The sequence below is a fragment of the Bufo gargarizans genome, chromosome 5, assembly GCF_014858855.1.
Source record: "Bufo gargarizans isolate SCDJY-AF-19 chromosome 5, ASM1485885v1, whole genome shotgun sequence".
In the NCBI taxonomy this organism is placed as follows: domain Eukaryota; kingdom Metazoa; phylum Chordata; class Amphibia; order Anura; family Bufonidae; genus Bufo; species Bufo gargarizans.
This window is the reverse complement of record NC_058084.1, coordinates 79,655,249-79,799,427: the sequence shown is the minus strand read 5'-3', so window position 1 is coordinate 79,799,427 and position 144,179 is coordinate 79,655,249. Positions and strand designations below refer to the sequence as shown.

Genomic DNA, 144,179 nt, shown 5'->3' with positions numbered 1-144,179 from the left:
GTAGTTATTATTCTTTTCACCTGTGCCTCCCCATAACATACAGTGTGGTATGATCTATGACCTACCTCTGTGATATTTATTATTTATTTACATATTTATTTATTACTTACTTATACGTCAATTTATGATAATGTTGCCTGTAGCCTGTGTCCCTTCAGGATGGTGTTTTTTCTGCCCACTTGGCTTTTAATGATTATGTCCGTGATATATATCATGTTTTGTAATTAATAAAGTATTTATGATATTTGATAATAGTACGTAGTCAGCTTTGTTTCTTTTATAGGTTTTGCTTACCCCTTACTATATAAGAACCTCCCCAGCAGCTATTTTCTAAAGTTTATTGCAGTTATGAAAGAGACAGCAGTGTCATTGCTGTGCTCTGTGCTTTGTTGTATTACATTAGACATGACAAGGGTATTGGTTATCCCTGTTCGTCCCCTGTATACTTCTTTTCCCCTTATTAACTGCTTACCCCCCAATAAATTTCCAACCTGGCGTTCTACCCCCCATCTATCCGTTAATAAAACTCGGACACCAAGCTGGAATAAATTGGCCACAGCAGCCATTTATTAGCATAAATGATATAAATAACCATAAATAACCATAACCACTTAGTTATCAAACATAAACATAACCATTACTTCCGGGGGAGGTCCTTGAAGACCCAAAACTGAGTTGCCCCACTGGGGTGAGCAATCTTGCCTCCAGCCATTGCCCACCAGCTCGGGAGCACCACTGAATGGCCCCCTTTTCTTCCGCCACAACTGCTCGCCCACCATGGGAGTCCAGCCCCAACTGTGGAGCCCTCCCAATATCCTCACCTGTGAACATTACAACTTTAAGGACCCCCCACCGCCATAGCCGCCGTGACAAACTCCCCTCCCCCTTGCACCCTGTCTCCACCAACCCCTGATACCAACCCCCAGTACGAAATATACTGGGACTTTCCGATAACTCGAATATTTCCAATCTTAGGGCAGGTGGGTGAAAGCTATCTAACCTCTCCTAAAATGGCTACCTTCTTCCCCACTTTCCCCCTTTTTACCCCTAAATCTCCACCCCTACACTCAAACTGGCCAATTCTACCCCCCCATGAATTACCTAGCCCATTCCATCCAACCCCCCTGACCTATCCCTATTCCAAGGACCCCCACCGCCACTAACGCACAGATTTGACCCCTTAATTCTGTGTGTCCCTCCATATTTTCAAGGCAGTCTCGATTCCCTCCTGAAACGACAAACTCCTTATATCCAGGCTGACTGCATTGAGATGCACTCCGTCGGACCGCCAAATAACCCCAACGCCCTTCTCCAGCTCCACAAGTCTAACCACCGCCCCATTCCTGGCCATAAAACAACCCATCTCCCTATTAACTTTAACTCTAGCCCTATTGACAGCATCCACCGACCTAGCCCCCCTAGGGACTAGGTCGGTGTCCGACCAGACCGTCACTAACTTGGGGAACAACGCCCACAACCTCAACATGTCGAATTTTATGTCCCCCACCTGCTCTCGAAATGGCCGCGCTGCCAAATCATTCCCACCCGCGTGCACCACTAACACATCCGGTGCTCTATCCTGCTTAACAAAACGGTGCACCTCTGGTAGCACCCCACACCACACCCCTACGACCCAACCGCCGACTGATCGAAACCCAGCTTCTGACCATCCGGCCGAACCGCTGCCTGGACGGCCCCCCAAAAGATGTAAGAATAAGTCCTAATATGTACACCAGAGTAGGTAATGCGCCTGTAACGAGAAATTGACGCAAAGAACAATACTGCTAACAACATCGGCAAGAAAAACCCTCATATTCCCCCATCTTCCCTAACTAAAAAATGATTCAACTGAATATAGGACTTAAAACGAGCCGATTCCCAACGCCCAATGCGCTTTATGACCTCCTCACCCAACCCCCACTTAGCCGCCTCTGTCGCTGCGCCGATCCTGAATGAATGGCTCGAATACCCTGTCTGACCCAACCCCAGCCTATCTAAACACCGTGCAAAATCTGCTGAAAACTGGATAAAAAGGATCCATCGGCGTGCACTAACAAAGGCCACACTCCAACTTTCAATTCCGCCCCATACTCCCGCATACAAAACCACCCTCCGTTCCTTCCCCTCCACATCCGTCTTTAAACGGCGTATAACTAATTCTACCCTATCATGGAATAAATCCATGTCATCCCTCAACAACCCTCCCTGCCGTCTCACTGTCGGACAAACCAGCTCCTCTAAGGAAAAAGCTAATCTAAAGAGTCGCACCTCCCACACTAAACTGCATACACCCTTTAACTGCTCCACTAACTCTAACAGTAATGCAAAAGACACCGGTCTCCTAATGTCCTCCCCCACCCTTAGCCTACGCCAATCCTTCAACGCCCGAATGACCAGAAACGACTTATTAAAGTCCGTCATTTTCCTCAACTTAAACCCAAACGACAGCCCCACTATATATCTATTTATTTTTCTTATCGACCAGCCCTCATCCCTACAATGACCTATAAACATTAACAAAGAAAAGTCTAAATCCTCATTCCCCTCCTCCAGCCTACTACATAAATCCTCCCAACACTGCCAAGCTGTCAAATAAGTAGCCCACGAACTGGGTGCCAATTAAGCCTGAATAAGCCCCCGCTGAGGTCCCTCCAGGAGATCCCACAGACAAGTCTGGCAAGGCAGCACGAATTCCTCCGGGGCCAGCTGCCGAAATTGCTCCCACTGTGAACGACAGAGAGCTTCAGCAACACAATTATCGACCCCCGGCACATGCACCGCCACCACCCAGGTATTGAGCAATAAGCACTCCGCTGTAGCAGCCGTACCACTAATGGCGACGAGGCCGACAATACGTTTATTGCCTGAACCACCCCCAAATTATCACAGTGAAAGCGAACCTTCCTATCCCGAAAAACGTCCCCCATAACATAACCGCCACTACTATAGGAAAGAGTTCCAGCAATGCCAAATTCTTCACCCAGCCCCTTTCAACCCAACTAACTGGCCAACTGCCAGCACACCATTGGCCCCAGCAAAAAAAAAAAAACACAACTCCCCGCCGCGTCAGTAAACAGCTTGAAATCTAATGAGTCCACCACCTCCCCCATGAATAACCAGCAAAATGGAGCTCCAAACTTGTAGGTCCGCTCGCAGTTCTTTACCCAAACGAATGTAGTGGTGTGCTGCAACTATGCCCACGGTCACTCCTGCCAATATCCTGCTAAAAACCCTCCCCATGGGCATAATCCGGCATGCAAAATTAAGTTTTCCTAACAGTGATTGAAGTTCACGCAATTGTATATTCTTTAACCGCTGTGCCCTTGTTACTTCCCTCTTCAATCCTCCAACTTGTCGCTAGGCAATCTACATCCTGATCGTATCAATCACTATCCCCAAGAAACTCAATTCCGTGGCCGACCCTATCGTCTTCTCCATTGCCAAGGGAACCCCAAAAGCCTCAAACAATGTACCCAGGGTATGCAACAGCAATGCGCAAACCCGAGGGCCAATACACAGAAAATAGTCCAAGTAGTGAATAATAGATTCACAACCTGACACGTCCACCACTGCCCATTCCAAAAACGAGCTAAACATCTCGAAATATGCACACATAACAATATAGTGAGGCGCCAGTTGCACGTAACCAGTACTGAAGAAAGTAGATATATAAATATAGAAAAAGAATAAAACAGCTCAAATTGCAGATCTACCAATATTTCAATATGGAAGCTGTATTAAGGCTGTATTAAAACATGCCATAACCACCATTAAAAATCAAGTTAAGTCAAGGGACTTACTTCACCGGGAAGGAGGATGAACAGGATAAGCTCAAGACACCTGTCCTCCTTACCTCCCCCGCCGAGGTCACCTGTAAGATGGATACACACCCCGTCCTCGCGATGAAAGTAAACTTGAGGACTTCAAACCAAGGATGCTTGTTTTATTCTTATTAAAAAGCTCAACGCGTTTTGGGGATTACAGCTAGGTCCCCTTTATCAAGAGGATAAGCATAACATAATACAGGAAAAACTCACGATTATATATCATTCGTTTGGTGGATTCCATGTGGCATTTTGTTGTAGACAGTAACTTCCTGGTCACATGACCTCCAGGGTCGGAACAGGAAGTGTGTTCGTGGATGACTTGAATTAAATATTCAATGAATATACTCTTTATCAACAAGGGATTTAGCTATAGGAATGGTCTAACCCGAGGTCTACATCCTCTTGCTGCATCTGTGTGGACTGAAGTTCGCGGTGCGTTCCACTCTGGAACGCACCGGCGCCACGCTACTTGGGTAATTCACTGTTTCTTGGTGCGTTCCAGCTTGGAGCGCACCGCAGTGAACAAACTTCCTGGGTAGTTCACTGCTCCTTGATGCGCTCCAGCCTGGAGAACACCGCAGTGATTTCCTGTAAGGGGAGTGGCTAAGGCGCTTCAGATTTATAATGCGCTCCACCCTGGAGCGCATCTCAACATGCAGCGGAATGGTTCTGTCTTTAGAATGGGAAGCATTATCTAATGGGCTTAAGCTATGCGTTCTACATTGGAACGCTTCCAAAAGCAGGTGGGCAGATTAATAAAGTAAAATTATATTACAAAATTAAACAATGGAGGGGCCTATAATGATATACACCATCCTATGTGAAACATTGAATATAACAACATCGAGTATATAAACTATAATAAACTAGCTAACAATTTATGAGATTGATTTAGTATTCATAAAATATTACCCTGGAGCATATTAATGACATACCCCAAGCATCTGCACTAGACACTGGATTTAGATAAAAAATTATACTTCCATCAATACGTGATGATTAAAAAAAAACATAATTAATTAGTTAATAAATTATAATAATAACGAGAAAAAGTTTTTTTCTTTTTATATATATAAAAAAAAAATAAAGAGTATAATAAAAATAATAAATATATATGAATATATAAATATATGAATATATAAATATATAAAAACATAAATATATAAATATATAATAAATCTACTAATAAGGATGTTACAGTATATTTACAACAAAATCAATACATATAAAATAGGTGTACCTATGTCATACCACCTCATAGCCCTAATTTCACTGAAATATCATACACAACAAAAAGAGTGTATACTTTTAGAAAAATGCATCAGTATATTAATTAAAAGTATCCTAAGTTCTTTAATCGGATTAGTACAAAGAGTAATTGTTGACTTGTCGTTAATTGATTACGTTTCCAATTCTAATGTGGGATTAGTTATTTAATCAATTAATTTGTTGCATACTCCTCTATATCTAAGTACTGGGGAAATAAGGAATTTAATAATTATAATTCTGATATATAGACAAACTTGCTTATACAGATTCTTCATTAATGCCAACTTTGAGCTATCACCCCCCTCACTGCGTTTGGGGCAGTAAGTATGTGGTGAATTCAATAATTACAGTACTCAAGGGACTCATTAAGTCCAAAAGCAGCTACAGTATTGAAACAAAAGATCCAAAACATTTCTTTCTTGCATAATTGGGCATATGAGTAGGGAATCCAATCTATTGGAGCCAGTAGCAACTTACTTGGGTCATTGTTATGTTTGATGGAAAAATGTTTAGATACACTGTGTTTTAAGTAACCTCGGTTAATATTCGAACGGTGCTGGTTAATCTCTCTCTAAGGGTTTGTGTGGTGTGGCCAATATATTGGAGGCCACAGGGGCACTCCAACATATATATCACATACCTTGAGCCACAATTTATTGAATGTTTAAGTTTGACTATTTCACCACTACTATTAATCTTTGTTTTACCTACACCGTCTTGAATCGTGTCACAACACTTACAGTGGGATGCGAAAGTTTGGGCAACCTTGTTAATCGTCATGATTTTCCTGTATAAATCATTGGTTGTTACGATAAAAAATGTCAGTTAAATATATCATATAGGAGACACACACAGTGATATTTGAGAAGTGAAATTAAGTTTATTCGATTTACAGAAAGTGTGCTATAATTGTTTAAACAAAATTAGGCAGGTGCATAAATTTGGGCACCACAAAAAAGAAATGAAATCAATATTTAGTAGATCCTCCTTTTGCAGAAATTACAGCCTCTAAACGCTTCCTGTAGGTTCCAATGAGAGTCTGGATTCGGGTTGAAGGTATTTTGGAACATTCCTCTTTACAAAACATCTTTAGTTCATTCAGGTTTGATGGCTTCTGAGCATGGACAGCTCTCTTTAAGTCACACCACAGATTTTCAATTATATTCAGGTCTGGGGACTGAGATGCCCATTCCAGAACGTTGTACTTTTTCTACTGCATAAATGCCTTAGTGGATTTTGAGCAGTGTTTAGCGTCATTATCTTGTTGAAAGAGCCAGCCCCGGTGCAGCTTCAGCTTTGTCACTGATTCCTGGACATTGGTCTCCACAATCTACTGATACTGAGTGGAATCCATGCGTCCCTCAACTTTGACAAGATTCCCAGTCCCTGCACTGGCCACACAGCCCCACAGCATGATGGAACCACCACCATATTTTACTGTAGGTAGCAGGTGTTTTTCTTGGAATGCTATGTTCTTTTTCCTCCATGCATAACGCCCCTTGTTATGGCCAAATAACTCAATTTTAGTTTCATAAGTCCACAGCACCTTATTCCAAAATGAAGCTGGCTTGTCCAAATGTGCTTTAGCCCACCTCAAGCGGCACTTTTTGTGCTGTGGGCGGAGAAAAGGCTTCCATTGCATCACTCTCGCATACAGCATCTCCTTGTGTAAAGTGTGCCAAATGGTTGAATGATGCACAGTGACTCCATCTGCAGCAAGATGATGTTGTAGGTCTTTGGTGCTGGTCTGTGGGTTGACTCTGACTGTTCTCGGATAGACAGAAGCGACGAATGGTGAGATTTTTCTTGGTCTGCCACTTCGAGCCTTAACTTGAACTGAGCCTGTGGTCTTCCATTTCCTCAATATGTTCCTAACTGTGGAAACAGACAGCTGAAATCTCTGAGACAGCTTTCTGTATCCTTCCCCTAAACCATGATGGTGAACAATCATTGTCTTCAGGTCATTTAAGAGTTGTTTTGAGACCCCTATGTTTCTACTCTTCAGAGAAAATGAAAAGGAGGGAAACTTACAATTGACCCCCTTAAATGCTCTTTCTCATAATTGGATTCATCTGTGTATGTAGGTCAGGGGTCACTGAGCTTACCAAGCCAATTTGAGTTCCAATAATTAGTTCTAAAGGTTTTGGAATCAATAAAATGACAACAGTGCCCAAATGATTTATACAGGAAAATCATGACAATTAACAAGGTTGCCCAAACTTTCGCATCCCACTGTACACCGCTTTGAGCCACACTTGTGTGATCCAATTTTGTCCTGACTTTCAAATGTATCAATGTTGGTTGTGTAGACTCTAGGGTTAGAATTAGAAATTTTTGGGCAGGATGGTGCCAAGAGGCTCTTCAAAGTGCGTGCTCGGCGGTATGTGATGGTTGGATGGCTGGGTAGATCTTTGCCTATGATAGGATCTTTGCATATAATTGGCCAGTGCTGCTTCAAAATTGTTTTATTACTATTAAAGCCCGAATTATATCTCATGATGAAATTGGGTTCTGATGGTCTCGAGCTCTCCCTATTCCTTTTGGGTTGTAAACACTCCTTCTGATTTTCCTTCAGGACTTTATTCAAAGAGTCCTGAATGAGGCCAGATGGGTATCCTTTCTCTTGAAATCTGTTCTGTAGGACCAGAACCTGCTCTTTGAGGGGTGATTCGTCCGAGCAGTTTCTTCTAACCCTTTTCATCTGGCCGTAAGGCATATTCCTTTTTCATTGCTTATAGTGACTACTCTTAAAATCTAGAAAACTATTAGAATCTACACTTTTAAAGTGTGTTTTCATCATTATGTGATTAGCTCTACTATATATTTCTAAATCCAGGAAGATGGCCGATTCTTTATTTATATGGGCTGTAAATGTAAGGTTCCACTTGTTAGAGTTTAGTCCTGAGATATAGGTTTCTAGAGATTCGCGATCACCTTGCCATATAAAGATAATGTCATCTACGAAGCATCTGTAAAATATGATATTCCTGGTGTCAAGTAGGCCTATGCTTTTCTCGAATGCCCCCATAAATAGATTTGCATATGCAGGGGCGAATTTTGTCCCCATCGCTGTACCACATTTCTAAAGAAAAAATTGATCTCTATATTAAAAATAATTATGGTTTAATATAAAATCTATTGAGTCAAGAATAAAAGTTCTCAGGGTGGATGGAAGGAAAAAATCTTCTAAAAGGAAAGTCTCCACCGCTTGGATACCTAATGTGTGGATAATATTACTATATAAAGCTGTAATGTCCATGGTTACCCAAAGCATATCTGGTCTCCAAGTAACTTCATGTAGGAGGGTAATTAAATGACTAGAATCCCTAAGGTGAGATGGAAGGTGAACAACGTATTTTTGTAAAATGGTATCGATATAGGTGGATAAATTGGCGGTAAGCGAGTCAATCCCCGATATAATGGGACGACCCGGGGAATTAATCAATGTTTTGTGGATCTTCGGAGGATAATAGAAGTAAGGTATTGACAGATGTGGTGTTTGGAAAAATCTGGCTTCGTTTTTGCTAAGAATTTTTTCTTTAAGACCTCTATTTATAAGGGCCGATAATGCCTTTTTTTATTCTTCTCTGTGGGGTCTGCTTCTAGTTGGCTATAATACTTTTCATCTGAGAGGATCCTCATTGCCTCTTGGTTATATGCTTCTGTATTGAGTATAACAACCCCCCCCCTCCTTTATCAACATTTTTGATAATGATTTCTCTATTTACACTAAGGGATTTTATGGCTTTTTGTTGTGATGAACTTAAGTTCTGTGATCTATATCGGGATGTTGGCTTGATTTTAGCTTCCATCAATTCTCCTGGATCTGTCATTACCATATTATAAAAGGCTTCAGTGTGCGGGCCTCTATTCTCCAGTGGATAAAACGTGGATTTAGGGCGAAAATTGGAAGGAATAGGGGCATGTTCCAATTCATTGATCGGTTCTTCAATATCATCTAATTCATTATCAATAGGGGGTTGGCTACTACTAACCTGCAGACTTGGATGCTCTAATTTTTTTAAAGTGAAATGTCGTTGCAAAGTGAGTTTCCTTTATATACTGATTTAAATCCACAAAGAGTTCAAATAAATCTGGCTCATTTGATGGACAAAAGGAGAGTCCTTTGGACAGGACCTCAATGTCATATTGTGTCAATGTATAATCGGATAAGTTGAAGATGCCCTTACTTCTTAGATCTATTGCAGACGTTTTTATTGTGTTTGAATTATGTCCGGTTTTAGTTTCTTCATATTGTTTGGTCTTTCTCTGTCCACTTCCTCTACACCCTCTTCGTCTGATTTGTTTGTTTTTCCTGGATGGGATGGGACTGTAAAAATTTGTGATTTTTAATGTTCGTTGTGAATTTGGATTTTTGGGTAACCGATTGAACTCAGATGATTGTGGTGACAGGCAGATCGATTGCAATGGTTGCTGTATTAGGAATGGCGAAAGTAGTTGTATGCTGGATATGACTGTTCTTGGAGGGGTTGGTCCAGAGAACGGAGAGAGAAGACTCGACGGGGGATTGTCCGTCAAGTTGGGAGGGTAACGCTAGAAAATGATCTGGACTGGATGAATTAGTATTATAAACAGAGATATTGGAAATAGACTGAGTGGGAGATGTGCTAAGTGTCTGGTTACCAGATGGTGGTGAAGCACCCATCAGAACTGAAGCAGTTTTTTTGGATACAGCGTGAGGTGGTGATGTTGCTGAAAAGCATATTGTGGTAAAAGGAATTTTAACTGGAGTAGCCTGATGGTCAGAACCAACATAGATGATAGACTGAGTGGGAGATATGCTGTGTGTCTGATCACCAGATGGTGGTGAGGCACTCATCATACCTGGAGCTGTTATTATGGGTACAGCCTGAAGTGAAGATGTTACCGAACGCTTGATAAGGCGGAAGGAATTTTAGCAGAAGTAGCTCGATGGTCGGAACAGACATAGGTGGATTGGGTGGTGGGTAGCACATGACCCCTGACGGTCACTGAACTGCACTCCCCTCTGCTTCGTGGACTTCTAATCTCAGAAATATGCACACGACAGGTAACAACCCATCGGCAGGCAACGATCCACTAAAAAAAAAACATCCCAAAAACACCCCAACAAGTGCAGACAACCCGGGTGCACTGGCAATAACCGAAACGGCACCTCAATATCTGTCTTTGCTAGTAACGCTCCACTTTTTAACCCACGTCACTGCCGCTTCAAATGAGGTATAGACCACCGAACACAAGGCAGGGTCAATACCGTCATTGACCGACGATCCTTTTTGGAAAAGACAGGTGATGAATAAGTCAAAACTTATTCACCTCCTTCTTTGGGACTACCCCCAGCGGCGACACCCACAAATTATTGAATGGTGGTTCCTGCGAACGGGCCATTCATCCGCCCCAGCATGACCTCTTTGTAAAGTTTTTCCGCTACCACCTCCGGATGCTCCCTAGCTGATAGCAAGTTTCATTTGAACAACACCCCATCCATTGGAACGAACAGAATTTTGAAACTCCACAAAAAACCCTCCCTAATCCCTTTATCTGGATATCTACCGAGGTATGGCTCCATCTTTTCCAGACGTACGGGCATCTGCCCCTTTGCTATTGATATCCCCGCCCCCCCCCCTCTGTCTACCGTCCTTAAAGCATTGTGACGCTCCATGTAATCCCCCACATACTGAGCACTCATGCTTGAACTTACATTTTGCGCCGAATTTACAGCCACCCTCAATAAAGTAGAAACACAGTCCCTTCGCGGACGCAGTTGCGAGATGAGATGAACTCCCACCCCCAGACTCCCCTCGAAAGGACTGACCCAATCTAGCCGGCGCTGTCTCCTTTAACCACAACGCTATATCCTTGTGGTCCCATCTCATCTCCGGGCGAACCGCCTTGCACTGCCGGAACTATTCGTCATAGCGCAGCCAAGCTATCCTCCATACACCCGATACGCCTCGCAAATCTTATCCAAATAGCAAAACAGCGCTGAACAACAATCGGGGGCCTTCTCCCCTATCACACTGGACAATGTGGAAAATGCCTGCAACCAATTAGCAAACGTTTGCAGTATTAACCAAAATCTTTGCTTTTCTTCCTCCTCTTTTTTGCCGTCTTCCCTCCGTGCCTTATCAAAGTTAAATCTCTCCAGCAGAAGCAGCGAAAACATCTCCACATACTCCCCTTTCCATATTCGCTCCTTTACCTCTTGCTTCAAATGAGCCCCCAATGGACCCTCAAAACATACATATACCTCACCCTTAGCCTTATCATCCCACCTCACTGTTTCTTCCTCTGCCTCACTGCCCGCCTGCGTTTGTACTGACGCCACGTTACTGGTCACCCACAGTCCCATATCCTCACAGAACCCCCGCCATACCCCACGCCGGCATTGGGGATACCCCACCCATACCCTATCCTGCTAATAGGCCCGCCAGTCCCCCCAGAAGCTGACCCAAACACCTACCTAAATCTATATGGGGCCCCCCACCCCCGTCATTAACCATCCCCATCCCCAAAGGTCCCAGCCCAATCTCACCTGGCTGTGTCCCCCTCAGCAGCAAATCCTGACTCCAGATGACTGTTCCTCAGCGACGACCCTCGGTATCCTGATACAGGTGCGTCTTCACACTGTCCCCTGGCAGTGCCCAGGCCAGAGACGATGGAACTGGTTTCTACCATGGTTTGCCATGGAGCTTCTTCCTTGCTGCTGCCTCAGTGAAGGGGGCCTGCTGAACTCTGCCTCCGGACTTGCAGCAGCCCCGTGCCTCAGGATATCTAGCTCATGCTGAGGGGCACCTTCTTCATCTGGGTTTGTGGAGGTGCCCACCGTGACTGGTCTGGAACCCACGCAGCTTCTGCCTGTAGCACGAGGTGACCGAGCCCGGCCACCTTGGGGGATCCGCCTACACAGTGGACCCCTTCCACCTCGGGGCATGCGGGAGGAAACTTTCGCTGCACCTCGACGTGAAGGGTCCTGAGAAGGGCTCCGAATCTGGTGCTGAGCTCGGGGGGGGGGGGGGGAATGAAGGTGGCGTAAAGCACCCCAGAAGCCTTGCCCGCCGCGGCCGGGTTACTGATGGCTGGGGCGGGACAGGAGCCCCCTCAACAGCAGCTGCACCTGGTCCTGGACCCAGTCAGTGCCTGTGGATCTCTGCTGCCGCCCTCAATTCCCTAATGGCCACTTCTAGCTGATCCATGATAAAGGTAAGCAGTACATATCACAGCTATCTAACCTCTACTAAAATGGCTACCTTCTTCCCCACTTTCCCCCTTTTTACCCCTAAATCTCCACTCTTACACAAACCCTCAAACTGGCCAATCCTACTCCTCATGAATTACCTAGCCCATCCCATCCAACCCTCCTGACCTATCCCTATCCCCCGGGGTCTCACTAACCAAAACCCCTGTCATGGGGCCTCCCCTAAGGGCTCTGCCTCCCCAGTCCGGCCATTGCTTTTATATATATATATATATATATATATATAAATATATATAATATATAATTCAGATAGTTAGGGGCAGATAGTCAGTGTAGGTCAGATTGATCTATAGTGTAGCTGATAGGTTCTGCTGTCCATACATACATGCTACAGACATAATGCTGTAATGTCACAAGTTGCACGTATTGCGAAAAAATATGCGCATCATTAATTGCCAAAAATTCTCAAGCGCAAATATATCGGAGCACTTTATCTGCATATAAAGCTATTCTAATGTTCTGCCGTGCCGACCATTTTCTCCAGTCTCAATTATACCAGCTTGAAAAATGTAGCATATGTGACCCACACCTGTAATTCTCACGCATTACGCAAATATTACATTGCTGATTTTTACAATCAAGAATATAATCTCAAATTTGTGAATATATGACGAATAGTCTACAAAATATAAATATATCAGGGGTCAGTACAGAGATCTCTCCCATCATCTATTTATCCCCAGGACTGTGACTGTGACGAGGGGACATCCTCTGCATCTAGAGGAAAGAAGGTTTGTACACAAACATAGAAGAGGATTCTTTACGGTAAAAGCAGTGAGACTATGGAACTCTCTGCCTGAGGAGGTGGTGATGGTGAGTACAATAAAGGAATTCAAGAGGGGCCTGGATGTATTTATGGAGCGTAATAATATTACAGGCTATAGCTACTAGAGAGGGGTCGTTGCTCCAGGGAGTAATTCTGATTGTCTGATTAGAGTCGGGAAGGAATTTTTTTCCCCTTAAAGGGGTTGTCCGGGTTCAGAGCTGAACCCGGACATACCGTTATTTTCACCCCGGCAGCCCCCCTGAGCCTAGCATCGGAGCATCTCATGTTCCGATGCGCTCCAGTGCCCTGCGCTAGATCGCGCAGGGCACAGGCTCTTTTGTTTTTAATAACACACTGCCGGGTGGTAACTTTCGCCCAGCAGTGTGTTCGGTGACGTCACCGGCTCTGAGGGGCGGGCTTTAGCTCTGCCCTAGCCGTTTTACTGGCTAGGGCAGCGCTAAATCCCGCCCATCAGTGCCGGTGACGTCACCGGGGTTCCTGTCAGCCCCATGGAGAGCCCGGTATGTCACCGGAACTCTGAAAAATGCCTTTGCCCTGCGCGATTTAGCGCAGGGCAAAGGAGAGCATTGGAGCATGAATTGCTCCGATGCTCAAGTCAGGGGGGCTGCCTGGGTGAAAATAGATGGCTGTCCAGGTTCAGCTCTGAACCTGGACAACCCCTTTAACCACTTCAGCCCCGCTAGCTGAAACCCCCTTCATGACCAGAGCACTTTTTACACTTCTGCACTACACTCCTTTCACCGTTTATCGCTCGGTCATGCAACTTACCACCCAAATGAATTTTACCTCCTTTTCTTCTCACTAATAGAGCTTTCATTTGGTGGTATTTTATTGCTGCTGACATTTTTACTTTTTTTGTTATTAATCAAAATGTAACGATTTTTTTGCCAAAAAATGACATTTTTCACTTTCAGCTGTAAAATTTTGCCAAAAAAACGACATCCATATATAAATTTTTCACCAAATTTATTGTTCTACATGTCTTTGATAATAAAAAAAATGTTTGGGCAAAAAATAAATGGTTTGGGTAAAAGTTATAGCGTTTACACACTATGGTACAAAAATGTGAATTTCCGCTTTTTGAAACAGCTCTGATTTTCTGAGCACCTGTCATGATTCCTGAGGTTCTACAATGCCCAAACAGTAGAAAACCCGCACAAATGACCCCATTTCGGAAAGTAGACACCCTAAGGTATTCGCTGATGGGCATAGTGAGTTCATAGAACTTTTTACTTTTTGTCACAAGTTAGCGGAAAATGATGATGATTTTTATATATTTTTTTTCTTACAAAGTCTCATATTCCACTAACTTGCGACAAAAAATAAAAAATTCTAGGAACTCACCATGCCCCTCACAGACTACCTTGGGGTGTCTTCTTTCCAAAATGGGGTCACTTGTGGGGTATTTATACTGCCCTGGCAATTTAGGGGCCCAAATGTGTGAGAAGTACTTTGCAATCAATATGTGTAAAAAATTGCCTGTGAAATCCGAAAGGTGCACTTTGGAATATGTGCCCCTTTGCCCACCTTGGCAGCAAAAAAGTGTCACACATCTGGTATCGCCGTACTCAGGAGAAGTTGGGGAATGTGTTTTGGGGTGTCATTTTACATATACCCATGCTGGGTGAGAGAAATATCCTGGCAAAAGACACCTTTTCCAATTTTTTTTATACAAAGTTGGCATTTGATCAAGATGTTTATCTCACCCAGCATGGGTATATGTAAAATGACACCCCAAAACACATTCCCCAACTTCTCCTGAGTACGGCGATACCAGATGTGTGACACTTTTTTGCAGCCTAGATGCGCAAAGGTGCCCAAATTCCTTTTAGGAGGGCATTTTTAGACATTTGGATCCCAGACTTCTTCTCACGCTTTAGGGCCCCTAAAAAGCCAGGGCAGTATAAATACCCCACATGTGACCCCACTTTGGAAAGAAGACACCCCAAGGTATCCAATGAGGGGCCTGGCAAGTTCATAGAATATTTTTTTTTTTTCGCATAAGTTAGCGGAAATTGTTTTTTTTTTTTTTTTTTCTCACAAAGTCTCCCTTTCCGCTAACTTAGGACAAAAATTTAAATCTTTCATGGACTCAATATGCCCCTCAGCAAATACCTTGGGGTGTCTTCTTTCCAAAATGGGGTCAGTTGTGGGGTGTTTGTACTGCCCTGGCATTTGAGGGTCTCCGCAATCATTACATGTATGGCCAGCATTAGGACTTTCTGCTATTCTCCTTATATTGAGCATACAGGTAATGAGATTTTTTTTTTCCATTCAGCCTCTGGGCTGAAAGAAAAAAATGAACGGCACAGATTTCTTCATTCGCATCGATCAATGTGGATGAAAAAATCTCTGCCCAAAAAAAAGAAATGGAGGGGAAAGGCGTCTGCCAGGACATAGGAGCTCCGCCCTACATCCATACCCACTTAGCTCGTATGCCCTGGCAAACCAGATTTCTCCATTCACATCAATCGATGTGGATGAATAAATCATTGCCGGGATTTTTTTTTTAATATATATATATATATATATATACAAAGTGTTTGCCAAAGCATAGGAACGCCGCCTCCTCCTCAGCTCGTATGCCTCGGCAAATGTATCTGTTACTGCAGAGGAGAAAATCTCGTCTTGCAGCGCCGCATACACCGACTTGCGTGTAATCTGACAGCAGCGCAATGCTTCTGTCAGAATGCACATCAGTGCTGCAGCTAATCGATCGGTTGGTCCACCTGGAAGGTAAAAAAAAAAAAAAAAAGAAAAAACCAGGCCGCAACGCAATAATTTTATTAACTTTGCAACAGAACATATAAACTTTAACTTTTTTAACTGAACATTAACCTTTTTGCATACTGGTGTTTTTTTTTGTTTTGTTTTGTTTTTTTACCTTTATAGAACAAACCTCTCCTTCCCCATGGGTCAATGTGCAAAGCGCAAAGCGCCCAAAGATGTGGCGAAGTGCGTTATGTACTTTGTCCCATGTGAAAGGAGACGTTTGCAGCAGCAGTGAGTGAATGGGCCCTAATAGCCCTGTGTGCCTGTCCTGGTGAGATGATCCCTATGCTAATAGTGTACCTGTGAGTGGTACTTCCGGAAACACTTTCCAAAGCATAGGGCAGGGTGGTCAGGACAGTCAGGACAGAAATAGCGGGTGTCACGCCTTATTCCACTCCTGCTACAGACACGACATCTTTTTCGGGGTGACGGTTGGGTTGAGGTACCAGGAACGACATTGGGGAAATGTCTCTCGTGTAGACGGCTAACTACACTGGTGGATGGGGCCACGGAACCTCCTGGGTACAGGAGGTTCTCGATGATCTCTTCCTGAAATTTGAGGAAGGATCCAGTTCTCCCAGCCTTACCGTAGAGAACAAAACTATTAAACAGAGCCAATTGAATTAAATATACAGACACCTTCTTATACCAGCGTCTGGTTCTGCGGGAAACTAAATACGGAGACAAAATCTGGTCATTGAAGTCCACCCCTCCCATGTGAAGGTTATAGTCGTGGACTGAGAGGGGCTTTTCAATGACACGGGTTGCTCGCTCAATTTGTATTGTCGTGTCTGCGTGAATGGAGGAGAGCATGTAAACGTCACGCTTGTCTCTCCATTTCACCGCGAGCAGTTCTTCGTTACACAGTGCGGCCCTCTGCCCCCTTGCAAGACGGGTGGTAACGAGCCGTTGGGGGAAGCCTGCGCGACTAGTTCGCGCGGTACCACAGGCGCCAATCCGTTCTAAAAACAAATGCCTAAAGAGGGCCACACTTGTGTAAAAATTGTCCACATAAAGATGGTACCCCTTGCCGAATAAGGGTGACACCAAGTCCCAAACTGTCTTCCCACTGCTCCCCAGGTAGTCAGGGCAACCGACCGGCTCCAGGGTCTGATCTTTTCCCTCATAGATCCGAAATTTGTGGGTATAGCCTGTGGCCCTTTCACAGAGCTTATACAATTTGACCCCATACCGGGCGCGCTTGCTTGGGATGTATTGTTTGAAGCCAAGGCGCCCGGTAAAATGTATCAGGGACTCGTCTACTCAGATGTTTTGCTCTGGGGTATACAAATCTGCAAATTTCTGGTTGAAATGGTCTATGAGGGGCCGAATTTTGTGGAGCCGGTCAAAAGCAGGGTGGCCTCTGGGACGGGAGGCGGTGTTGTCACTAAAGTGCAGGAAACGCAGGATGGCCTCAAAACGTGCCCTGGACATAGCAGCAGAGAACATGGGCATGTGATGAATCGGGTTCGTGGACCAATATGGCCGCAATTCATGCTTTTTTGTCAGGCCCATGTTGAGGAGGAGGCCCAGAAAAGTTTTAATTTCGGAAACTTGGACTGGTTTCCACCGGAAAGGCTGGGCATAAAAGCTTCCCGGGTTAGCGGTGATAAATTGTGTGGCATACCTGTTTGTTTCGGCCACAACTATGTCTAAGAGCTCCGCAGTCAAGAACAGCTCAAAAAATCCCAGGGCCGAACCGATCTGAGCTGTCTCAACCCGAACTCCAGACTGGGCAGTGAAAGGGAAAACTACAGGTGCGGCTGAAGTTGGGGACTGCCAATCAGGGTTTGCCAGCACCTCTGGGATTCTAGGGGCTCTACGGGCACGTCTTTGCGGTGGCTGCGACGGGGTCACTACTGCACGTGCCACCGTACCAGCTTCAACTGCCCTTCTGGTGCTCGCTACTTCACCAGGTTGTACGGCAGTGCTGGTACTAGGTCCAGGGAGGGCTGGGCTGCTGGTGTATGCCTCACCACGTAATCCGACAGCACCAGCCCCACTCTGCTGCTCTTGAAGCGGCTCCTGCGCAACCTGTGGTCTAGCGACACGGGGCCGGGTACGCCTGGTGGTATCAGGGACCTCAGCCTCCTCGTCCAAACTTTGGGTCAGAGAGCCACTGCTTTCTACAGGTTCGTATTCTGACCCGCTGGATTCATCAGATGAGGGTTCCCACTCCTCATCCAACTGGGTCAGAAGCCTGTAGGCCTCTTCAGAGGAATACCCCCTGTTTGACATTTTGGGCAACTAAATTTAGGGGTATTCCCTGAGACTACCCAAGAAAAAAAAAGGAGGCCTGTCTTACAAAGGGGAGGCTAGCGAAGTACCGGAGGCCGCTGCAGTTGATAAAAAATATGAAAACTGATTTTTTTATCGCCGCAGTGCGTGTAAAGTGATTGTGCAGTGATCCAAAAAAAATATTTTTTTGTCACTGCGGTGGGGCGGGCGTGGGCGAACGCACGTGTGGGCGACCGATCAGGCCTGATCGAGCAAACATTGCGTTTTGGGTGGAGGGCGAACTAAAGTGACACTAATACTATTATAGATCTGACCGTGATCAGTTTTGATCACTTCCAGATACTATAAAAGTACAAATGCTGATTAGCGATACGCTAATCAGCGAATAACGGACTGCTGTGCGGTGGGTTGGGTGCTAACTGATCGCTAACTACCTAACCAAGGGGCCTAAACTATACCTAAAACCTAACGGTCAATACCAGTGAAAAAAAAAAGTGACAGTTTACACTGATCACTTTTTTCCTTTCACTAGTGATTGACAAAGGGGTGTTCAAAGGGTTAATTGGCGTTCAGGGGGGTGATCTGGGGCTAAAGTGTAGTGTTTGGTGTACTCACTGTGAAGCCTGCTCCTCTGCTGGATCCAACCAACGAAAAGAACCAGCAGAGGAGCAGGCAGCCATATAACAGATCATATTTACAAATATGATCTGATATATGGCGCTGTGATTGTTTTTTTTTTTAAATCATCAGCTTGCCAGCCGCAATCATTGGCTGGCAAGCTGATGACGAAATGGTCCCTGACGAAATGTCGGCCCGAACTGCGCATGCGTATATGCGTTGTTGTGCGCAGCGCTGCCGCCTCCGGACCGCACATCTGCGTTAGGCGGTCCGGAGGCGGTTAAGTGTGGAAAATTGGCTTCTACCTCACAGTTTTTTTTTTTTGCCTTCCTCTGGATCAACTTGCAGGATGACAGGCCGAACTGGATGGACAGATGTCTTTTTTCGGCCTTATAAACTATGTAAAACCACAGAATGGCTACTTGTTTCCAAGGCTTTCTCTAGGCCCTGTGCAACCCAAGACATACCTTTCATTAGATGATCAGTTTTCCTGGAACGACCACTGCTCGTCTGCAACAAACTTACTGCCTCATTGTGAATGTAATGGATTTAGAAAATGTGCAACAAAAGGATCAGTGGTGTTCAGTAGTTAGGATCTATCAGTTATCAAGCCGATCTTGAGGAACTCGCAGCAAGTCATTTTACTGTTTTCAAGCAGTGTTTGCATTCCTTAACGGAGGTCTTCAGTCTTTAAATTTTGCCAAAAGCTCAGAATGGTATAAAATAACAAACTAAGCCCTCCTACACACGAACGTATGTATCTTACGGTCCAAAAAACACGGATCCTTAAAAAAAAAACTGACATCCGTGTGACATCTGTATTGCATCTGTTTTTTTTTGCGGATCCATTGTAACAATGCCTCTCCTTGTCCACTAAACGGACAAGAATAGGACATGTTCTATTTTTTTGAGGAACAGACTTGCGGACATTAAGAAACGGAATGCACACAGAGGCATTTCCGTTTTTTTGGCGGACCCATTGAAGTAAATGGTTCCGCATACAGGCTGCAAAAAAAACTTAACAGACACAGAAATAAAACATAATCGTGTGCATGAGCCCTACGTAATACTATAGCAATAGCCCACTGCCAGTATCTGTATTCTACCCTCTAATGATGACCTTTGGACATGTGACTGATGCAGCCAATCAATGACTACAGCAGACACAACTGAGGTCACCATTGCAGTGCGTTGAAATGTCATTGTAATAGGCCAGGATAAAGTAAATAATATGGATTGTCATGTGTAGTATCCCAGACCCCCCTCCCCCCCTCCCCCTGCGAGGGTTAAGTCCTGGATCCTGTTTTGCTAGTTGCAGATACCAACTTTGCAATTCCAGTTCCCACCACACAATCTCACTAAAGGACTGTTTAAGGAGAGCTGCTAAAGATACAGCTGTCCAGGATGCCCAAGCTTGTCCAGAAGTTGTGAATCCCAACCAGGCCTGAAATTCTTCAGCAAAGATGGAAGGCCCAGGAGTTCAACAAGCTTCAGGAGGGTGAGATACATGAGACTGCCCCTGTTTGTGTCATTGGGACCTATATTTATGCCACCCTCCTGTGGCCGTATAGATCTCCCCCTCATTCAAGTTGCACCTGTTGTGCCCTTTCCCCTTCCATTTTCGGGTTTGCGGAGCCATCTTCCCGAGAGGAAGAGGTGCAATGTTTTAAGAAGACAATCACCCAAGGAATAGACTCAAACGTACCTGAGATCCTTGTGCCCCTCACCTGTGCTTTTGGAACTGTTTGCTATAGAGCCATAAGTGAGGAATGTTTTCCTTGCTACGTTTTCAAGGTTATGGACAACCTCCAGGACTCACCAGAGTGGAGGTGTGCTTGGGATCTGTGTTTCCAGGACTCTGAAGTAAAGCTGAAGACCCAAGTATTCTACCCTCCTGTGGATTCCCAGGACTCTGATCCACTAGAGCCCCACAGCTGGAGTGCAGGGTATCTAGCACCCCTCCATGGACTTGGCTCCCTCTAGCAGAGACAATGTATATATGTATAAGCACTTATGTCATTAACCTCGTCTCTTCACAGTAATGGGAGGGAGGGGGTCAGCAAGAACTGCCTCCTTGGTCATCTGATGCAAAACTACCTGGAGGGACCACAAGCTCAGACAGAGATGGCCTGGCCTTTACCAAAGGTGTGTGTAGTACCCTAGACCTGGGGGTACTACAATTTGTATAATATTATCTTATGTATTTTACTTTTTGTTATTGACTCTAGCTACCAGCAGGTAGGTGCCGGATGGATATGGTAGTGGCCCTGATGAAATGTTGTCACAGTGTTCTCCCTCAAGCCATCACTCCCTGGGGTATGGTGCAGTGAAAGTGTAGATTGAAGAATCAGGCCAGAAGTAAATGTTTAACAGTCTTTACCTATCTGATTTGGGCTGATTACTTGTGACAGCCCATAAAATTGGATTGCTTGGAGTTGCTTTTTGGTAATGATTCTGATGCGGAAAATGTGCCAAAATCAGAGCCAAAAAGCAATGAGCCCTCCTTAGTGAAGTGTTTTCACATCAGAAAGAGAAGGAGTGTCCCCTTCCTCAGGCCACATGGCGTGGTCAGCCTGCATTGAAGGTACACCACTGATTACTTGGGAGAGTCCCAGCAGTGGACTGCTAAGGTTGGCAGCAGCCTGCCAGGACTGTTCTTTAGGCATCAAACAGCTTTAATAGAATTTATCTGCAACAGCTGTAAAACCTGGGGCAAACCAATTAGATATTACCATCAATCTTTGCAGTCTTGAAGGCTTATGTGAGGCCACTCCAATCAGTAGAAGTGCCATCAAAGTGCCTTGGCTGCTACAGTACCTTATCCTTCCATATTCCATCAGGAATCTTTGCAGTCCTTCTGCTCCCAGTTGAACACGACCTCACGTGGAGGACAATTGTAATGACCCAGAGTGCCATTACCCCTTCTTTTTGGCACCTTGCTACCATTTCCATGTGCTAATCTTTATCACCTAATGTATTTCCTATAATGTGCATGTGCTTGAAATTATTGTGTTCAAGTGTAATAACCTGGTCCACCAGCAGATGGCAGCAGCAACATCAGCAGTATTAGCTGTCATGGTGCAGTTCACCGTGACGTGGTTTGCCCTGTAGGCTGGCTGCATGTCCCTTGGCATACTGGCTGTGGGTGTCTCCGTGCAGGCTGGCTGCTAGGGCTGCGGTATCATTGCTGTTCCTGCCTGTGGTTGTGTGTACCCCTTTGGCAGATAGGGCTCCCTGGGGTATTTCGGGATGGTTGCTAGTGACAACATCCTGTACTACAGCTTTCGTTGCTGCAGTTTCTGTTTACCCCTGACCTGCCTGTGAACCTCTTATTTTGACCTGTGAGGGTTAATTCCCCTGTGTTGCTTTGTGGCAATGTCCCTGGCAGGTGCGCTCATTAGCTGGCTATTTCAGCCTGTAAGTGTGAAGCCGCATGGTCAGTTTTCCTTGGTTTGTTTGTTATATCATGTCTTGCCCTGCTTTGCCTTGTTTTGCCATGCCTGTTTCTGTTCTTTGCCCTTTGCAGAGACTGTAGGTCACTCTGCACCACTCTGGCACTCCTACCTCTGGGTACCAACATTACCATCGACAAAGGGAGCCTTGTGCTTCTGCTGCTTAACCGCAGATGGCGTCACGTTTACTTGCTCTATAAGAGAGACATATTTCATATAAACCTCCTAAGGGGTGAGGAATACCCCAGACGCTGTAACCCTTGGGCCCATTGCACAATCTTTCGGCATGATCATTAATTGACCTATTTCATACATGGCAACTTACGTTAAGCAATCAATATTGTCTCATATTGTATTTAAAAAAATGTTATAACATTTTCACCCGACATAACACAAAAGACTAATATGTCTACACACTGTTGCTCAAAGGAGGTGGATTATATTTTCTTTGTAAACAATAGTATGAGGATGTACTATGAGATGAAGGCAAATAGATGGAGAAAATGTGACACTTCAGGCAATGTTCTGCTGGGAACCCTGGTGCCTGGTATTCTTTTGGATGCTACTTTGACACAAACAACCAACCTAAATAGTATAGGAGACCAAGCACAACCTTTCATGGTAACATTATTCCCTAATGGCAGTGGCATCTTGCACCAGAATAATGTGCCCTGCCATATTGCATATATTACATATTGCTCTGCAAATCATGTAACCCTTTACCCCTGGATGGTACTTTTTTTTTTGCATTTTTTTATTTTTTTTACTCCCTGCCTTTCCAAGGCCATAACTTTTTTATCGTTCCCTATGGTTGCTTGTCTTTTGCAGGACAAGTTTTAATTTCTAATGACACCATTTAATATTGCATAAGATGTAGTAGGGAACTGGAATTTTTTTTCAAATGGGGTGGAATTCGGAAAAAAATGCAATTCTGCCACAGTTTTAAGGGTTTTGTTTTTACAGATTTCCCTATGTGGTAAAAGTGACCTGTTACTTTCGTCCTCTGGGTCAGTATGATTACGGCAATATTACATTTTTAGTTTTTTGTGCGTTTATATTTTAACCCCTTAAGGACCGGGGTCATTTTCACCTTCAGGAAGGAACAGGCCATTTTTTTGCAAATCTGACCAGTGTCACTTTATGTGGTGATAACTTTAAAACGCTTTGACTTATCCAGGCCATTCTGAGATTGTTTTTTCGTCACATATTGTACTTCATGACACTGGTAAAATGGAGTAAAAAAATTCATTTTTATTTATAAAAAAATACAAAATTAGCCAAAAAAATTGAAAAATTAGCAAATTTCCAAGTTTCAATTTCTTTACTTCTATAATACATATTAATACCTACAAAAATTGTTATTACTTTACATTTCCCATATGTCTTCTTCATGTTAGGATCATTTTGGGAATGACATTTTATTTTTGGGGGACGTTACAAGGCTTAGAAGTTTAGAAGTAAATCTTGAAATTTCTCAGAAATTTTCAAAAACCAACTTTTTAAGGACCAGTTCAGGTCTGGAGTCACTTTGTGAAGCTTACATGATAGAAACCACCCAAACATGACCCCATTCTAAAAACGACACCCCCTCAAGGTATTCAAAACTTATTTTACAAACGTTGTTAACCCTTTAGGTGTTCCACAAGAATTAATGGAAAATAGAGATACAATTTTAAAATTTCACTTTTTGGGCAGATTTTACACTTTAAGATTTTTTTTTTCAGTTACAAAGCAAGGGTTAACAGCCAAACAAAACTCATTATTTATGGCCCTGATTCTGTAGTTTACAGAAGCACCCCATATGTGGTCGTAAACTGCTGTACGGGCAAACGGCAGGGCACAGAAGGAAAGGAATGCCATACGGTTTTTGAAAGGCAGATTTTGCTAGACTGGTTTTTTTGACACTATGTCCCATTTGAAGCCAACCTGATGCACCCCTAGAGTAGAAACTCCAAATAAGTGACCCTATCTAAGAAACTAAACCCCTCAAGGTATTCAAAACTGATTTTACAAACATTGTTAACCCTTTAGGTGTTCCACAATAGAGATACAATTTCAAAATGTAACTTTTTTGACAGATTTTCCATTTTAATATTTTTTTTGCAGTTACAAAGCAAGGGTTAACAGCCAAACAAAACTCAATATTTATGGCCCTGATTCAAAACTTATTTTACAAACGTTGTTAACCCTTTAGGTGTTCCACAAGAATTAATGGAAAATAGAGATACAATTTCAAAATTTCACTTTTTTGGCAGATTTTCCACTTTAAGATTTTTTTTTCAGTTACAAAGCAAGGGTTAACAGCCAAACAAAACTCATTATTTATGGCCCTGATTCTGTAGTTTACAGAAGCACCTCATATGTGGTTGCAAACTGCTGTACGGGCACACGGCAGGGCGCAGAAGGAAAGGAATGCCATACGTTTTTTGGAAGGCAGATTTTGCCATCGGCATTATCGCTGTCAGTAACCGCCGGATCTCTGCTGCTGATCGGGGGACCGCACGCGAGGGGAGGAACGACTGCAGGACGAGAAAACTCGTCCTCTAGCGCTAAGTGCCAGTGATTGAGGACGAGCATTCTCGTCCTGGGTCGTTAAGGGGTTAAAAGTATGGGTGCTTTCTCACACGGTGATGTCAATGATGTTTATTTTTATTGTTTATCTATTTTCATTTTGGAGAAAGGGGGTTATTTGAATTTTTATATATTTTATTTTTAAAAACATTATTTTGTACACTTTTGTATTGTTTCCCTAGGGAGCTTGAACAAGAAATCACCAGACTGCTTCTGTCATAGAATGTAATGCATTAGCATTGGAGTCTATGAGACTAAAACTACGTTCCCATAGGGACCTACAGTGCTGCCCAGCTACAGTGCTGGGACATTTTGACTCAAAGTTACTTTTATTCAACCAGCAAGTAATTTTTTGACGGGAATTGACATAGGTGTCTCCCAAAAGATAATAAGACGATGTACAAAAGGCATTATTGTGGAAAAAAAAAAAAAAACATTTTTCAGCTTTTATTTAAATTTGAGCAAAAAGTGTCCAGTCCAAAATTATTCATACCCTTCTCAATAATCAATAGAAAAGCTTTTATTGGCTATTACAGCAATCAGACGCTTCCTATAATTGCAAACCAGCTTTTTGCATGTCTCCACAGGTATTTTTGCCCATTCCTCTTTAGCAATGAGCTCCAAATCTTTTAGGTTGGAGGGTCTTCTTGCCATCACCCTGATCTTTAGCTCCCTCCACAGATTCTCAATTGGATTCAAGTCTGGACTCTGGCTGGGCCACTCCAAAACGTTAATGTTGTTGTCTGCTAACCATTTCTTCACCACTTTTGCTGTGTGTTTTGGGTCATTGCCATGCTGAAATGTCCACTGGTGCCCAAGGCCAAGTTTCTCTGCAGACTGCCTGATGTTGTCGTTGAGAATCCTCATGTATCGCTCTTTTTTCAAGGTACCATTTACTGTGATTAGGTTCCCTGGTCCATTGGCTGAAAAACACCCCCAAAGCATTAGGTTCCGACCACCATGTTTGACAGTGGGGATGGTGTTCTTTGGGTTGAAGGCTTCTCCATTTTTACGCCAAATGAAGGAAACATCAATTCAATTTTAGTTTCATCTGACCATAACACAGAAGACCAGAAGTCTTCTTCTTTGTCCAGATGAGCTTTTGCAAAGGCCAAGCGAGCTTTTGTGTGCTGTGTGCCTTATCTGGAGAAGTGGCGTCCTCCTTGGTCTGCATTGTGCAGTGTCCGTTGGATTGTCTGCCTTGAGACATTGCCACCAGCAGAGCCCAGATTCACCAGCATGGCCTTGGTGGTGATCCTTGGATTCTTTTTCACCTCTCTAACTATCCTCCTGGCCAGCACAGGTGTCACTTTTGGCTTCCGACCACTTCCTCAGAGATTTTCCACAGTGTGGAACATCTTGTATTTTTTGCTCAAATGTAAATAAAAGCTGAGAAATAGTTTTTTTCCACAATAATGCCTCTTGTACATTGTCTTATTAACTTTTGGGAGACACCTATGTCATTTCCAGTCAAAAAGAAATGACTTGCTGGTTGAATAAAAGTAACTTTAAGTCAAAATTTGCCAGGGGTATGAATAATTTTGGGCAGCACTGCATGTGCAGCAGCCTCAGATCATTCAGGAGGACTGAGGCTGCCACACACACCATTCGGATCCCCTGATCCCCGCTAGGAGGGGCCAGTTTTTGCACTCTTAGATGCTGTGTTCACGTTTGACCACTGCATCCAAGGGGTTAAATGTATGCGATCGACGTTATCATCAATCCCATACATTAGCCCAGCAGGTGCCATCTTTAAAGAGGACCTTTCACTAGTATACAAACTAAAAACTAATTCTGGTAAAAAAAGGTATAAGGCTGGCACTCAAATATGTGGTACAAATTGAAGTGACAATTTATTTAGACATTTATCTACACACTGTAGATTGCAATCTGTGGGTAATTGTAGATATCCCGTAGAAAGCTAAACTGTATCCCTAGTTGGATCTGCAAGAAAGTCCTATAGGGCAGTTTCTCTATATAATGTAAAATTATGTCCTCCTTGAGATGTTCCTCTGATTAGAATACAACGATGTTCCAGGGGCGGCACTATGGCCAAGTGGTAATGTCAATTCAGGGAGAACATGTAGAGTTCCAACTGGTGTAAATGCACAGCAAGGTGAAAATAGGGCTGCAGGTGGGGGGTAAAGCGGAACTGTTATCTTACCCTTCTAGTTTGGGGCCGGTGACTCGGAAGTCGTTTTCTCTTGCCGCTACTCACCACACTGCGCCAGCTTCTTCTCACGCTGTTTGGCGTCCTCGCTCGAGACTTCCGTACCACGTGTTGGTTGTCTCGCGGGATTTGCCTGTCAGTTTGTTCGGTCTTATTTTTTCTCTGAGTAATTGCGAATCAAAGTTTTGTGGAGCGCTCCAGCATCCGAAAAGTTAGCAAACTTGCTTGATAACTCCGGGTCTTTCTTTGTGGGGGTGAACTACACCAGACGCGTTTCGGGGACGTCTCTCCCCTTCCTCAGTGGCTCTACCCCCATTGTAGTGTTACTTCCTTTTATAGTCCACTCGGTATCATTGAAAATCTGGATCGAAAATCCGGTTTTGACTACTTGCGGCATCAGTGCGTTTTTCATGCGGTATTTCTGGAGCAGATGCGTTTTTTTTTCTATTCTCTCCTTTTTGTTATGATAATATTATATAGTAAAGGAGATGCTTCCACAACGTTGCTAATAGCAAAAAATATCATCAAAACATAGAAACATATATGACACTAAAAAATATATATATATATAAATGAACATTATATATGTTGCCATCTTCATTCGATAATAAAAACGATATTGCTGCGGTCTTATATATGTATATAACCACCAAATAAATATGTTAAAATGAAAACACATAAAAAAATTTCAGAAGGATAATAAAACCGTAATCCCAATAAAAAATGTCATCGTATGTGGGAGGGGACAGAGTTCCTGGATTGTTCAACAAGTACAATGTCTGACCCCTCAGAATCCAATAGAAATTCTCTCATTCATATCTTTTGTTATATAATTGATGAAGTTATGGGTATGTGGGCGTTTCTCCAAGGGGGGGTCACAGCACTGATAAACGGCCAGACATGTGATCCCCCATTGGACGAGAGGCGCACAACCCAGGATCTATAGGAAACCGAAAATCTCAAGTTCGGCGTTCAAGACTGCTGGGATTAAGCTGCCAAAATCATATATACGTCGGGATTCTGCCCGGGACATGCGTTCCACATGTTTCCCCCCTCTCCAGTGTATATCTATTTTCTCCAGGGCCATGAATGTCAGTCCCCTAGGATCCTGATTGTGGACTTCTTTGAAGTGCTTTGAAAGTGAGTGTTTCAGATATCCTTTTCTAATATTAGAAACATGTTCAGATATCCTCACCTTCAAAGTTCTCTTTGTTCTTCCAATATACTGCCTGGAGCAAGGGCACTGGACGAGATATATCACACTGGTTGAATTACAAGTCAGAAAGTGTTTGATTTCCCATGAAAAATTATTTTGTGTCGAGTCAATCTTTTTGATACTTTTTGGGGCTTTAGTCACTTTACAGCCGGCACACTGGCCGCAGTGGCGGATCCAGGGGGGGGCAACGGGGCAATTGCCCCCCCCCCCGAGCTGGCGGCGGGCGGCGGCGGCTGGGCACAGGGAGAGTGGAAGCGCTCATCTCCAGTCATCTGTATCGCCGTCCTCAGGACAGCGATACAGATGCCTGCCTGTGCTGCAGTAGGGGAGGGAGAGGCGTGTCCCTTTCCCTTCCTCTGATAGGCTGCCAGCCTAGGGCCTGCAGCCTATCAGAGGCCGGCGCAGGGGCGCGATGACATCATCGCGCCGCCTGAGCCATACAGCATGGGACACAGGCCAGAAGAGGCCTGCATCGCATCACTGACATGGAGGTAAGTATGTGTGTTTTTTTTATTTTATTATATACAATACTTTTACTGGCGGGGTGCTGTTATTACTGGCGGGGGGCTGTTATTACTGGCACCTGGGGGCTGTTATTACTGGCACCTGGGGGCTGTTATTACTGGCGGGGGGCTGTTATTACTGGCACCTGGGGGCTGTTATTACTGGCAAAGGGGGGCTGTTATTACTGGCACCTGGGGGCTGTTATTACTGGCCCCTGGGGGCTGTTATTACTGGCAAAGGGGGGCTGTTATTACTGGCAAATGGGGGGCTGTTATTACTGGCAAAGGGGGGCTGTTATTACTGGCAAAGGGGGGGCTGTTATTACTGGCACCTGGGGGCTGTTATTACTGGCAAAGGGGGGCTGTTATTACTGGCAATGGGGGGCTGTTATTACTGGCACCTGGGGGCTGTTATTACTGGCCCCTGGGGGCTGTTATTACTGGCAAAGGGGGGCTGTTATTACTGGCAAATGGGGGGCTGTTATTACTGGCAAAGGGGGGCTGTTATTACTGGCAAAGGGGGGGCTGTTATTACTGGCACCTGGGGGCTGTTATTACTGGCGGGGGGCTGTTATTACTGGCACCTGGGGGCTGTTATTACTGGCGGTGGAGGGCTGTTATTACTGGCGGGGGGCTGTTATTACTAGCGGGGGCTGTTATTATTGGCAGGGGGCTGTTATTACTGGCAGGGGGCTGTTATTACTGTCAAAGGGGGGGCTGTTATTACTGGCTATGAGCCAGGCTATGAGCTGTGCGCTGCGATTGGCCAGCCCTGCAGCAAGGGACACGCCTCCTACAAAAAAATCAGTCCAGTACAACAGACGGAGCTGAGACACCGGAGCCTATACCGGGCGAACGGAGCGGTGCCCAGGCATACTAGTAAGTGCAGGGGGACCCCTGGGCACCGCTCTGCCCACAGATAGAGTTAGTTTTTAGTTTGTATACTAGTGAAAGGTCCTCTTTAAAGACCCGCCCTGCACTATACATGTACGGCGCTGGGTGAGAAGGGGTTAAGGTACATGATCAAGAGTTTACGGTGTTGACTTGTGACTTTAAAATTCCCTAGATCCCAATTTATCTGTGGCAATTGCTCTGATCCATGTAGGCCCCATTCTTGCGACTTACATGACTTAAAAAAATAAAAAAATGTTTGCATAATGGCTGTGTTTCTTTGTAAAATCATAACTGTGAAAGAACAGATCTTTTTGGGCTTCCCTAGTGTTTTTATTTTTGCTCCCTATTTCAGCTACATAGCTACATGCATTTCAGTCAGAAGCAGAGGGAGTCTCCCTCCTGTGGAATCTCCTAGCACTGTACTGCTGTGACAGTGCTGATCGCGAATATTCTAATCGCAAATTTTTATCGCGAATATTGGCACTTCGAGAATTCACGAATATCTAGAATATAGTGCTATATCTTCGTAATCGCAATATTTTTTTCATCAGTATCCATGATCCCTCATTGTGTCTTGCTTGGGCTCCAATGAGAAGGCTGCAAATTTTTATTGCAAATTTTCCGATTGCCGATTTTTGCAATTAAGAAAATAATGACTAGAGATCACGAATTCCCGAATTTGTGAATATATGATGAATATTCGCACAAATATTCGTGAAATATCGCAAATTCGAATATTGCCCCTTCCACTCATTACTGCTGTGACATTCTTTCCGTAACTTCCCACTATGTTTGTTTTCAGCTCCGGAGATCACAGAACAGATAAAGAGGGGGAAATCACACTTACAGACACACAGGAGGCTCCTGTAATCTTCAAAAGCTGTGTATAAGCAGGCTCAGGAGCTCCGCTAGCTCTGACATGTCCCCATTTTCTGTAAGCCATCTTCAGTGTCTCTATTACTAGGGATAGATCTTGTCTGACAATAGGCAGTGGACTGCAAATTAGGTGGAAGTGAGACCCGTAGTGGCCATCACTTTATAGATTTTTTTTTAGGCGGAGGCAGACATATTTTTTAAATAAAGTGATTTAGAGATTTGCTAGTTACACCATTTTCTATTAAATAAAATGAAATTGTGTGAAAGTACAGCGACTCTTTATGGGTTCTGCTGCAAATGATGTGTCCGATACCAAAGCACACCTTCAGAGGTCTTGCAGAGTCCATGCTTTGGTTTTGGTGGCGCAAGGTTGGGCAGGTGGAAACAGGTGGTTTAAATGTTATGGCTGACCGGTATAGGTGCCCATAAATGACACATGAATTGCTTATCCGTAACAGTTCTAATATTACTTATTATTTATTTATTTATCTAAAAAAAAACATGCTGGAAGCATAGAAAAGAAAGGGAAAAAAAACATGGAATATTAGAATAGGAGAGGCCACCCCTGAGCAGCAGCAAACCACTTAACAACAGGTACAATTAGCCTGAACTGCTGCTATATCTTTAAGTATATGGGAAGAATGATACTCAGTGTGTTAATTACATTACGAAATGATGGTTGTTACTAAGAATTCTCTCTGAAATAACCACATCCTAGTAAAACACGTACCCAGTGAGTGATTACATCTGACTTTGTACAAGCATTTATTCTGTGTAAGAGACCAAGTAAAATTGTTTTTGTTCTATTGTATTTGCCCTACTAATTACCCAGGGGGAAATTAACGTACGGTTACCCAGATCCTGCGGTGCATTTATTTCTGAAAAATTATAAGGTGTTTAATTCAGCTCTGTGTGTTTACATTGTGCCCGGTGCTTAGAAAGCCATTGTTTATCACCATCTAAACAGAATCTTTGTGTATTAATATAACCTTTTCACATAAACACACTTCACTAAACAAATACAACATTAAAATTGATGAAGCAAACCTTAACGAAGGAAGAAAAATTTTTATGCATCAAGAGTCATCAATAAATCGAGCTTGGTGTTTTCATGTTCCTGCTCATTTCATCCCCTACCCTCTAGCTGCACCCCCAGTGCTAGATCTACTGTTCCCTGCTCACCCAAACCCTTCATAATATGCTTGAACCACTGGTTCCCCCCTCTAATCTTCATTACTATGTATACACATTGTAATCTGCTAAACTGGGTGGACCATGATAAAGAAATAAGGGGCAACACCATCAAAAGAGTTATGCCATGATATACATAAAAATGAAATTCAGAAATCATGTCATGTATTGTAGCTGGCCAGCTAAGACCTGTCCTAGGTTGCTAATATAGCTTATATGTTTATACAGCTAAACCTGCCAATAACCTTAATACAGTTCCTATGTTTGTGTGTTAAAGACAAAAGCAGAGTTATTTACAGTGACTTCATGTTTGGATGTCATATAACTTATATATATCGTGTTCACAGAAGCAGAAAAGATAATATTTATATTATATAAAAATAATATGCCTTTAGGATTCATTATATAATGTAAAGTAAGCTCAATGACACAACAGAAACAGAAAGCATAGAGTTAAACTGTTGTTGCTGGGCAGGACTCTTGACCAATCAGAAGCCAGCCTCACACACAGCAGGAGTTTGACCAATCATAGCCAGCCTCACACACAGCCTGTGTGGGAAATTCCCCTAGCAGTTGCTAGAATCTTTACACCAGAGGAGAGAAGCTGAACAGTTATATAATGTTCCTACTGTTAATATAGGGTATAGAACTGTATACTGAACCAGTTATATGTGTGTTTACTTACAGTTCTACCAATTGCAAATTGCAAACTACAAAGTTCACAATCCAAATTCAAATTCCATATTGCAATCCAAATTGCATACAACCATACCAGATCATACTCAACCAATCTGCAAATAGTTACTGCTAACTGCATACTGCAAATTGCGACCAAATTCCAAAGTGTACTATTAGTTAGACCTCAGATATACCTCTCAGAGAGGTCATAAAGTGCTTAAATAACTTAAAGTGAGAGTACAGATACTCAAGAGAGAAATATATCCACCATTTTATGTTGAATGACAAGATTGAACAGTGGAACCACCATCTTATGCATACCCCCATTTTGTGATATCTTTTCAACACGTGTTTTGTACATGGACTATCTGCTGCGGAGGCGGCAGTGTTATATATGAAGAAAAGTTGAAGTTAATAAAGAAGATATTTCAAGCATTTGGTGTACTCTTTAAACCTGTTTCCATAGAACAGCGCTAGAGGAATTACAGAGTAACAGACAGTCTGGTTAGACTAAAAGTCAGACATATCAAAATTCTTCAACTGCCACAGCGCAAAAGGCACTTCATAGTGCGGCGCCTTTCACATGTATCTATTTCTATAAAAGTTAGAACCAGTTCTGTAGCTCAAATGGATCCAGAGATCTTCCCATTCATTGCTCCTGTTGTACTGCTAGATTCTCTTCAGGCTGGCAGTACAGGGTGCGTGTTCTTTCTGCATATCGCTGTAACTGTTACATTTGATAACACTAGAACTGAGCATGGGCGTCCACCCCAGGAGGTGGACGTGCACATTACTATACAGACTGAACAGCAGAGGGGGCCATTATACTTAAGAGAGCATGTCACAATAGAAAGTAAAATACAAAAGTATCTGGGTTTTTTATTCCATGTCATATTAAAATAACATTTAATGGTGGCACAACCCCTTTATAGCATCTACCACCCCATTTCTTAATTATGGCCCTGTCAAAACTACCTTTTTAGTGGCGTAATGCCAACTTATTTAAAGCATCATCTGTGGTATTATTTAGATACTATAAAGTGGTATTATTTATGAAGCATGGTAAAATAGACAGTACACTACACTAGTGTTAGTATTATTAGGCTACGGCTACTCCAGGCACTATTATTTGGCAATGTGTGGTGGTGTTAGGCATAATTTGGCACAAAATATCTAGGCAGTAAGCAGATGTCCAGACTACAAGTCACCCCTTTACTAGGTACCAAACTTGAGGGTGACACATTAATAGAGCTGGACAACGCACAGTTTAAAAGAACAGAAAACGTTTATCTAGCTGAGACGCAACGTGTAATGGCTACTAACAGTAGCACATAGCTTAGGGATTACGGTCTCAGATGGGCACTCAGTTTCTTAAAGTCTCTGTTGACCTCACAGAGCAACTCATATTATAAAGTAAAGAGAGGGCCACTATGGGCTTGGCAATTACTTTCCAAGTCTCTGGTCTCTGTTAAGAGCAAGTGTGACTTGACTTCTACCCAGCTATGGTACAGGAATACCCTGGATGTGGTCCATGAAGGATCCCCCCTCAGATGCAAATCCAAGAATGAAACCTCCTGTATGTCATGGTGGACACTAAAAGAAATAGTGTCCACACAGGAGTTAATGTAACAGCCAAAGGCTGGTATGGCCGCCACATCACCCGTCCAAACAAGGATCAGGTCATAAATGTAACGGCCATACCACCTGATGCAATGCCAGAAAGGATGGGTGTCAATGAGGAGAAAGCTCCTCTCCCACCATGCCATGAATATATTGGCTATGGAGGGAGAGAACTTGGCCCGCATCGACACCCCCGATATCTGCAGATAAAACTTGTTGTTGAACATAAAAAAGTTGCATCTGAGGAGGAAGTCCACCACCAAAAGCAAATATTCCTGTAGACCTGCAGTAATGTTACCATAGGTTTTTAAGAACCAGGCTAAGGATTGTATGGCCTTTCCATGCAGAATATTGGTGTATAAAGCTCCCCCTTACTTCTGGTAGGTGACAGATTATTATTGAGGACAAAGATGATGATATTTTTGACTAAATGGCTTACTCATCCTCTCAAAGTAGGATAATGTTGATCTCACCTCTGACACTGACAGCATGCGTTTGAACCAGGGGTCAGCATATTCCTCCTGCGGCCCAAGAGAAGCCATACACTTGCATCATCTATGTCTTTTCTAGCCCCTCCTAGTGGGACGCTAAAACTGATAAGCCTGGGCAAGATAAACCACACAGCAGATCAGTTGCAAAAGTGCATCTACCAGCAAATATCCCACTGGCTGTCTCCGCACCAACTACAACTGGGCAAAGTGGTCTTTGACAATGGCAGAAATGTAATGGTTACACTGAATCTGGGGGAAATAACATATTCTAGCTGAACATAATAAATTTAGTAGTGCCGCACTTTTTAAAAAAAATATTGTAAATTGCAGAAGGTGTCGGCCAGGTCCAAGAGTGTCTGTGCATTTCAGCTGTTTTTATGTGGCTAAGAATGCCCTCCTGGACATTCTGCCATTGTGCAGTGACTCGCACGGGAGGCGAGGATGCGGGGAGTGGCTGTAAAACATACAGATACAAAAGAAACATAAGCACCAATCCAAGCCTCTTAGTGGGATAAATCCATATTCAATGTTCAAGTCACCTGTTATTTATCCAGGGCAATGCGGTGCACGCGGTGAGGGGTCCTGGCTCGGGATCCCACTAGACACAGCAATGTAGAGAAATCTGCAACACTCGTCTAATTCAGTCACTGGTGTTTTATTTAGTAGTTAGGCAGCATACAGGTCTTTATAAAGCTTCGTCACTCCTCACCCTGGCTCTCCCTGGGCTATGCAGTGCATGGATGGTGCACCCTTCTTTCCCTTGGGTCACACCCTGCAGTTAGGCCTTCTGCTTGGTGGTAGTTGGGGTGCCCTTGGTGCTAGGTGTTTGTCAGGGTGTAAGACAAAAGAGTGATTATGAAGTTGGGAACTGGGACAGTTGGTTGCAATAAATAAATTCTCTTTTTTACTAAAGTGCAATATGGAAGTAGTAGTTTATCCAATAATAGCAAGGCACAATTCTAAAGCATTTAACAGTGCAGTTCTTCCCCAATGTTAGCGTATGGACAGCAGCAATAATGAGATTCTTGATAAGCTTCTATAATTCCTGGCTGAGGGTGACGATATAAGATATGGCTAGCCAAACCATCTCCGAATGTGAAAGCGTGTGTTAGCAATGTTCCCTCTCACAGCAGTGAGGTCTCTCTTCCATAAACGTGTACAATCCCTTGCTGACTAACTTCAGTGAACTGTCTTGTAGGTTCCAGACCACATATCTTCCTTCTCTCAGGAGATAAAAATGCTTTCTTGTGTTGAGCTGGCATTCCGTGTCTACTGCTGCCCCATTCCTTCTTGTGGGTACAGGTGCCATGCTACTCACCCAGCTGGCTTTCTCTGTTAGCCGATAGTTTGATTCCATTCACCCTCCTCCCCAGTCTGCAGCGGTCCCAGTGTCTCTTATGTCTTCTACAGGTTGCAGCCTGCTTTATGAAGGGCCATCACATGCATATCCATATCCCTCAACAGCCTATAACTGGCCACCCCTGGGTATTTAAGACACCTTGCCCAATAGAAGGATGTCTGAGCTTTATGTTCCTAGTCTCTAGTTAACCAGTGAAGGTGCGTTATACTGTCTATCTTCCTGCATACCGAACTTCTGCCTAACACCGGCTCTGATTCTCTGCAGCCTGCCCTGACCTTAGCCTGTTTCTATATTGCTCTATTACCACCTGCCCTGACACTCAGACTTGTTTTTCAGATACCTTTAAACTCTGCCAGCCCTGACCTTCACCTTTCTCCTGACTATAAATATTGCCTGACCACTCATTGAGGCCTGGTAGCTCCCCTGCAGCAAAGACCAGGGCCCAGACATGAGAATTCTCTGAGATTGGGGATAGCTATGCGAAGCCTGTGCATGTAGGTCTTCACTGTAGCTCTGCTAAAGACACACTCCTCTTACTCTAATTAACCAAGGGGCAGGCCTAGATCTATTTCCTGGTAACCTAACCTAATGCAATGAGCAAAGAAATTAACCCTCAATTATCCATACAATTCCATTAGCATTGCCACAAACATAGCATATCACAACATTTTACTCAGCAATGTAACATTATAACAAGTACCTTTTGCAGTAACCCTTACTGGGGTACTGTAGTTGCATCTCTTGATCCTCAATGTTCCAACTTGACAGCAACAATAGCCATGATGACCAATGAAGTGGGGGGAAAAACAGGACAGAACTGGGTCCTTGGGCATGCTGGTGAGCAGACACCCTCTTCACCCTCCACTGAGTCAGCTGTGTCACCAACCTTCCACTGTCTCTGCTGCCACAAGTAGCAGAAGATGCAGCAGCAGTAGCCAATTTCAGTTTGATAAACATTATTGAGCATTTTATCATTAGAGATGTCCCGAACTATTCGCCGGCGAACAGTTCCCGGCGAACATCGCTTGTTTGCGTTCGCCGCGGCGGGCGAACATATGCAATGTTTGGTCCGCCCCCTATACGTTCATCATTGAGCAAACTTTGACCCTGTACCTCACAGTCAGCAGACGCATTCCAGCCAATCAGCAGCATACCCTCCCTCCCAGACCCTCCCACCTCCTAGCAAAAAGCAAGGACAGCATCCATCTTAGATTCATTCGGAAGCTGCAGTGTTAGTGAGAGCAGGGACAGTGCAGCTGCTGCTGATTTAATAGGGAAATCGATAGCTAGGCTAGTGTATTCAGTGTCCACTCCAGTCCTGAAAGACTCATCTGATCTGCTGTAAGGACAGCGTCCTGACAGCACCCCAAAAAGCCCTTTTTAGGGCTAGTACATCAGTCTGCTTTTTTTTTTTTTTTGTAATCTAATTGCAGTTGCCTGCCAGCGTGTGTGTCAGGCCCACAGCGTATGCTGTGCCCACTACTGCCAAGTCTGCCAATGCCCAGTGCCAGCATTCATATCTGGTGTCACAGTAGTTTGCATTTAAAAAAAACAAAACTTTTTTCACTGTAATATAATTGCAGTTGCCTGCAAGCGTGTGTGTCAGGCCTACAGCGTGTACTGTGCCCACTACTGCCAGTGCCCAGTGCCACCAATCATATCTGGTGTCACAGTAGCTTGCATTTAAAAAATAAATTAAAAAAATTTCACTGTAATATAATTGCAGTTGCCTGCAAGCGTGTGTGTCAGGCATACAGCGTGTACTTGTCACGGCTGAGGATGGGGAAAACCCTCAGCCGTGCAATGCCAGAAGATGTTAGTGGCTGCTCGGCCATGACGACAGAATTAGGGAGCAGGTCACCTCCTATCGCGTCCCTAATCTGACCCTGACTCCTAACCATATGAGCCAACCCTGATGGTGGGAGGTCTCATACACCGTAACCTATAATCCCTGCTAGCCCTCAGGATTGCCCTGGAACAAGGAGCAGGGTAAGACGACCTGTTCCTCCTAGACACGGAGGAACAGGAGTCTCACTGGCCAAGCTGCAAGGAAAGGGGAACCTAAACAACTTATGGCAGGTAAATGCAACAAGAATAACACCTACCTGCCACAGACACAAAGCCTGAAACCCATGTGCAAGTGCTGCTGTCCACACCAAACATAAACGGACACAGCACACACCATACATCACACAGGAACCCAGGACCATAAGCTGCAATAGAGAAGCATACAAAAGACACACCTTCATAACATCGTGTATAACAAACTTATACTTAAACTTAAACTTATGACCACAAGGGTGGGCCCCACTGGCAGATGGTATATAAGTAGGAGGATGACTCCAGCAGACCATGGTTGAAGTACCTCTCTGACTACTGCTCTCAGCAGAGGCTAAATAGCCCATGTAGCCACACCCACACAGACACACCCAGTGTTCACACACACAGAAGGGGGTTAACCCTTCCTACACCAGGCATGGGAGAAGGCTACTGAAAATGGAGGTGTACAAACAACATCACACAAATAAACCCCGTGCACATCAAACAGGGAAAGTGCAGACAAACATAAGTTGCCAGCGGCAACCGCATGCTGTGACAGTGAGCGCCTACATATGTATTATATAGACTAGTATCTCAGAATTGCACAAATATCCATTTACTATTACTGCCAGAACATGTTGGGTGTAGTAGTTTCAGCCCAACTGGGCAGTCAGAGGTTCCAGGCTACAGAAATATAGCAGAGTTAGTTCTAAAGCCAGCCCCTCTCAGCCCCCATCAGACCCCACTCTGAGTCTACTCTGAAGTTCTGAACTCACCATAAATGTGGTGAGCAATTATGAAGACCTTTTTTTTTTTTTTGCAAATCTTATCTTCCACTTCCGGCACCGGCTTCTTCGCGCTCTTCCAAAGCTTTTCCGGCGCCTTCTCCCTGCTGCGACGCCTGCGCAGCCTAGGGAAACCTCATGTTCGGTTCGGCCGCCCAACAGGAAATGACAAGGCACGCCGCACTGCCGCACTCGCATGGGGAGGAGACTCAGGGGGAGGAGACTCAGGGGGGAGACACAATGGAGGGTAGGGCTGGCCTGGCCTGGCACTGCAGCGCAGAAACGCAACACTGGGCGGCGGGCCCCGGGTCAGCCACCCGGGTTATACAGGCAGGCGCAGCACACACAGAACTACTGCAGGGCGGGGCCAGGGGTCCACAGGCGGCCGGGCCCCCTGGAGTGACGGGCCTGGTCGCAACTGCGACCCCTGTATGTACGCCCCTGTCGTCATCGATTGCTGGACCTGCGGCAACACAGAGAGAGGAGTCTGAAGAAGGGGAGTCAGAGGAGGAAGGTTGCTTTGAGGAGGTAGAAGACCAACCACAGCAGGCGTCCCAGGGGGCTTGTTGTCAGCTTTCGGGGACCCTTGGTGTTGTACGTGGCTGGGTGGAGAAAGAGACCTTCAATGACGTCAGTGAGGACAAGAAACGGGACATGGCTAGATTGATATCCAACCTTGTGCAAATGGGGAGTTTGTAGTTGTGCAAATGGACTGTTTGCGGTGCGTTAAACGGGGAGTTTGGTCTGTCAGAGTTTGGTCTGTCACTGTGAAGCGGGCGTAACCCTTACACTACCTGATCGATACAAAATCATACCTGATGTTTTAAAGCACGTTATTCCAAACTATTTAGGAATGTTAGGTGATTTATGCCCATTATGGATTAAAACCCGACTCTGCGTCAACTATGTAATTTTCCATGGGAGTTTTGCCATGGATCCCCCTCCGGCATGCCACAGTCCAGGTGTTAGTCCCCTTGAAACAACTTTTCCATCACTATTTTGGACAGAAAGCGTCCCTGTGGGTTTTAAAATTCGCCTGCCTATTGAAGTCAATGGCGGTTCGCCCAGTTCGCCTGTTCCCGCACAATTGCGGAAATTCGCGTTCGCCGCTCGTGAATGGAAAATTTTATGTTCGCGACATCTCTATTTATCATGTACCACACCAATCTGGACTGTAGCCTTTATCTGGCACATACTCTTTTCCCTCAACCAATGGACTTCTGGAAAGCAAATTGGAAGTGTGTGTGCAGAACATCACATTTGTCAAAATGAATGAGACATAGGCCCAGGAGGATTTTCACGCACCTCCAACTGAAGCCATTGCATAGATCTGCGATTGCTGATGATGGCTATTTGTTGCTGACAAAATCATGCTACTGCCACCACTTGCCATCATGTTCCATACTGTATAGCTGCTGCCCAGTCCACCGCCACAGCTTCTACTCCCCCTCATGCCACTACCATTACCCCTACATAGCGGCTTATCTACTGCTTTGTTTGTTAGGTTTAGCTTACCACTTACACATCCACACTACTACTTCTCACAAAAAAAGGCATAATTTGGGACACTTGTTAAGAACAAGCTACTGTTTCTTCTAACACTACCATTTGTGTATATAAATACAGGCAGGCATCTGCCCTGTTAAGGAATATTTTCTTTTAATAATACTGTGTGTGTTTAAATACCATCTGCCCCCAATAAGGGACAATTTTGGAGCATTTTATCATTTTAAAAGGCATAATAAATCTGATGGTGCAATGTGCTTTTAAAATTTAAAGAAATTTGCTTATCTCAAATAAATGGACAGCCATGTAACATGGCACGGCTAATGTGGGGATGTTGCAAACGGGGACCTCGTTACCTGACTTCCACTGTAAACTGAATACATTAGCTTCATCCTTGAGACCACATCAGCTCCAAAAGCTGATTCATTACAGCTAAAAATATATAGCATAGGAACAGTCAGTTTCAATTACATGGCGGGAATAATTAGCAAATACAAAGCACAGCTATTTACAAATCATGTAAAATATTAACAGCAATGGTTGAATAATTTACACATCAGCAGTAAACAGGGGAAACAGAGGTGAGAGTGTCATACTAATTATAGCCAAAGACAGGGGTCTCAGGGTGGCTTTTAACATGCGCAGCCTTAGAAATGTACGCCAGAAGTTGGGCCTTCACGGGCCGTTCCTGAGCATGTATGTCTAGGGAAATAAAACAGCTGTTTGAAGACTGGCAAAAGTGACTACTGTACTCTCAGTCAAAGCTTTGAATGTGGATGTTAGATTTAATGGAGCAGATGTGTCTTAAAGCTCCAGAGTTGCCTAAGACTTTGTCTGGTGTCAGCTTTTCACGGAGCAAGGATTCCCCCCCCCCCCCTTCTTATAATGAATTCAGTCATTAATAAAAGCAATTAAACTTAACGGTTTCTCTGTGGCTTTACAGCAGAGCCATCCTGTTCTGTTCCAGTGGATGGCAGAAAGCATTTTTGTCTTTTTTTTTTTTTTTTTACAAAGCTAATCATTTTCTTTTGAAAATTGTAGAATAAAACAGCTCAGCGCTAGTGATGATCGAGCATGTTTGGCCGAACACCTGTTCGGCTCTAGCATCTCGATGCTCGGCACACGGCGGTATTCGGCTGAGTACCGCATGTGCTCGAGCGCCATGATCGAGTCTCCTCCCCGCACATTTCTTGGCTGCTACGCAGGCAATAAAGGTGCACGTAAGTGCTGCCCTCACATGTTGGCTACTGGCATTACAGTGATTGGCTGTCATGAATGCATCATCGGGTGCTATATAGCACCCGATGACGTATGTTCGGCTCATTCGTAGTGAGATGTGCATAGGAAGGGACAGAGAGTGTAGGGAGTGCAATTGAATGTTTTTTTGGTACAAAAATGTTTCAGAGACCCAAAAGTCCTTGTAAGGACTATTGTGTGTGACAGCAGCAATATATGTTTGTAGCGCAACCTGCGCTAAATTGCTCAGTGTTAGGCCTCATGCACACGACCGTTGTGTGCATCCGCGTCCGTTCCGTAATTTTTCAAAGTTTAGCAGAGGTCCCATTCATTTCTATGGAGCTGTGAAAAAAAACTGATAGTCCTCCGTTTTTTCTCCGCGTCCGTGATCCGTGATTCCAGTCCGTCAAAAAAATATAACCTGTCCTATTCTTGTCAGTGGAAAACAGAGGACGGACCCATTCAAGTCAATGGGTCTGTCAAAAAAAACGGATGCACAACTGGTATGTCATCCGTGTCAGTTTTTTTCTACAAGACCTTGGTGCAATAAAACGACACTTTTCATTAACCTTCCTTTTTTTTTCCCCCTGTCAGACAAAAAAAAAGGAAGACACAAGGAAACACAACTGAAGCAAAATCAGACACGAACCACTGAAGCCAAATCACTGACAGTGAAAAAACACTGTCATGTGCATGAGGCCTTAGGGAGAGCTGTGCATAGGAAGTGACAGACAGTATAGGGAGTGTAATAGGAAGATTTTTATACAATTTTTTTTTCAGAGACCCAAAAGTCCTTTTAAGGACTATTGTGTGTGACAGCAGCAATATATATTTCTAGTGCATCCTGCGCTAAATACCATGTAATAGGCAGCTGCGGACAGTTAAACTATCCGCTCCACATCCTCCTGTTTAAAGTGTGCGCATCTCTAAAATATCAGTGACATCCAGTGTACTTTTTTCGTAGATGGTGTCCGCTGCGGACACTTAAATTATCCACGCCACATCTCCTATTTAAAGTGTGCGCATCCCAAAAATATCAGTGACATACAGTGAACTTTTTCCGCAGATGGTGTCCGCTGCAGACAGTGACATTAGCTGTGCCACATCTCTAGTGTAAAGTGTGCGCAATTTTTTTTAATCTGTGACATACAGTGTACTTTTTCAATATACAGTTTTCGCTGCGGACAGTGACCTTACCAGGGCCACATCTAAAGTGTAATGTGTGCGTTTAAAAAATGTATCTGTGACATACAGTTTACTTTTTCAATAGACGGTGTCCGCTTCTGACCGTAAGATTACCAGTGCCACATCTCCAGTGTAACATGTGCGCTGAAAAAATATATCTGTGACATACAGTGTACTTTTCGAATAGATGGTGTCTTCTTCTGACAGTGACAGTACCAGTGCTACATCTCCAGTGTAACGTGTCCCTGCCTTACACCAACATCTGCCCCATAAAATCACACATGCCCTGACCAACGCAGTTAAAGGATTTAATAGAGTACTCATTCCAATAACAGGGCCTCTTAAGAGTCCTGTATTGTTATTTATCGTCACTACCTCCCCGAGTCGGGAGTGGGTAATTGGCGCGCCTGCTGCCTTCCTTGGATGTGGTAGCCGTTTCTCAGGCTCCCTCTCCAGAATAAAACCCTGATTCCCCGTTACCCGTTGTCACCATTGTAGGCGCAGAAAGTACCATCGAAAGTTGATAGGGCAGACATCCAAATGGATCGTCGATGTCACAGGGATGTGCGATCAGCCAGAAGTTATCTAGAGTCAACAAAGCGGCAGCAGGCCCTCGCCCATAATGTTTTCAGTGGTCAGCTCCCCTGCAGGCCCTCACATATAATGTTTTACAGGGTCAGCTCACCTGCAGGCCCTCACCTACAATCTTTTACAGGGTCAGCTTACCTGCAGGCCCTCGAATATAATGTTTTTCAGGGTCAGATCACTTGCAGGCCCTCGCATATAATTTTTTAGAGGGTCAGCTCACCAGCAGGACCTCACCTACAATCTTTTACAGGGTCAGCTGACCAGCAGGTCCTCATCTACAAGTCCAGTCTCACTATCCAAGAGTCTGGTCAACACAATCCTCATCGTCGGGGGTCAAGTAACTAGTTAGCACGTAGGAGTCTCGTTCGTTATCGGAATTAACCAGACAATTTGCTCCATTAACTAAGAACAGCAAAGCACCACCACCCACAGAATCAAGAAAGAGCTATCAATCTGTCAATCCTTTCCGTGTCCAGGACGGGTGAGTTTTCTCGTGTTAAATTAAGTCAAATTAAGCCGCGTGCTCCTCTCCTGGTGGTGCCCATCTGTCAATTCCTTTAAGTTTCAGCTTTGCAACCATATTTCCCCCGGAACCCAAAGACTTTGGTTTTCCAGAAGCTACTCGGCAGGTCATGGTAATAACGCTGCCGGATTGCCGGTCGGCATAGTTCATGGTCGGAACTACGACAGTATCTGATCGTCTTCGAACCTCCGACTTTCATTCTTGATTAATGAAAACATTCTTGACAAATGCTTTCACTGTGGTTCGTCTTGCGTTGGTCCAAGAATTTCACCTCTAGCGGTGCAAGATGCCCCCGGCCGTCCCTGTTAATCATGGCCCCAGTTCTGAAAACCAACAACATTTTTGGCAGCACTTGCACTTTACAGATGTAACAAGGGTAACACACACACTCTTAACTCAATTTTTTTTAACTCATTGCGTTATCATGAAACAAAAGACATTGAAAAGCAATTGCTTAACGCATTTAGTTTAGATAACATGTCTCATAAAGCATGTGTGTTAACCCTGCTACATCTGTATAAACAAATAAATAAACATCTATAAATGTACAACACAGCCGTGTTCAAATGTGAAACATACCAAATCTTTATTGTTACATACAAAACATGATGATAAAAAAACATATATATGGCAATGAAGAAACAGGAATGACACTGGACTGCTGGTAATGTAGCAATAAAAGTAAATCCCATCTTCCCCTGACATGTGCCAAGTAGGTATCAAGTCAATAGGTAATAATAAAGTGCAAAGTGCATGAAAACGGGGATAAACTTGGGAAAAATAGCTGCTCAATAAATACAGACCAGTAAATCCTGACCCCCGACGCGCGTTTCGCTGTCGCTTTTTCATGCCTTTGGGCGTTAATTTGATTGGTGTTATCCGTATAAACACGTAAATATTCAGGAAAGAAGGTTTCTTAACAATTTTTCCTCTAAAATCGATTTTATATTTGGTTTTGTGCGTATTATTGTCAGTCTGTAAAAGTCGCGTACTACTCGGACAACATCGTTCCCAGCAGCGACCTGGGAGTCCAAGATGCCTCCAGACATCCTCCCCATGCTGTTCCCGAACCATTTTGGTGGTGTTTTCATCAATTTCTGAATTTTTCATATGAACCAGGCACCCTCCCCTCTTCAGAGCAGGGGGTGCCTGCCTGGTTTAATGCTCGGGTTCTCCCATGGAGTTCCATTGTGCTCGGGTGCTCGGTAGAACATCTGAGCATCCTGATGTGATCGGCCCGAGCACCCAAGCACTTTGGTGCTCGACCAACACTACTCAGCGCATAGAGATGGAAGTCAATATCCCGTCTTGTTTTTAGATATACAATTTTTTATTGTCATAGTATGGAAATGAAAGGTTCATCTGCGTCGCTAGTGTAACTGTTGGAATGGGATACAAAACTGGGAATGCTATAGAGGACTGCAGGTAACAGTGCTGATCATAACTATATTCTTAGTATAGACATTCATGCATGGTGGAAATATTGTAAAGATGCTATATACAGTTGCAAGAAAAAGTATGTGAACCCTTTGGAATGATATGGATTTCTGCACAAATTGGTCATAAAATGCGATCTGATCTTGATCTAAGTCATGACAATAGACAATCACAGTCTGCTTAAACTAATAACACACAAAGAATTAAATGTTACCCTGTTTTTATTGAACACACCGTGTAAACATTCACCGTGTAGGTGGAAAAAGTATGTGAACCCTTGGATTTAATAATTGGTTGAACCTCCTTTGGCAGCAATAACTTCAACCAAACATTTCCTGTAGTTGCAGATCAGACGTGCACATCGGTCAGGAGTAATTCTTGACCATTCCTCTTTACAGAACTGTTTCAGTTCAGCAATATTCTTGAGATGTCTGGTGTGATTTGCTTTCTTGAGGTCATGCCATAGCATCTCAATCGGGTTGAGGTCAGGACTCTGACTGGGCCATTCCAGAAGGTGTATTTTCTTCTGTTTAAGCCATTCTGTTGTTGATTTACTTCTATGCTTTGGGTCGTTGTCCTGTTGCAACACTCATCATCTGTTGAGCTTCAGCTGGTGGACAGATGGCCTTAAGTTCTCCTGCAATTCATTTTTCCTTTGATGATAGCAATCAGTCCAGGCCCTGACGCAGCAAAGCAGCCCCAAACCATGATGCCCCCACCACCATACTTCACAGTTGGGATGAGGTTTTGATGTTGGTGTGCTGTACCTCTTTTTCGCCACACATGGTATTGTGTGTTTCTTCCAAACAACTCAACTTTGGTTTCATCTGTCCACGGAATATTTTGCCAGTACTGCTGTGGAACACCCAGGTGCTCTTGTGCAAACTGTAAACGTGCAGCAATGTTTTTTTTGGATAGCAGTGGCTTCCTCTGTGGTATCCTCCTATGAAATCCATTCTTGTTTAGTGTTTTACGTATTGTAGATTCACCAACAGGGATGTTAGCATATGCCAGAGACTTTTGTAAGTCTTTAGCTGACACTCTAGGATTCTTCTTCACCTCATTGAGCAGTCTGCGCTGTGCTCTTGCAGTCATCTTTACAGGACGGCCACTCCTAGGGAGAGCAGCAACAGTACTGAAATTTCTCCATTTATAGACAATTTGTCTTACCGTGGACTGATGAACAACAAGGCTTTTGGAGATACTTTTATAACCCTTTCCAGCTTTATACAAGTCAACAATTTTTAATCGTAGGTCTTCTGAGAGCTCTTTTGTGTGAGGCATCATTCACATCAGGCAATGCTTCTTGTGAAAAGCAAACCCAGAACTGGTGTGCATTTTTTTATAGGGCAGGGCAGCTGTAACCAACACCTCCAATCTCATCTCATTGATTGGACTCCAGTTGGCTGACACCTCACTCCAATTAGCTCTTGGAGATGTGATTATTCTAAGGGTTCACATACTTTTTCCACCTGCACTGTGAATGTTTACATGGTGTGTTCAATAAAAACATGGTAACATTTAATTATTTGTGTGTTATTAGTTTAAGCAGACTGTGATTGTCTTTTGTTGTGACTTAGATGAAGATCAGATCACAGGTTATGACCAATTTGTGCAGAAATCCATATCATTCCAAAGGGTTTACATACTTTTTCTTGCAACTGTATTTGTAATATTTCTGCTGTATCTTTTAGGACTTATGGCTGAGTTGTACAGATTGTAATATTGCATCCATAGAAGTTTATAGGTTACTGCTGTACTTTCATATATTCTTCCAATACTGAGGCATTCTTCATCACATACCATATTATATTCTAAAGATATTCCCCTCTAAGAGCATGCAAATGCACACAGAGTGCATACTGCTCCATAGTACAGAGTTTGTTTGATTTGTTTCTTAATCAGACAAATCAATTCTGTTTGTGTGCTGCCATGTAGCTCTGCAGTGTGCCGCCAAGGTATTCTCATCTGGACATTTAAGGCATACTGATAGGATATGTCATAACTGTGCGATGGGACCTCCATCTATCTCAAGAATTGGGGCGTCATGAATGGAGAACAAGCCACTCATGCAGGCTTTCTCCATTCACTACGATGAGGCTTTCAAAATTAGCTGACCTCTGACTTGCTCTCCATTTAGTGCCATGGGAGATCCAAGCATGGTCACTCAGCTATTTTCGGAAGTCACATAGCAGTCACTGAAGAGGACACTGTGTATGGTTTTTATGCTCTCTATTCATGCGGAGTCCCGTTCTTGACAACGGAGCAGATCTCAGAGGTGGACATATTCTATCAATATACCACAACCTATACCATATCTAGATAGGACAACCCCTTTAGGGCCCAATATCTCCATTGTATGAAAAAAGCTGGGAAATATATATTTCAGGAAGTATGCTTTGCACTGCTGCCTTTCAACACTCTGACCCTGGATTTAAATCCCTTTGCATTCAGTTTATAGAACTTCGATATAGAGGGCTTAGAAATATGTATATGGAATATATCAATAATAAATAAAGTGAAAAATGGAAGGGGTTGTACCACTATGGAAATTTAGGCTATCCTATCGGGTCAATTCACATGTCCAATTTTCTTCAAGGCCTATTGGTCTAAAAAAATCACAGCATTCTGTATTTTGGTCCAATGTTCGTGCTAAGATTACTCATTCAGATGAATGGGTCAGTATAAAAAAATACAATAAATGGACAGTAAACGGACACCCTATGTGTATAGTATTTTACTGATGTTTATTAGAAAATGCTTCTATTCTTTTTTTAATGGACGATCTACTGATGCCACACGGGCAGAAAAAAACGAAATGCACTCAGAGACAAAACTGATTTAGGCCTTCTGTATACAACCGTATCTGTTTTTGTGGTCCGCATATCAAGGGTCTGCAAAACACGGATACCGCCTGTGTGCGTTCCGCATTTTGCGGATTGGTGGGCCCTGCCCTCTGTTAGAAATGGCTACAAGAATAGGACATGTTTCATTTTGTTTGCACTGCAGCGGAATGGAAATATTGATGCAGGCAGCACATGTGTCCTGTCCATATCTTTTGATGCTCCATTGAAATGAATGGCTTCACATCCGATCTGCAAAAGATGTGGATCAGATGCAGACCCTAAGGCCCCTTTCACACGGGCGAGTTTTCCGTGCGGGTGCGATGCGTGCGGTGAACGCACTGCACCCGCACTGAATCCTGACCCATTCATTTCTATGGGACAGTGCACACGAGCGGTGATTTTCACGCATCACTTGTGCGTTGCGTGAAAATCGCAGCATGCTCCTCTTTGTGCGTTTTTCACGTAACGCAGGCCCTATAGAAATGAATGGGGTTGCGTGAAAATCGCATGCATCCGCAAGCAAGTGCGGATGCGGTGCGATTTTCACGCATGGGTTCTAGGTGACAGTCTATTCACTGTATTATTTTCCCTTATAACATGGTTATAAGGGAAAATAATAGCATTCTGACTACAGAATGAATAGTATAATAGTGCTGGAAGGGTTAAAAATAATAAAAAAGTTAACTCACCTTCTCCTCTTGTTAGCGTAGATGCCGGTCTGTTCTTTAGCTGTGGCTAAAGGACCTTTGATGACGTCAGATCACATGCTCCATCACCACGGTGATGGACCATGTGATTGGAGCATGTGATCTGACGTCACCTCAGGTCATTCAGTCCACAGCTAAAGAACAGACCGGGATCTACGCTAACAAGAGGAGAAGGTGAGTTAACTTTTTTATTATTTTTAACCCTTCCAGCACTATTATACTATGCATTCTGTAGTCAGAATGCTATTATTTTCCCTTATAACCATGTTATAAGGGAAAATAATACAATCTACAGAACATCAATCCCAGACCCGAACTTCTGTGAAGAAGTTCGGGTCTGGGTACCAAACATGCGCGACTTTTCTCACGCGAGTGCAAAACGCATGACAATGTTTTGCACTCGCGCGGAAAAATCGTGCATTTTCCCGCAACGCACCCGCCTCTTATCCGGGCAAAAAACATGACGCCCGTGTGAAAGAGGCCTAACTACGGTTGTGTGCATTACGCCTAATAATGGAAATGGAAAATCATTGTTTTTTAGCAAACAGAATAAATCCATGCCTTCTATATATTTCACAAAAAGCACAATACACAAGTTTATGAAGGGGGGGGGGGATAATTTTTCTTAATCAAACAAATCAATTCTGTAATGTGCACCAAGCATCTGATCTTCCTAACGCATATTGCTTCATAAGAGACATATGGTAATTACACGAAAAAGCACAAATGGCTTTGAGAATAATTCTGGCAATGTGCAGAAATCTTTTGTTGACTGTATCCCACTGAGGGCAGCTCCATTATTTTTTGTTATTTATGTCTCATTTTCGATGTTTTGTTAGCGCACATTTGCCATACTAGTAACCATATGGACGTGCAAACATTAATGTGGTAATTTTCTGATGATAACCAAATTATTTATTGAGCTAAGATGAGGATATACAGAGGGAGACTGGAACAACATAAGGTGTATCCTTCTGGACAACTAATTGCGAATCTGAGCACATTTGCACGTCCTCCCGGGAGAGGCTTGTGTCAGGATATGTACAAATCACAAATATTTGCTTGGGGGCATATTATGAACAAAACACAGGACAAAGACAAAACATACACCTAAATAGCGAGCCTCCCAAGGCAGCATGCCGCAATTAAAATCAGCGTTCCTCTACGCTGTATTAATGCTATAAGCCCATTGTTTTCCTGCACGCTGGTATCTCTCAGCTTTTCTTCTCTGGCAGAATATTTCTGGCTTAAGAATTATGGGTAATAACATCAAGCTGAGCTCAGAGAAGAAGAGGGTGTCAAGGGTCAACTCGTATTCATGTTCATTTATAATGAGTATTATGTAGATTCATTTTATTGTGTTTTTTTATTTTTTCTAGAAAATGTTTTTTTTATTATTAATGTTCTTTGGGAAAATATTTTTTCAGATTAATTTGCTACACTGTTGTGAAAGTAGTGCCTTTTTTTTTACTGAGTTATAGAATTAAAAAAAAAATAGTAAAATGGCATACATCATAAAAGACAGAAAGAAAAAGAATAAACATAGAAAACCAACCCCATAGCTCTTACCCTGGGTGCTACAACTGTAACAAAAGTATTGATTTTTCTTTACAAAATCCACACACCCCTCCCATCACCTTTCCAGGCCCCATCAGTAGATAAAGGCTAAAAGGTTCTCAAGGAATATGAAATCATGAAGAAAAAAAAAAAGAGGGAGATTATTAAAACTGGTGCTTAGTTGCCCATAGCAACCAATAAAATATTTAGAAAACATTTTTTTTTCTTCATTATTTTAAATATATATGGACATATACAAATTTGAGGGGAGTGTCACATCACCAATATTTTCACCAGTATCATTAACAGCATTGTCCCACAGAAAATTGCAAACACATTCCAAACAAGCAGTGACATTCAAATGTTTGGGCACCCCTGGTCAAAATTACTGTTACCGTGAACAGTTAAGCAAGTTGAAGATGAAATGATCTTCAAAAGGCATAAAGTTAAAGTGTATTATTTTGGTTTTGTCCAATTTTAGAGTGAAAAAAATAAAGGGGTACCTTGCAAAAGTATGGGAACCCAAGGAGATTTGAGCGCTCAGATACCTTTGAATGAGGTCTCAGACCTTTAATAGCCTGATAGGGTTAAAAGAGTTTTCTGAGACTTTAATAATGATAGCCTATCCTCAGGATAGGTCATCAGTATCTGGTCGCTGGGGGTCTGACCCTCGGAACCCCGATGATCAGCTGAGAAGGCAGCTGCCTAGGCTTCACTTGAATGGGGCTGAGTGTGATACCAAGCACAGCCACTATACATCATACTGTGCTGTACTTGGTAAGCACGGAGATGGCCGCGGAGCTCACTAGATCAGATACTGATGACCTATCCTGAGGATAGGTCATCAGTATATAAATCTTGGAAAACCATTTTAAGGCTTGTGCACAATCATCATTAGGAAAGGCCAGATTATGCCTACCTATCTGAAAATGAAAATAGTTATTGAGTCCCACAAAGCAGGAGAAGGCTATAAGAAGATAGCAAAGTTTTTCCAGTTAGCATTTCCTCAGTTCAAAATGTAATTAAGAAATGGAAGTTAACAGGAACAGAGGTCAAGAGAAGGTCTAGAAAAATTTCTTAAATATATTCGCTCATAGGATTGCTAGAAAGGCAAATCAGAACCCCCGCTTGACTGCAAAAGAACTTCAGGAACATTTAGCAGACTCTGGAGTTGTGCTACATTGTTCTACTGTTCAGTGACACCTGCACAAATATAACCTTCATGGAACAGTCATCAGAAGAAAACCTCTCCTGTGTCCTCAGCGCAAAATGCAATGTCAGAAATTTTCTAAAGAACATCTAAACAAGCCTGATGCTTTTTGGAAACAAGTCCTGTGGACAGATAAGGTTAAAATAGAACTCTTTTGCTACAATGAGCAAAGGTATGTTTAGAGGAAAAAGGGCACAGAAGTTCATAAAAAGAACATCTCTCCAACCATTAAGCATAGGGGTGGATCATTCATGCATTGATGATGCATTGGGGTTGTGTTGCAGCCAATGGCACGGGGAACATTTCATGAGTAGAGGGAGAATGCATTCAGTTAAATTCCAGCAAATTCTGGTAAACAAACACCAACTGTAAAAAAGCTGAAGTTGAAAAGAGGATGGCTTCTACCGATGGATAATGATCCTAAACACACCTCAAAAACCACAATAGACTACCTCAAAAGGAGCAAGCTAAAGGTTTTACCGTGGCCTTCACAGTCCCCTGATCTGAACATCATTGAAAATCTGTGGCTAGACCTCAAAAGAGCAGTGCATGCACGGCCCAGGATTCTCGCAGAACTGGAATACGGTACCTTAAACAAGAATTTAAAGACTCTTGGCTGGCTACAAAAAGTGTTTACAAGCTGTGATACGGTACTTGCTAAAGTGCGTGCTACTAGGTACGAACCATGCAGGGTGTCCACAGTTTTTCTTCAAGCCCTTTTCCTTTTTTGAAAGATGAAAATTAAAAATAGCTTTTGCTTAAGGCTACTTTCACACTAGAGTTTTTTGCGGATCCATCATGGATCTGAAAAAATGCTTACGTTACAATAATACAACCGCATGCATCCGTCATGAACGGATCCGGTTGTAATATGTCTTCTATAGCCATGACGGATCCATCTTGAACACCATTGAAAGTCAAGTCAATGGGGGACAGATCCGTTTTCTATTGTGCCAGATTGTGTCAGAGAAAACTGATCCATCCCCATTGACTTACATTGTGTGCCAGGACGGACTCCTCCAGAGCGGAATGGAGACTGAACGGAGGCAAACTGATGCATTCTGAGCGGATCCTTATCCATTCAGAATGCATTAGGGCAAAACTGATCCGTTTTGGACCGCTTGTGAAAGCCCATGATGGATCTCACAAACGGAAAGCCAAAACGCCAGTGTGGAAGTAGCCTAAAATACAAAGGGAAAATTAAACTTTATGCCTTTTGGAGATCAAGTCAACTTCAACTTGCTTAACTGTTCATAGTAAAAGTAATTTTGACCACAGGTGCACAAACTATTGCATGCAACTCTATGTGTGTGTACCTTGTGACTTTAATCCATGTCGAGGAAAAGCACTTTTAGGCTACATGCACACGAACGTTGTTTGTTTCCGTGTCTGTTGTGTTTTTTTTGCGGATAGGATGCGGACCCATTTATTTCAATGGGTCCGCAAAAAACGCGGACAGCACAACGTGTGCTGTCCGCATCAGTATGTCCGTTCCGTTGCCCCGCAAAAAATAGTGCATGCCTTTTTTTTCTAGTTTGCGGACAAGGATAGGCATTATTATAATAATTCTGCAAAAAAAATTGATCCGCAAAAAGAACGGATGCCACATGGAACGTCATCCTTTTTCTTGTGGACCACAATTTGCGGATCGCAGAACGCATACGGTCGTGTGCATGTAGCCTTATTCTGCTGAAAAATGGCTCCCAAGTGTCCAGCAGGGTGGGGTTTGTTGTTTCAAGAGAGCAAAGGAAAGCCCGCCCAGCTGGACACTTGGGAGCTGTTTTTCAGAATACAAGTGGTTTTCCTGGACATGGAATAAAGACACAAAATACAGATAGGTATGTTTGGAATCTCTTTGCAATCTTCTCCCCTAAAAGGGTTGTCTGGGATCAGGAAACCCCCCTGATGTTAGCATCGGTGCATCTCATGCTCCGATGCACTCCCTTGACCTGCGCTAGATCACGCAGGGCAAGGGCTCTTTTGTTTACAATAACACACTGCCGGGCGGAGCCTTCTGCCCGGCGGTGTGTTTGGTGACGTCACCGGCTCTGATGGGCGTGCTTTAGCACTGTCCTAGCCTTTTAGCTAGGGCAGCGCTAAAGCCCGCCCATCAGTGCCAGTTACGTCACCGGGCTTCCTGGCAGCCCCATGGAGAGCACGGTTTGTTACCGGAATCTCCTGAAAATGCCTTTGCCCTGGGCGATTTAGTGCAGGGCAAAGGAGAGCGTCGGAGCATAAACTGCTCCGATGCTCAAGTCAGGGGGGCTGCCTGGGTGAAAATGGAGGTATGTCCAGGTTTAGCTCTGAACCCCGACAACCCATTTAAAGCTCTGTTCACACTGTGAAAATCCAAAATTGCCACGTTTTCTGATGCTGAATGGAGATAAACTGCAAATGGACATTCACCATGGCTTCCTGCGGTAGTAGTCCAGTCACAGCGTTAAGAAAGGACATGTCCTTATTGGCACGATCACAGCTTTAAACCACCAACCTCAAAAACTGCAACACAGCTTCTCACTGAAAACAATGGGAGGTGGATTCCACGTGGCCACTACCAGCTTTTTGGCACGTAATCCTTGCCAAAATTCAGGAGTCAAAATATGATGTCTGAGTGGGCCCAAAGGGTGTTTAAACACATTTTTTTATGAGCTTTTTTTTGTAGTAAAAGACGCAGCAGGTAGATGTTAGCTGTAGGCAAAAAGGAAATTACGAAATGCACTAAAACATACATTTGCATGGTTTTCTTCACTTTCATTGCATTTTTTTTTATATCCATGTGTTTTTTTCAATGCTGCTTGCCATGCGTTTGGCATTTGTTTCAGGTATTTTCCCACAGGGAAAGAAAATGTGAAACAGCGCATTAAAAAGCCACATAGCCACATTTTTGTGGCGGTTTTTGTAGCTGCATTTTTGGGGGCATTTTTGCAGCAAAAATGCCAACTCCAGATGTTAACTGAAAGTCTATAAAACCCATAACACACACAAAAAATTGGGGGCGGAGTCATTTTTTAGGGGTCTCTGACTTTTTTTTTTTTATGCTTGAATTTGAAGCACTGGTGTTTTAACATTTCTTTCATAGGGAATAAACTATAAAAAAAATACTGTTCTGTAGGGGAAAAAAACACTTAAAAAGCCAGAACTAATTTGTGCGTAGGTGGCCTAAAGGAAACCTAAAACAGTATATGAAGAGAAAAACCCAAACAAACTGACTTTGCAATAATTTATTGAGCACATAATCACAGATCTGCCATTTTCTTCTGTGGCTGTAATTCATGGTGTTGTCCTCCTTGGCAGAAGCAACCCACAGCAGGCACCATGTATTAGGATATGTGACTGACCCTTTGATATCTACAATGGATCTGCACATGTAAGATCTAAAATTCTGTTTTCACTTTGTCATCATGGGGTATTGAGTGCAGAATGATGTGGGGGAAACTTTTTTCTATGTTAGCACAAGGCCCCAACATAAACAAAATGTGAAGAAAGTGAAAGGGTTTGAAGACTTTCCAAATGCATTGTAAATTGACAACTGAGTGATACAATTCCCCTTGTCAATAGGGTGTTGCAGTATGACACTGTTGTAGTACCTCAGACCTGGGGGCACTACTATTATATATACGTAATTGCTGTGTTTCACATGTAATGAGGTAATGTTATGTAATTTACATGTGAAGGTAATGGTTGGCAATGGTTGACAGGAACAGGGCTAATCACCCTGTTCCTCCCGTCTTGGAAGGAGTTGCTGGTTCGACTTCCTGCCAGGAGGGGGAGTTCCAGTCTAGTGAGGAGTGCTAGGAGGTTGGGGGAAGAGAGAGGTCCTGTTCTGATAGTGGGTGAGTTGGGAAGCAGTTTGTAGAGCACTCACTCCCATGAACCATATATTTTCACCGGCGAGGGAAGTTAAGGAACCAGATACCTGTCTCCTGCCGGAATGACAGCTAAAGACAACAACAAGTAATGCCTTGACATTACAGAGAGCAGAGTGATCTGCGAGATACAGCTTTACAGACACTGCTGCAAGGTGAGGGAGAACAGCTCAGACACCATCACCTACCCAACAATTACGAGGCCAGCATCACCAAAGTGCAGAAATGCAGCCAAACAACCTGCCACCATACCTTCTCAGTTAGTGCCAGAAGAGAATTGCACTTAAAGGGGTATTCCCATCTCAGACAATGGGGGCATATCCTAGCGATTGTCTGATAGGGACCCGAACCTATAACGAGAACGGAGCAGGGAGAGCTGTGGCTGGAGGACCCCAGATTTCTCAGGGTCCGTCCACCACCAAGCGCTGCTCCCATAGAAGTAAATAGGAGCGTACCGCGCATGCGCAGCCCAGGCTCCCATTCATTTCTATGGGGCCGACGAAAATAGCCAAGCCATTTTCAGCGGCCCCATACAAATGAATGGAGGGCGGCTGCGCATGCGCAGTGCGCCCTCTTTAACTTGCGGGGCCCCCGTTCTCAATATAGGTGCGGGTCTCAGCGGTGGGACCCACACCTTTTAGACAATGGGGGCATATCCTAGCGATATGTCCCTATTGTCTGAGATGGGACAATTCTTTAAAGACTGCTGTACTAATATATGCATTTCAAGTGTTCCACTTAGTAAAAAAGACGTTGATACTTTTAACTCTGGCTTTATTCTTCAGTGCTACAACTTTCACTGCGATGGACTCCAGGGAGTGATGACACCGTGACACTGCAACATCACATCAGGGTCACTACCACTCCCATCCTCTTCACCAGCTCCCACGGGAGCTTGCTGCACTGTCATCACTGATTAGATACTGTCCTATCGAGCAGGGACACATCCCATTGACAAGGGGAATGGTAAGACTCAGTCATCAATTTATTCATATATTAAGGAGGAATAACAGAGGAATGGCACAATAATGGTTGTGGAAAAAGATGCTCTAGAATAGTTATTTCATAGATTACAGATCATCTTTAATCTAACAGCAAAGGGTTACCACTAGAAGAGGATGAACTAAACAATAACCTAAAATATATCCAGTAATTACTAAAGCCCTGAAGGGACAGTTTGTGTTGATGTAAATGTTAAAATCATATCGGCAACCAAATATAGGCATAGAGTTACCAAATACCTGATTAACAAAATGTAATTAAATTAAAATTAATGTAGAAAGCAAAAGTCAGGGTGGTAGGAAATAATATTTTGGTCATAGTGTCCCTTTGGGGCAGAGAGGACCAACAGGGACATCTTCTGGCAGTATGAATGTACTACATTTCTAATTTATTTTTCTGTTAATTATAATGTCCTGCAGCATTGAACAGGGAAGAGATGAAAGTACATTTATTAGAAACAATATAGTTATGATCCTCCTAAGCATTACTGCAATGTAAGAGCTAGATACCCCCCGCTGCACATCTAGATCTTATTCCAGCTGATTCTAGTAAGGTTCTTTCACACATCAGTGAATTTCGGACATGTTCTGTCCACGCTCTTCTTCTCTTTAATGTTTATTTACACATCAGTGATGTTCTATAACCATGGGTCAGTGGAAAACCACGGTGACATGCACTTCTTTGGTTTATGATGCAGACCAAACGCACACCTTAAAGTCTATGGGTCCATGAGAACCAGTGACACAACACAAACGGCATCCATGTTATGTCAGTGATGTTCAAGGACCATTGGTAGGAAATGCTCTGGAAACTAATATTTCAGCCTAGCAGTGAAATAGATCAGACCCTCACCAATCTAACATTGATGACCTAGCCAAAAGATAGACCATCAATATCAAAGCCCAAATTCTGGACCTCCCTGGCCTGTGGGAGGGATTGATGAAACGATCCTTAGAGGAACCTCTGTTTTAATACTAAAAATAAAATATAAACCAAACCGAACCCCCGCCTCTACCATTCTGCTGCTGGTCATGTTTTCACCGGCTCTTCAGAAATGCCCACTTAGACCATCACTGGCCGTAACGGTGACCCACCTCAGCCAACAACCAGGAAGAGAATAGCTGCGGGAACAGAACCACCGGTGACACTGCAAGTGGCAGAGGATCGATTAGGGGGAGTATGGTTTATCTTTTGTGGCCCATGTTGTTAAAAATATATATATTTCCCCAAAAAAAATCTTTCGTTGGATGCCTGCAACCAACGTGAACTGAGAAGTATGCTAGATGTGACTCTCTGCTCCAGTTAAAGGGATTGTCCACTTAAGAAAACCTTGTCCATATATCCTATGAGAAGTTAAAGCAGCGAGACTGCCTATTTAAAAAGAGTTGACCATGCTGGACAACTGGGACACTAAGTTGGTGCGACCCATATTAACTGCCAAATAGTGGTCAATATGATGGTAGATATGATAAACAATAACCAATCTTACTGTACATACATTAATTTTATTTAATAAAAAACAGTCTTAGATTCTTCAGAAATGATTGTGTAGAGCATCAACACCACAACAGAACCCTGATGGACCACTAGATAGGTCCTGTCAGGCACCGCTGGTATCCAATGTATGGCAGACACAGCGTAGTGTTGTGTGTTCCTCCATTATCTGCTACTGTCCATGGAGGACCCTGTTTTCATACCCTGAAGTTCCAGTAGTCATCTAGAGCGAAGAACCTTGCTGGATGTGACTCACTGCTCTAGTTAAAAGGTCAACTCAAGATAACCTGTGTCTGTATGACCTGTTAGGGGTTACAGCAGCCGACTACATAATGAAAGTGGGTTGACCTTGCTGGACAAATACTAGAGACTGAGCCTGATTATCGGACAGCACTTGGTGCATGGCACATGACAACATGAACTTGAAGAAATGCCCCCATTGTTTTAATATTGATGTATGAATGTGTCACCAGGGGAGTCACTAAGGGCTCACGTACCCGATGTAAAACTTCCGCTTGAGCCCGTCCGCACAACTTCTGCCCATGCTTGTCTGTTGTAGCCCGTCCATAGCATTTTTAGCAGCATCGCTCAGTCTCTTCTATCAACGCAGCACTTGCAGCCACTGATAACAGCACAGTTACATCTTCTCTCATTGGAGTTATGTACTTTCCTAATGGTGACTGTGTAATGCCCCAGAGTGGCATTACCACCTTTGCACCCCTCCAATATCTCCTATGGTTAACCTAATGTCATACTATGTATTTATTTCCAGATCCTGCACAATGTGTATTCATAATATTGCTATGTATTTGTTCATGTGAAATGTGCCTGGTGCAACAGCAGGTGGCAGCATAAATGGCAGAGCTACAGGTACAGTGAATGGAGCTTTCTATTCCATTCTAACCCCCCTCTGTGGTGTGCTGGTCATGTCCCACTTGCTGAAGGGAGGGTGGAGTTCTAGTTAGGAGTGAGTTCGAGTTTACCCCCTGCCAAGGGAAGGTCTAACGTACGTCCCTGTTGGACAAGCCCTGCCTAGACCAGCTGGAGCACCTTCAGCTCAGCTTGACATGGAGGTCACAGCTGGAAGCCTCAGAAACTGGGAGTAAAGTGTTCCCCGAACAAAGCTAGAGACAGACCAGATTACAGTGAGTGAAGTACAGCATAAAGAAGAAGCTAAGTTATACAGTTAGACTGTTAGCACAGCAGAGCCAGAGAGCAACAAACGTAGCATTGAGGAGTTTGTCTGCCACCGTTTATGCTAAAGCCTGCTGGGAACCAAGACAAAGTCTGTAAATCATTTGGAGGAACGTTTATGCAAAGTAAAGCTATTATCAACTTCATCACACGGTCCCTCAATTATTCCCCCTATTTTTCTGCTTTCGGATGGCTACGCCTGGGGTTCCAGCGTATCCAGGTAGGAGCACCGTGACACATGCACAACACCTAAAGGGACATTATAAGCCAGTCTACACCCCTACACCTGGGTACCATCTACCACAATATCACTAAAAGGGGCCTTGTGCCCTTGTTGCTTCACTGCAACTGGCGTCACTACAAAACATGTACTTTAAGGGACCCCAAGTAGTAGGACTGCAACTATGGCATCCAGGGAGTTTGGCAGAGGGAGGGGACTTTCACACCACATTGTGCATTTTTCGCTGTTCTATGCATGCACTTGCTGGCTGATGTCAGCCAGTGCATGAATATCTCACTTTAATGTGCTTGGACTGTACGTCCTCATATGGACCTCAGTTAGTTACTGGATAGCCCTACGCACCACTACCGCTTTTAGTAGTGGCAGAGTAAGAGGATAATCTCCTACAGTACGGTATACAGTTCTGTAGTGTCTTCCATACCGACATCTGCATTTTTCTCCACAGCTTCCCTTCCTTGACTATATATTTTGTAGGGGATGTCCGGCATTATAAATCTATTTGTCCAGTCTCCTCCACTGCAGTGTATCAGATACATTGGATGACTCACATCAAAGGAAATCAGAAAGGAGATCAAACAGGGTGGACAGTAGGAATGTGGGCCCAGTTGCCACTGTGACTGCTTTGACCCCTATAGTTCCACCATTGCTGTTGTCTTATGCAATGAGGCCATTAAGAGATTTCCACATTAGTGCAACTGGCAGTAATGTATGACTAATACAAGCTGTGTGTATTAGCTCAAGTCACCGGCAGGGGGTGATGTAAGGTGCAGCAGTTCTTTCTATAAAGGAAATATACTGTACAATTCTTTAGCTGCCTTAAAGAGCGTGCATTACAGGGAGGCAGAGAGAGAGCTAATTTGTTAAAGGGGTTGTTTGTCTTATTAAAAGGGTCCCCAGTGCTCTTAAATGTGATAAAGCTTTTTGAATAGGTTGGACAACCACTTTAATGGATAGTGAGAACTTGTGCAAGGATTCCGTCTCCACAGGCTTTACAATGCAAGCAAACGAGGATGTGGAATCATGGAATTACGGGGACAAAAAGTTGCAAGTCCTCTTCCCTGTGGTTAGAGACGTGGTGGTGTTAACCATTGCCAGAAAGTAGCGCTAATATAAAGGGGTTTTCAGGGAATTTAATATTGCTGACCTATCCTCAGGATTGGTCACCAATCCCAGCACCCCCCATTGATAAGCTGTTTTAAGTGGCCCCAGTGTTTGGACTAGAACTGTGGCCTCTCCTAAATATACCAAGAATGGTCCACAAGGCTCAACTGAGCAACATGATCTTATCCAACAGTTGATCGGCAGTGGTGCAGGAGTCAGACCCCTACCTATCAGATACTGATGATGTATCTTGAGGATAGGTCATGAATATACATGAAAAGGGGTTTTACAGGATTTTTATACTGATGACCTTTCCTAAAGATAGGTTATCAGTATCTGATCGGTGGGGGTCTGCCTTCTCTATGATTTTCCTAGGCCGACTGACGACACGTTCATGTGTCACATGGCTTAGGAGCAAAACCAAGCAAGGCCTTCTCAAAACAGCTGATCGGCGGGGGTCCCCAGTGTCAGACCCCAACTAATTAGATACTGATGACCTATCCAGAGAAAAAAATCCTGGAAAACCCTTTTAACTCCTTGAAAAATTATTAAACTTTTCCCATGAGACCCACGTCCTTACGTACTGGCCGCCTTGTCTATATTGTATAACGTTTATCTGAAGATGCGATGTGACGATGTTAGGATATTACATAGTACATCACCATAAAGCTCATGCCTTCTACTGAAAGTCCACTTTACAAGTCATATCAAAGGAAGAGTAATGAAGAATAGGCCGCGTTCTTCATATTCACCCAGCAGAAAAACACAAATAAATATTGTCCATTGCTTCTCCAAATCTGGTCCTATGCATCAGATGACTCAAGAACTTCCAAAGAGGATCCACTGCTCTGGAGAAATGTAACAGAAAGAAAACCAGTTAACAGTCAGGAAGAAATGGCTCTCCAGAAAGTATCCAAGGGCCTAAGAACAGAATTGGCAGTGTAATATACTTATGAGTGTAGCTGGCTGCAGTCCAGGGGCACCGCCGAAAGAGTTTATTAGGTAGTTCCATAACGACAAATTCTGTGATATATTTTTATTGTCAGAATCTTTCCCTTTACATTCCCTGAGCTGCACTCTTTCTCCCTTTAGTTAAAGGAGACCACAGTAGTTATCACGGCTGCTACATCAACAGAGAAATTCTTTAGTTGCGGCGTACATCTTATGAATAGGGATGAGCGAACTTGTGTTTTACGTGTTCGGGTTTTATTACAATTCCGACATGGATTCCATTACCACTAGCCATAATGGAATGCTATGACGGAATGCATAACGGAAGCCTTTAAGGGTCCAGTCACACGTCCGCAAAATGGGTCCACATCCTTTCCGCAATTTTGCGGAACAGGTGCAGACCCATTCATTTTCAATGAGGCCGGAATGTGCTGTCCGCATTTGCAGATCCGCAAAAAAATAGAACATGTCCTATTCTTGTCCGGCATTTTCTATGAGAGTGCCGGCGATGTGCGGTCCGCAAAATGCGGAACTCACATTGCCGGTGTCCGTGTTTTGTGGATCCGCAATTTGCGGATCTGAAAAACACATACGGACGTTTGAATGGACCCTAAGAGGCATTCCGTTATACGTACCATCATAGAATTCCGTAATGGCTAATGGAATCCATATCGGCATTCTAATAAAACCCGAACTCGAACTTGTAAAACACCATTTTGCTCGTCCCTACTTATGATTGTCATGCTCCATTACTACCACTAGATGGCACTGTACTCCCATAAAGAAATGTGGCCACAAATATAATTTATATTACCAGATATCTGATGTACAGATGACACCCAGGACTGTGCGATCAGTATTTCCACATATTACATAGTAAGTATGAATCCACATTACAAGAAAAACTTTTTCTTATGTTGAATTATTAATATCCTTCTGCTCGGGCATGTCCAATGTATTGAAATAAATTGTGCATTGCACTTAAATGGAACCTGAAAATCTGCAGGCAGCATGTTATAGAGCAGAAGGAGCTGAGCAGACTGATATATAGTTTTATAGGACATTTTTCAGTAAAAATTAAATTCCTGGCCATTCTGGGCTTAAAATACGCAGTTATACAGGGAAGGCTGTCACTGACAGCAGGGGCGGATTGGGAACTTAAAGTGGCCCTGGAAAAAAACTAAATGTGGCCCCAGATATCACAGTGCAGTCCAAAATACTGCCTAAATGCTGAGAGCATCAGATATTTTTGTACCTGGCTTTTGGCCAAGAGAAGGGTTTAGGTGGCCCTTTGGGCATCGGCCCACCGGGAAATTTCCCTGTAGGGTCTATGGCCAGTTTGTCCCTAGAATTAGTATTATCAACAAAACTATATGTCAATCTGCTCAGCTCCTGCTGCTCTATAACCTGCTGCCTGCAGATTGGACTGCATTTTCATGGTGACAGGTTCTCTTTAAAGAGGTTCTCTGATTTCAGGAAACAACTGAACAAATCATACGATCCACCTGCAATAAAGAATAGATCGTTACTTAGCTGACAACTCCCATTCTCACGACAGGGTTCTGTTTACCTTGGCTGCAGAGGTGACATCATGTCAACATGTGACCACTGCAGCCAATCACTGGCCTCAGCAGTGCACCAAAGAGGTCATTGATTGGCCGCAATGGTCACATGTTGTTGACATGATGTCACTGCTGCAGCCGGAACTGTGGCATCTATAGGAGCTGTGATTCCAGATAAAAAGAGAGCGGCCTGTCCTGACCCCAGCGGCAGAGCTGGTGGAGACCCTATGATCCCAATATCACCGGGTCCAGTGAGGAAGCAGCATTGCCTCTTCTTCTGTTTCCTACATAAAACTCATTTAATGCTATGTAGGCTGAAAAAGAGGAAGGGAAATCTGTTATAAACATCTTCTCCTAGGGATCCCCGGCTGTCTTGGAAAGCTGGAGACCCAACCTGCTCTTGCTAGACTGCAGGAGCTTTAAACATACTTGCCAACATGCTAAAGTTGTGGGAGAATCCAAAGTCTGGCACGCAATGCATGATGCCAAATGTTCTACATGTGTGGACACGCCCCTTTTCAGGCCTCACCCCCTTTTGTATGGTGCCCCACACACTTAAAGGGAGTCTGTCCTCTGGATTTTAGCTACAGAGCTTTTCACATCATCACATCAGTCTCCTCGATTTAGTTTAAAATATACTAGTCTTACCCCCATCTGTCTTGTCATTTAGGCTAAAATTCGCTTTTATTCATATGCAAATTACCTCTGTAAGGAGCCCAAGGCGCTGTCCCTCTGGGCGTTGGAGCCCAGCCCCGCCCATTATCTCGGAGCCCAGCCCCGCCCATTATCTCGGAGCCCAGCACCGCCCGCTGTTAATTATTCACTCCTTTCCTCGCTGATTTTTTTTTTCTAGTGCGCCATAATCTCGCACATGCTCCCTGGATCCATTCTTCCTGGCAGCAGCCTCACCGAACCAAGCGCGCATGCACCAGCTGTCTGCGCACTTCGCGAAGAATCCCTTTAATGCACTCTGGCCAGTGGGGTTGCATCTAATGATGCTAAATCCTGGCACTACAAGCAGTTAAAATACATGGAGTGCTGCTTTCCAGGAGATATCTCTCCTCTCTCTAGTAGTCTCCCAGAAATTCCTGGAGAGTCAGCAAATATGGTGTAAAGCCTAGGGCCACACACTAAAAGTACAGCGCAGGGCCCTAAACGGGGGTTGTCTCATCATAGTTTCCCTGTTTGTCTGGCTCCAGAAACCCCTTGCTCAATGGTGGCTGTGACGTTTCCCCTTTAGGTGCATAGATAGATAGATAGATAGATAGATAGATAGATAGATAGTAGATGATAGATATCAGATAGTAGATAGATAATAGATACATAGATAGATTAATAGATAGATAGTAGATAATAGATAGTAGATAGATAATAGATACAAAGATAGATTAATAGATAGATAGTAGAAAATAGATAGTAGATAGATAGATAATAGATAGTAGATAGATCAGTATAAACACAGAGTAAATAAAAACATATTTGACGGCAAGAACTAGGTTTTACCGTTTTTACTTTCAGGGCATCAAGCGCAGCTTTTACTGTAGTGAAGAAATGTTCGTGTTTTGAGCCGCAGAACTTTAGGGCCTTGACTAGTGACGCTGAAATAATAAAACAGAAACCATTGAGCATTGTATAGGAGTAGAGATGAGTCACTTCCCCACATGATGGACCTGACTCACCGCTGCAGCCTGAGAATAATACAGCCGTGTCATATTCTCTTAGATCCTGGGACATCTGACAACACATAGAAAAACTGATATAGACAATGAGATAAAATATCTTCTTCAAGGCAATCTATTACTTTAATCGTGCGTTCATCTATGTGCAGAGGGGGCTAAGTCCGTATGCCCCTTGTTGATGAGGATATCCAGACGCTGCCCTGCAGTGACAGGGATTCATTCACACACAGAGGTTAAACCACCCTGTTTTAGGTCTTAATATGTATTTAAAGGCAGTGTGCCCGATTGGCATTACCATGGTTTTCAGAGCAGAAATCTACAGCATTCATGGTTTAACAATGAGATACCAAGGTACATTTTGGTGTGCGAACACCTTTACCCATCTTTACCCAACAAAAGAGGCTGTGTGGGGCCCGATATTAATTAGGCCATTTGCCAACTTCATGATTGAGATATTTACCGGTATGGGGATCCTGGCGGTTTTTGGTCTCCTCATATGTGACATAGGCATAAAAGGCTCATCTGAACGCTGCACATCTTGAACTTTTGAGATCTAACTTCAGTAATTATATGGATATGAGGGTATAATATGATGCTGTTTTATGTAAATGTCCATCACACTATCCTAGAGGACACTGGGAATGCACTGGTGTGGCCTTGTGGCAACTTGGCTGCACCCAGGTTGCTTCATAAATGTTATAGTTCACCTGTATTTAGAAATGTTTTAACAAAATCCATGTTGCAAGATTGATTACATGTGGATCACGGGAGCCATGGCTGAGAGCCACACACAGACCGCAATAAGGCTATGGATATGCACAGACGTGGGGTATCTGCAGAGTATGATTTATTATGTCAAGGTTGCACTGTATACCAGCAGGTGAGGTATGGTTGGCATTAGGAATGGGGCTAACCGCTCCATTCCTCCCCTCTTGGCTAAGACTGTGAGGAATGAGGAAGAACGTTCTATTGCTCCTGCTACAAGGGCCTTATGGAACAGAGAAACTCATCTGTCAGATCGCTACTGCAGAGAAACTTGAAAGACAAAACTACAGATATTCTGCAAAGCTACAGCAATACAGCCACAGCTATGTAGACTTTGCTGCAGATGAGGGGCTATGGATCAGACACCCATCAACTTAGATCACATCCAAGCCAACTTAAAAAAAAAATGCATTATACAGCCACAAGTGCAAGCTTACAGCTGTGAGCCAGAAGTTCAGGAGAGAGACATCAGCAAGACAGCATACTGTACCAGAGGTGCCATTATCTGCCACTCTGCCAGTCACCATACCTCATCATCTGGGAAGAGAAACTGCACTGTGTATAGACAACTTCTGGATGTACTACAACTGCTTTCTTGCACTAAGTAAAGAGCGACCTTTATTCTTCTACTTCTGGCCTGATTCATTATAAAACCTTTTCATTGCACCAATCCCCAGGAAGTAACGGCCTGAGGGAGTACACCATCACACATCATTTAATCAGGGCCACTACCACTCCCATCCTCTGCACCCTCACTGCAGCTACAGGACACGAAGAGCGCAATGGTGCATTGTTACATAACATCTAATGATGTCAGTGGTTTAGTATTGCAACCCCCGACCCAGAACATTATTCCTGTTGGATTCTTGGTCACAGATTGCAAGTCGCACAGAAAACACTACCATCACAGACTGCAATGCAAATCACGTACGACTGTTACTCACCTGTGACCCATCTGCAATTAGACTGTAGTTTTACAGCCAAATTGCAGCTGTAAAATAGTTGTACAATGGCAAGTCTTAGACAAGTTGTACAAATATTTTTGGTTATGAGACATGCTTTCCCGTGACACGTGTCACTGTGTAAGTCTAGCCACTTTATGTGTGACAGGAGGAGGTACTGGGGGTCATTAGAAGCACACCAGAGAGTACAGGGAATGTACTGCTGCCAGACATCCCAAGAAAATAAGCAGTGAATTCACTTGAGGCAGTAATTGTACCGCTCTCTGGTTTTTCTGCTCCATTACAGATGACACAATGGCTTCTAGTTTCACCTCTTTCTTCCCTTTGTTAAAGATGAATATTCCTTAAATAACCAGAAATTGCCACGTCCGAGGAATGTTTATTTCATACAAAGTCTGATCATGTGACTCGCTCTAGCACAAAACAAAAGTTAATGATTTCTATGAATACCTGGGTGAGGGTAGTCACTCCTGTGTAGTCCAGAAATGGGACCCCACTGCAGTCCAAGATCAAGGTGGTGTTGAAACTTCCATTGTGCTGAAATTGTCCTGAAAGAAAAAGGATCATTTGTATCCAATGCCTCTTAAAAGCAATCAGTCATCGGTTCTATGGTGTCCTAACTAAGGGCAGCATGAACTAGTTCAGATCCCCTTAGCAAAATGCTAACCCCTTTAACCCCTTCCAGACAAGGACAGTTTTCACCTTCCTGACACAGCCTTTTCCAAATCTTACAAGTCACTCTATGTGGTAATAACTTTGGAATGTTCTTACTTATCCAATTGTTTTTGTGACACAGTGTACTTCAGGTCAGTGGTAAATGTGGGTTGATATGTGTTTACTTTATTTATTTTTAAAAAGTAAAAAATGTACAGAAAATTTGGAAAATTAGCAATTTTGTAAATTTGAATTTCTTTGCGTTTAGGATACCTCATAAAATAGCTATTAACATTCTATATATGTTGGAATCATTTTGTAAATGCCATTTTATTTTATTTTTTATTATTATTAGAATCGTTTTTAGAAGAAGACTAACCAATTTTTCTAATTTTCAAGAAAATTTGTTGAATTGGCTTTGAGAGAGTTACATAATAGAAACCGTCCATAAATGACCCCAATTAGAAACTACATCCCAAAAAGTATTCAAAACCAAACTTTGAAACTTTGTTAACCTTTTATGTGTTCCACATAAATTAATGAAGTATAGAAATGAAGTTTAAACATAATTTTTTTTTGTTGCAGATTTACCATTTTGATTCCGCAGTTTATAGAACTATCCCATACATGGCTCTAGTGTGCTAATTGACAAAAACCCAATCCTCAGAAATGAAGGGGCACCTTATGGATTTTTGGGCCTTGACTTTATTTGGATGTTTTTCAGGAATCTTGACCCTCAAGAAATTGATCTTGGGGTGAAGTGAGAGTTTTGACCAAATAGGTGTTTTATAGAATTAGTTAGAATTGGGCCTTGAAAATGCACAATTATATTTTTTCCAATAAAACATTGCTTTAGCTCCAAATTTCTCACTTTCACAAGAGTTTTAGTAGCAAAATCACCCCATAATTTGTTATGCATTTTCTCCTGAATACGGAGACACCCCATATATGGCTGCAAACTGCTGTATGAGTACACAGCAGAGCTCAGAAGGGAAGAAGCACCATTAGATTTTTTGGAGGGCAGATTTTGCTGGAGTGGTTTTCAAGGGCATGTTACATTTGCAGAGACCCTGAGCAGTGACGGATAAGGATGAGCGAACAGGTTCGTGGCTCGGGTGGTGGAGGAATTCTGTTATGGATTCAGTTGTGATCCATCATAATAGAAGTCGATGGTCAAACATAACAGACCCGTCTGGTCTCCATTATCAAGGACTGAAAACAAAGTCCTGCATAACGAAAGCCAGACAGATCCGTTATGCTTGGCCATGGACTTCTATTATAACGGATCAAAACGGAATACCTCTTAAAGGCTTCCGTTTTGCATTCTGTCTACAAATTCCATTATATTTCGTTATAACAGAATCTATAACGAAATTCCTCCACCACCGGAATCCCAAACTCGGACCTGTAAATTTCGCTCATCCCTAGTGATGGATTATAATAGGGTGGTTTTGGGCAGCCGCCCAGGACCCAAGATACTTGGAGGTCCATGAAAGATTTCAACACTGATATCTCTATATTTCTTACACTGGGGGAGAATAAAGCTAGAGCATATCAGCAGTGGTAACAAGGCAGTGCCATAGAGACAATGTAGGGAGTGTGGTAAGAAGCTACTTTTTAAATAACAGCATGCAATATCAATCAGCTTCTTCTAAGGGTATTGCCATATATTAAATGAGGCATGAACTCGCAGGACAGGGATGTAATATTACTTTGGTGCAGTCTCATCTGGAGCATGCAGTATAATTCTAGACACCAGTCCATAGAAGGGATGCTCTGGAGCTGGAAAAAGTACAAAGGAGAGCAACTAAACTGATAAGGGGCATGGAGGGTCTTAATTATGAGGATAAAGGACAAAATAATAAAATTTCTTTAGTCTTGAGAAGAGGCGTGTAAGGGGGAACATGATTAACCCATACAAATATGGTATATAAAAGCTGCTCCATACAAAACCTCAAAAGACAAGGGACAGAAAAAGTTCAGTCTCCAGAGGTAACAAGGCTTCTTCACCATAAGAACTGAAAATCTTTGGAATAGTCAATATGACAGGAGGTGATCACAGCAAGAACAGTGGACATTTTTATTTACTAGGACCAATTGCAGCTCTGGTCTCATCTGTGCTGGTGGTGAATGGTATGATTAGCTGCCAGCTCGTGACTCTTTGAAAATAGTGAGATGTGGGGCCTGAGTGCTTGACAAAGACTGATGTAAGGAATGAAGTTCTGGTCCAAGCATTCGTTCATACTTGCCTGTAGGTATATTCACTTAAAAGGTGTATGCACCACGGACACATAAGTGCCATTCACATGTGGTCTGATAACAGTGTGCTAGATGTCAGATATCTCTATGGCACTGTGCCAGCTTAATATGCCATAAGTGCCAGGCAGATAACCCCTTATATTTACCAACAAAATATGGTCCCATCAGTTCCTTACCTGCAGTTTTCCCAATAAATGCCAGCCACAGACATCTCCATAGCAGTGTTACTTTCACAGATACCCCAACTCCTCCCTAAAAGCACCAACTACAGATGCCCTCATTCAGCAAGTGGCAATTAAACATCATCCCAACACGGCCACAGCTCCCAATGGTGGAAGCATACTGATAATTGTTTTCATAGCAACAGAATAGTGCAGGGACCAAGTGCAGTGCTGCGGGCACCCCCTAAACGTTTCAGCATCGGATCCTCTTCCTCCTTTGCACAAATAGCCCCAGAAGAAGGAGGAAGAAGGCTTAATTAAATGCTTATGGCGGTGGCTCTTCCTCTGTTCACCAATTCATCCGTGAAGAAAGGCCTAGAGACCAGGGTTTGAGGCTGCTTAACTTTGCAGGCAGCAGGTAAAGCTTATAGCTGTCAGTCTCTGTATTTCTATGGATGGTACTATAGGATGGGGGGCTGTGGCTGGTGGTCCTACTGTATGACTATAGGCATGGCGTGGTAAGGCAGTGGTGAAGAAAAGGGGGCCCAACTTTGGAGAATGGCCCAGGCTCTATGTTATACTTAATCTGCCCGTGTATGGTACTATTTTCTATTCACCACATGGTGGTAATATAATTGATCACTCTATGGTAATATTCTCTAGTCACTACATGGTGGTATTATTAGTGCTAACAGTGGTCAATGTATGGCAATTTTCTCCAGCCACTACATGGTTTTGTTACATCAGTGATAATAGTAGTGGCCACTCTTTGGCACTACTTTTATTAGGTATTATAAGGTTGAATGCACACGTTTAGGATTTATGTGCGGACAATCTGCACTGAAATCTGCAGGGGTTCGCAAGGAAATCTGCATCAATTAGTGCGGATTTACATGCGGATTTGGTGCGGATTTTCCACGTGCAAATTTTACTCTCCCCATTGAAGTGAATGGAGAAAATCCAGTCAGGAAAAATAAAATAAATTGACATGCTGCATATTTTAAAATCCGCACCGTAGGTCAAAATCCACATGGAAAAAATCTGCATCGTGTGCATGAGAATTTTGAATTCTCATAGAATACAATATACATGACCTACGGTACAGATTTTCCGCACGCAAATCCGCACTCAATCCTGATCGTGTGCATTTACCCTTAGTGGACGTAGTGGTCACTGCACGATCATATTCTCTGTGATATTCTCTAGTCACTAGATGGTGGTATTAATAGTGATATTTGAGGCCACTGTATGGTACTATTTTCCAGTGACCAGATGGTGGTATTATTAGTACTATTAGTCGTCACTGTACAGTAATATTCTCACGGTGGTACTATTAGTGGGTACTGTGTGGAAATATTCTCCAGTCTCTACATGGTGGTACTATCAGTGATATTAGTGGCCACCCTATGGTAATATTCTCTAGTCACCACATGGTGGTATTATTACTGGCAATATTCTCCAGCCACTACACGGTGGTAATGTTAGCGGTACTAATGGTCAATGTACAGTAATATCCTCCAGTCACCACATGGTGGTGTTATCAGTGATATAAGTGGTCACTCTATGGCACTATTTTCCAGTGACCACATGGTGGTATTATAAGTAGTATACTGTACTGTATAACACTTGTGGTAAGGTGCAGGGTATCGTAATAGATGGCAGATACGTGTCACCGAGGTTCCTGTGTGTTAACAGCAGAAGCTTTGACACCTTTAATACTTAGTGTGGCTGCAAAGCCAATCCGGGCCGGCTCTTACTGGGAGTAGGTAAAGAGTTGGGCGGGTGCCTACTCCCCACCTTCCAGGACCAGGTTTTGGAGCTGGAATTTAAATTCCCAGGTAGCAACCTCAGCTGGGAGGAGAAGGAAGGAAAATCACTGTGAGTCTGGGTGGTTTTTGCAGTGTGTGGAGCTGAGGCCTGGACCCCGACACAGGCGTAGAGACCGCCCAGCATCCTGGGGGAAATCTTTATGTGGCTGTGCGATTGGCCAGGACAGGACTCATTCCAGTAAAGAAGCCAGGTGAAGCTCTCTGTAATTTTGTGTGTGAACTAACACCAAGTGACTGTTCTGCTTTTCTGTTTGAGCAAGTGTGAAATAAACGCTCTTTTGCTTCATTACCTGGACTCCATTTGCCTCTATACTGCACCCGCGTCCTTGTCTACAGGAGTAAATGCCCACATACTGTATAACAATATTTTCTTGTCACTACATGATGCTTAGTGAGCACTGTATGGTAATTTTCTCCAGTCACTACATGGTGGTATTATTAGTGGTTTTAATGTTCATTGTATAGTAGTATTATTCAGTCACTATATGGGGTTACTTTGCAGTTACTCTATGGTCACATCATTGGATAATGGTATAGTGGTATAATTTAGCTAAACTGTTACTGTTGTGTGTGAAATTGCCCTTAACGGTTGTAAAAGGCATGTAAGAGTTACCTGGAAAACATCCAAAGGTGCAAACATTTGGGGTCATTTATTAAGACTGGCGTTTTAGAAAATGATAAATAAGACCGGCCATCCGGCCAGCCCCCTTCCCTACCCATACAACGCCCCCTTCCCTACCCATACAACGCTTCCTTCCTCGCACATGCCACACACCCTTTTTAAGACTTGGCATTTATCTAAGAATAAATGACCCCCATTGTCTTCTCTTTATGTGGGTTGCAAAATTGTCATGGCCTATAAACAATAAAGATAGATAAATTATGTAATTTTTTATATTAGCTTTGAATGCAACACATATTACCCCAAATAACTTTAAACTACTGTTAACATAACTAATAACAACCCTGAAGATTAGTGGTCTCCTAAGTAGTCATCATCACATCAAAATGCAGTCTAATCTAATACTGTACAGGTATGTCAGTGCTATACAATGGATTTCTATCATCAGTTCACTGAAAAAAGAAATATTTACTTACCATTGTAAAATCCTTTGGGTGTTGTCATTAGTAAAGCTCCATTTGTATGCTAAAATACATATCAAGTTATTAGATTTTAGACAGATAGACAGACACATAGATAGAAAGATAGACAGATAGACATATAATATACAGCATGTCATTTGAGTAAAGAAAAAGAACAGCAAAAAAGCAGGTTTTCTACAAAACTGTTCCTTCCGACAGACATGCTGCCTCTCAGGAGATAGAGATCATTGTATACTGTTTCTCCTAGGAGAACAGTGAGGGCAACAGCCAGTGTCGGCCTGGCGTTCCTTGTGGCCACCAGAGGAAATTATTTTTGAGGCCCAAACCCTATATTCATTAATAAAGTTTAATAGGTTTTGTTTAAAAATAGTATTGGCAAGTGATTGGCTCCAAATGCAGCTCCAATCAAAATTTTTTTCCTAGATTTTTGGGGCCCACTATGGTCTCAATGCCTGGGCCCACCAGAGGTACTGTGGTGGGCCAGTTAAACACTGGCAACTGCAGTCACCCATAGTTACCAAACTTTAAGAAGTGACTTCAGAAACATAGCAGTGGCTCTGGGGCCCAGCATCTAAAGGGGCCCATCTCCACTCAGAGGTGAAGTGCAGTTAGTAATCCCTATGAATGACGGCAGGGGTGGAAAATGTAATACTGATGCAACATGCTGCCCCCCAGGGCCGATCGTGTCCCAAGGTTTTAGGAATACTGAATGGTGATGAGGCCTTAGTAGTTTTGTTTGTGTGTCACGGTGCTTCTACCTGGATACCATTGCTCCCCAGGGTTAGGCTCCATAGCAATAAAGGGGAGAGTGATAGTTGGTGGCGTAAGAGTCCAGACTCCAGACAATATTTGGTCTTTCTCTGGCTCCAGCAGGTTTTGGGGCAAACTGGCAGGCAAACAGGGATACTTCGCTTTCTGTTTCCTGCTGTGCTAGACTCTGGCTTCGGTCTCATAGCTGGACTCTATGACAGTTCTGGTACCTTTCAGTGGCGTGCCTTTGGCTGTTGACCCCTCGTAAACTCTGTCTGTAAACTGCAAGGAATTGGGTGCTTTGCAAGCTGCTTCCCTTGGGAGACTAACTGCGCCATATCTGTTCTCTTTGGTCTTCAAAGACTCAACTCCTCACCTCCACTATCAACTTTAGACTAGGCTAGACTGACTATAGCTTCCTGCAACCTCTTGGTAGGAAGCAAGACTAGCCCACTTCTGCCCAAAACGGTGAGAATGTAATGGTAGTTCCATTCTATCTAAAGATACTCAGCAAGACACACTGCCACCTGCTGGTGAACCAGGCACAGTGCAGGAAACACAATACATAAGTTACATAGCAATGCTTTTAAAGCACAATATCAAAGGACCTGGAAGCAAATAACATTTTTTGTTAGCCATTAGAAACAGTAGCAGGGTGTAGGAATGGTAGTGTCCGCTCTGGGGTACTACACTGATAGAGCAAGGAGGAAAGTAAACAGGGCACAGAAAAGAGCTCAAAATAATCAATTAGGGTCCAACATTCGGACCCCACATGGTTCTACTGAAGCCTACAGTGGTGGGACTTTAGTTTGGTTCAGTAAAACAACAGCTGGTTATGGTTTTGAAACCTTAATATGGACCATAGTATTTTAAGGCTATTTTAAATGGGTCTGACTAGGTAGAAATTAATATTTAATTCCCAAAATCAAAAAGTCATTGTCACGGCCTGTGTTTGTGCGCTGTGATACTGTTGCCACACATGCTGTTGCCTGCGGCAACGTGTTGTTGTTATTGCATGCGGGGGCAGTGTCACGGCCTATGTTGTGTGTGCCGTGACACGGTTGCCTCACATGCAGTTGTTTCGGCATGTGTGTGCCATTTGCCTTTGTGTTATTTCCTTTTCCTTTCTGGTGAACACAGGGTTAATGTGTGTGCTAGGTGTGGTCGCTTTGGGCTATTTAGCTTCTGCTGGAAGCCTGAAGTTCAGTCTTCCTCCAGCCTTGGTGTGTGCTGGTGGTTTACTGTTCCTGGATTTACCATCTGTCCAGTGAGGGCCATTCTAGTTGTCGTCAAGGTCATCCCGGTGTCTCCTTCCCATCCTACCCTGGGTTATGTTCAGGGTGTATTTATCTCTAGTGTGTTGTTACATGTCTGGTCTGTTGATGTTGTGTCCAGCATGTCTGCTAGACATTTCCCTGTTTTATGTTGTGTCCTCCAGAAGGGGGCTGGTTTCCCAGAGGGGGAACCATTTATCCGTATGCTGCTATGTGTGTTCTGGATTCCCGTGTGTGTGTATGTGCTGTGTCCTTTTGGTGTGTGGACATCAGCACTTGTGCGCGGGTTCCAGACGGTGTGTCTGTGGCAGGTTAGTGTGTTGTGGTTGTCGCCTACCTGCCTATTCCATAGGCTGCATACGGTCTCCTTTCCTTACCGCCTGGCCGGTGGAGACTCCTGTTAATCTGTTTCTTGGAGAAACAGGTTGTCTCTACCCTGCTCCTTGCCCAGGGATTCCTTGATGGTTAGTAGGGCCCCGAAGTTCGTGGGTATGAGTCCTCCTACCATCTGGGTTGGCTCATACTGTTAGGAGTCAGGGTCAGATTTAGAGACGCAGTAGGAGGTGTCCTGCTCCCTTATTTCTCATTCCAGCCTAGCTGTTAACCAATATCAGCCGGTATTGTGCGATGGGGGGTTTTCCCCACTCCCCACCGTGACATGTCATTTTATGACATTCAAGTCCTGCAACCTTTTTCTCCTCTTTGTCTTCATGATTAAAAAAATAAATAAATGCTTATTGGCAATAGTGATGAGCGGCAGGGGTCATATTCGAATTCGCGATATTTCGCGAATATTTTTTAGAATATTCGTCGAAAATTCACGATTTTTTTTCTTGAAAAAAATCGGCAAGGTAATGATTGTGTAATATGCGAATTTTCGGAATTAGAATTTTTGGATTAGAATTTTTATTGCGAATTTTTCAACTTGCAACTATTAGACAAAGAAGATTATAGGCATTTATAGCACTAGATTAGCTAAATTGCTCTATATTCGATTTTTGGAATATTCGCTATATTGCTATAACAGTTTTTTCAAATGATCGTAATATATAGCAATATAGCGAATATTCAAAAAAAAAGAATATAGAGCAATTTAGCTAATATAGTGCCATAATCTTTTTTTTTATAGTTGTAATTTTTTTCCAATCTGAACTTCAGATGAGAAAAAAATTACAACTATTAGACAAAGAAGATTATAGCACTATATTAGCTAAATTGCTCTATATTATTTTTTTTTTTAATATTCGCTATATTGCTATAACTTAGTTTTTTCGAATATTTGTAATATTCTAAAACAAGAATATATAGCAATATAGCGAATATTCGAAAAAAACCGAATATAGAGCAATTTAGCTAATATAGTGCTATAATCTTCTTTGTCTAAAAGTTTAAAATTCGCAATAAAAATTCGAATTCGAAAATGCGAATTACGAAAATTTGCATATTACACAATCATTACCTTGCCGATTTTTTCAAGATTTTTTTTTTTCGAATATGACCCCTGCCGCTCATCACTACTCCTAAAGTCAAGTATATTGCAGCCTTCTTATTGGCCCACAAGCTAGAAGCAGGAAGGGATCATGTGTACTGATTAAAAAAAAAAAATAATCGGAAAAAAATCGGGAAAAAACTAATATTCGAAATTACGAATATATATAACTATTCGAAATATTCGCGAATTTTCAAAGTACCTATATTCGCGATAAAAATTCGAAATTCGAATATTCGTGATCAACACTAAGCAATACATAAAGCCACACGTGACCTCAATAATACTATTCCTATATATAGGCAATGGTGGAAAAAGCTGCATCAATATGAAACCCACCATTTCCCAATGTCAGTCAACAAACAACATCATCTAGATTTCTTCTTGAAAAGGAAATCTTATCAATGCTTGTTTGCTTTACTATATATGTACCAATACCATTTACAGTAACTTTTCATCTTTTTTCTCATTACTGGTTTTAGTTACTTGAAGTTTACTCTACCCTTCAAGGTGCAGCGAGCCCTAAGTTGCCGGAGCAGAGGATGTGAGTGGTAATGGCTCTGATGAGATGATGTGTCATGGTGTACTCCCTCAGGACGTTACTCCCTGGGAATCGGTGCCGTGAAAAGATGATATAATAAATTAGGCCAGTAGAATAAAAGTCTCACCTTACTTAGTGTAAGATAGGAGTACATCCAGCAGTAGTTGTATAGAGTGCCATTTCCTTTCCCGGATGATGAGGTATGGTGGCTAGCAAAGTAGCTGATAATAACACCTCTGGTATGCTATATTGCTTATGTCTCTCTCCCGAACTTCTTGCTAACAGCTGAAAGCTGGCAATTGTGGCTGTAGGTGTCCATTGTGAAATACAGTCTTTTATGAGTTGGTCTGGCCTGGATGGGATATAGGTGATGGGTGTAATGGTGTCTGAGCCATAGTCCCTCATATGCAGTAGGGATTGTATGTACAACTGTAATTGCTGGTCACACTACTGGCAGTAAATGCTGTAGCTTTAAATATATATATCTGATAAATATCTCCCATAGTATCTTTAAATTATGCTTGAAGACTTGAGTTCAGAAACACTGCTCCAGAAGCAGGAACAGGAGCAACCATGATTGACTTTTGATAATAATACATTCACTCACCATACAGGAATCTCTTCTTGTTACAAATTTACGGTTCATCTCCAAGACGTCCTTGTGGAATCTCTTGGCATTGAGAAAGACGAGTGGTGCCCCAACAGAGATAACTTTTACCTCCTGGAAGAATGATAGAAGAAATGAAAAATGAAGGCCGAGTTCACATCTGCATTGTGAACTCTGGCACTCTGTTCCGGTCCCTGTATCCAGCATATACTGTATGCTGGAAAGCGGCCGGATCACCTCCGGATCCCATTGATGTGAATGCGGATCTGGCAATGCACAGTGGACTCTGGCAGTCTGTTCCTCTGCCGGATACACAGATAGTTCTGGAAGAAAGACTAAGGGCCCATTCACACAACCAAATTTATGGGTCCGCATCCGTTCTGCAATTTTGCAGAACAGATGCAGGCCCATTTATTTCAAAAGGGTCCGGAAAAGATGCGGCTCCGCAAAAAAGATAGAACATGTCCTATTCTTGTCAACAATTGTGGACAAGAATAGTAATTTCTTCCACAGGACGTTCCACATTTTGCGGAACGTACATGGACATGTATCTGTGTTTTTTGGATCCAGCAATTTGCAGACCGCAAAACACATACGGCCGTCTGAATGGGCTCTGAGGCTGGGGCTTCATGGAGACAAGTGTTGCACAACATTAAGATTGTGTTGTCGCATTGCAGCACCACATCTAATGATTGTCAATGAGGTTGCAATACAGCACACAACATGCCACAATTGCAACGCGACAGTCGCAAAGAATATATTTTTGGATTTTTGGTTGCGAATTTCATGCCAATTTCCCATCATCTACCACAAATTCATGTGACTTGCCTGTGACTTTCTGCAACTTGGCTGTGTTTTTTAAGCCAAATTAAAGCTTTCAAATAGTCGCACAACAGTAAGTTGCAGACCAGTCACACAAATGTTTTTGGTCTTGCAACTTGCTATTGGGTAACACATGTCGTCAAGTAGCCCTGGCCTAAATCACATATCAAGAGGATTAGCACCGCCATGCTTTTGGATACGTACTCTGTTTACTACATGAGCACCAAGAAACCCAGCTAGTTAACTACTACTAGCAAGCAAAGTTAGGATGAGATGCCACTTTATCCTCCCCATTCCCAAAAAGGACGGTGCATCCTTATGGTTCTTCTATGGTGGGAATCAGAGCTCTGCACCTGGTGCAGTTGGGGCTAACCGACAGCTATTTATAGCATAATCTTGTGAATCACTCCAAAAATTTGCATTCATTTTAAGTATTTGTCCAAAGAGTCAAAACTCAGAAAAAAAAAATATCCTGTTGGCGAACTGCACAAACTTCTGCTGGGGAAATGAATGGACGACCCTGTGATACCAGGTCCTTCAGTTTCTGTCATATTTCCATCTGTCCATTCGGTTTATAATGAAGTCCCTGTATGAGTGGGGCCAGGGGTCCTAATTTGCCCACCAGTTTGTTTGTTCTCAGAGTGAGTTTGTTCTCTCCATGTTTTTAGGGGACTTCTCTCATTCTATAGAGACATTGGTAAATGTTTGCCTATCATTGTATATAAAATGAAATGTTTCCTCGTATGTGATAAAGAATTATTCACTTGCATCTTAAATGATAGCTGAATATGATAACTTAATCATACACTGTATTCTAAACAATGTTACCCTTACATCCCACTGTTAGGCGCAGTAAATATAAAAAATTGTATGGGCCTGAATATTGATTATATATCTATAGGATGTGCCATATGCAACAGGCTTGTCCCAAGAAGTCGACCTAAAATGCACAAAACTTATGCAATATATGTGACCCCAAATGAGTGTTTGCCATGGCAGATCAGGGGAAAAATTTCAGAATTCCCCATAATTGAATATTCAAATGCTAGTAAAGTATGGTCAAACCACTGAGTCTCCCTACCCATAAACTGAAAGAATGTAGGGATCATGGTGATTGCTAAGGTGTCACACTGTTCCATGTGCCGTATCCAATATTGTAGCTTAGCCCATTCACTTAATGGGGTTGTGTCACCTCACATATTGGTGGCATATCGCTAGAATATGCCATCAATTTTAGATAGGTGTGGGTTCCACCTGTAGGACCCGCACCTATCTCTAGAACGGGGCCCCCAAAGTGAACAAGAGCGCACAATGCATGCATGACGTGCTCTCCATTCACTTCTATGGGAGTTCTAAAAACAGCTGAGCAAGTGTGCTCGGCTATTTTCAGAAGTCCCATAGAAATGAATGGAGAGGGCACCAGTCAAGTGCAGCCACCAATCCTTTCACTTCTATGGGACTGCGGGTAATAGTCCATCTATTTTTGGAACTCCCATGAAAATGCATGAAGGGCGGACATGCATGAGTGGTGTGCTCTTGTTTACTTTGAGGCTTCATTCTAGAGAGAGCTGCAGGTCCCAGAGGTAGGACCTGTACCTATTTCAGTTTGGTGGCATATCCTAGCGATATGGCACCAAAGTCTGAGGTTTGACAACCCCTCTAGATATGTTGGGTTGCAGGACACAGACCCAGTGTATGGGGAAATGTGGTCAAGTGTGGCCAAAATTCTAAAACCCCTTCATTTTCATGATCAGCGGGGTCTCAGCAGTTTGATCCTAAAGATCTGCAACTGATCTTTAGCCCCATGCAAGACACCTAACTATAGTTTTGAGCATGATTTATCAAATCCTTACCGAATGCTTGTCTTCAGTCTCCGTGCTATATTCTTCATGCATATTTACTACACGCAGTATCTTTGCTCTGTTGGGTTAAAGAGATGTTTTACTAATTCATAGGCCAGTTATCTTGTGATCCAGACCAGATATAAATGAAAATGGGCCATTCATTGTGCACTAAATATTTGGAAAACATTTTTAAGATCTTATTACTAGACTGAGATATGATAGTTTGACATTACAGGACTCACACGTAAGGATAGGCCCAAACGGTGCAACTGATTTTTCATGTGGCCATGGGCTGTAGCCACACTGTTTGGTCTTACCCTAAATTGCACTACTGCTTACAGACGTACAGTTGTCAGAGACCTTGTGGGGAATTTATCCCTCCCCGCACTCCAGAAGGTGGGTGTTTTGCAGCTTTTCAGACTTATTTGTGACAGCTTGCATTTTTACAAACTCACTCCAGTTTTGAAAAGTTGGTGGGAAAGTGGATGTACATTATCCTGTTAAGCCAATTTAAAGGGGTTGTGTCATCTGAGACATTGGTGCTATGTCGCAATGTCTACAATAGGGCCCCCAAAGTTAATGAGAGGGCACTTGGCATGCACAGCAGCATTCACTCCATTCTCTTCTTTGACAATTCAGAAAATAACTGAATGATCGTGCTCAGCTGATTTTCGGAAGTCCCATAGAAGTGAATGGAGAGCGCACTGCACATGCACGGCCACCTCTCCATGCACCTCTAGGGGACCGCCAGAAATAGCAATGCCAGCACTAGGCATAAGATCTCCCATAAAAGTAAATGGAGGTTGACCGTGCTTGCGTGGTTCATTCTTTTTCTCTTTGGGGGTCCCATTCCAGAGACTGATGCTGGTGCTAGTGGTGGGACCCGCACTTATCTGACATTGGTGGCATATCCTAGCAATATGTCATCAATGTCTCAGATGAGACAATCCCTTTAAGCCAGATTAATGAACTGTGACTTTTTATAAAGTTGGAAAATTCTTGCACTCTTACCCCAGTAAGGGCCAGTTTGACACAAGCATATTCATCCTGGGAAACTCACTCCATGTGAAAGCAGTATTTCATGGACTGATCACTGCTCCTCTAAAGTGAACTTGCAGCATAGTAATGATTTATGTTGCTGTCAATTCCCATTTAACCGGGGGTCTACATAATTCAGGTTACGGCATTATGTGACTACAGTTCAGTAGACTCGTTGTGAGATGGGAATTCACAGCATCATAAATCATTATGTTAAAGTGAGTTCACTTCAGAGGAGCAGTGTTCAGTCCATGAAATACTGCTTTCACACAGAGTGAGTTTCCCAGGCTGAATACGCTTGTGTGAAACTGGCCTAAAGAGAACAGAACTGCTAGACTTAAAAATGCACCAAATTTATCAAACGCTGTGTAACATTCCATAACTTTGGCCCAAATTACAACAAGGCAGACTCCTGCAAAACTGACTTTAAAAAATCCTGTCATGATAAATCATCGCCCTTATGCGGATTAAAGCATCTAAATCCTACTTGGGTTGAATAGAGATGAACAAAACAATTCTAGGCAAGTCAAATTAATTATGAATGTTCCACAAAAATTTGGATTGTTGCAAATCCCAAAAAAATTGTGGTTCATATTAGACAAATCACTAAAAATGGCAGCCACCATTTTACAGGTCAGAAGACAAAGAAGAAGGCATCTGCCACCAAAAAAGGATTATTCTGTGTTTATAATGCGGAAAAAGAGCGGAAAAGAGAGAAAATCCAGAGGCTGCTACTACAGCATCTCAGCTCTGTACACAAAAAAAGGTTCCATATTTTTTTTTATAAAGACCAATTGAAAAAAAAAAGATTAGTAATAATAATTAAGAAAATGACCCCCAAAGATGTACATAGCCTTTAACCCTTCCTACCGCGGGCCAGTTTTCACCCTCCTGCCCAGGCCATTTTTTGCAAATCTGACATGTGTCACTTTATGTGGTAATAACTTTGGAACACTTTTACTTATCCAAGCCATTCTGAGAATGTTTTCTTGTGACACATTGTACTTCATGACAGTCATAAATTTGAGTCAATATATTTCACCTTTATTTATGAAAAATCCCAAATTTACCAAAAAGTTTTAAAAATTAGCAATTTTCTAAATTTCTATTTCTCTGCTTTTAAAACAGAAAGTGATACCTCATAAAATACAGTATTTTTTTTAATTAAGTAAGATTTATTACTTACCATTTCCTATATGTATACTTTATGTTACCATCATTTTGTAAATGTCATATTATTTTTTTAGGACGTTAGAAGGCTTAGAATTTTAGAAGCAATTCTTAAACATTTTAAGAAAATTTCCAAAACCCACTTTTTAAGGACCAGTTCAGGTCTGAAGTCACTTTGTTGGGGCTTACATAGTAGAAACCCCCCATAAATGACCCCATTGTAGAAACTACACCCCTCAAGTTATTCAAAACTGATTTTACAAACTTTGTTAACCCTTTAGGTATTACACGAGAATTAAAGGAAAATGGAGGCGAAATTTCTAAATTTCACTTTTTTGGCAGATTTTCCATTTTAATCCATAATTTCTTTAACACATCAAGAGTTAACAGACAAACAAAACTCAATATTTATTATACTGATACTGTGGTTTACATAAACACCCCATATGTGGTCGTAAACTGATGTAAGGGCACATGGTAAGGCGCAAAAAGAAAGGAGCGCCGTATGGTTTTTGCAAGGCAGATTTTGCTGAACTGGTTTTTAGACATCATGTCCCATTTGAAACCTCCCTGATGCACCCCTGCAGTAAAAACTTCCAAAAAGTGACACCATTTTGGAAACTACGGGATAAGGTGACAGTTTTATTGGTATTATTTCGGGGTACATATGATTTTTAATCACTCTATATTACGTTGTTTGTGAGGCAAAGTAATCAAAAAATGGCTGTTCCGGCACAGTTTTCATTTTTGTTTTTTTACAATGTTCATCTGCTTGGTTAGAACATCTGCTATTTTTATAGAGCATGCTCTTACGGATGTGATTATACCAAATATGTCTATTTTCTATGTTTCTTGCAGTTTTACATAATAAAGATTTTTTTTCTGAACGCCAATTTTTTATTATTTTTCTGCCGATCGTCTAGTGCAGGGGCTCCTTTTTTTGCAGGAAGAGATTACGTTATTATTGGTACCATTTTTGGGTACATATAATTTTTTGATCATTCATTATTACACTTTATGGGGCAAGGTGACCAAAAAATTTGTTGTTTTGGCACAGTTTGTATTTATTTATTTTTACAGCGTTCACCTGAGGGATTAGGTCATGTGATATTTTTATAGAGCAGGTCATTACAGACGTGGAAATACCTAATATGTATACTTTTTCTTATTTTGTAAAGTTTTACTCAATAATAGCATTTTTTTTAAACAGAAAAATGATGTTTTAGTGTTTTTATAGTCCAAGAGGCAAAGTTTTTTTATTTGTTAGCCAATTGTCTTAGGTAGAATCTCATTTTTTGCGGGATGAGGTGACGGTTTGATTGAAACTATTTTGGGGGGCATACACCTTTTTGATCGCTTGGTGTAATGTTAGGTGACAAAAAAAAGGCTTTTTTTTGGTACTGTTTTCATATTTATTTTTACGGTGTTCATCTGAGGAGTTAGGTCATGTGATATTTTTATAGAGCTGGTTGTTATGGATGCAGCGATACCTAATATGTCAACTTTTTTACATTTATTCACTCAAAAATCATGTTTTAGTGTCTCCATATTCTGAGAGCTATAGTTTTTTAATTTTTTGGGTGATTGTTTTATGTAGGGGCTTGTTTTTTGCGGAATGAGGTGACAGTTATATTGGTACCATTTTGGGGGCATACACCCTTTTGATCGCTTGATGTTGCACTTTTTGTGATGTAAGTTTTTTGTTTGTTTAGCTTTTTTACGGTGTTTATCGGACGGGTTGGATCATGTGATATATTTATCACCAGTGGTTATTGACGAGGTGATAACCAATATGTGTGTTTTTTCTTTTTTTTCTATTTTTTATTATAAAATCAGGGGAGAGGGACGTTTTTTTTCTTTTTTAACTTAAAACTTTTTTTAACTTTATTACTGTCCCACTATTGAACTTCAACTTTGAGGGGGTCTGATCCTCTCTGCAATGCATTACAATACACTGAGTAATACACTAACAGGTTGCCTAGGAGACTCAGGTCCTGATGCCTTGCAAGGCATTGGGCAGCCTCTGCAAGGAATCGGGCTGCCTTCTCACCCATCGGGTCCCCGCCACAGCAGCGCGGGGACCCGATGGGCTCCCTCACCTGCCGTAAATTCTTCCTATGCCGCTGACCACAGCATAGAAGGGGTTAATCCTCCGCCATCAGCTTTTACAGCCATGCCGGCGGATACAGCAGGGGCCCGGCTATCAGGGACTGCCGGGCCCCTGCAGTGATCAGGCGCGCACCACTCCAGTGCCCGCCTGATCACCATGACGTAATAGTACGTCAAAATGTGGCAATTCACCTGCCGCCATGACGTACTATTATGTCATGTGTTGGGAAGGGGTTAAAGGGGTTGTCTCACTACAGCAAATGGCATTTATCATGTAGAGAAAGTTAACACAAGGCACTTACAAATGTATTGTGAATAGTGATGAGCGAATCGAAGCATCAGAATTAGATATCGATCCAAATTTTAGGCAAAATCTAATTCACAAGGAATTCTAATTTCCTTGCTCTTTGTGGTAACAAATTGCTTTTTTCCTAAAAACGTGTTGCAAAGTGAAAGCAAGAAGCCTGGGAACGCAAGATTAGCCATAATTCTGTGCAGCCAGTCAATCCACAAATAGCCAAAAGCCTCATCCCGCCCGGTCTCCATGATTTTACTGTGAGCTCAGTATAGGGACAGACAAGGCAAGTGCTAGGGACAGTGTTTCACAAATCTTTTTATTGTAGAATATTGGATAGGGAGAGTGCAGGGATAGGGCAGGGACAGTGCAGGTTTAGTGTAATCATCCTGTGCATCTTGTTCAACTTTCTGTGCATCAGACTCATTGTCAACAGACAGTTTATTATATACAGTAGGCACATTTATCTAGTTCACCTGCTGCACCATTCATACTTAATCTGTTGTATTATACATAGACTTACTGTGCATTAGAATCAGCATCAACAGGTGGTCTAATATATAGGCATGTTTATCTAGGTCAACTGCTGCGCCATTCAATTCATACCTAATCTGTTCTGATATACATAGACTTACTGTGCATCAAATTCAGCGTCAACAGGCGGTCTTGTAATATATATGCGCATATATCTGGTTTACCTTCTGCGCCATTCATACGTAATCTGTTCTTTTATACATAGACTTACTGTGCATCAGACTCAGAGTCAACAGGCGATCTAATATATAGGCACGTTTATTTAGTTCACCTGCGGTGCTATTTATCCTTGATATGTTCTATTATACATAGACTTGCTGTGCATCAGATGTAGCTTCAACAGGCGGTTTAATATATAGGCATGTTTATCTAGTTCACCTGCTGCGCCATGTATACTTTATTGGTTCTGTTATACATAGACTTACACTCATCCAACAGTGCAGAAGCTGAACGTACATCTGGCCAAGTTGTTGGTACAACAGTCCTTCCCGTTCCAAGTCACTGACTCTGCACCTTTCAGAGAACTGATGGCTTGTGTCCAGCCAAGGTGGAGAGTCCTAAGCCAATATTAGGTCTCTAAAAAAGCTGTACCAGCCCTGCAAACGTATGTTTTAACCATGGGATTTCTGCGCCAATGTCCTCCTCTGCCTCCTCATCCTCCATCTTGTAGGCACAGTTCTGAGTGGTCCTCCAGCATACCACCTATGCAAAGCATGGCATTGTCACATGGTTCTGCACCTGGTCAGACTGGGCAAATGGACTCACACCAGTGAGGACCTGCTCAGAGTCATCAACCTAGAAATTGAATCCTGGCTGTCTCCTCGCCAACTGGAGAAAGGAACCATGGTCACCGATAACAGGAAAAACATTTTGTCTGTACTCCATCAGGGAGGGCTCACCCATGTGTCTTGCATGGCGCACTTCTTCAATCCGATCCTGATCCCTGAAGTCTTCCATCCAACTGCAAAACATCTTGCAAATGTCAAGGAAACTATGCGTGCACTTCAGCCACTCATACTGTGCAAAACACGCCCTCCTTCACCTGCAAAGGCAGAATGGTGCTCCCCTACATCGCCTTTTATGAGATGTTTCCACACGTTGGAACTCTATGCTCCACATGTTGTACCGACTGTACGAGCAGAGGAAACCTGTGACCAATTTCTTGATAATGTAGATGTACAGGACTACACCCCGCTGTACCTTTGACATTAGACAGTGGCAGCTCATGCACGACACCTGCCGTTTGCTCAGGCCCTTTGAGGAGGCGACTTTATTTGTCAGTCGCCAGGACTACGGGATGAATAATGTCATTCCACTCCTTCATGCCTTGGAGGGAATGCTGATAAATCTGACTGGCGAGAGGACAGAGGACGTGGCGTCTACATCTCATGGCCCCTTGAGCCCGGTGGAGGTTGAACTGGCACAGGAGGAGGAGGAGGATGAGGACGAGGAGGAGGACATAAACGTCCAGGACCTCTATACAGAACTAGGTGGTTTATCTGCCCAAGTGAAAGGAGAGGAGCAGGAGGAGCATGAGGAGCTAGGGGGCGATGACAAAGGTGATGCAGATGACCCCAACAGACCGTGGCAGTATGCAGTGGATATGGAGGCAGGAAGTCCCTTGCACAAATGGCCAGATGCATGCTGAGTTGCATGCGTAGAGACAGCTGCATTATTACTATTCGGCAGAGGGATGACTACTGGCTCTCCATAATGTTAGACCCTCGGTACCGCTTCAAAATGGGGGCCTTTTTTACACCTTCTGAGAGGGATAAGAAAAACTCAACTACTATCGAGACATCCTTTGTAGTCAGTTGGTCGCTGCCTATGTGCGCCATCGCCCATTCTTGCGAAGGTTAAACCGGGGACACCCTCTAAGCTCACACTCCACTGCCATGACTGCTGTCCCCCAGGAACAGGAGCAGCACCAGGTCCATAAAAAGCTACTTAAGTCTTGAGTGTCTGATGAGTAGTTTTCTTCAGCCACCTAGTGAAGAAACCATCCAGCAGCAGAACCTGAACCAGCAGGTGGTGGCATACTTGGACTGCATCCAGACCCCATGGACTACTGGGCAGCCAAACTTGAATTGTGGCCACAACTGGCCGAGTTTGCCCTTGGCAAGCTTTCACGCCCGGCCAGTAGTGTGGCATCAGAGATAGTGTTAAGTGTGGCAGGTGGCATAGTTACCCCAAAGAGAATTCACCTTTCAACACAAAATGTTGAGAGACTAACCGTTATAAAGATGAATCAGGCTTGGATCAACCAGGATTTCCAGACACCGGTGCCTGATGAAACAGACTATATCATTCTGGCTGAAATTGTCATGGTCTTACCTTCTCACTGTTCTCCTTCGTTTGACATGTGCTGGCGGCCATCTTGGTTTCTGGGTTTCTTGTAGCCTCCCACCCTGCGGCTCCTCCTTCCCACTGGGAGGAGCTGGATGCCTAGCTCATATATATAGAAGGTCTGTGGCTTCAGTTCCTTGCTTGGTCCTCCTGTGTGCACATGCTTCAAAGACTGCTGCTGCTTCTGGTTCCTGATCCTGGCCTCGTCTGACTACCCCGTTGGTTCCTGATCCTGGCCTCGTCTGACTACCCCGTTGGTTCCTGATCCTGGCCTCGTCTGACTACCCCGTTGGTTCCCGATCCTGGCTACGTCTGACTACCCTCCTGGTTCCTGACCTCCGTCTACGCAAGACCCTGCTTCAGTTTAGCCATCCGTTTGGACTTTAGCTACGGCTTGATTTTCAATAAAGCCTTCTTATTCCACCTATCTCAGTTGTACGTCTGGTTCATGGTTCCATGACATTAGGACCAAGCCATGAATTCTGACGGTACAGGGCCATCCTCGCTACCTACGCTGGTTGCCAGACTTGATCAGCAGGATCACCTGTTGGGTCGGTTCGCTGTGGTGTTACAAACCCTGCTTGAACGCACGGCTCATTTAGCTTCCGTTGCCGATGGGTCGGTTGTCGCTCCTGGGCCCGCTCCTACTGCCGCTCCGGTTGTTGCGCCAGAGTCTACCCCGACACCTGTTGCTGCACCTGCGGTGTTTCGGGGTATGACCGGTTCTGCCCCCCTTCCACAGCGCTTTGGGGGAGAGCCAACTCAGTGCCGAGGTTTCCTTAACCAGGTGGCCATTTATTTCGAGTTGCTGCCACATGCCTTTCCTACTGAGAGATCAAAGGTGGGCTTCTTGATCTCGCTGCTCTCGGACAAGGCCTTGGCCTGGGCCAGCCCTTTATGGGAGAACAACAATCCGGTGGTTGCCGAGTTTTCCGGTTTTGTTGCTTCTCTTCGGAAGGTATTCGATGTGCCGGCTCGTGCTGCCTCTGCTGCGAAGCTCCTTATGTCCATCAGACAGGGTTCACGATCCGTAGCTGAATACGCCATTGAGTTTCGTACCCTGGCAGCAGAGGTGGGCTGGAATAATGAGGCTCTGGTCGCTGCTTTCTCTCATGGTCTCTCGGATGCCTTGAAGGATGAGATTGCAGCCAAGGACCTACCAGTGGAGCTCGAGTCCCTTATTTCTTTCCTGATTTTAATTGACACCAGACTCAGGGAGAGACCTTCCTTTAAGGAGAGCCTGCGGAGGCCTTCTAACAGATTGGCGCCTACGTTTGCTGTTCCACCCGTGCCTCCCTCTCCTCCCATGCCTCCTGGGGATGACTGGTCTGGGGGTCAACCCATGCAGCTGGGGGTTGCTCGCCTGTCCGAGGGGGAGAGGGTACTCCGGAGACGCGAGGGCCGATGCATGTACTGTGGTCTCGGTGGGCATTTTCGGTTGGCATGCCCGAACCGTCCGGGAAACACTCGCACCTGAGATCCTGTCGGGGGCAGATCTTGGGTGGAGTCTCCTCGTCCCCGGTTTCCCGTGTTGACAAACCACTGATTACTGTTGTCCTCTCCTGGGTCGGGGGCTCGGTGACGACCCAGGCGTTGGTGGACTCTGGTGCTGGTGGCTTGTTCATTGATAGTGTGTTCGCCGCCGCCAATTCCATTCCTCTGCAGCCTCGAGGTTCCCCACTGGCTCTTGAGGCGATAGACGGCAGACCCCTTCTGCCGCCACACGTGACTCAGGAGACCCTTCCAGTGGGGATGGCCATTGGTGCCGTTCACAGAGAGTCGGTCTGTCTCCAGGTTATTTCGTCTCCACACTACTCGGTGGTCTTGGGGTACCCCTGGCTCCAGAAGCATAATCCGACTTTCGATTGGAGATCGGCCGAGATCCTCTCGTGGTCACCGCAGTGTGGGGCTAGTTGCATCCATGGGCCTGTCAAGTTGCTGTGTACTTCCTCGGACTCTCTGTTGCCTCCTGAATACGAGGAGTACCGGGATGTATTCGATAAGGTGCGTGCGGTTGCCCTACCTCCGCACCGCCCATACGATTGTGCCATAGAGTTACAATCTGGTGCCGTTCCTCCTCGTGGCAAAGTCTATCCACTGTCGGTAGCGGAGAATGAGGCCATGGAGGAGTACGTGAGGGAGGCGCTTTCACGCGGACACATTCGCAAATCCTCGTCCCCGGCAGGGGCTGGATTTTTCTTTGTGAAAAAGAAGGGCGGTGAGTTGAGGCCTTGCATCGACTACAGGGGTCTCAATCGCATCACGATCAAGAACGCTTACCCGATACCCTTGATTTCCGAGCTGTTCGATCGCCTCAAAGGGGCCACGGTCTTTACCAAACTCGACCTGAGGGCGGCATATAACCTGGTAAGGATCAAGGCGGGCGATGAGTGGAAGACCGCGTTTAACACCAGGACCGGTCATTATGAATCCTTGGTTATGCCCTTTGGGTTGTGCAATGCGCCCGCAGTCTTCCAGGAATTCATCAACGATGTTTTCCGTGACCTGTTGCAGCAGTGTGTGGTGGTCTATTTGGATGACATCTTGGTATATTCTGCATCCATGGAGGCCCACATTCTGGATGTCAGACGAGTGTTGCAACGCTTACGAGAGAACAAGCTGTTCGGTAAGCTTGAGAAATGCGAATTTCACCGATCCCAGGTAACCTTCTTAGGTTACATCATTTCCGCTGAGGGGTTCTCCATGGATCCTGAGAAGGTTTCGGCTGTCTTACAGTGGCCCCAGCCCAGTGGGCTTCGTGCCCTGCAGCGCTTTTTGGGCTTCGCCAATTATTATCGGAAGTTCATCAGGGACTTTTCCATGCTAGCCAAGCCTCTCACGGATCTGACCAGGAAGGGCAGTAATCCTCAGGTCTGGCCGCTCGAGGCCATCCGAGCTTTTGAGGCTCTAAAGTCCGCCTTTGTGTCGGCTCCGATTCTGTCGCATCCCAACCCTGGGTTGCCTTTTGTCCTCGAGGTGGACGCGTCTGAGACGGGAGTAGGCGCCCTCCTGTCTCAGCGTAGAACACCAGAGGGTCCTCTGCTTCCTTGTGGGTTTTACTCCCGGAAACTGTCTTCCGCGGAGTGCAACTATCAGATTGGTGACAGGGAGTTATTGGCCATCGTGCAGGCCCTTAAAGAATGGAGGCACTTGCTCGAGGGCTCGGTGGTTCCGGTTCTCATCCTGACGGACCACAAGAATCTGACCTACCTCTCTGAGGCCAAGAGATTGACACCACGTCAGGCCAGATGGGCTCTGTTCTTGTCACGTTTTAATTACGTGGTCTCCTACCTACCCGGCTCCAAGAACATCAGAGCGGATGCCTTATCACGGCAGTACTCCGAGCTGTCCGGGGAGGAGTCGATTCCGACTACGGTCATACCCCCGAATCAGATCCTGGCTGCTATTCGCACCAGCCTGACCTCTCCTCTGGGTGAGCAGATTTTGGCGGCTCAATCTGGTGCTCCCTCTGGGAGACCCAACGGCAGATGTTTTGTGCCTGAGGAGTTGCGCACTCGGTTGTTGCGAACCTACCATAACTCCAAGGCCGCGGGGCACCCTGGAAAGAATCAGCTGTCCTGGGCGGTTTCACGTCTGTTCTGGTGGCCTTCTCTACGTTCCGACATCGCCGCATATGTAGCGGCATGCTCCGTTTGTGCCCAGAGTAAGTCCCCTCGGCACCTTCCGTTGGGCCTTTTGCAACCCATAGCCACCGGGGAGCGTCCATGGTCACACCTGGGGATGGATTTCATTGTGGACCTTCCTGCATCCCGAGGCCATACGGTCATTCTCATGATTGTGGATCGGTTTTCCAAAATGTGCCACTGTGTTCCTCTCAAGAAGTTACCCTCTGCACAAGAGTTGGCCTCGATTTTTGCCAGGGAGGTCTTCCGGTTGCACGGTTTGCCCAAGGAGATTGTGTCGGATCGGGGGAGTCAGTTTGTGTCCAGGTTCTGGCGCGCCTTTTGCTCCCAGTTGGGGATTCATCTCTCTTTCTCCTCGGCCTACCACCCTCAGTCCAATGGGGCCGCAGAACGATCCAATCAGGCCTTGGAGCAATTCCTTCGTTGCTATGTCTCCGATCACCAAGACAATTGGGTTGACCTCCTGCCTTGGGCTGAGTTTGCCAGGAACACGGCGGTGAACTCTTCCTCTGGGACGTCTCCCTTCATGGCCAATTATGGGTTCCAACCTGCCGTGTTACCGGAGGTATTCTCTCCCCAGGATACTCCGGCTGTGGAGGATCACCTTTCCGTCCTACGTACTTCTTGGGTACAGATCCAGAGGTCCCTTGAGGTCTCTGCGCAACGCCAGAGACTCCAGGCTAATCGCAGACGAGCGCCCGCTCCTTCCTACCAGGTCGGAGACCGTGTATGGTTGTCCACCCGCAACCTCAACCTTCGAGTGCCCACTCCCAAGCTGGCGCCTCGCTTTGTTGGTCCCTTCCGAGTGCTTCACAGGGTAAACCCGGTAGCCTATGCCCTTGCGCTTCCTCCTGGCATGCGGATCTCCAACGTGTTTCATGTCTCCCTGTTGAAGCCATTGGTGTGTAATCGTTTCACTTCCTCGGTTCCTCGGCCCCGTCCGGTCCAAGTGGGCAATCGTGAGGAATATGAGGTGAGCAATATCCTGGACTCACGCCTGGTCCGCGGTCGGTTGCAGTTTTTGGTCCATTGGCGTGGTTATGGTCCAGAGGAGCGTTCCTGGGTTCCCTCCACAGATGTCCATGCTCCTGCGTTGCTCCGAGCCTTCCACGCACGCTTCCCTCTGAAACCGTTCCTTACTCCGCGGAGGAGGGGCCCTTGAGGGGGAGGTACTGTCATGGTCTTACCTTCTCACTGTTCTCCTTCGTTTGACATGTGCTGGCGGCCATCTTGGTTTCTGGGTTTCTTGTAGCCTCCCACCCTGCGGCTCCTCCTTCCCACTGGGAGGAGCTGGATGCCTAGCTCATATATATAGAAGGTCTGTGGCTTCAGTTCCTTGCTTGGTCCTCCTGTGTGCACATGCTTCAAAGACTGCTGCTGCTTCTGGTTCCTGATCCTGGCCTCGTCTGACTACCCCGTTGGTTCCTGATCCTGGCCTCGTCTGACTACCCCGTTGGTTCCTGATCCTGGCCTCGTCTGACTACCCCGTTGGTTCCCGATCCTGGCTACGTCTGACTACCCTCCTGGTTCCTGACCTCCGTCTACTCAAGACCCTGCTTCAGTTTAGCCATCCGTTTGGACTTTAGCTACGGCTTGATTTTCAATAAAGCCTTCTTATTCCACCTATCTCTGTTGTACGTCTGGTTCATGGTTCCATGACAGAAATGATCTGAATATAGTGTGCTGCCACACCAGAACATTGTGACAAATGGTCTGTTACTTCTGCCTGCGTGCTGCTGCCACTGTTCTGATGCTGCCACTCTCCTCATGCCACATGCCTGTTGCCTCTACTGCCATCTGCTCCTACTGTGATATGTCACCATCTTGTGCTCTTACTGCCAGTGCTGTTGCACACACACTCTGTTCTGGGGCCACTATTGTGACTCTTCATGCTGTTGCCACCCTCATCAGTCTGTTTCGGGGCCACAAGTGTCCCTGACCGTTTACTGTTTGCCATTTATTTTTCTGTTCTTCAGATCCTTCAAAAGAACAGAAAAATGAAAAAAAAAAAAAAAAACAGGTCTTGTCGTTTGAGCATCCATAAGGCCTCTATCACACAGTCAGTATTTTGCATCAGTATTTGATCATGATTTGCAAGCCAAAAGCAGGAGTGGGTCCAAAACACAGAAGACATGCAAATACTTCCATCACAACTTATTTTTGTTTTGGACCCACTCCAGTTTTTGCCTTACTAGTACTGATGAACTACTCATACAAAAAATTGACCAAATACTGACCATATGATAAAGACCATTAAAGTCTGACATGTAGGACTTCTTTTCCATCTGAATAAAACTGATTTCAGATGCAAATGGCCAAAACGCATGCAAATTAAGCATGAGGCCGCATATATTTCCATCACATTTTATCTCTCTTTTTGACCGACTCCTGTTTTTGCTTTATAAATACTGATCAAATGCAAACCACATACTAACCATATTGAATAGGATGTTCAAAATACAGGATCCACTTTTTTTGGGCTGTTCTTCTGACGGATCAGAGGAAGGGAAAAATAAACAGTGACATCAACACAACCTTACTGCTAAAATCATTGCCACTCTGTCACAGGGCCATTACTTGAATCTTGGGCCACTGCATGGTTCAGTCTATGCCGATAAATTTGACCTGATGCTAACATTGACCTGTAAGGCTGAGTTCACACCTCAGTTATTTCCATCAGTTTTTGTGAGCCAAATTCAGTAGCCAAGCCTACTCTCAGATTAGGTATCACAAATAGATTTTGTGACTAATTTAATTCGTAACGTTTCTTGAAGAAATTCGGCGAAGCGTCCGAATCGAATTGTTGAAAAGTTTGCTAATCTTATTGTGACTGTCCATATTGCCTCATTTGCTGGCTTGATATTTTCTCCATCACAGAAGGAAGCTGCTGCACATGTGCGCCTATGTGTGCCTGGACACCAGAGAGGCAGTGCTTTTTCCTGTAGTGTGCATGCACGACCACCACTGCTGGATGACAGTGGTCATACATAACCCTTGGAAACGAGCAGTGTATAATATGATAGAAAAAATGAATCCAGCCAGCAATGGAGGCAATTTGGACAATCACAATACATTAGTAAGTGCTTTGTATGAACTTTGTCTACATAATAAATGCCATTTGGTGAAGTGAGACAACCCGTTTAAAAGGACCTGAATACAGTCCTAGGAGATCTCATAATGTCATACGCAACTTAAAGGGCAATTGGAACAATTTCAGTTTGAGTGAAATCGTACCCAAATCAAATCTGATGACTGATTTGTGTGAATTAGACTCAAACCAAATTTCAAGATATTCACTCATCTCTGACAAAGAATGTGGTGGGAAAACTTAAAGAGAATTTACATGTAACCAATATATATATATATAAAATGAAGTAAACAAATGGGAGGCTCAATACCTGGATGGATGGGTAACGGTGGGTTCACTGCTCGCTGGGTCACCCACCCAGTATGAAATAAGAATAAAAATCAAGTAAAAAGAGCAGGGACACCACCTTCTGGAGTAAAAATGTGGCAGCAATTTATTCCAATACAATAATAGACCATATATAGGATCAATCAAGATAAAATGTATATATATGGTAAATGCATAAATCCAATACATAATAAAATAGAAAAACTATGATAAAATCGAGTCCACTGATTAGAAAAATAAAAAATGTCTCTGGATGGAGAGTAATAAATACATCAAAGGCCCATTTCACTCATCAAAAATCGATATCCAATATGAAAAGTCTCAATATTGGTGACACGACGATATATGTGAAAGGAAGTCTCAGTATTAAATGCACAACAATGTATATACAATTGCAGCTATAAGTAGGGATCACCACCGAATAGATCTAGTCACAGCTCAGTGTAGATAAGCGCACAATGTGAATAAGCGCAGGTAATTCAGCGATTCAGGGTTGCCTCACTGAGGCTCTTACCGCTCTGTTGATGCTGCAGTGTCCGTTCAGTGTAATGGCATAAGAGCCCACTTACGTGTATATTCGGGCACTGGTTCCAGAAAGCGGAGTTTGATAACACACTGTCAGCTGCTATGGTCATGTGACTCATGTGACTCATAAGTAGTGGTCATGTGACTCATAAGTAGTGGTGATCCCTACTTATAGCTGCAATTTTATATACATTGATGTGCATTTAATACTGAGACTTCCTTTACACATACAGTCAGGTCCATAAATATTGGGAAATTGACACAATTCTAACATTTTTGGCTCTATACACCACCACAATGGATTTGAAATGAAACAAACAAGAAGTGCTTTAACTGCAGACTGTCAGCTTTAATTTGAGGGTATTTACATCCAAATCAGGTGAACGATGTAGGAATTACAACAGTTTGCATATGTGCAAACTTGTTAAGGGACCAAAAGTAATGGGACAATTGGCTTCTCAGCTGTTCCATGGCCAGGTGTGTGTTATTCCCTCATTATCCCAATTACAATGAGCAGATAAAAGGTCCAGAGTTCATTTCAAGTGTGCTATTTGCATTTGGAATCTGTTGCTGTCAACTCTCAAGATGAGGCCCAAAGAGCTGTCACTATCAGTGAAATAAGCCATCATTAGGCTGAAAAACACAACAAACCCATCAGAGAGATAGCAAAAAGATTAGGCATGGCCAAAACAACAGTTAGGAACATTCTTAAAAAGAAGGAACGCACCGGTGAGCTCAGCAACACCAAAAGACCCGGAAGACCACGGAAAACAACTGTGGTGGATAACCGAAGAATTCTTTCCCTGGTGAAGAAAACATCCTTCACAACAGTTGGCCAGATCAAGAATACTCTCCAGGAGGTAGGTGTATGTGTGTCAAAGTCAACAATCAAGAGAAGACTTCACCAGAGTGAATACAGAGGGTTCACCACAAGATGTAAACCATTGGTGAGCCTCAAAAACAGGAAGGCCAGATTAGAGTTTGCCAAACGACATCTAAAAAAGCCTTCACAGATCTGGAACAACATCCTATGGACAGAAGATCAACTTGTACCAGAGTGATGGGAAGAGAAGAGTATGGAGAAGGAAAGGAACTGCTAATGATCCTAAGCATACCACCTCATCAGTGAAGCATGGTGGTGGTAGTGTCATGGCGTGGGCATGTATGGATGCCAATGGAACTGCTTCTCTTGTATTTATTGATGATGTGACTGCTGACAAAAGCACCAGCATGAATTCTGAAGTGTTTCGGGCAAAATTATCTGCTCATATTCAGCCAAATGCTTCAGAACTCATTGGACGGCGCTTCACAGTGCAGATGGACAATGACCCAAAGCATACTGCAAAAGCAACCACAGAGTTTTTTAAGGGAAAGAAGTGGAATGTTATGCAATGGCCAAGTCAATCACCTGACCTGAATCCGATTGAGCATGCATTTCACTTGCTGAAGACAAAAATAAAGGGAAAATGCCCCAAGAACAAGCAGAAACTGAAGACAGTTGCAGTAGAGGCCTGGCAGAGCATCACCAGGGATGAAACCCAGCGTCTAGTGATGTCTATGCGTTCCAGACTTCAGGCTGTAATTGACTGCAAAGGATTTGCAACCAAGTAAAAAGTGAAAGTTTGATTTATGATTATTATTCTGTCCCATTACTTTTGGTCCCTTAACAAGTGGGAGGCACATATGCAAACTGTTATAATTCCTGCACCGTTCGCTTGATTTGGATGTAAATACCCTCAAATTAAAGCCGACAGTCTGCAGGTAAAGCACATCGTGTTCGTTTCATTTCAGATCCATTGTGGTGGTGTATAGAACCAAAAATGTTAGAGTTGTGTCGATGTCCCAATATTTATGGACTTGGCTGTATATCGTCGTGTCTCCAATATTGAGACTTTTCATATTGGATATCGATTTTGATGAGTGAAATGGGCCTTTGATGTATTTATTACTCTCCATCCAGAGACATTTTTTTTTTTTTCTAATAAGTGGACTCATTAGATTTTATCATTGTTTTTCTATTTTATTATGTATTGGATATATGCATTTACTCACATTTTATCTTTATCCTACTGTATATATGGTCTATTATTGTATTGGAATAAATTGCTGTCACATTTTTACTCCAGAAGGTGGTGTGCCTGCTCTTTTCACTTGATTTTTTCTCTCTCTCTCTCTCTATATATATATACACATACTATATATATTTATATGCTACTATATATATTTACATACCACCCACTGTTTGTTTTTCTTATTTCCTTGTCCTGCTCACTGAGAAGGCCGCACATGCTCAGTTTCTTAACTACCTCCTGAGTTGTGATAGGGAGAGCTGAGACACACACCCTTAGCTACATCAGAAAGGACACTCCCCTAAAGCTGTCAGCTTGATATAATTCTAGCAGAGCAATAAATGTGAAGATCTCTAGATCCATGTGGGGTACAGGGCTGGTTCTAGCTTTGTTAGGCTACTTTCACATTAGCGGCAGCCTTCTCCGGCATGCTGTTCCGGCGGGTGAACAGCCTGCCGGATCTGGGCAGTCCACTCCGGCCCCATTCACTATAATGGGGGCGGACCGGAGGTACGGCCGCAGCACAGCAAACATGGCGAGAGGCGGCAAGAATAAAAGTATGAAATGACGAAGGCTGCCGCTAATGTGAAAGTAGCCTCAGAAAGAGGCTGTCATGTACTACATGATGTCTGATTTTCATTTTGTACATTAGTCATGGGATAACCTCTTCAACAGAGACAATAAAATACATACTTGCGGTTCTTACCTGGTTAATCTAAGCACTCCAACTGCTATGCTAAATACAACTCCAAATAAGAGACCAATATTCGCGGCAAAACAGATTGTAACCAGATAAGTGCAAATCCAGATCACCTACAAATAAAGAAGGTCCAGCAAGGCAATCAAAGGTAACGTTAAACAAGGGATGTGCTGCTGACAAATCAAGACTGAAAGGGGATGAATGATCGTTTTAATAATAATTTTACTCCAGATAGGTCACTTTCACACAGTGCTTGGTCAGTGCTCGATCAGTGATTTTCATCAGTAATTGTGAGCCAAAAACAAGTGCAGGTCCAAAACACACAACAGGTGCAAATCTTTCTGTTATGCCTTATCTATGTGTAGGTTTCACTCTTGGTTTTGACTCACAATTTGGCTACAATCACGCAGACCGCAAAACACGAGCACCAGCCATGTGAACTCCGCATCTCGGTGACCAATTGACTTCAATGAGTCTGCGATCCACAAGATATGGCAAAAGTATGTACTATCTTTTGCAGCGTGGAGGTACGGACCTGCAAGCCCACAGAAACACATGAAAGCCCTTCAATGGGCTTCCAGGTCCGTGCCTCTGCGCCGCAAAAGATAGGACGTGTCCTATCTTTCACCATATATTGCGGCACGATGCTGTGTGAATGTAGCCTCTCCGATGGAAGTCACTGAGCAAACACTGGCTGTGTGAAAGCAGTCTTACGATGGCTGCTCTGTTTAAATGGAGCTTAAAGGGATTGTGTCGCTTCAGCAAGTGGCATTTATCATGTAGAGAAAGTTAATAAAAGGGACTTACTCAGGGAGTTGCTAGGGTCTCAAAAGATTCGGGGCCCAAGCCCCCATGAATATGGTCCAGTTCTCTAAGTCTCTCCCCCCCCCCCCCCACCGCATTTTGCTGTACTTGCTATACAGCAGCACATACCTGTCACATACAGGACCTCCAGGTGGTGTCTCCTCTGATGTAGATCTTCTCTGTCATCGTATTCCCCATTTGGTCCGGACATCTTCTCTTAGCCGCCTCGTCTCTGCAGAGACATCTTAGCTTCCTCACATTTCTATCATCTTCCCTCAACCTGGAGTCCCAACAGTGTTATACTGCTGCCCGCTGTGCTCCCCAATACCACCAAATACTATCCTGAAGAAATAAAAGTGCCATACAGATAATCCCCCTCCATAGTAATAGTGCTCCTCATAGTCCCACCATTAGCAATTCCTTTCTAGAATGCCCTCATTAGTAATACTGCCCCCTACAGTGTCCCCAACAGTGATAATGCTCCCCAAGAATGCCTCCATTAGTAATACTGCCCGCTACAGTCCCTCCAACTGTGATAATGCTCCCCAAGAGTGCCCCATTAGTAGAAGAGCCCTCCAGTAATAATAATACCCTCACAGAGCCCCCAGTAATAGGGCCCCGTATTGTTCCCCCAGTGGTAATAAAGCTCTCTATAGACCCCTCAGTAGTAATAAGGCCCCCCATAAAGCTCTTAGAAATAAGGTGGATCTATAGGTCCCTCCTATAGAGCCCTCAGTAGTAATAAGAATGCCTATAATGTCCCCTGGATTTAGAATACCCCTACAGTCCCCCGGTATTTATACTGCCCCCTACTGTTATAATGCTCGCCCTGAAGGGCCCACAGTATTTATACTGCTCCCTATTGTTTTAATGCTCACCCTGAAGTGCCCACAGTATTTATAATGCCCCCTGCAGTGCCCCCTGTAGTTATCTTCCTCCCTCCACCTTACAGTCCCATGTAGTTAACATCACACCATCTCTCCTGCCCCCTACAAAATACAGTCCCATGTAAATAACATCACTACCCTCCCTTCAGCCCCTCCAATATACTGTATAGTCCCATGTAAATAACATCACACCATCTCTCCAGCCCCCTCCAATATACAGTCCCATGTAAATAACATCCCTCTCTATTTACAGCCCCCTCCAAAATACAATCCCATGTAAATAAATTCACCTCCTCCCCAGCCGCCTTCAACATACAGTCCCATGTAAATAATATCACCCCCTCCCCAGTTGCCTCCAACATGCAATCCCATGTAAACATCACCCTCCCAACATACAGTCCCATGTAAATAACATCACTCCCTCCCTCATACCCCTGTAGCATTCAGTCCCATGTAAATAACATCACTCCCTCCCACAACTGCCATCAACATACAGTCCCATGTAAATAACATCACGCCCTCTCCAACATACAGTCCCACGTAAATAACATCACTTCCTCTTACAGCCACCATCAACATACAGTCCCATGTAAATAACATCACTACCCTCCCTTCAGCCCCTCCAACTGCCATCAACATACAGTCCCATGTAAATAACATCACTCCTTCTCCCAGCCCTCTCCAACATACAGTCCCATGTAAATAACATCACTCCCTTCTACAGCCACCATCAACATACAGTCCCATGTAAATAACATCACCCCCTCACACAGCCACCTTCAACATACATTCCCATGTAAATAACATCACCCCCTCCCCAGCCACCTCCAACACGCAGTTCCATGTAACTAACACCCCTTCCTTCATCCCTAACATACAGTCCCAGTTAAATAACCATTACTCTGAGCATTGCTCTGCCTCTCCCTTCACTTACCTCTCCTCATGTAGCAGACATCACCACAGCTTCTTTTCCCAGGACTTCTCCTCTTCACTGCTGTCCTCTCCTGTACTGGTTACATGATAGTGACATCATCGCAGGTCCTTCCCAACCCCTACCTGTTTTACTGGTCACATGACCTGTGATGTCATCACAGGTCCTTCAGCTCCTACAGTGCATTAGATTGTATCTAGCTGGCAGGCAGGACATTCGGGCCTGGGACAAAACATCAGGGGGACAGGCCCGAGTGTTTTAACCTAGCAACGCACCTGGACTTACTAATGTATTGTGATTGTCCATATTGCTTCCTTTGCTGGCTAGATTCGTTTTTCCAAAACATTATATGCTGCTTGTTTCCATGGTTACGACCACCCTGCAATCCATCATCGGTGGCCGTGCTTGCACACTATAGCAAAAAGCACCAGCCTCTCTGGTGGCCAAGACCATGAGAGTTTATATAGGCTGGTTCTTTTTTCTATAGTGTGCAAGCACGGCCACCACTGATGGATTGCAGGGTGGTCGTAACCATGAAAAGGAGCAGCATATAACATAACGGAAAAATTAATCCAGCCAGCAAAGGAATAGGATGCAGACCCATTCATTTCAATGGGTTTGCAAAAAATGCGGACAACACATCGTGTGCTGTCCGCATCAGTATGTCCATTCCGTAGCCCCGCAAAAAAATATAGAATATGTCCTATTCCGTTTTAGGCATTGTTACAATAGATCGGCAAAAAAAAAAACGCATGACATACGGATGTCATCCTTTTTTTTTTTTTTGCGGATCCGCAATTTGTGGACCGCAAAACACATACAGTCGTGTGCATGTAGCCTAAATGCTATTTGCTAAAGTAACACAACCCCTTTAAGCAACCATCGATCAACAGCCTGTATATCATTGACTGCCACTCATTCTGTTCTTCTTAAAGGACCCTTGCAAACTGCTCTGTCTATTTTGCAAGGCAATTCAAGTTACATTGTGATAAATGAAAGTGCTACAGCAGATTTTAGGTTTGGTTTAGTTGGTGTATGATCAGATGGCTACAAAGGGAATTTAGCAGACACTTGGTTGTTCCTATTTCTCAGGCTTCATCCCTATATGTATTTATTCTTCTGCCTATTCCTCTCATATTGTGTTCATGGTAATGTCTATGGTGAATAATAGGACATTTTAGGCAATTATATCTGCTTTTTTCTAGAAACAGTCCCATTGTTGTCCATGGATTCAGTCCCATTCCCTTGCATCAGGATCAGCTGGTATACCAGACAAAGCGCCATGGACAGTTGCTGTGATTTTCCTTAAAAAAATTTCACTCCATTTTAGTAATTGTTACTCTGCTATACGGGCCAATTATTCTATAGTGTTGAGCGCGAATATTCGAATTGCGAATTTTTTTCTCGAATATCGCAATTTCGAGATTTCGCGAATATTTAGAATATCGTTCTATATATTCGCGAATTCGAATATTCTTTTTTTTATTTTTTATTATTATATTTTTTTTCTTTCCCACTTCTCTAAAGTTGTTCTTACCTGTCCTTTGGATTCCTGGCTTCCTGGCTGCTCCAGTCAGTGGCGTTTTCAACTTACTGCTATATTCCATATTAGCTAAATTACAATCTAATCTATATGTGTATTTTACGAAATTTCGCAAATTGCGATGCGAATAATATAACACAAAATAATCGCATGAAGATTTCAATTTAGCACTGCTATATTCCATATTCTAGCCTAATATGGAATATAGCTGTGCTAAGTTGAAATCTTCATGCGATTATTTCGTGTTATATTACTCGCATCGCAATTTCGACTTGCAAATGTTCTTAATATTGCTCTAACTTCGTCTTTTAGAATATTACGAATATTCTAAAAGACGAAGTTAGAGCAATATTACGAAATTTCGTAAAATACACATATAGATTGTAATTTAGCTTATATAGTGCTATAATCCCTTTTTTTTTCCTCTAATTTTTTTTGCCTCTTCTGAACTTAAGTTTTGTAAAATATGTACACTATTAAAAAATATTACTATAGCAGTATATTAGCTTAAATACAATCTATGTGTATTTTACGAAATTTCGTAATATTGCTCTAACTTCGTCTTTTAGAAATTTCGTAATATTGCTCTAACTTCGTCTTTTAGAATATTCGTAATATTCTAAAAGACGAAGTTAGAGCAATATTAAGAACATTTGCAAAAGCCGAAATTGCGATGCGAGTAATATAATACGAAATAATCGCATGAAGATTTCAACTTAGCACTGCTATATTCCATATTCTAGCCTAGTATGGAATATAGCAGTGCTAACTTAGCACAGCTATATTCCATATTAGGCTAGAATATGGAATATAGCAGTGCTAAGTTGAAATCTTCATGCGATTATTTCGTATTATATTACTCGCATCGCAATTTCGGCTTTTGCAAATGTTCTTAATATTGCTCTAACTTCGTCTTTTAGAATATTACGAATATTCTAAAAATACACATAGATTGTATTTAAGCTAATATACTGCTATAGTAATATTTTTTAATAGTGTACATATTTTACAAAACTTAAGTTCAGAAGAGGCAAAAAAAGGGATTATAGCACTATATTAGCTAAATTACAATCTATATGTGTATTTTACGAAATTTCGTAATATTGCTCTGACTTCGTCTTTTAGAATATTCGTAATATTCTAAGAGACGAAGTTAGAGCAAATCACGAAATTTCGAAAAATACACATATTAGCCTAGCCATAGTCAATTAGCATAGGAACGTTGCCTTATACTATCAAGATAAATAATCGCAATACGCGAAAAAAAAATATATATTCGTATATTATTCGCGATAATTAGAATAATTACGAATATTCGATTTCGACGAATATAACACGAATATTCATTCGAATATTCGCGAAATATCGCGAAATCGAATATGGCACCTCCCGCTCATCACTATTATTCTACATCTTCTACCTCCACGAGACTCCGATCCAGCTCTAATGCAATGACATGCTAGGCTGCCAAGGCATAAGGCACCTTAATATGACGTATGGGCGGCAGGTTCAAAACCTCTTCCTGATGTGCAGACTTTGCCTGGTTCTGTTTCCTGGTTGTCTCATTGTTGCTGACCCTTGGACTTCTGTATTACCTGTTAATTGCTTTTTCCTGGATTCCTGAGACCTTTTGTTTCACAGCTTATTCAAAGCAAGACTTTCTCTGCCCCTGGATTGCTGACGCGTGTGGTCCTACAGCTTTGAGCCTTGCTTGTTTTGGACTTTGTGATTCTGTTTGCCCCTGGTACTTCTGCTGAGCTCCTGACTCCTACCTTCATTCCTATGAGACGGACATTGAGACTCCCATAGGAATTGTGGGGATTTGCTCTGGTAGACATGCGGACACAGTACAGAGGCAAATTACCAGTTCTTAAATCAAACTTCTGTGTTTATTCACACATAAGGCAAAAACTAAACGTCACTTTGCAGTCTTGATGTTAGTTCACACACAATGGAAAGTCCACATAGCAAAAATCACCTGTCACCGCCAGACATCTGAGAAGCTCTGACAGACGTTCTTCAGAACCTCCTGCTTGAGGTTCTTTTGTTTTGCTTTCGTTTTGTCATCTCGTTTCCCTCTCTAAGCTGTCATCTAGTTGCACTGATTGCATCCCTTTAAATCCCCTCCCATACTGCATCACTTTGCGGTTTATACAACTTCCTGGAGTGTGTATATGCTGGATGCTACAACTGATGCTTCTACAGATAAGTCTGTTCCTTTATTTGTGTTTTCCTGTTTGCTTGATCCTAGGTGACCCTGACTCCCTCTGTATTAAGTGTAGGGAGCCGGTGGTCATGTCCCCTCACTATTATAGGGTGTTCAGGTGTCATACAGTCGAGGCACGAGGGCATGCAATTTTCTATCATAGAGATCTTTGCATGGGCTGAGAAGACAGGGAGAGTTTCAGGACTTAAATAGGGGTCACCCTTTTGTTCCTTAGTTTCGGATCAAGCCAGTCGAATCCTTATTTGTAACTTCTTGTTTTCTGTTACACCATCCGTGACATCACCTTGTTGGCAGTTCTACCTACAGCAGTCCATAGCAGGCTTTTAGGGGGGCTGTTTCCCCTAAACACAGGTCTCAGCCCTCCAGCACCGCATAAGCCTCAGATCCCAGCACACACACACTTGAGCACCACTGTCAGAGGGAGGTAAATCCACACACCTGGCAGTGCTGGCTGTTTTTTATGCCTGGCAAAACCTAGCCTGGAAGAGCCGTCCCAGATCAGCTATGACAGCCATGCTAACTCTCAAGGTATTAATTAGCAATAGCTGCTGCTGACACATAAAATACCGGCTCTTACTTCACCGAGGCCAGGAACCTCGGTGACACATACCTTCCATCCACGGTGATTCCAGGTACCTTCTTACAGAATATATACAGAACCAGACTTCCTGTCACACATAAGATGATGTATGATTGGGAAAGTCTTTTTGCTGGTCACATGACATAGCTTAGGGTTAGAAGGGAGGGGATAACTCACAAATACAGACACTGGTAAGAAGATTATATTCACTACAGTTTACATCAGGTACCTTACTAACAGGAAAGCTTGGTAGAGTAGATCTATTCTTCCGGTACTGTCAGGAGATTACCCAGCCAAAGTCCTGTGCAAGGCTATGGTGGGATGGTTGCTATCAGTGAGGCTGGGTTCACCTATCAGTGAGGTGAACCAGGTTCCTGGCTCATTGTCTACTCCTAGAGCTAGGTGAGGTATTTTACTCTGCTACTCAGTATTGGCAGCTGCTGGTGATTGCGTATGTACCCTGGCTCAGTTTGCACCTCTGTGCTTTTTTACCTTAGCACTAGACCTGCTGATTTATCCTCTGTGTAATGACCATGGATAGTTTCTGGATTAAACCTTTGTCTGCTGTTTGGACTGTATCTGTCTCTCCGGGTTCTGACCATGTTTGTCTACCGCACACAGTCATTCTGGTAGGTCTGCTTTTGATGAGCTCACACCAGTTTTCTGCTACCTTACTCCACAGACATAACCTGGGTCCCTAGCAGCCAAGTCCTCGTAGAGAACCTAGGGGTAGCCTTATCTTCCTACTAACCGGGAATGGTTAAGGAAGACTGTTAGCCGTTTCTGAGTTTGCTGGTGGAAGTTCTGGACACTGACCATAGTTTTTCCTTACAATGACTTACCCAGTCAAATTTATCAACATTCCAGTATTTCTTTAAATCTCTAAACTGTATGAGCATGCCTTTCAGCCCCACAACAATTATAGCTGCCAGGACACACTGCAATAGAAATGTAATAGGTTATAGTAGATTTCAATTTAAATGTACTTTCAATTATTTCCCTTACCATAAGGGTCCCTTACCATAGGTAGCCAGTATAAGAGTGGTGCTACAAAATAAATGACGAACAGGACCAATGCACATGATATCAGAGAGGCCACCTGAAGAACAAAGATAATATATTACAATAAATACAGTATCTCACAAAACTGAGTACACCCCTCACATTTTTCTAAATATTTTATTATATATTTTCATTAGACAACATTGAAGATATGACTTTGATACAATTTTAAGTAGTCAGTGTACAGCTTGTATAACAATGTAAATTTGGTGTGTGCGTCTAAACCACTGGCAACAAAAGTGAATACGCCCCTAAGTAAAAAGGGCCAAATTGTGCCCAAAGTGTCAATATTTTGCCTGGCCACTATTATTTTCCATCACTGCCTTAACTCTCTTGGTCATGGAGTTCACTAGAGCTTCACAGGTTGCCACTGAAATCCTCTTCCACTCCTCCATGACGACATCACGGAGCAATGACGACCCACGTCACTCCTGATACCCGCCACTGCATCTTCCCATTGTGCAGATCAAAAGATCTGGCAAGCCTCCCTAGCATCACCCGCAATGCTAGGGAGGCTCATCCCCATCGCGGCCTGCTATTGGCTGCCCCCCCTAATGCCGAATGTTTTGCTCTGTGCTACAGGGAGATGCAGTGGCGGCCGTGCAGGCATCAGGAGCAACGCGGATGCCGGGGAGCAGGGTAAGTATTACCTATATGAGGGGTCTGGGAGTTAGGGGGTCATTATAATTCCTTTAATACTGAATAACCATCAATGGCAGACTCTGTAAAGGGAATCTGCCACCAGGTTCATGCCGCCCTATCTGAAGGCAGCATAAAGTAATGAAAATCACCCTGGTGATATCTCTGTGCCACTTACAGATGTGTTCACCATTACCTTAGCTTGAGTTTGCTTAAAAGGGTTGGCAACTTTTTGGCCACTGTTGACCAATGTGTTTGTGAGATGGTTATATGGATCTTACTAATATAATATTTTTTTTAATTATGCACAATTTATTTATTTCATAATATATTCTCAGAATTTCAACAGAGACTATATTAATAAGTGCTATATAATCATCTCACAAACACATTGGTAAACAGTAGCCACAAAGTGGCCAACCCCTTTAAGGATTTCTCAGGAAACAAATTAAATACAACACTACAACATACTAGCAATCCCCCTTGACAGGCTGCAATTCACAACACAATCACTGGGTGGCTGCACATAGACACATTTGTATAGGATAGATACATTGTGACACAATATCACAAAATTATGTTGTTTTGAAAAAATGGCTATTTCGTCACACATATCATATGTTCAGCCAAAAAGAAAGGCAAGGAAGGATACATCTGTACTTGCCAATATGGTGGTGTTTTTTTTTGTTTTGTTTTTTTTAAAATCACAGTTTATCAGTTGAAAAAAAAAGAAAAGAAAGGCAGCACCCGTGTTTGCAATGGTGTAAAAAAAAAGTTGAGGTCCTTTAATTCATCTTGCTTCAATGTATGCATTTATTGGTTTGCTGAAAGGTGGATTAAAGGACCTCAACCTTTTTTACACCATTGCAAACATGAGTGCTGCCTTTCTTTTTTTGACTCTCCAAGGGGCTAATTGTGGACCTAGCTCCTATTAGGGCATGCACCGTTCTTTGGATTTTACAAGGGGTGCCGTATTCAAAAAAATTTCACCAAGTTCTGCATCAGTCAGGAGTCCCCTGTACTCATGTGCTGTGGGCTCCCACTGATTGACAGTCTGCTCCACAGGAGAAAGCTGTCTATCAATGGTGTGAGGGCTGGGGGAACCTGCAGTTAAGTCATACAAGGACCGTGGCTCACACATCGTTCAGTTCACACTGCATCTGATTAACCTGTATGAACACTATACCACATCAACAAGCAAGAGACACACCAATATAATCAGGGCGAACCTGATGACAGATTTCCCTTAAAGGGTATGTCCACCTGAGTACTATTTTACAGCTTATATAAATATATTTTCTATATAAAGAGTTGAATAAATGTGGACATTAAATTTTATTTGGGAATGCATTAAATAATCTGGAGCCTATACTTTAAAATAGAACTGTATTCACAATTCTACTGGCCATCAATAAACACAGTCATCAAGATGCCTTTTATTAGGCATGCCCCTACAGGGGTTTTCAGATATTTTTTATTGGGCACAGAGCAGGGGGCAGTATGAAACGAAATAACAAAAAAAAAATCTTATTCATCTTTTCAATGTCCACACTAGCACTGCCGCTGCGGTCTCAGTCCTTGTGGTCCCCATTGATCCAGCCACAATGAAGTCATTCATGAGTTTGATGCTGCTGTAGTACCCCAGAGGGGGCGCAACCATTTCTACAACCTGCTACTTTCTTAATTGTCTAATCAATGTGGGACACCTCCATGCCTTGTGTTTCCAGGTCTGTTCATTAGGCGCTATGTAACTGTTATGTATTGTATTACATGGTTGTCCAGCAGGTGGCAGTGTTTATGGCAGAGAATGCCTTTAGATAGAATGGAACTTACCATTCCATTGTCCCCCTTTTGGGCAGAAGTGGGCTAGTCCAAGGGAGAGGTTGCAGGAAGCTATAGTTAGTCTGGAGTAGAGAGTGGAGTTGAGAGCTGGAGCGAGAGAGTGAAGCAGCATGGTGTGAAGAGGGAGCGTTTCCCCTCACTGCTGCAGGAGCTTTAGGAAAGTAGCTCAGAGAGCAGCCCACATCGGATATATAAAAGAACTTGGTACCTCTGAGAGGCAAAACGGAGCCAAAGACCCCTACTCAGCAAAACAGGTCACATGATACCTCTTATAAGAAACAGTAACTGAAAATGATAGTTGCCAGACTGAAGCCAGAGAATAGCACAGCAGAGAAAGAGAAAGCAAAGTATTTAAGTTTACCTGCCAGTCTTAGCCTACTGGAGCCAAGTGAAAGATCGAGTATTGTTCGGATAACACAAGTAAAAACCATTGAACTTTACCAAGTTTGCACTCCAAACTACAACTATACCCTGGGGGCAGCCTTCCGCACTGCCAATCACTGGCATCAGCAGTCATGTGTCCTTCATGCAGTCCGGGGACTGACTACAGCGTGAACGATGAACAGCACAAAACAGCTGCAGAACCAGAGGGGACCGGAGCAGTGGCGCTGGAGTGGCTGGACACATAAAAAGTGAGCAAAGGTGATTTTCACAGGTAGATTATCTGGCAGATTATTGGGAAAAAATGTTTCCGCGAATGCTTATTCCCAACAAGCTGCCTGCGAAAAGGTGCAGCTGATCCCCCGATGAACAGGCAAAACGCTTGAAATGATCATTAGTGAAGGTACATCAATTATCATTTCTGGACAGCAGATCGTTGCCCAGAAACAATGCTGTTATGTAAGGACGAGCAATCACAATAGCCATCCCTCGTCCTCATACTGTGAAGGAGATCGACGTGCGTAAATGTTTTAGTCATGCTTCCACTTAACAAGCAGCCGACTGTTGGGAAGGAGCGCTTCCTTCCCAACAATCGGCTTTAGCTCGGCCCATCTAAATCCACCTTATAGGGCCCCTTGTTATATGCCTATTTGCTTAAATCCTGGAAATCCCCTTTAACAGCTTGGGGACAATCTCCCTTATCACCACCAATGTTGGAATGGTTTCAGAAAATATCACATATTTTCCATAGGTCCGCGGAAAAATAAAAATAAATGGACGGCACAGAGATGTCATCTGTGTGCTGTCCGCATCCTTGCTGCCAGGCTGCATATTATAGAACCTGCCCAATTCTTGTCCGTTCTGCGGACAAGAATAGACTTTTTAACAATGTGTCCAGTGAAAATTGCAGCATGCACATTGACCGCATCCATATTTTGTAGGTCTGTGATTTGTGAACCACAAAATGGATGCTGTCATGTGCAGGAGGCCTTATGATAATGTAGGAGGCTGACCTGGGTTTTCGATCCAACGCTGTATGATAGAAAAGATCGGACTGGGGCTCCTGAATTTGGAATGCAAAAGAAAAATGATGGAATAATATTGCTGAGTCCATGAGCCAAGAGTTCCTAAAATAAACAGAAATGAGAACATATTGGGGGTCATTTATTATACAGAAATACACCTAAATTAGCCATATTTTAGGCGCAGATTTGTAAAATACCACCAGATCTTTGTTTCTTCCAACCTAAACAACCTCGATTATCTTGCTTATCCCCACTAAAAATCAATGCAAATTTGGACAGCCAGTCCTCTATACTTCTGAGGCTCAGACTGGCTGGGGGAGGGTTGTCAGGATTTTGCATGGTACTTTTATCAATGTCCAGTTCATTCTCATTATAACCAAATGCAGTGCCCCGGAGGATTTAGTGCTGTCTTCTTTATCACTGCACGCCGACCCAGGGAGCTGCAAAACCATGAGTACGACTACTACCCCCATCAGCCCACCGTGCACGCACATACTGACCCTGCGGCCGGACTGCTGCACAAAGGTTTAACAATCCGTTTGTTGAGCTCGGTGCAACTTCAACTTTACTTTTATTGGTATTGAAAGGGTGTCTAGACCATTTAGAGGTGGAGACCATAGGAAAAAGCTTTTGGCCAGGGAAACACTGGATTTTCATGTAAAAAATTAGATCAATCGCTGCAAAAGGTTCACCACAATGATATGCAACTGACAACACTGGCTAATCCCTCAGGCTGATGTTAAAAACTGAGACTTTAGCTAATGTATTCCAGTCAGGAACACAATGGAGCCCTTTTACACCACCGTCAAGGTATCTCAGTGTGGCATGGGTCCTACCACTAGACTACCTATGATGTGTGAACACGGTCTGAGAAGTGCTAAGATACAACTTTCAGCCAAGCTCCCACATACCCCCATAGTGAGGTCACTCATGCGGTAGGAGAAGGAATTGCTCCTCCAGTTATATACATGTTAAAGTGTTTGGGGTTTTTGAGCATTTGCTCCCATTTAGGCCACTTTATTTTAGTGATTTTTCTTAGAAATGAGATCCCCAAAAGCTCTAAATAAAAGACAGGATGTATTTTATTATTAAATTAATTTCTATTAGTAGGATATTTTATCATGATATATTATGCACTTTATTGTAGAGTGAGCAGTGATAGATGTCATTTTCAAAGTTATCATGTATATGAAGTATTGTTTTTTTTCATATAGGCGTCTTCCCCTCCTCCCCCTCTCCTTGAATAATTAGTCATGAACCTGAGGAGACCTTATGATATTCTCCTGATCATGTATGTGTCGATTCACTATTGGTTACCTCATTTTCCAAACATATTTTACCTGTTGCTTTGTGTGAGATTTTATTCTTTTGACAAAGGGCTAATGTCACCCAAAACGCATCAAGAAGACTCTTATTTAACTGCATGTGTGCGCTTCAATAAAGTCTACAGTTCGGAGAAAGGCAGTACTGGATCCTTGTTTTCCATAGCTAAATTGTTGGGTCATAAATAGTTTGTCTATTTACAATAATCCAGAATTCAGGGGCTTTGCTAAAGTCTCAAAATATCCAGGTCCCAAGTCCCAATGGAGATAGGTAACATTTTCGATCCAAGCTCTAGTGCTAAAGGCATAGTTACATGGACATTACATTCTAGACTTTTACACATACATGAAAATACAGCACCACATGCCTCTTACATCCAGTGGCCATATCACAGTTCAAGGGTTTTTTAATTTAGCACACTCTTTTCATGTGCCTTACTATCCCATATAAATGTAATAGATGCCCCACTCAGGACCTCTCTCTATTAGCCAGAGCAGAGAGCTGCTACAAAGAGCAGCTCTTCTTCTGGATGAACCGGTCTCCAAACAGATTGTGATTTTGTAAGATTCCAGATTAATTTGCTGGTCTGTGATGGAATCATGTGCCAGGGTGGTGGCATTGGTGCTTCTTGACCTTTGGTGAAAAAAATAAATACTGTACAAATACATCACATTAATAAAACATAAGTGTGATTTACCTGATTTTCACAAACAGGGTATTTAAACTTCTTTGATGAGTTGTAGGCAAGAAATATAGACACCGCATATCCAACTATAGCCACCCCAAATGCTTCCACAACAACATGCTGTAAGGTGTCCATTGGTGGTACCTTTGGAAGGGGTATTCTGATAAAGTAAGATAAAGACAGCCATCACTATAAGATATAGTCTTCATCTCAGTAAAAAACACATTATAGGGGTTTCCTATGGTATTTAAAAGATATGGCCATATAGTTACTTACCTCATGTACATTTTCCCTGTGCTTTTATTCAATTTGGACTCTTCTGACCCATTTCACAAGATCAACAAATCACTCTGGTTTATTTTTATCCTGTATATAGCACTTCCTGTTGCTGTATCCAACCAAACCCATGATGCACTTCTCCTTTCTCTGTCACACCTCCAGCACCGCCCCAACAACACCAGCTAGTTTATAGCTCCTCCCACCCAGCTAGTTATATAGACACTCCCCTATCACTGCCCAGCAGGGGACCTGGAGAACCAGGTGAACACTGGGATACAGTAAAGACATTATATTATAAAAAAAAAAAGGTTATCAAGGAAAATATTTTTATGACTTATCCTCAGAATAGGTCATCAGTATCAGATCTGTGTGTGACCGGAACCCCCTTTGATCAGCTATTAGAAGAGGCCTTGAGCGCCACATCCAGTGACATCACTGTACATCGGTCACATGGCCTAGTTGCAGCTCAGTCCCATTGAAGTCACTGGGGCTGAGCTGCAATACGAAGCACAGCCACTATACAACGTATGGGACTGTACTTGGAAAGCTGCCAAGAGCCTGCATTACTCACCAGAGCTCTGTTTAGCGCAGTGGCTCCCTGAAACAGCTGATCAGTGGGGATGGTGGCACTTGTACCCCCGCTGATGTGATAATGATATTCTATACTGAGGATAAGTCATCATAATCTTTTAATCTTTTCCAGGATGCTGTAATCCTTTTAAAGCGAACCTTTCACCTCATTTTCACTTTATAAACTAGCAACAGTACCTTATAGATTATCTTGAGTGTGTTGTTATCCATGTTAGTGCCGCTTTCCTGCGCTGTTTATTCATAAAAATATCGTCTTATAAAGTTCAAATTTCGTGCTCCAACAGTCAAGCAACAAGTCAAGGGGGTAGCCCTTCCCTCTCCTCTGGCCGTACCTCCCCTGCCCTAACGCCGCCTCTATGCGCTGTAATTGACAGCCGGCACAGTCGCCGGGACCGCGCTTGTGAATCCTGCGCATGCGCCGTCCTCCTCCTCCGCTTGATCCAGTCTTTCTTTCAGACACAAGCGCGATCCTGTAACAGAATCGCGCATGCGCCGTCCGCAATCCCTGCCTGTCTGCTCTCCTGTCTGCGCAGACAGGAGAGCAGACAGGCAGGGATTGCGGACGGCGCATGCGCGATTCTGTTACAGGATCGCGCTTGTGTCTGAAAGAAAGACTGGATCAAGCGGAGGAGGAGGACGGCGCATGCGCAGGATTCACAAGCGCGGTCCCGGCGACTGTGCCGGCTGTCAATTACAGCGCATAGAGGCGGCGTTAGGGCAGGGGAGGTACGGCCAGAGGAGAGGGAAGGGCTACCCCCTTGACTTGTTGCTTGACTGTTGGAGCACGAAATTTGAACTTTATAAGACGATATTTTTATGAATAAACAGCGCAGGAAAGCGGCACTAACATGGATAACAACACACTCAAGATAATCTATAAGGTACTGTTGCTAGTTTATAAAGTGAAAATGAGGTGAAAGGTTCGCTTTAAGCATGTAATCTGAGTGGCTTCCATTACTCAGGACAACCCCTGTCAATATGCCCAATTAGGGGGGGTCCCTCTGATAGGGCTCCATTGTATGAGGCAGAGAACAAAGCAGCTAACACATTGGCACTAGAGATGAGCGAATTTTTCAAAAATTTGAATCGGCAGGTTCGCCGAACTTTTCAAAAAGATTTGATTTTAATTTTTTCATGCCAAATCGCGTAAAAAAACAGCTATTTCCTGGCTGCAGACAGCCTTTATAGGGAGTCTGCTGTGGTAGTGAAACAATACTGTGAGTCAGTATGACACGCAGGTGACAGGCGTCACTCTTAGAATCCCTGCACACTTCACTTATTTGGGCAGTCACGGGGCCAAATCTGACCAAATAACTCAAGTATGAACTCAGGTCGATGTTAGCGTCAAGAAGCGCACTCCTTTTACACCGTCATCAGAAAATTCCACATAGATGTCCACAGAACCTGTTCTATTAAATTCTTATACAAGTAGAGCACCCCGACAGAGTGAAGAGGGTGTCAGCAGTAAGTTTGTGTTGACGTCACTGATTATTTTGCCTTTCCTCTCATCTGTCAGAACAATAACCCACAAAAAACGGATCCTGCCTGTGGAGCATCTGCCTTCACTCAGTCAGCGTTTGGTCAGTAATCCATCAGTATTGCTAATGCCAAAAAAACTGGAGTGGATCCAAAACAGAGATGACACGTGAATGGAATATTTGCATGTCTTCTGTGTTTTGTACCCACTCCTGCTTTTGGCTACCAAATCATAAGCCCGTTCTGATTGGACCATAAAGGCCTTACAGCTGATACACAGACAGGATCCATTGTGCACAGAGTGGCCCAATGATATAGTGGTGAGGTGGAAGCAGCATGAGGAGACTACAGAGTGGCCCAGTGACATAGTGGTGAGGTGCCAGCTGCAGCATGAGGAGGCCACAGAGTGGCACAATGACAGAGTGTGGAGGTGGCAGCAGCAGCATGAGGAGGCCACAGAGTGGCAAGGTGAAATAGCGTGGAGGTGGCAGCAGCACCAGCATTAGGAGACCACAGAGTGACCCGGTGATGGAGAAGGGAGGTGGGTAGCAATAACAGTACCCGCTGAGGATGGTGGGTGTAAGAAGGAGCACTTGGCACCAGATGTGTGGCATCAGGCGGGTGGCAGCATCAGAATAGAAGCTGAGGCAGGTAGCCAGAAGAAACGGTCTCTTTTGTCAAGGTTTGGGTAAGCCAGCATGGATGATCTAATCTGATGCATCAGGCGTTGGTGGGTGGAAATCCTGTCTGATCCACGCCTGATTCATCTTGACAAAAGTCAGTCTCTCCACATTTTGGGTGGACAGGCGAGTTCTTCTTGGGGTAACTATTCCCCTCACTGCACTAAACACCCGCTCTGATGCCACACTACTGGCTCGGAAGGACAGCTTTTTCAGGCCAAACTCGGCCAGTTGCGGCCACAAATTCAGTTTGGCTGCCCAGTAGTCCAGCAGATCTTTGATGATGGGTGGCAGGGTGCACTCCAAGTATGCCACCAACTGCTGGTTCAGGTTCTGCTCTATGTCTAGCTGCTGGTGAGTACTAGCACTATGCGGGTGAAGAAAGCTGCTCATCGACGACTCTAGACTCAGGCTGCTGCTGATGGAGCTGGTATTGGTCCTGCCACCCCCCCTCCCCCACAGCAGCTATGGCAGTGGAACATGAGCGCAGAGGGCCCCCCCTTTCGGACCTGTGAGAGGATGGACGATGGCGCAGATAGGCAGCGTACAACTGACTACATAGGATGTCTCTATAGTAGTTCAGTTTGTCCTCCCTCTCAGCAGGTATAAAAAAGACCCTTCGGAAGATACTCTACAATCACCCATCAATTCTCCCCCAAAAAGGCTGTTTCACAAAAGAATTTTACCACTGAATTGCTAATCAATGCAATTACTCAGTCCCTACAGAAGAAAGTCTACATTCACCAACCAATTTTCCCCAAAAAGGCTGTATCACAAAAAAAATTCACCACTGAATGACAATGTAAATTCACTGCAGAACAACTAACACATACTTATTTTTGCTATTAATACACCCCAAAAAAATAATAATCTCAATTCACAGCAGAATGGCTAATAGGACTTACGTATCTATCCTGTACCCTGTAAATGGCTGTAGTACAATGGAACTTTTTTGCCACTAATACACGTCAAAAAGGGCTGTAATTTTCCCACTTCACCACACAATGGCTAATAAGCCCTTTTTCTTTTTCCCCACTAATACATGGCAAAAAAGGCTTTAGAACATATATATATAACTGCACCGCACAAGGGCTAATAAGATCCCAATAACAAGAACAGTTTGCTAGAATTACAGAGGTATCATCTATTGCAAACCTGAAATGAGCAGCAGTATAATGGCAATTTGGAACCTCAGTCAGTGCAGCAAGGTGTAATAGGATTGTTCCTATTATCCAGGCTGTAAACTCCCCTATTGAACCCTGTTCCGCTTCAATACTGGGGAATGATTCCTCCCTATTCTTTACCTGAACTTCTATTGAGCAAAATTTTAGTTTTCAAGTCTTTCCTAGCACTGTCCCTAGCGCCTGCTAACGCCTCTCCCTGAACTACACTGAAAAATGTCTGAATCCAAGATGGCTGAGGCTATTTATAGGGCTGTGACATCACAGGGCTGGCTACTGATTGGCTGCATGCATGGCATTGTGGGTGATCCCTCGTTCCCAGAGATTCCTGCTCCATGTCCTCACACGTGCAGCAGCTATTTTAGGAAAAAATGTGATTCGTTACCACGAAGCGTTAGGAAATTCATATTCGGTGCAAATCGAATAATTCCTGAAATTCGGATCGAATTCCACTTCCTCAGTTTCGATTCGCTCATCGCTAGTTGGCCCCGGGATGTCTGTGAATCACAGGACCTAGATGGTGATTGATTTTGTTGGCTGCCATGTAATAATAAGTTTTTGTTACAGTAAGCGCTGGGGTCTTGGGAGCCATAGCCACTCTGAAATTGAAGGGGTTGTCTATAATGAGGCAGCCGCTCAAAATGTGTTGTATGATTGGTAAGTGAAGGTACACGGTAAGCTACATGTATGAAGGTTAGGGTCATGTGCCAAACAGAACAATTCTACAGTGAGTCTTTATTTAATCAGTTTCTGAAACAGAATCAATATTAATTTAAAGAAAAAGGGATTACCCTTTTGGAATAGGTCCAATGACATCAAATCCATAAGTTTTGGACATATCAGCAAAGTAACAAGCAAGAGAAGCCGAAATTATCTGTAGGAGAAACAAGACCCTTACAACAGTTAGTACTATATACATATTAAAAGGAGTAGTGTTGAGCAAACTTGTGTTTTCAAGTTCGGTGTACAAGGTTCGGGTTATTTAGCAATTTCAATATGGATTCCGCTACCGAGGACCATAAGTTATGGTCCATGGTGGCGAAATCCATAACGGAATTCTTAGATAACCCGAACTTTGTACGACGAACTTGAAAAACACAAGTTCGCTCATCCCTAGTTATAAGTGCCTGCATACTGTATTACTAGAGATAATAATCCAGAATTGTGACAGATTCCCTTTAAAGCTCCTTATCAATAAACTATCAGTGTGTGATAATACTGTGCGTTCCATTCCCTGGCATCTTACGACAGAATTTTATGTAATAATTTTTAGTAAAAGGAACATTTTGCTTTAACTCGAAGCATGAGGATGCAACAGGGCAAATGTAAGTAGATTATGTGTAATCAAAGAAGTGTTTGCCTCCTTCCACATGTCCCCAAGTGAAAGTCTGACATGCTTATATAAAATTTTAAGTAATGGGCTGTCAATTATACAAGTCATAAAAAGTATGTACAAGTAAAAGTATGACAGGAAGGGTCTGACTCCAGTGAACCCCACCATTACCGACCCCTTATGTCCTGCCAATATGCTCTAAATGTCTATGATGGGAATACACCTCGTCCACGTCCACATGTAATTATGGGCACCTTTTGACATCGCAGCGGCCCCCACCTTTTGACATCGCAGCCTGCCATGCTCCAGCATGGCAGGCTGCGATGTATCAGCGGGGAGGGACTGGGAAGAGGAGCTGGGGGCCGGTGAGTTCACTGTGCTCCGGCCTCGCCACTCCAGTACAGTTATAAATTGTGTAATTCAATTAATAATGATTCATGCTGCCCCCTCTGTAGTATAACATTCAATATATCCTACATACAGGGCTACTGTTATATCGTAATGCAGGCCGGCCGGGCAGACGAGCGGCAGCGTCACTGACTGACGTCACGCACCTACTTTATGAATGAAGCAGGCGGCGCAGGCACGTGACGTCAGTCAGTGACGCTGCCGCTCGTCTGCCCGGCCGGCCTGCATTACGATATAACAGTAGCCCTGTGTGTAGGATATATTGAATGTTATACTACAGAGGGGGCAGCATGAATAATTATTAATTGAATTACACATTTTATAACTGTACTGGAGCGGCAATAGGGGGTCTGTGGATGGCACTGTTAAGGGGTGGGGGGTCTGTGGATGGCACTGTTATGGGGTGGGGGGGTCTGTGGATGGCACTGTTATGGGGTGGGGGAGTCTGTAGATGGCACTGTTAAGGGGGGGTTTGTGGATGGCACTGTTACGGGGTGGGGGGGGTCTGTGGATGGCACTGTTATAGGATAGGGGATCTGTAGATGCCATCCACAGATCCCCCATAACAGTGCCATCCACAGATCCTCCACCTCATAACAGTGCCATCCCCAGATCCCCCATTAACAGTGCCATCCCCATCTGGGGGTTTCTTTGCTGGGCTGGACTTTTATAGCCCCCCCAAATTTTACTTGCATCCCTGTTCTCTAAAGGGGCGGTTTTAGGGGGCGGTCCTAGGGGTAGGTAGGGGCGTGGCCAGGGGAGGGGGGGTGAGTTCCACCACCTTTTCTCTGAGAAAAAAAAGCCCTGATTATGGGTAATACTTTTTTGCAAATATCCTGTCTACAGGCGGTGCACACAGTTTTTTTTTTTACATGGACACAATGGGTCCAATCACAGAAGAATCTTTATATATACAGGGAGTGCAGAATTATTAGGCAAATGAGTATTTTGACCACATCATCCTCTTTATGCATGTTTTCTTACTCCAAGCTGTATGGGCTCGAAAGCCAACTACCAATTAAGCATATTAGGTGATGTGCATCTCTGTAATGAGAAGGGGTGTGGTCTAATGACATCAACACCCTATATCAGGTGTGCATAATTATTAGGCAACTTCCTTTCCTTTGGCAAAATGGGTCAAAAAAAGGACTTGACAGGCTCAGAAAAGTCAAAAATAGTGAGATATCTTGCAGAGGGATGCAGCACTCTTAAAATTGCAAAGCTTCTGAAGCGTGATCATCGAACAATCAAGCGTTTCATTCAAAATAGTCAACAGGGTCGCAAGAAGCGTGTGGAAAAACCAAGGCGCAAAATAACTGCCCATGAACTGAGAAAAGTCAAGCGTGCAGCTGCCAAGATGCCACTTGCCACCAGTTTGGCCATATTTCAGAGCTGCAACATCACCGGAGTGCCCAAAAGCACAAGGTGTGCAATACTCAGAGACATGGCCAAGGTAAGAAAGGCTGAAAGACGACCACCACTGAACAAGACACACAAGCTGAAACGTCAAGACTGGGCCAAGAAATATCTCAAGACTGATTTTTCTAAGGTTTTATGGACTGATGAAATGAGAGTGAGTCTTGATGGGCCAGATGGATGGGCCCATGGCTGGATTGGTAAAGGGCAGAGAGCTCCAGTCCGACTCAGACGCCAGCAAGGTGGAGGTGGAGTACTGGTTTGGGCTGGTATCATCAAAGATGAGCTTGTGGGGCCTTTTCGGGTTGAGGATGGAGTCAAGCTCAACTCCCAGTCCTACTGCCAGTTTCTGGAAGACACCTTCTTCAAGCAGTGGTACAGGAAGAAGTCTGCATCCTTCAAGAAAAACATGATTTTCAAGCAGGACAATGCTCCATCACACGCGTCCAAGTACTCCACAGCGTGGCTGGCAAGAAAGGGTATAAAAGAAGAAAATCGAATGACATGGCCTCCTTGTTCACCTGATCTGAACCCCATTGAGAACCTGTGGTCCATCATCAAATGTGAGATTTACAAGGAGGGAAAACAGTACACCTCTCTGAACAGTGTCTGGGAGGCTGTGGTTGCTGCTGCACGCAATGTTGATGGTGAACAGATCAAAACACTGACAGAATCCATGGATGGCAGGCTTTTGAGTGTCCTTGCAAAGAAAGGTGGCTATATTGGTCACTGATTTGTTTTTGTTTTGTTTTTGAATGTCAGAAATGTATATTTGTGAATGTTGAGATGTTATATTGGTTTCACTGGTAAAAATAAATAATTGAAATGGGTATATATTTGTTTTTTGTTAAGTTGCCTAATAATTATGCACAGTAATAGTCACCTGCACACACAGATATCCCCCTAAAATAGCTAAAACTAAAAACAAACTAAAAACTACTTCCAAAAATATTCAGCTTTGATATTAATGAGTTTTTTGGGTTCATTGAGAACATGGTTGTTGTTCAATAATAAAATTAATCCTCAAAAATACAACTTGCCTAATAATTCTGCACTCCCTGTATATATATATATATATATATATATATATATATATATATATACTGTATATATAATACACCAATGGTAAATACAATCTGTGGATAACTTTATGAGATCATTTGCCCACCCTGGACCACCAAGGATGACTCCATTAACCACCTAACTGTTTTGCCCAAGCTCTCGGGCTGTGGGAAAAATACTTAACTGTTCTGCCCAAGCTGAAGTGGAAGGGGGAGGGCTGCTTTAGATGCTGATACTCCTTAATGGTATCATCTAGAAACTGGCATTCCAGGCTTTTATACAAGTTCAAAATGACAGCATTAGCACAACATAAGCAGGAGATATCACTGTTAGAAATCAAGTTGGGAATAATCACGGGTAAAACCTGCTTTTACTTTCACTTTAAGCTGCATTCACTGCATCCTGATTTCTAACAGTGATATCTTCCCATGAGCTGAAGATAATGCTGTAATTCTGGCATTGTTTGAAAGCTTGGAATGCCAGCTTTCAAACAGTGCAAAGCATATCTGCATACAGGTGAAACTCCCCAAAAAATTTAATATTGTGCACAAGTCCATTTATTTCAGTAATGCAAATTAAAAGGAATTGCATTAATGCAGCTTAAAATTCGAATTTTGTGAAAAAGGTTCAATATTCTAGGCTCAAAATCTCACACTCTAGTCAGCTAATGAATCCATACCCCTGAGCAAAGGGTACCTGAAAATTAAGACTTTGGGGTTTCATAAGCTGTAAGCCGTAATCATCCAAATTATAACAAACAAAAGGCTTGAAATATCTCGCTTTGCATGTAATGAGTCTATCTTATATATTAGTTTCACCTTTTAAGTTTCATTACTGAAATAAATAAGCTTTGCACGATATTCAAATTTTTGGAGTTTCACCTGTATGTCTAACTGGTACTAATCCAGAGATATCAGCAGCTAAAGTAGCCCCCCTCCCTGTCAGCCTGGAGGAGAATGAGGGAACAGTTGCAGAGCTGACAGGGAGCAAGAGGAAAGGAAAAATAGTAAAAATATATAGAAATATGACATCATCACTGTACGGATCCACATAATAAAATTATGTTATTTTTACCACATAGTGAGTGCTGTAAAAAAAAATCCACAAAATAATGTAAAAATTGCTGTTTTTTTAAATCTTTTCCCCGAAAAATAAAACAATAAAAGTTATTTAATACACTATATACCCCAAAATGGTTCCTAAAAAACCTACAACTAAGCTCGCAAAATAAAATTAAAGAAATTGAAGAAAAAATTTAAAAGTTATGACTGCTAGAGCACAAAGGGGGAAAATATTATTGCTAAAATTAATTGTTAATAAGGGGCTAAAAATGCAATAGTTTCCCCCTGAGTTGTGCGCCAATAAGATTTTCTGCAGACAAACATAAAAAATCTACAATAAAAATGACATTTTTGGGAGGGTTTTTCCAATTTTAATGGAACTGTTAGGAGGTTAATGGACTTTTTGGAGAGTGCAATTGACCCATCCTCAGGATAGGTCATTATCATATTGTGGGATTCCGACTCCCAGTACCCCCATTAATCAGCTGTTTATAGAGGCCGGATGGGTGCTGCGGCCTCCTCACAGCTCCCCAAGCACAGCGACATACATTGTGTCGCACCGGTGCTTGGTATTGCAGCCAAGAACCATTCACTTGAATGTGGCTGAGCTGCACATAGGCCATGTGACCAATGAATGTGACGTCACCCGAGGACAGGTCATTACTATTTTACTCCTGAAAAACCCTTCTAATATCTCCATTATAGCAGACCACTGGGTATATTACTAAACCCCTCCACTACTGCGCACCACTGAAAAATAATAACCTGTAAACCAAAAAAGACCCTCTAGAAACATATTACACAGTTACAGAATGCACTATTATTTCAGTACACCACCTTCTGGTTAGGACTCACCAGTGCCAGGTCAATGGGGATAACAAATCTGATTTTACTTTTGAACTTTTCATTGAGCTCCTTTGTCAGAATCAGCACCACCAGGGAGACAATGGATAAAAGCAAAGCTCCTATATGAGCCAGATTGATGTTTTTAAAAATATAGATATAAATCTGTAAAAAAAAAGCAAAAATAGAAAGGATCCCGAATATTAATGGGAAAAGAAATAAAATGAAAAAAATAAAAATAATAATAATACACGTTCGTCAGACAAAGAGAATCCTAGCAGTAGGCAAGTGGTTGGTGAACATACAGTAAGTGGCAGGCACTCTGGGGGCATCAAGATCTTTTCTATGGCAGTGAGATCTGAGCATCACAAATCAGCTTCCAAACAATCCAAGGTTTTATAAGCAGGTGAAATGGTGTTAGATTAAGGTAGGTATACAAATAAAGGAACATATATATGGAAATTATATTTTTATTATTTTAAAAACATATCAAATTAGCAGAAATAAAATCAAACAAAAAGGTTTAATGCAAAAATCAAATTGGAAACAATTACCGATAGATTATAATAGCAAAATGAGAACATTGATAAGAATGGCAAAAAGAGACGTCCATATATATTGTCTTCAGGAGCTCCCCTTTAGCCCAATAACCTTATGGGCAGGAACGGACTGGGAAATTAAAGTGGCCCTGTTATGTAGTCAGGTCCGAATTAATGGAAGATTGATGTCACATTATACCACCCCAACAGACCAAATACCACAGTCCATCACAAAGTACTGCCAGCAGCACAAAATACATCCCCAAAAACTTCCACTGGCTAACCGTGAAGAGGGCTCAGGCGGCCCCATGGTGATCGGCCCGCCAGGAAATTTCCCTGTAAGGTCTATGGCCTACCTGCCACTGCCATATCTGTAGTGTGGGTCGCTAAATTACTGCATGATACTTACATGGAACATTCCTAATGGTCCTGATATATATGGCATCTTCATTCCTAGCAGGAACTTTACTTGTGACGTCACCACATGAGTGGCTGCGCCCGTTGTCATTGCACTAACTACCGGTTCTGATAACAGGATGGTTGTACAGCCCAAATTCAGCAAAAACATGGACATCTGTGATAGAAACAAGAATGACGGCATTTCAGAAATATCTCTTTTGTCATCTCTTTTGAAGTCAAGCTCATTGTCATAGTGGTGTCCTCCAAGTAAATTATCCAATGTGGACAAATCCTGTTTCTCATTAATGGTGACCAGGAGTTTCCTTCTCTAGAGTAAACCTACCAACTTATAAACCCACTTTTGAACACAGATGTAGAAACGACCCCAGTGCACCTGCCCTTGTTTCCACTCTTTGCTCACATGTACTAACTTCTGCCCCCAAGTTACTCCCCACAGGGAGGATGACTTGGGTTTAGCCACACAATAGAATCAAATCTGGGAGAGTAGGGAAAGGTTCACTATCAGCATCCTCATGTTGGAGACATCCTATGAGGCACTCCACAGATGGTATTTGTCCCAAGACGCAGTCCCTGGTTACCCCCACATGCTTTCAAGGGTGCCCTGACAAGGGGTGACATGTACCATAGCTGGTACATCCGGTTCAAACTCTGCGGGCCATACAGTGCCTTGAAAAAGTTTTTATACCCCTTGATCTTTTCCACTTTTTTTTTACGTTACATCCACAAACTTAAATGTATTTTATTGGGATTTCATGTGATAGATCAATACAAAGTATTGTCGTAAAAAAAAGTTAAATTTTTTTGCACAAGCAGCATTTTATGTAAAAAATATGGTATTTTTTTTTATTCAAGTGGGTGTGGCCTCCCATGCCCAACATATTTTATATAATTTACTAAAAGCAACTGGCAAAATTTTAGAGCAAATCTGTCAGCTGATATTGATTTGGATGCCTTCAGCTGCCAAGCGCACATGTAACAGGTCAGCCAGTTTCATATGTACATATCTGCTGACAGATGCCCTTGAATATTTACTCCAGCGCACTTCTGATTATGACTGGCATATGAAAATTTTCCTCTATGTTTTATTCTACACAGTACTAAAAAAAATCTAGAATAATGGAACACATTTATTAAGACCAGTGTTTTAAATGCCGGTGTTAATAATCCCTATACCTGGCGGTGGATCCACCGAAGTAATAAAGAGGCGCCGACCTCTACATAACTTTGGCGGATCCTCCTCCACTTCTAAATGTAAGATATCTTCCGTGTCGTCTTACATTAAGACAATTTTTATGCCTAAAACAGGTTTAGAAAATGGTCTCCGTTTAGAAAATAGGTTTAGAAAATAGGTTTAGAAAATACGGGCCTCCTGGCCTCCCTTTATGCCGCAATCTGTGCCAGAAATACATCTAATTCAGGCATATTTATGTTTGATAAATGACCCTCAATGTTTAAAAAAAGCACACAATATAGACCATAGAAATAAAGTAACATAGATATAATAAATGTGTGCTCAGTATACTTTTTGTGCTGCCTGTATAAGAATGTTCAGAACCTCAATGACCTTCCCTTTGTGTTCAGTCCTAATCACTCTCTGATAAAATGTTTATCAACTTCCAGTGTTTTAACTCTATTATAAGCAGTCATTCTATCATATACGGTAGTTTTGCTCACAGACATAGTTCACCTAATATACAGTATTTGTATGAATGCATCAGTTTTAGGGAAAAAAAAATTACAAAGAGCATCAATTGGGGAATGATTTAACCCCTTAAGGACCAGGCTCATTTTCACCTTAAGGACCAGGCCATTTTTTGCAAATCTGACCAGTGTCACTTTAAGTGCTGATAACTTTAAAACGCTTTTACTTATACAGGCCATTCTGAGATTGTTTTTTCGTCACATATTGTACTTCATGACACTGGTAAAATAAAGTCAAAAAAAATATTTTTTTTGCATAATAAAATACCTAATTTACCAAAAATTTGGAAAAATTTGCAATTTTCAAAGTTTCAGTTTCTCTACTTCTGTAATACATAGTAATACCCCCAAAAATTGTGATGACTTAACATTCCCCATATGTCTACTTCATGTTTGAATTATTTTGGGAATGATATTTTATTTTTTGGGGATGTTACAAGGCTTAGAAGTTTAGAAGCAAATCTTGAAATGTTTCAGAAATTTACAAAAACCCAATTTTTAGGGACCACTACAGCTCTGAAGTCACTTTGCGAGGCTTACATAATAGAAACCGCCCAAAAAATGACCCCATTCTATAAACTACACCCCTCAAGGTATTCAAAACTGATTTTACAAACTCCGTTAACCCTTTAGGTGTTGAACAAGAGTTATTGGCAAATGGGGATGAAATTTGAGAATTTCATTTTTTTGCCTAATTTTCCATTTTAACCCATTTTTTCCACTAACAAAGCAAGGGTTAACAGCCAAACAAGACTGTATCTTTATTGCCCTGACTCTGCCGTTTACAGAAACACCCCATATGTGGCCGTAAACTACTGTACGGCCACACAGCGGGGCGTAGAGTGAAAGGTGCGCCGTATGGTTTTTGGAAGGCAGATTTTGCTGGACAGTTTTTTTGACACCATGTCCCATTTGAAGCCCCCTGATGCACCCCTAGAGTAGAAACTCCATAAGTGACCCCATCTAAGAAACTACACCCCTCAAGGTATTCAAAACTGATTTTACAAACTTCGTTAACCCTTTAGGTGTTGCACAAGAGTTATTGGCAAATGGGGATGAAATTTGAGAATTTCATTTTTTTGCCTAATTTTCCATTTTAACCCATTTTTTCCACTAACAAAGCAAGGGTTAACAGCCAAACAAGACTGTATCTTTATTGCCCTGACTCTGCCGTTTACAGAAACACCCCATATGTGGCCGTAAACTACTTTACGGCCACACAGGGGGGCGTAGAGTGAAAGGTACGCCGTATGGTTTTTGGAAGCCAGATTTTGCTGGACAGTTTTTGTGACACCATGTCCCATTTGAAGCCCCCTGATGCACCCCTAGAGTAGAAACTCCATAAAAGTGACCCCATCTAAGAAACTACACCCCTCAAGGTATTCAAAACTGATTTTACAAACTTCGTTAACCCTTTAGGTGTTGCACAAGAGTTATTGGCAAATGGGGATGAAATTTGAGAATTTCATTTTTTTGCCTAATTTTCCATTTTAACCCATTTTTTCCACTAACAAAGCAAGGGTTAACAGCAAAACAAGACTGTAGCTTTATTGCCCTGACTCTGCTGTTTACAGAAACACCCCATATGTGGCCGTAAACTACTGTACGGCCACACAGCGGGGCGTAGAGTGAAAGGTGCGCCGTATGGTTTTTGGAAGCCAGATTTTGCTGGACAGTTTTTTTGACACCATGTCCCATTTGAAGCCCCCCTGATGCACCCCTAGAGTAGAAACTCCATAAAAGTGACCCCATCTAAGAAACTACACCCCTCAAGGTATTCAAAACTGATTTTACAAACTTTGTTAACCCTTTAGGTGTTGCACAAGATTTAATGGAAAATAGAGATACAATTTCAAAATTTCACTTTTTTGGCAGATTTTCCATTTTAATATTTTTTTTCCAGTTACAAAGCAAGGGTTAACAGCCAAACAAAACTCATTATTTATGGCCCTGATTCTGTAGTTTACAGAAACACCTCATATGTGGTTGTAGACCGCTGTACGGGCACACGGCAGGGCGCAGAAGGAAAGGAATGCCATACGGTTTTTGGAAGGCAGATTTTGCTGGACTGGTTTTTTGACACCATGTCCCATTTGAAGCCCCCCTGATGCACCCCTAGAGTAGAAACTCCATAAAAGTGACCCCATTTTAGAAAGTACGGAATAGGGTGGCAGTATTGTTGGTACTAGTTCAGGGTAGATATGATTTTTGGTTGCTCTATATTACACTTTTTGTGCGGCAAGGTAACAAGAAATAGCTTTTTTGGCACGTTTTTTTTTTGTTATTTACAACATTCATCTGACAGGTTAGATCATGTGGTAATTTTATAGAGCAGGTTGTCACGGACGCAGCGATACCTAATATGTATACAATTTTTTTTTATTTATGTAAGTTTTATACAATAACTTCATTTTTAAAACCAAAAAATTGTTTAGTGTCTCCATAGTCTGAGAGCCATAGTTTTTTCAGTTTTTGGGCGATTATCTTGAGTAGGGTCTAATTTTTTGCGGGATGAGATGGCTGTTTTATTGGCACTATTTTGGGGTGCATATGACTTTTTGATCGCTTGCTATTACACTTTTTGTGACGTAAGATGGCAAAAAATAGCTTTTTTTACACCGTTTTTTTTTAATTTATTTTTTAAGGTGGTCACCTGAGGGGTTAGGTCATGTGATATTTATATAGAGCCGGTCGATACGGACGCGGCAATACCTAATATGTATACTTTATTTTTATTTATGTAGGTTTTACACAATGATTTTATTTTTGAAACAAAAAAAATGATGTTTTAGTGTTTCCATAGTCTAAGAGCCATAGTTTTTTCAGTTTTTGGGCGATTATCTTGAGTAGGGTCTCATTTTTTGCGGGATGAGATGACGGTTTGATTGGTACTATTTTGGCGTACATGCGACTTTTTTGATCACTTTTATTACCTTTTTTGGGAAGTAAGGTGGGCAAAATTATAATTTTCTCATAGTTTTTATTTTTTTATTTTTATGGCGTTCACTGTGCGGGGAAAGTAACATGACCGTTTTATAGATCAGGTTGTTACGGACGCGGCGATACCTAATATGTGTAGTTTATTTTATTTTTTTAATTTTTATTCAGTGATAAATTTTTTATCTTAACTTTTTTCACTTATTCTTTTTATTTTTTGACCCAGACCCACTTGGTTCTTGAAGATCCAGTGGGTCTGATGTCTGTAAAATACAGTACAGAACCTATATAGGTTTCTGTACTGTATTTTACTTACACTGAACAGATCTATGCTTTCAGCACAGATCTGTTCAGCACCATGGACAGCAGGCGTCCTGTTGCCATGGGAACCTTCCCCGTCTGCCACAACTTCGCAGACGGGGAAGGGTGAGGACGGGGCTTCGGGGGGCTCTCTGGGGGCTCTCTCCCTCTCCCATCGGGGGGCTGCAAAGGCACAGCAGCCCCCCGATCGGAGAGGGAGGGAGCTCCCTCTTACTGTTAACCTTTTCCATACAGCGGTCCGTACGGACCGCTGTATGGAAAGGGTTAAACGGCTGACATCGCATCAACGATGTCAGCCGTTTATACCAGGGTGCCAGCAATGTGCTGGCACCCTGGTATACCCACTGTACACCAACGATTACGCAATAGGAGGCGGGCGGGGGATCGCGATCCCGCCTGCCGCACCGCCCGCCTCCCGCACTGCCCCCACCGCCTGCGACACCCTCCCTGCACCACCCGCCGCCATCAAATCATGCAGGGGTGCAGGGGGGGGTGTACTATATTGATTTTAGGCACTCTAAAGTTTCTGATCCCCGCGGTCAGGGACCGCGGGGATCAGAAACTGCAAAAAGCGCAGCAAACCGCAGGTCTGAATTGACCTGCGGTTTGCTGCGATCGCCGACACGGGGGGGTCACATGACCCCCCCTGGCGTTTTAACAGGATGCCGGCTGAATGATTTCAGCCGGCATCCTGTTCAAATTAACCCCTGCGGCGCCGGAATGCCGATTTTAAAGTCAGGACGTACCGGTACGTCCTTGGTCCTTAAGGACTCGGGAAATAGGGCGTACCGGTACGTCCTATGTCCTTAAGGGGTTAAACATGTCGTGCTAAGGATATCATTTTTTAATTTTCTTGTTGACAAAGTTGTAGGATTGCTTGTTTATTGCAGGACAAGTTCTATTTTTAATGGCACCTTTTTGGGATACATTTTATAAATTCTTTAACTTTTTAATAATTTTTCTTTTGAGAGTGGGAAATGGAAATATAATTTTTTTTTTCTAGACTGTTTACCGTGTGGTACAAATAATATGCCCAGTGACTTTTGTGTACTAAACCATATGGGTCATTACTAACCTATGAGTCCATTGGTCATTACTAATGCAGTAATTCCAGATTATGGTGGATTATTTTCAAACAGTAAAATAATTTTCAAGATGAAAAAACGGTTTTATAAAATATATTTTTTTACTAACTATTATAAAATAGCATATTCCTTGAATCAGGTGCTGACAAGCTGAAGAGGGATGGACCTGGGTTACGGCATTACAATAGCACAGAATGTTTGACTAATACAAATGATATAAGAATAAATATGAGCCTTTTACTTGGATGACCCCGCCAAGGAATGTGACAGCTGCAGCGACTCCTATTCTTTGCATTTCAAAGTCAGATAAACCCATATCATCCAGCGAGGCATTGGTGACGTTGTTGCTGTTTAGTGGAACAAGCCGCTCAACGGCTGCACAAGAGATCAGGGATGTGATAGCAAAAGTGCCTGCAATAAAAGCAAACAGAACGTGACCACAGCGTTGGCAGAAATACATCCTGGTGCTTAACAATTCTGAGAATGGCTGCGGAGGGGTCACTTAAAAAGAAAAAGAAAAGAGGGCCGATTTCTACTTTCCAAACATAATATACATGAAGAATACTTTTACTATTTCTTGTTTTTTCTTATACAGAGCTCTGGTGCTCCCTTCATATACTCTAAGCATCAATAGGAGGCAGCTTCCTCTGATATCTAAGAAGACTGAATGCAGAATAGTTGCAATACTCACAGCATGGTGTGAAGCTGGAAGCATAAAGGAGCGCCTATACATACATTGGCCTACTCACTTGATTTCAATGGGAGCTGTTTAAATATATATGAATTGAGCTTCCCCTAGTGGCGACTGCAGGCAGCCAGGGTTTCATCACTGTGTTATGCAAGGGGATGTGGACCTACTGGCTATACTCTGGAGGGGTGTGACTAAGCACCTACTGGTCTTTACTAGAGCCTCTGATGGTGAGGATAGGCTTGGGCTGTTAAGGTAGTTGCCAGGTGCCACTCCATAGCAGTCCCCGAGTCAGTGGCAGCTGACCAGGGGGTCAGAGATACTGGTGAAACCAGTGCATGGTCAGATAGTCCGGGGTCAGGGCAGGCAGCGATTAGGCATTAGGCAAGGTCCGTAAACAAACTCCGAGGTCAGAGGCAGGTGGCAAACAAGCAAGGTACGTAAACAAAGTCCAAGGTCAGAGGCAGGCGGCAAACAGGCAAAATCCAATAATTCCAAAAGCAGGGTTTGGTACACAACAAAGCAGAACTTGAAAAACACCTTCACACTTGGAACTAGACAAGCTAGTGACCATGAGTTGCTCAGGCATCTTCCTGTGGTAGGAAGCGCATTTAAAGAGGACCTTTCATGGGTCCGAACATTGTAAGATAACTATCTGGACATGTAGAGCGGCATCCAGGGATCTCACTGCACTTACTATTATCCCTGGGTGCCGCTCCGTTCGCCCGCTGTGGCCCCGTTACCTTCTCCCGCGCTGTATAGTAATTGCTACTATCGGTAAACTAGGGAGGAGTCTGCCCTGTTTCTCCCTGGGCGTTCCTTCTCCCTGGCTGTAGCGCTGTCCAATTGCAGCGCAGAGCTCACAGCCATGGAGAAAAAAAACTCCCAGGCTGTGAGCTCTGTGCTGCGATTGGACAGCGCTAAAGCCCGGGAGAAGGAACGCCCAGGGAGAAACAGGGCAGACTCCTCCCTGGTTTACCGATAGTAGCAATTACCATACAGCGCGGGAGAAGGTAACGGGGCCACAGCGGGCGAACGGAGCGGCGCCTAGTGATAATAGTAAGTGCAGTGAGATCCGCTGCTCTACATGACCAGATAGTTATCTTACAATGTTCGGACCCATGAAAGGTCCTCTTTAAATACTTTCTGCAATCCAGCCATAGGTTGGTGAGACAGAGGGCGTGCACGTGCTGCCCCACAAGTGAGGAGAGACACGCCCATGCAAGCCCTAACAAACAGTACAGGTCTACAGCAGGAAGTAAACTCTGGCATGGAGCACAGATGCAATAGTTAAGCTATCTGCTGCCTGTGCATGTCATAACGGCGCATGGCAGCAGGAGGGAAAGAGGGTGCCCAGCGCCCATGCCCGAAGGTAGGGGTAGCAGCGCCGGCACGGCCCGCTAGGCTAACAGACTGGTTTTAATGGCTGAAATAGTGATGTGAATTCTGGATCTTCTTAATAAACTGGATTATTTGGTTCAGCTCAGCAAGGAGAGCGGGCTCTTTTGGCTCCCAAACAGCAACCTACATAATGCCATTAGACAGTCCTCCCTTCTGCTCCCCCCTCCGTCGCTTGCTCCTCTCCCTTTTAAGGTAGAAAAGAAGAGTTTAGAGCACAATAGTGGAGCTAATCTGATTTTGCAGCCTCCAGGCACGGTTTATGTTCAGGGCACTGCTTGCAATGCTAACTTTGGTGGCACCGCTTAATATGGTTCCTCAGATGGAGTTCTCAATGGAAGCAATTCAGTTGTCAGTCTACAGTCTTTTAATTGTCATTATAGGGGCAGGTTTTACTGTAAAATAAATTCATCCAATTTCCTTAAAAGTAGGCAAGAATGATTAGAAAGCAGATAACACAGTGAAGCACTTTGTAGATATAGAAACCCTTCCTGCCACGTGCCATATGTTTACGGCTCTGGAAGCACTACGGCACTACAAATTTCATCTTCTCACCTGTAAAAACGTGACGACCCATCCCAAAAAAGGCATATATCAACGGGGAAAAGAAAGAGCCATACAAGCCAAACACAGGGTGAACTGATGACATCACTGCAAAGGCAAGACCTGCAAATATATAAAACGACAATAAAAAAATAAACTTATTGACAACAAAAAAAAATAACGCACTCAGACAGAAATTGCAGTTATGTCTCATTCATATATATAAATGATTATAGGTGTGGTCTTATTAGGGTCTTGCCACCAAAGGGTGTAAAATGCCTTCCCTGCTGTCCTATGAAAAGCCTCTCAGAGGCTACTTTTGGAGAGTGTACCTATTGGTGATAGATTGTTGACTGCTAGATATGCCTCTGCAACGTACTCAAAGACATGTTGCCCAGTTCACAGGCTTAGAATGGGGGGCATCACTTGACTGAGAGAACCAGGGTGGTCGTTTGGACGAATCGTCTGCCATCTAGGCTGTTCTGACCTAGATGGGAGAAGTGGTTACATGAGGGCACACATACATGGGGAACAGGCTCTGGGTGGCCAAGACAGAGCACCAGTAGAGAGGGCAGTTTGATCTGCTGACAAGCAGGAGAAGCTCCCACAGTTTCATTGTCCACCATCCAGACACAGGGGGCAACTTTATTACACACCCCTGTTTCTGCCTGGACCATTTCCAGGTGCTTAGCAGAGGGAAATCGATGTCATGGCACCCAACATGTGTCCTGCCATTGTCAGCCATCCCCATCTTCATTTGCAGTGGTGTCGTCAATGAGAAGCCTGGACTGCTACAGACTGAAACCCTATAGTCTGTTTGGGATCCAACAGTCAGGTTCGAGTATGGAGGCCTCATGGTGACCAATTCAATCCTGCCTCCAACAGTCGGCCACCTCTAGTAGTGATCCAAACACTCCTTACAGCGGTAGTTTTCCCCATTAAACTTTTGCTTTCGCTGTAATATTGTAATCACTTACATAAAAACATTTCATCACTATATTCACATATTTCATTTAATTCCAACAACTCTTTCTTAACGCATTTTTTTTTGTCAGTGAGTATAACTCTAAGGCTACCTGCACACGTTGCTGATCATGTGCGGTTTTTCATGTGACAGATTAGACAAATCTCATGTACACTTTGCTTTTTCTTTCTGTGTGGAAATTAACCTCCCATGTGGATTTAGAAATCCACAGCATGTCAATTACAGGTCCTTCTCAAAAAATTAGCATATTGTGATAAAGTTCATTATTTTCTGTAATGTACTGATAAACATTAGACTTTCATATATTTTAGATTCATTACACACCAACTGAAGTAGTTCAAGCCTTTTATTGTTTTAATATTGATGATTTTGGCATACAGCTCATGAAAACCCAAATTTCCTATCTAAAAAAATTAGCATATTTCATCCGACCAATAAAAGAAAAGTGTTTTTAATACAAAAAAAGTCAACCTTCAAATAATTATGTTCAGTTATGCACTCAATACTTGGTCGGGAATCCTTTTGCAGAAATGACTGCTTCAATGCGGCGTGGCATGGAGGCAATCAGCCTGTGGCACTGCTGAGGTGTTATGGAGGCCCAGGAGGCTTCAATGCGGCGTGGCATGGAGGCAATCAGCCTGTGGCACTGCTGAGGTGTTATGGAGGCCCAGGATGCTTCGATAGCGGCCTTAATCTCATCCAGAGTGTTGGGTCTTGCGTCTCTCAACTTTCTCTTCCCAATATCCCACAGATTCTCTATGGGGTTCAGGTCAGGAGAGTTGGCAGGCCAATTGAGCACAGTAATACCATGGTCAGTAAACCATTTACCAGTGGTTTTGGCACTGTGAGCAGGTGCCAGGTCGTGCTGAAAAATGAAATCTTCATCTCCATAAAGCTTTTCAGCAGATGGAAGCATGAATTGCTCCAAAATCTCCTGATAGCTAGCTGCATTGACCCTGCCCTTGATAAAACACAGTGGACCAACACCAGCAGCTGACATGGCACCTCAGACCATCACTGAGTGTGGGTACTTGACACTGGACTTCAGGCATTTTGGCATTTCCCTCTCCCCAGTCTTCCTCCAGACTCTGGCACCTTGATTTCCGAATGACATGCAACAGTCCAGTGCTGCTTCTCTGTAGCCCAGGTCAGGCGCTTCTGCCGCTGTTTCTGGTTCAAAAGTGGCTTGACCTGGGGAATGCGGCACCTGTAGCCCATTTCCTGCACACGCCTGTACACGGTGGCTCTGGATGTTTCTACTCCAGACTCAGTCCACTGCTTCCGCAGGTCCCCCGAGGTCTGGAATCGGTCCTTCTCCACAATCTTCCTCAGGGTCCAATCACCTCTTCTCGTTGTGCAGCGGTTTCTGCCACACTTTTTCCTTCCCACGGACTTCCCACTGAGGTGCCTTGATACAGCACTCTGGGAACAGCCTATTCGTTCAGAAATTTCTTTCTGTGTCCTACCCTCTTGCTTGAGGGTGTCAATGATGGCCTTCTGGACAGCAGTCAGGTCGGCAGTCTTACCCATGATTGCGGTTTTGAGTAATGAACCAGGCTGGGAGTTTTTAAAAGCCTCAGGAATCTTTTGCAGGTGTTTAGAGTTAATTAGTTGATTCAGATGATTAGGTTAATAGCTCGTTTAGAGAACCTTTTCATGATATGCTAATTTTTTTAGATAGGAATTTGGGGTTTTTATGAGCTGTATGCCAAAATCATCAATATTAAAACAATAAAAGGCTTTAACTACTTCAGTTGGTGTGTAATGAATCTAAAATATATGAAAGTCTAATGTTTATCAGTACATTACAGAAAATAATGAACTTTATCACAATATGCTAATTCTTTGAGAAGGACCTGTATTTGTGCAGATTCTTGGTGTGGAGGTTATTTGGAAGGTCTGCAGCAAAACCACATGAAATCCGCAGCAAAATCTGCAAGTTACAGATGTGGATTTTGTTGCGGATTGTGCGTGGAACGTAGAGAAACCCACACGGAAATGTTTGAGTCAGTGGTGTTTTTTTTTTCAAAACGCAGCATGCCCTGGGTATGTTTTTAGCAGTTTTCCAACAATAATTCGTAACTATACATACATATATAACTAATTTATAAGCGCCAACAAAAATGCAATAAAAAATGCAAATTAAAAATTGAAACAGATTTTTCATGAGCAAAAAAAAAATAAAAAACACTGATGAAAAGTGTGTGTGAAGGAGGCCTATGGGTGCCTGTGTCAAGGCACCCTAAAGTCAGTGTCAGACGACCATGTGCAGTCCAGAAAAAACAGCATGTGTATCAGCGACATCTCCCTGACCAGCCGCACCTCATCTGGCTCAAACTCACAGCATTAGGCTACATGCACACAACGTTTTTATCTGCGTCCGTTCCATTATTAGGGGTGATCGGATGGTTACCCATGCATTTCTATGGACCCGTTAAAATTGCGGTGTAGTCAACCATTTCTTTTCCGCGTCCGCTGTCCGTGTTTCCCGTCCGCAAAAAAAGTATTGCATGTCCTATTCTTGTCCGCAATAAACGTTTTGCGGATCCATTGAAGTCAATGGGTCCGCAAAAATGCGGATGACCAACGGAAGCCATCCGTATGTCATCTGCATCCGTTTTTTTTTTCCGGATGGTTGCTGGGAAACCTGTATATACCAGTATGCTGGGTGGGGATATTTTAATTTCAAGAATTACAGCCTTCAGGTTTTTTTTTTGCGGACCGCAAAAAAAAAACTGAAGACACACAGAAACACAACCTACAAAACAGAACGGATGTGGATGTAAAAAAAAAAACAGGAACACGGATCTGCTATTTGTCGTGTGCATGTAGCCTTATAGTGATTTACACTCCTCAACATTGAAATAGTAGTACCAAGAAGGAAAAGCCATAAGGTTATGCATATCGAGCAAGTAACAAGTGTCGCTAAGGTTGGGTTCATATCACATTTAGCATATACAAAAAATATATGCATTAGGCTACTTGCACATCTGCGTTTTTGCTTGATCTATCAAGGGTTCAGCAAAATCGCATCCGGTATATAATACAACAGTATATAATAATTAATTGGCCGGCTCTTTATCACCAATATACTTCCATTTAATCCCTTTGAAAAATATCTACAATGTACACAAAGCAGTATACCATACATAAACCACAAGAATCCATATACACTTAATAATAAACCTTAGGACAACAATAACTAAAAATAACCTTATAATAATAATAATACAAAATTGTACATATAATCGCTGATCATAAAATAATGTAAAGTCACGGTTCCCCTATTTATTCCTAGTGCGGAGCTCACGACTATTTTAAAATATTTATGTTCCACAGCAGTATTAAGAAGATTAGTAAGGGTACTTTCACACTTGCGGCAGTGTGATCTGGTGGGCAGGTCCGTCGTCGGAACTGGCCGCCGGATCCGCCGATCTGCCGCTGACTGAAAGCATTTGTGAGACGGATCCGGATGCAGATCCGTCTCACAAATGCATTGCTGAACGGAATACTCTCCATTCAGAATGCATGGGGATAAAACTGATCAGTTCTTTTCCGGTATAGAGCCCCTGTGACGGAACTCTATGGCGGAAAAGAAAAACGCAAGTGTGAAAGTACCCTTAAGTATCTTATTGTTATTAGCTTTCTCAGAGGATTGATTTAGCATAGTCTTGTTGTAGCTGTTTTATATCACATATAGTTGCAATTATATAATCTTGAAGTAGCCACTTGATTGCTAAGTTCTATAAATACCAGGCAGTTGTTATTATGTAATCTTGTAATTGCTACTTAGTAGCGCAGTTCCATAAATAGTCATGCATTGTAATCTGGTAGATATCGATGTTGTCTGCTTACCAGAATCCCGATATGTTGGTAGATATGTTTTAGTAGTGATTAATACATATGTGATTTTGCTTATATGAATCGATCTATTTCTCTGACCGCTTGTTTTCACGCTCTGTGCGCGCGCTGGTGCCAGCACCTATTACCTGGAGCATGCGGGTTAAAGGCTTTGAGACGCTGACCGTGCTCCGTAACTGCGTGGATCGCTTCTTAACACAAGTCCTTGCGCTCTGTATCTATTGCTGCGTTTTCTATTCTCCAAACGTGTTTCGAAACCCTGTAGGTTTTTTCTTCAGTGGTCAAAAATTTAATAAAAACGAGGGACTAAGTTGTGACTTATATAGAGGTAACATAATCTCTAAAACCTGAACCGGACTACATTGAACCGGTGTCATTATTTAAAACCCTGGACCGGACTATAGAACATTTGTAATTTTTTAAGCATCATTCAGACATTGCGATTAGTACTATACTTTATTAGGTAACCTTGTATTTCATATAATCCATATGAATACACACATTTCATTCTATACTATAAGGTTCCCTATCACATACAATACATAATTTGGTCTGTATTCAAACTGCTATATGTCTTGTTCAGACCCTGCAGTACATGCGGGATCATTATACATGTTGATAACATTATATTCCAAATGATAGACACACCCGTTTTTATTCTATACTATACAACTTAAGGGCTCATGCACACGAACGTATTTTCTTTCAGTGTCCGTTCGTTTTTTTTTTTTGCGGACCATATACGGAACCATTCACTTCAATCGGTCCGCAAAAAAATTGAAGTTACTTTGTGTGCATTCTGTTTCCATATGTCCGTATTTCCGTTCTGCAAAAAGATAGAACATGTCCTATTATTATCCTCATCACGGACAAGGATATTACTGTTCTATTAGGGGCCAGCTGTTCCGTTCCGCAAAATACAGAATGCACATGGATGTCATCCATATTTTTTGAGGACCGCAAAATACATACGGTCGTGTGCATGTGGCCTAGCCTATATGTTTAAAGTGCTCTATGTCTTATTTAGACCTTGCGGTTTGTGCTAAATCTTCATACAAGTTTGATTTACTTCTTTGTTATCTGTTTTTTATGGCACAAACCTCAAAAGTTGGGGAAGAGAAAGATGTAATAAATACACCTATTTATATACTAAATACACCCATTTCTATTCTATGCTATATAGTTCTATATCGCATAGGGCATATAGCTTGACCTATACTGGTCATTCGATTAAGGCCCCATGCACATGACCGTTGTGTGCATCCGCGGCCGTTGTTCAGTTGTTCCGTTTTTTTCCACGGACCCATTGATTTTCAAATGTATTGTGTCATCCGGAGGTCAGTCTAGTGGGTTCACACTCTGGTCCCGATTCCCTTGTGTTTCAACTCCCCTCTGTGGTAGCACCTGGTACTCCCCTAGGGAAAGTCTCTTCTCACCATCAGAGGTATCGTGTGAAGAACTAGGAGTGTGCTTAGACATCGCCCTCAGAGGGAGTTGGTCACGTGGGGCAGCGGTTTCTCAATCGCTGCTCAGAAGAGACTGAAGGGCGCAAGAGAAGGTAACAAGTGAAGGAGCTGTCTTGAGCTGTGGGGATGGTTGGGCTTAGGCTTCATGAACTGTTGGTGGTGTCTCACAGGGCACTTTGGACCTAATTTACACACCAAAGTTCATTTTCTAGCATTCTGAAAGATTGATAAACCAAAAGGTATAGTTTTAATTATGTTAGACAGCACCACATTGCCATCAGTTACATACAGAAGAAATAGATGACAGATTCCCTTTAATGAAGTCATATAGAGTGAATAAATGTGCAGTCTGCCTGCTCCATAGGAGCCCAGACAAGAAAGATGCATGTTGGTTTTGTATAAGGGCTCGACTAAGCTCATGTACAAAACTAATCGTAGATGTAGAGTGTGTTCCTAGTACCTTAACATGTTTAATGATAAATTTCCTTTACCTGTAATCACCACTAGGGGGAGAGTTATGTATACAGATCTTTTACAGCTAGTATGATCAGTGAGAGCTGCAGAAATATGAATGCAGAGAGTACCTGCTAGTAATGGCTGCAGGAAGAGTTGAATTTAACAATATTAATGATGTTTATATAGCACTAACATTCTGCAGCACTATACAGTCGTGGCCAAAAGTTTTGAGAATGACACAAATATTAGTTTTCACAAAGTTTGCTGCTAAACTGCTTTTAGATCTTTGTTTCAGTTGTTTCTGTGATGCAGTGAAATATAATTACACGCACTTCATACGTTTCAAAGGCTTTTATCGACAATTACATGACATTTATGCAAAGAGTCAGTATTTGCAGTGTTGGCCCTTCTTTTTCAGGTCCTCTGCATTCCGACTGGGCATGCTCTCAATCAACTTCTGGGCCAATTCCTGACTGATAGCAACCCATTCTTTCATAATCACTTCTTGGAGTTTGTCAGAATTAGTGGGTTTTTGTTTGACCACCCGCCTCTTGAGGATTGACCACAAGTTCTCAATGGGATTAAGATCTGGGGAGTTTCCAGGCCATGGACCCAAAATGTCAACGTTTTGGTCCCCGAGCCAGTTAGTTATTACTTCTGCCTTATGGCACGGTGCTCCATCGTGCTGGAAAATGCATTGTTCTTCACCAAACTGTTGTTGGATTGTTGGAAGAAGTTGCTGTTGGAGGGTGTTTTGGTACCATTCTTTATTCATGGCTGTGTTTTGGGGCAAAACTGTGAGTGAGCCCACTCCCTTGGATGAGAAGCAACCCCACACATGAATGGTCTCAGGATGCTTTACTGTTGGCATGACACAGGACTGATGGTAGCGCTCACCTTTTCTTCTCCGGACAAGCCTTTTTCCTGATGCCCCAAACAATCGGAAAGAGGCTTCATCGGAGAATATGACTTTGCCCCAGTCCTCAGCAGTCCATTCACCATATTTTCTGCAGAAGATCAATCTGTCCCTGATGTTTTTTTTGGAGAGAAGTGGCTTCTTTGCTGCCCTTCTTGACACCAGGCCATCTTCCAAAGGTGTTCGCCTCACTGTGTGTGCAGATGCGCTCACACCTGCCTGCTGCCATTCCTGAGCAAGCTCTGCACTGGTGGCTCTCCGATCCCGCAGCTGAATCCTCTTTAGGAGACGATCCTGGCGCTTGCTGGACTTTCTTGGACGCCCTGAAGCCTTCTTAACAAGAATTGAACCTCTTTCCTTGAAGTTCTTGATGATCCTATAAATTGTTGATTGAGGTGCAATCTTAGTCACAATATCCTTGCCTGTGAAGCCATTTTTATGCAACACAATGATGGCTGCACGCGTTTCTTTGCAGGTCACCATGGTTAACAATGGAAGAACAATGATTTCAAGCATCACCCTCCTTTTAACAGGTCAAGTCTGCCATTTTAACCCAATCAGCCTGACATAATGATCTCCAGCCTTGTGCTCGTCAACATTCTCACCTGCGTTAACAAGACGATTACTGAAATGATCTCAGCAGGTCCTTTAATGACAGCAATGAAATGCAGTGGAAAGTTTTTTTGGGGGATTAAGTTAATTTTCATGGCAAAGAAGGACTATGCAATTCATCTGATCCCTCTTTATAACATTCTGGAGTATATGCAAATTGCTATTATAAAAACTTAAGCAGCAACTTTTCCAATTTCCAATATTTATGTAATTCTCAAAACTTATGGCCACGACTGTACAATCAATGGGAACATGTACAGACATCACAGAGTGACAAACTAATCTACAATTCAAACAATAGCAGTGAGGGACCTGCTCGCAAGAGCTAAAAATATGAGAAAATGGAGGTGACACCAAATCTAAAATATGCTTGTTTTGTATGGTGGCCCAGCCATTCTTTATAAGACAAGGTAGAACACATAAAGCTGCATGAGCCAGTATCTACACTCACCTAAAGAATTATTAGGAACACCTGTTCTATTTCTCATTAATGCGATTATCTAGTCAACCAATCACATGGCAGTTGCTTCAATGCATGTAGGGTTGTGGTCCTGGTCAAGACAATCTCCTGAACTCCAAACTGAACGTCAGAATGGGAAAGAAAGGTGATTTAAGCAATTTTGAGCGTGGCATGGTTGTTGGTGCCAGACGGGCCGGTCTGAGTATTTCACAATCTGCTCAGTTACTGGGATTTTCACGCACAACCATTTCTAGGGTTTACAAAGAATGGTGTGAAAAGGGAAAAACATCCAGTATGCGGCAGTCCTGTGGGCGAAAATGCCTTGTTGATGCTAGAGGTCAGAGGAGACTGGGCCGACTGATTTAAGCTGATAGAAGAGCAACGTTGACTGAAATAACCACTTATTACAACCGAGGTATGCAGCAAAGCATTTGTGAAGCCACAACACGCACAACCTTGAGGCGGATGGGCTACAACAGCAGAAGACCCCACCGGGTACCACTCATCTCCACTACAAATAGGAAAAAGAGGCTACAATTTGCACGAGCTCACCAAAATTGGACTGTTGAAGACTGGAAAAATGGTTTCTTGAACATGACAATGAGTTTACTGTACTAAAATGACCCCCACAGTCACCAGATCTCAACCCAATAGAGCCTCTTTGGGATGTGGTGGAACGGGAGCTTCGTGCCCTGGATGTGCATCCATCAAATCTCCATCAACTGCAAGATGCTATCCTATCAATATGGGCCAACATTTCTAAAGAATGCTATCAGCACCTTGTTGAATCAATGCCACGTAGATAGAATTAAGGCAGTTCTGAAGGCAAAAGGGGGTCCAACACCGTATTAGTATGGTGTTCCTAATAATTCTTTAGGTGAGTGTATGTACTGTATGTACAGATATTAAAGAGATACTCTGATCACAATAAGTTATCTATAACCGCTAACTGTCCTCCGCTATCCTGTGCGGGTATTACTCCACTCAACCTGTGTGTATTGGGGCTAGTATTCAGTGATACATGTCTGTAGTACTGCAGAGGCTAACCTTTTCTCTTGCTTCCTGTTCAGCTGCTTACTAAGGTGCTGATCTACCCTCCAATTTATTCTGGGCTGTTTGTTCCAACTCTTTGCCTGAGCTTTAGGTATTCTTGTGTTTGCTAGTCCTAATGAAGGTATGCTTTTTCTGTCTGTCTGACCACGTACAAACTCTGCCTGTTTACCGACTCTGATCCTCCGTTACCTGCCCTGACCTTGGACTTGTTTTATAGATATGCTTGAACTCTGCCTGCCCTGACTCCGGATTTGTTTTATGGATACACACAAACTCTGCCTGCTATGACCTTTGTCTGTTTCCTAAGGGTATTGCCTGATCCATCGTTGCTTCTGATGTCACTGACCCCCATCAGTCAGCTGCCAACTACTCCAGGACTATTCTAAGAGGTAGAGACCTGGTGGGTCCCCTGCAGTGAAGACCAGATCCCTGTATAGGGTTTAAAGGATGAAAAGCCCAAAGTCAAACCAGACAGGGTCCACTTCCACTGTCCGTTACAAGATCACATCCAGTGCCCCTGTATGAATGGAGCAATGATTGAGCAAGAACACTGCTGCTTCATTCATCTCTATGAGAGAGACAGACATAGTTGAGTTCAGCACTCAGCTATTCTGGCAGTCCCATATGGTTTGAATGGAGAAGTGGTCCACATGTTTGACCATCGTTCTATTCAAATGGGAGACATGGGTCCCTATTCTTATGATTGGTTGTGGTCCCAGTGGTCAGACCCACTCCAATCTAATAGTTACAGATAACTATTATAGATAACTTGCTCTAACCAAAATACCCCTTGAAGTGCTTTTGAGTGCATGGACTATAGACGTCATAAGGCTCCTTTTTCAACATGTCCGAGTGCAATAGATGGAGTTCTTATAGTGGTATTAGAATTTTTCTTTTTTTATTAGTATTTTCTATGGAAATACAAAGATACACAAAATACCTACTGTAGTCAAATGTGTCATTTAGCCCTATTTAAGATCTATTCTGCATTTGACAGTATGTACACCATGCTACATACAACAGGTATTACTGCTGATCATGTCACCCGTAGTTAATACACAAAGTACAATAGATACATGTCCTTACCTTGTGCCACCTGCTGGACAGACAGCATCATCCCTGTGATAAGGTCTGGAATGAAGTTTTCCTGTAGTTTATACCGGGGAGCCCACTCCAGTATAGGGATTCTTCTTAGCCACCATCGTCTCACTTCTGACAAGCTGATAGTCGATAATCGCCCCCAAACTAAACGCAGATAACCTTTCCTGCATGGTTTGCCACTTGTCATATCTTCTCCTTAATCTTGCAAATGAAAATGAACGCTGCTGCCCAGTGTAATACTGCTTCCTCCTGTCCTCTCAGCACCTAAGAGCTGGAACGGCTGAAGTACTCTGTGACAGCTCCTGATTTGCATTGCTTCCCGCCCCTGTACAAGTGCATTTGGCAGAACTCCTTGTGCAATATGCGTAACAGAGCTCTATGAGAAGAATGACTTTGTATAGATGCTTACATTTTCAGATACGGTACCTTATAGGACCTGTGTAGACAGCCACAGCTTATCATTCACCTATCCTAAACATTCAAAATCAATACTGCCAAAACATGAGCACAGGCTTAGTGACATTTTTGGTTGGTAAAAATACAGAGGTCAGCTGAGGGGGCAGATCACAAAGGGCTTGTAAGCAGAACATCCTTTCCAACCACTAGAGAGGGATCTTAAAGGCTTGGGTAAAGGAGCATTCATAAGAACACTTCCCGATCATTGGCCAGTGTGAACATGGAAGCATTTAGAAGACAAGCGAGCCAACACTTGTCTGTTAGCCGGTTGTGACTTTTAGGTGGTCCTAAAAGTCATCATTATTGGCAGCACATCTCCACATGCCAAGAATACGCAAACTTTTTGGGAACCGAACAATCTCATTCATCTTCATACAGTTTGTATTTGGTTGTGTAATGAGTCCTTTAATCGAGCACCAATCAACTTGCTATGTCGTCGATTGGCGCTCAGTATAGCCAGGTATCGGACCATCTAAAACAATCCTTTTAAAGCCAAAGGCTGGGAATGAAAATTTGTTGAAATGTCACCGGTAAACATACCCCCAATCAGCCGACAAACACGCAAGCACTCACCCGTCAGCTGATCGGATCTTCTGTTCGGGCATAAAAATGCAAATTTGTCAATAGCACTTTCCCATGTAAACAGGGGATTTGCTGCGGAGAGTAACGTAAAGGAAATGCGACAATAATGCTTGTAAGTATAAAAGGCTTGACAAAGCGCGATTGTTGCGCAAAGCGGCTATTGCCTTTCCTTCTGTGACGTGTGACCTGCACCCGCTATGTTTCTAACCGAATAAAGCTACGATTTAATGAAGATTCGGTGAGTGCCGCCTTTTTTCTTCTACCGTTAATGATATAAATGGACTTCTGCTCATGTAAAAAAGGCCCTTAAATCCTTCAGGACCTTGCAATTTTCGTTTTTTTACTCTCTGCCTTCCCAAAGCCATACTTTTTATTTTTTTCTGTTAATAGATGTATGAGGGTTTGTTTTTTGACAGACAAGTTGTACTTTCTAATGGCATCATTTAATTTTGCATATGATGTAATAGGAAGCTGGAAAAAAAAAAACTAATTGGGTGGAATTGGACAAAACGGAATTCTGCCACAGTTTTATAAGTTTTGTTTCTACAGCACTACTTGTGCTGCGGGTCAGTATGATTACAAAATACCACGTTTATATAGTTTTTCTTTTGTTTTAATATATATAAAAAAAGCTAAAAAATATTTTTTTCTTGGCATCGCCATATTCTCCCATAACATTTTTATACTTACGTTTACAGAGCTATATGAGGCTCATTTTTTGGTGGGATGATCTGTGGTTTTTATTGATACCATTTTGAAGTGTGCATGACTTTTTGATTGCTTTTTCTAAATAAAAAAATTGGGGCAAGGAGATGTGATAAAAAATGGTGAATCGGTCATTTCGTTTTTTTCTATTACAGCATTCACCGTATGGGATAAACACGTTTATATTTTGGGGAAGGGGCAGTCAGTCAATGGCCACCACTACCTTTT

The 144,179-nt window shown here is 43.2% G+C and overlaps 1 protein-coding gene across 4 annotated transcripts; it reads right to left on the bottom strand.

The window, feature by feature from the left end:
* Nucleotides 1-59,837: 59,837 nt before the first annotated feature.
* Nucleotides 59,838-142,452, bottom strand: SLC26A7 (solute carrier family 26 member 7). Of its 4 annotated transcripts, none has more exons than XM_044294450.1 (18): nucleotides 142,194-142,452; nucleotides 131,311-131,421; nucleotides 128,911-129,080; nucleotides 122,615-122,779; nucleotides 121,679-121,831; nucleotides 116,335-116,417; nucleotides 111,349-111,496; nucleotides 109,317-109,430; nucleotides 105,401-105,478; nucleotides 105,222-105,317; nucleotides 97,414-97,520; nucleotides 79,572-79,638; nucleotides 76,897-77,010; nucleotides 72,230-72,278; nucleotides 66,679-66,776; nucleotides 64,502-64,556; nucleotides 64,326-64,420; nucleotides 59,838-61,157 (listed from the first exon to the last, which is right to left on the bottom strand). In XM_044294450.1, exons 1-18 carry the CDS (start codon nucleotides 142,393-142,395, stop codon nucleotides 61,113-61,115), a joined length of 1,950 nt encoding a protein of 649 aa, XP_044150385.1. In that variant the 5' UTR covers nucleotides 142,396-142,452; the 3' UTR covers nucleotides 59,838-61,112. The 4 variants fall into 4 exon arrangements, with proteins under 4 accessions (XP_044150385.1, XP_044150383.1, XP_044150386.1 ...); XM_044294451.1 differs by lacking the exon at nucleotides 59,838-61,157 and adding an exon at nucleotides 62,458-62,765; XM_044294448.1 differs by having other exon boundaries at nucleotides 64,326-64,556.
* Between the last annotated feature and the right edge of the window lie 1,727 nt (nucleotides 142,453-144,179).

Bases quoted from the DNA above. Each gene is read 5' to 3' on its own strand.
- SLC26A7 (XM_044294448.1), bottom strand. From the start codon at position 142,395: ATGACAAGTGGCAAACCATGCAGGAAAGGTTATCTGCGTTTAGTTTGG. The intron at 105,479-109,316 runs GTCAGCCTCCTA...TTTGTTCTTCAG, and splicing joins GCGTTGGATCGAAAACCCAG to GTGGCCTCTCTGATATCATG. The intron at 66,777-72,229 runs GTAAGTAAATAT...TTTTTCTTTCAG, and splicing joins ACCCAAAGGATTTTACAATG to GACAATTTCAGCACAATGGA.